Source organism: Salmo trutta, chromosome 5 (assembly GCF_901001165.1).
Source record: "Salmo trutta chromosome 5, fSalTru1.1, whole genome shotgun sequence".
NCBI lineage: Eukaryota > Metazoa > Chordata > Actinopteri > Salmoniformes > Salmonidae > Salmo > Salmo trutta.
In genome coordinates, this window is record NC_042961.1 from 13,229,213 (window position 1) to 13,351,108 (window position 121,896).

A 121,896-nucleotide genomic window follows, 5' to 3' on the forward strand; every position below is an offset into this window, starting at 1 on the left:
TTTGTAGTGCTAAATGCATTTTTAAAATAATACAAACAGTAGCGGTACTCAATTCTGTGTCCCACCATGCCATGTTGAGCTCAACATGAAGCTCTCAGAACAGGCTGTTGCAGACCAATTCCACACTGTTGCCTCTTGTCATCTAAAACCCCGCTGTCACCGTCATAACACCAACCACTTACCACAGGGGCGCCATACACCCCAAAAATCTGAGGGGGCACAAAGTACGTGAGAGTGGCTGGGGGCTGGTCTGGAGGGGGACTAGTTGGAGAATTGTGAATTTTTTTTTCAAACACCTGCAATAATCCCAGTCGGTATTAGATAGAACGTTGAAGGCCTTACCCACCTGTGGGGTTAACAACCTGTTTACCTACAGTAGGTTACCCCATTGCCTCACAGCAAAAACATGACCTTTTTCAAATGCAATTTTCTTGTTGTCTGCTTGTTTTAGTCATTTTAAAAACACATTTAAAAAAGTACAACATGTCTAAAGATGACTTTTCAACATTTCCTGCTCCAAAGCATTCTCACTACTTAGGAAAACATTATATTGTAGGGCTTCCCTCATGCCGCTGTTTATGATGGTGATAGCAGCCCCGTGAGTGAGTGCTAGCTAGTTACCGACCAGAACATTAAGCTAGCCAAGACCAAGAACACAAACAAATGGACTATACAGCTACAAGTAGTGAATGGGGTTACAAACTGACTATACTAAACAAGTTAAATGTATCACCTGTGATTAAAGAATTTCCACACACATAGTTACGTGTAGCATACTTGGACACCGGGACCCCACATTTTTCATTTTCCATTCCCCGAATAGCCTGAAGCCACAGGGCTCTTTCGCAGTCTCTATGTCCTTACGTGGGAGCATTGCAAACAGTAGGTCAGGAATTTTGACCTGATAACATGTACATTGAACAACACAGCAGCTTTTCGGCATGTGTTGTAATTTCTGTATAACTAAAAATGGACGATGAAGTTGGCTCTTTTATAATGGAGGTCAATGGGAAAGAATGTTTGTTTTCACCAATTTGTGGACGTGGTCGAGGGTAATTCCTTCTTATGACGTGAATATCGACGGGGAGTATCTAGAGCCATAATCATTATACTTAATTCTATGTAAATAATCTGAATATTTTTCAGAATATCTCAGCATTCCTCTTGAGATGTCTGTATCCTCCTGACTGATGGTTATTTTTTAAAGAAACTAAATATGCTTCTCTGCATTTCCACTAAAATCTGGGTAAAGGATGAAAAGGAATGTGAGTCTTATTCAGTAAATGTAGTAATTGCTTGCTTTTCTAAAGTCTACCAATCTTGCCAGCAACCTACTATAACTTGATTGATAGCCTGAAATGGCTTCTTGGTACAGTAGCTAGTTATGAGGTAGGGAGATTGGGACTCAATGTACAAATCACTGAGCATTTTAATTACACTAATACAATTAGCTAATTAATTAGCACCATCAGTCGTATAGAACATATCTAAAGATAACGCTACTGAATGAAATTATTCTCTCTCTCTCTCTCTCTCTCTCACTCACACACTCACACACACACACACACACACACACACACACACACACACACACACACGCATTCAGTTCTTCAACCCCTCTTCCATTTGGACATCCATCAATAGAAAATTCAGAGAAAAAATCCATTCACGTGTCTGTTGAATCAAGGTTGAATATCACATGCATCAAAATTCTAATTGCGATGACATGTACTGAAACATGGACCAAACACTAAGCTTTTCTCCGAAGATGTAAACAGTCAAGCATCTGCCCTTGACAACAAATGATATGAGGGAGGTGGTTTGAACTGATTTGAAGAAAATGGGGCAAATGTATGATAAGAAGCAACTGCTTATCAGTTAACTGACCTCAACTGAATTTCAAGTTTGTGCACTTTCTGAAGATGCACAATAACAAAATAATTTGGGCGGTGCTGAAGAAGACTTGTGATTAAATTGAATTTAGAAAACAATAACAACTTTCTCACAACCATCTGGTTGAGCGTCTGGACAGATCCTCTTGGTATCATTGTTCTGAAGACTAATACATGTTCCCTATGTGAAGCCACAGTAAAGTAGAGAGAGAGTAGAGAGAGAGTTGAAAACAGCAGGTCCTGGACAAGGTAGCACGTCTGGTGAACAGGTCAGGGTTCCGTGGCCGCAGGCAGAACAGTTGAAACTGGAGCAGCAGCACTACCAGGTGGACTGGGGACAGCAAGGAGTCATCAGGCCAGGTAGTCCTGAGGCATGGTCCTAGGGCTCAGGTCCTCCGAGAGAAGAGAAAGAGAAAGAGAAAGAGAAAGAGAAAGAGAGAGAGAGAATTAGAGGGAGCATACTGAAATTCACACAGGACACCAGATAAGACAGGAGAAATACTCCAGATATAACAGACTGACCCTAGCCCTCTGACACAAAAACTATTGCAGCATAATTACTGGAGGCTGAGACAGGAGGGGCTGGGAGACACTGTGGCCCCTTCCGACTATACCCCCGGACAGGGCCAACCAGGCAGGACATAACCCCACCCACTTTGCCAAAGCACAGCCCCCACACCACTAGAGGGATATCTTCAACCACCAACTTACTACCCTGAGACAAGGCAGAGTATAGCCCACAAAGATCTCCCCCACGGCACAAACCTGAGGGGGGCACCAACCCGGACAGGAAGATCTATCTCTGTTTCTCTGTCTCACACACACTTTACCCCTTCTGAACACTTGTCTTTTGAAGTGCGCTGCCTTATGTGACTCAGTGTGTCTTTCCGTAACACCTGTTCACCAGATGTTCATTGGCTCGCTCCTACCTTCTCCAACCCCAGAATCCCTCACATTCACTATTCCCCTTCCTGATTATATGCACAGCTTCAGCTGATTAGCTACTAAACAAGGGAGAAAGTCAGAGGCTCTTCATTGGGCGCACTTCAAAAGACAAGTGTTCAGAAGGGGTAAAGTGTGTGTGAGACAGAGAAACAGAGATAGATTAGATAGAAGTGTAGGCCTAATAAGGACAATTTCTTATTTATTTTTCATCCTTGTATCTGAAAGATGGTTACCTTCAAAGGCCAAAGACATGGATTCTCATCCGTTCTGTCTCCAGAACAGATTCTTGGATTCTTGATTAATTCTGAATTGGACATCCAGACAGGAAGATGAGGAGTGGGCAGATGTTGTTGATACCCCCACATAAGAAAATACTACAGTTTACTATAGAATACTTACTATAAAATTCTATAGTAAACTACTGTAGAATACTATACTACACACTGTACTATCCCTGGGGTGGTAGCATCATGTTGTGGGGGTGCTTTGCTGCAGGAGGGACTGGTGCACTTCACAAAATAGATGGCATCATGAGGCAGGAAAATTATTTGGATATATTGAAGCAACATCTCAAGACATCAGTTAGGAAGTTAAAGCTTGGTCGCAAATGGGTCTTCCAAATGGACAATGACCCCAAGCATACTTCCAAAGTTGTGGCAAAATGGCTTAAGGACAACAAAGTCAGGGTATTGGAGTGGCCATCACAAAGCCCTGACCTCAACCCTATAGAAAATGTGTGGGCAGAACTGAAAAACCGTGTGCAAGCAAGGAGGCGTACCAACCTGACTCAGTTACACCAGCTCTGTCAGGAGGAATGGCCCAAAATTCACCCAACTTATTGTGGGAAGCTTGTGGAAGGCTACCCGTAACATTTGACCCAAGTTAAATCATTTAAAGGCAATGCTACCAAATACTAATTGAGTGTATGTAAACTTCTGACCCACTGGCAATGTAATGAATGACATAAAAGCTGAAATAAATCATTCTCTCTACTATTATTCTGACATTTCACATTCTTAAAATAAAGTGGTGATCCTAACTGGCCTAAGACAGGAAATTGTTACTAGGATTAAATGTCAGGAATTGTGAAAAACTGAATTTAAATGTATTTGACTAAGGTGTATGTAAACTTCCGACTTCAACTGTATCCTACAGTTTTCTTTTACTACAGTATTTATACTGTAGTTCTGTAGTTATCTGTAAATACTACAGTATACTACAGTAAAGTCAGCAAAAACACTACAATGAATACTATAGTATTTACATCATAGTATAATATAGTATATTTTCATGTGGGCCAGAAAGATCTGAGGGATTGGAGGGGTAATCAAGAGTGGCAAGTGGGGGGGGGGGGGGTTTGGTAAGTGTGTGTGTGCGTGTGTATGTACATGTGTGTGTAAACGTACATTCATGGACGCAATCTTGCATGTGTGTGTGTATTGTAGGGAGAGAAATGATAACGGGAAGGGGATACACAGTAGCTAACTGCCAGTAGCCAGTCTAACCCTCCATTCTACTTCTAGACGTATATGATACACATCTGGAGCTGGTAGTTAAACTTATATTACTAGTCCATGCAGGTATAATCACACAATCATTTCAGCCAAGCACAGAGCTTAATGCTGGATAAAACATCTGAAATGGACACAGAGAAGGCCTCTGGCAATAACACATAAGATAGCATTACCTCTAAAGTGGAATCCTGCCTGTTTAATGTCTGCCGTTTCTGTTGAGCCTCAGGAGTTGTACAAAATACAATATTATAAATGAGATTACTACAATTACAACAAACAGATGAAAAACAAAAATATTATACAGTAAATACATATGGAAGTATAGTCCTAAAGGACTTTACCGGAGTAAAATAACTACCAACTTTGATGTTTCATTATAAATGGGAGTGAATAAAAAATCTAATAAAAAAAATCTAATTTAACTCTATACAGTTCATGGTAAGGTTGATATTCATGTTTCTCTGTATACATGACGCCACTGCATGAATGCTTCTATAGTAGGCCTACTTTCATATAACATGGCCTGAGTCCAGATCATATCCAAGGGCATCAATCTGTGAGATAAAAGTAATGTACGTAACAGCAGCATAACAGAAGTCCTTGATTATGGTGTGATTGCAGTAGATGACAGCTGGCTAATACCCGAGTAGGAACCAGTGACAGGCTCTCTGCCTTTGACCATTTAGCCTCTCTGTGTCAATGATAACCTCCGTAGGGAACATTCTGTTACTCACTCCACTCCACAGGGCCAAAGTCAATGAGACGGGCGTGAATGACGCTGGTACAGTAAGTCAGAGTGCTACACTGTAAAAAGATGGGACAGGTTGTGAAACTAATTTCTCCACCTTAAATATTTGCTTTTCTCAAATGGATAACTAGCAAGCGCAGCACAGCCATACAGCTGCCATTGGCTTGACATTGGATGAGAACAATACCTGAGGTGAGGTGGATAAACATTGCGGCTTCACTACCTGGTTTTATCCCTCTCCATAAAGCATTCACTTCCCAGATATGCAGTAGGACTCCATAAGAGGGAATGCCACTGTGTCAAATCCCTACATGTTTTAATAGCTTGGAAGAGGAAACATTTTTATTGAGGTCATGCTCTTTGTGAAGCACAATGAAGAATAATTGAATTGTTAGCCTGAACAATGCACGAAGTAAAAGAAGGCAAGCTCATTTGAAAATAAAAAAGCTTTCGCTAAGCTTAATTAAGAAAGTAAATGGGATTCCAAATCTGATGATTGGTTACAGTGTGGCAGCCTAAAACACAGCAGCAAAACATTTCCCCGCATATTGGGAGTAGCTGGGCTTTCCTCAAAATAAGTTTGTTATTAGTATGCTGTGTTTTAGCCCACAGTGTTTTTGGGAAAACCTCAGGTGGACTAGAGCTCTGACCAAACGATTTAAGAAAAACCAATATGTTACCTGTTTGTACAGCTAGCTGTAGGGAAAAATCAATTTTCAGAGTAGTGAGTCTTAAACACCACCCTATGTCTCTCTCTCTTTCAATTCAATTCGAGGTGCTTTATTGGCATGGGAAACACATGCTAACGTTGCCAAAACAAGTGAAGTAGATAATATACAATAGTGAAATAAACAATAAAAATGAAGAGTAAACATTACACTCACAGAAGTTCCAAAAGAATAAAGACATTTCAAATGTCATATTATGTATATATACAGTGTTATAACGATGTGCAACTGATTAAAGTACAAAAGGGAAAATAAATAAACATAAATATGGGTTGTATTTACAATGGTGTTTGTTCTTCACTGGTTGCCCAGTGAACAGGTCACAAATCTTGCTGCTGTGATGGCACACTGTGGTATTTCACCCAGTAGATATGGGAGTTTATCAAAACCGGGTTTGTTTTCAAATTCTTTGTGGGTCTGTGTAATCTGAGGGAAATAGGTGTCTCTAATATGGTCATACATTTGGCAGGAAGGTAGGAAGTGCAGCTCAGTTTCCACCTCATTTGTGGGCAGTGTGCACATAGCCTGTCTTCTCTTCAGAGCCAGGCCTGCCTTCGGCAGCCTTTCTCAATAGCAAGGCTATGCTCACTGAGTCTGTACATAGTCAAAACTTTATTTAAGTTTGGGTCAGTCACAGTGGTCAGGTATTCTGCCACTGTGTACTCTCTGTTTAGGGCCAAATAGCATTCTAGTTTGCTCTTTTTGTAAATTCTTTCCAATGTGTCTAGTAATTATCTTTTTGTTTTCTCATGATTTGGTTGAGTCTAATTGTGTTGCTGTCCTGGGGCTTTCTGGGGTCTGTTTGTGTTTATAACATTTTTGATGTGCGTTTTTTCTGGATTTTTTTGTTGTTATTCTGTCTCTCACTGTTCAAATAAACATACCATTAACATTATAGACTGATCATTTCTTTGTAAGTGGGAAAACGTACAAAATCAGCAGGGGATCAAATACTTTTTCCCCCACTGTAAAGCCTTTAAGGCTGGGAAAACTCCAGGTCTGGATTGCATACTAGTGGAAGTATACAAAACGTTTTGTTGATATACTCAGAGGACCATTATTAGCATGTTTTAACCATTCCTATATAAATGGTAGATTATCAGACACGCAACAAGAAGGTCTGATATCATTATTACTGAAACAGGACCCAAGTGGTATATATAAAGATCCAGTTCATTCAAAAAATTGGAGACCTCTTACACTTCAGTGTTGTGATGCAAAATTCCCAGCAAAATGCTTGGCGCATAGAATTAAAAAAGTATTGTCAGATATTATTCATCCTAATCAGACAGGTTTTTTACATGGACAATACAATTGGAGATAATATAAGACAAGTACTGGAAACAATAGAATACAATGAAATACTGGGGACACCAGGCCTGGTTTTCTTAGCTAATTTTGGAAAGGCTTTTGATAAAGTACGACTGGAGTTTATATATAAATGCCTAGAATATTTCAATTTTGGGAATCTCTTATAAAATGGGTCAAAGTTATGTATAGTAACCCTAGGTGTAAAATAGTAAATAATGGCTACATCTCAGAAAGTTTTAAACTATCTAGAGGAGTAAAACAAGGTTGTCCACTATCGGCATATCTATTTATTATTGCCATTGAAATGTTAGCTGTTAAAATTAGGTCAAACAATATTAAGGGATTAGAAATCCATGGCTTAAAAACTAAGGTGTCATTGTACGCTGATGATTCATGTTTTCTTTTAAAACCACAATTAGAATCTCTCCACGGCCTCATAGAGGATCTAGATACTTTTGCTATCCTCTCTGGATTAAAACCAAATTACGTATTGGATCACAAAAAAATAGTAATTTTACATTACCGTGTAGTTTACCAATTAAATGGTTTGACGGAGATGTGGACGTACTCGGTATACAAATCCCAAAAGAAAGAAATGATCTCACTCCAATAAATGTTTATAGAAAGTTAGCAGAAATAGATAAAATCTTGCTACCATGGAAAGGAAAATACCTGTATATTTGTGGAAAAATCAGCCTGATTAACTCTTTAGTCATATCACAGTTTACCTATTTGCTTATGGTTTTGCCTACACCTAGTGACCTGCTTTTTAAATTATATGAGCAAAAAATATAAAAATATTACATGGAATGGAAAGCCAGAGAAAATTAAAAGGCCCTATTTATATTATGAATATGAATTTGGAGGGCAGAAATGATTATATATTAAAGCATTAGACCTCTCACTAAAGGCATCAATCATACAAAAGTTATACTTAAATCCAAACTGGTTCTCTAGTAAATTGGTAGGAATGTCTCATCCTATGTTCAACAATGGCCTTTTTCCCTTTATTCAGATTACAACTGCTCACTTTCGGTTGTTTGAAAAGGAAATAATCAAAAAAATATAGTTATTCTTTAAACAAGCCTTAGAATGTTGGTTGCAATTTCAGTTTAATGTACCTGAAAAGACAGAACAAATAATACAACAAATATTGTGGTTAAACTCAAATATACTAATTGATAAAAAAACATATTTTTCAAAGAAATTTAAAAAAGGTATAATTTTAGTGAATGATATCATAAATAGGACTGGTGGAATTATGTCACACATGCAGCTAACACAGACATATGGAAATGTCTGCTCTACCCAAAATTACAACCGACTACTTGCAGCCTTACCACAAAAATGGAAGAAGCAAGTAGAAGGAGAAAAAAGTAAGGAACTGTATTAAAGAGCATAAATGGTTAAAGAAAAGTGTGATAAATAAAAACATATAACAATTTCATTTAGGGACCAGAAAACTGACAGCTGTGCCATATAAATGGCAAAATAGTTGAGAAGAGATTTTCGATTTACCCATTCCATGGCACATGGTTAATGAATTGATATACTCAAAACAACGCCGGATTCAAAACTTCGAATTTTTCAATTTAAATGACTACACAAAAATCTTGCAACCAATAGAATGTTATATATATGGGGGATACAATCTTCCCAGCTCTGCAGATTTTGCTGTGAAGAGGCAGAGTCATTAGATCATTTATTTTGGTATTGTCCATGTGTAGCTTGTTTTTTGCCTAGAACTAACGCTGCAGATAGCAATACTGGGTGATTTGAAAAGCCATAGTCAATCAATCAATAATATAATAATTATTTCAGCAAAAATGTTTATTTTTAATTTACAATCTGTCAAAGCTATGAGAATAGAAAGGTTCAGTACTTTTGTGAAGCATCACAGCACAGTTGAAAAATATATGGCAAATAGAAATCCAAAATGGATGTTGTTGAGAGATAGATGGGAGGGATTGAATGGAGCTGAAGGGTGGGACTAATAACAAGATAACCAATATAAAACATACGGGGTCTGTAAAATGTATATAGGTTCAGAAATGTTGTGAAATAGCACAGTTACAAATAGAAATCAAACTGGATGGACATCAGAAATAGAGGAAGGACTAAAAACAAACAAAATATAACTATTGTAAAACAGATTGTGTCTGTAAAATGTGTATAAGATGTATAAACTGAAGGTAGAATCCTAAGTGTAATTGTTTATTAGTTTACTCCAATTGGGGGAAGGGTGGTAGGGTTTGCTGGGAATAATAAAGGTATATTCTAAAAAAATATATGTATATCTATATAGGTATGTGTATGTATATATGTGTATATGTATGCATATGTGTATGTATATGGATATATATATTTACCCCAAAAAAGTTATGGGGGATTGGAAATGATGCAGACAATTACATTGATGGAAGCAACAATCTTTCCGCAATATTAAGCTGATCCACCCATTAAGAAAAAAGAAAAGAAAAAAGGGTGAGCAGAGCCTGCTGAGCATCTTGTACATTCCATTGGCTTGGGCTAGTGTAAGAGTGGGGGTTGAGCCTGTTTTCCCGCTCACGGCCTCGGCGTATATGTGACATCCATGTTGAGGCCCTCTTTGCGGGAGTGAGGGGTGGGGTGGGCAGGAGGGGCATAGGTCTGATCTGAGAGGGCCTAAATGGGGTGTGGGCATGGTTGACTTGGGGGGGTGTTGATTGGTTGGGATGGGGGTATGGATGTGGCTGGTGGTGTTGTGGTCTGGATGTAGGTTCTCTCAGTGTGGGTCCTCGGGGGGGGGGCGTCCCATAAGTCTGGGAGAGCATCTCACTGGTCTGGGCGGGGTGTCTATTGATCTGTTGCTTCTGTGTGAAGTGTTGGGGCTGCGTTTGAGAGCGATGTCCTTCAGGGTCCAGGCAAAGGTGGGCACTGCTGCCTTGTATAGGTGGACCTGGTCATAAAGGCTGTTCAAGTCCAGGGTGCACTGTGCCTCAAAACATTTGGTTTTGAGGCACAGTTACAGGAAATACTTGCGTTTGCCCGCTGTATGGCAGAAGGGTGGAAGTCTTTTCGTGGTAGCAGGGTGGAGATAACCACTTGTGCGTTGGGGAAGAAGAAGCTTTTTCAATCACTCCCTTGAGTGCTGTGGCCACCCTTTCCTGCTGTGCTCTCAGGTCGTTTGTGCTGTGTGTATTATTATGTGGCTGGGTGAATCTAGTTTGTCCTCAGACAGAATGTCTAGGGCGCGCTGGGTGTTTGGACACCAGAGTTTAGACACTCTATGTTTGGGAATTTTTTATTTTTAATTGTATATATTTCCCGCTTGAGTCCATAAGGAGTACAATCTGTGTCTTGTGTATGTCCTCAGTGGGTGTGGGGGGGTTGTCAGGAGGGCTATCTTGGTGGCTGACAAGGGGGGTGCCCAGAGGGGGTGGGATCCCCTGGGTTTGGGCTTCTTCATTTGCCTGTCCCGCTGAGTTGTCGACGCTATGGTCAGGGTCTGGGGTGGACTGTTGTGCTGTGGTGTCGAGACTTTTGTCGGGAGCTGAGGTGGGCTGTTCTGCTGGCTTCTCTGCGGGGGTGGCCACCTTTCTAATGGGTTGTTCTCTGTCACACACCATCCCCCTCTCCCTCTCCTCCAGCAGTCTGATCCACTCCTCTAGTGCTCTGTTCTTCTCTTGCTCCTGCTCTTTCTCCTGTAGATGTTGTCTCACTACAGTCCAGAGTGCAGATATGGCTCTCTCCACCTCCAGCTCTCCGGGTCTGGTTAAGGGGCTGTTGTTGTGCTGGACTGTTGTCTGGGTCTGTGCTGACTGGAGTGTAATCACCTGCTGTTCCAGCTCCACCTGCCTTACCTCCAGCTGGGTGAATTTGTCCTTCATTTCAATAAGGGAGTAGTACTCTGTGTTGGGATGTTGACTTTCCGCTTGGGGTTGCTCGTCTGTGGGTTTATGTAATGAAGAGGTCTGATCTGACCCGTTCATGGTGGGGTTATTTTTCTCAAGGGAGAGCTTCTCCTGCTGAGCTATTTCTTTGATTAGGTGAAAGTCCAGGTGAAACTGTTTGCAGATGCCCTGTACCAATACTGTTCCAGACTTATAGAGATTTATATTAGCTGACTCAGAGTCCTCGTTGTCTAGTATCCTGAGTTTCCACCCATTGGTAACACCCCCTCTGTTTGTTTGAGTATTTGCTATATAGTTTGGGAATAATAATCTTTGGTAGTTGCAAGCCTTCCAGGTAATTCTGTAATTCTGTCCAAAATCAGGTTGTAGGTTTTGAGTTTTGATTTGGAGTGAAGGTTATGTTGTGGAGGGTAGTATCCTGTATATGTCCTTGCCGAAAAATCCAAGTTTATCTAACTCTAAATTTATATTTTTTTAAGAACTGCAGAAAAATGCAGAAGCTCATCTGCTCATGACCTCTCTGTCTCTCCCCCACTCTCTCTCTGAGCAAAGTTGGGTACTTTTTTTAAGTCCCTTGGCTGCCTCCCTGAATGGTGGTAGATGTGTGTGGCAGTGCCATTGTGCCAGGGGATGATTTGTTTACCAGCACATCTGTGTGTCTTCATTAGGTCTGGCACACAGTGCTCTGCCAAGGTGGTGCCAACACTACAGGGCTAAGACTGGCAGCCGCCTCAGGTGAAAATTACATCCGGGACAGAGACTGCCAACAGGAAGCATGCATGAACACACACACACACACCACATTGGATCATGAGGGACATTCCTTTCTGTCGGATATGTTCACAAATTCACACATTTTTCATTAGCCACATACTGAGAGGAGAGTGTACGGAAGGTCAGGTCAGCTTGCTGATTGGACAAGGACACAATTAGCCACTCACGCCATGCTAGGAGGAACTTGCATCGACATCCCAGAGCATTGATAGAAAACGGTCAGCCATATTTTCAGATTTGTTGGGAACCCACACAGATAAGGTTTTAGATAATGGTCTTAGGGTGTCTCCAGCTTCCTCTGTCCTTCAATCACTTTCTTACTTGTGTTAATATCACTTCAGGTTGGACAACCAACAACAAAAAATCTCCTTTAAGCTGGGAGAGAAACACCTTCCTAATATTGAGTTGCACCCCCTTTTGCCCTCAGAACAGCCTCAATTCATCGGTGCATGGACTACAAGGTGTCGAAAGCTTTTCACAGGATGCAGGCCCATGTTGACTCCAATGGGTGGGTGGATGTCCTTTGGGTGGTGGACCATAGCTTTCATCTTTATTCACCTGGTAAGTCTGTCATGGAAAGAGCAGGTGTTCCTAGTGTTTTGTACATTCAGTGTACTTGTTTATGAGTCACCCTAATAAGGTTTAGAAAATCACAGATCAGTCACAGAGTTTACCTTATTGGTTAAGGGCTCTCGAGTGGCGCAGCGGTCTAAGGCACTGCATCTCAGTGGTCGAGGCGTCACTACAGACACTGGTTTGATTCCAGGCTGTATCACAACCGACCATGACTGGGAGTCCCATAGGGCGGCGCACAATTGGCCCAGCGTTGTTAGGGTTTGGCTGGGGTAGGCCGTCATTGTAAATAAGAATTTGTTCTTAACTGACTTGCCAAGTTAAATAAAAAATAATTAGTTTTGAATTCTGAGCTTAGTTCTGAAACTGTTCAGTGGTGTTGTTTACATCTATGGGGTTGCAATGTGAGATCCTAATGATGTATTTTGGTTTAAATAAACCTTTTCTCAACATGCTTTGAGTGGGAAGGAGGGTTGAGACAAATACATTTTAAAAAACAATTATAAAGTTCCTGGCAAGTGTTGATATCAAAATCAAACAGCTAAACTGGGGTATATTCAGAGGGTGTTGTATTTTGTTAACATGAAATATACAACATTAAGAAAACAGACAGGCGGAAGCGTGTTAGACCTATAAGCCGGCTTCATCTGTGAGACGTGCACCACACTATCGAAATTGGTTTTGTTGGGGACCCAATTAGAGAAGCAGAGGGTTTGAATTCTCATCTTCTACTGTGCCAATCACAATGATGCAGTTGTGCCTCAGAAATTAAGTCCAATTTACTGGGACAATTAAACCAGCAAAATCTCTGCATTAATTGTGTTATTCCCTCAGTTAAGTAACAGACAGCATGTCAATACGATGTCCTCGGTAAGATATAAAATAAACCTCTACTTCACTCCTTTAATGTCTTCCAACAGAATCCAGGTAAGCTGATAGAGAGGCTGGAACACTTGATCCCAATTTGATACTGGAGTTGTTAGACTGGTAGACTGCTGGAGCCAAGGGGCAAAGGTCAATTTAGCTGAAGGATCAGATTTCCTGTATGCTGCTCATCCACACAGAGAATATTGAGAGAGAGAGAGAGCGAAAGAGAGAGAAAGAGGGAGAGAGAGATGAGAGCGAAAGAAAGGCAGACCAAGGGGAGAGAAAATACACTGAGTATACTAAATATTAGGAACACCTTCCTATTATTGAGTTGCACCCCCTTTTGCTCTCAGAACAGCCTAAATTTGTCGGGCATAGACTACAAGGCGTCGAAAGCGTTGCACAGGGATGCTGGCCCATGTTGACTTCAATACTTTCCACAGTTGTGTCAAGTTGGCTGGATGTCCTTTGGGTGGTGAACCATTCTGGATACACACAGGAAACTGTTGAGAGTGAAAAACCCAGAAGTGTTGCAGTTCTTGACACACTCAAATCGGTGCGCCTGACACCTACTACCATACCCCGTTCAAAGGCACTTAAATATTTTGTCTTGCCCATTCACCCTCACCCACATACACAATCCATGTCTCAATTGTCTCAAGGCTTAAAAATCCTTCTTTAATCTGTCTCTTCCACTTCCTCTACACTGATTGAAGTGGATTTAACAAGTGACATCAATAAGGGATCATAGCTTTCACCTGGATTCACCTGGTCAGTCTATGTCATGGAAAGAGCAGGTGTTCCTAATGTTTTGTACATTCAGTGTAGAGTAGCTTTTGTGATGGAGGTAATGAGGATATCTGGACCACCGAGTAGAGAATAAGTATAAATCAGTGGAGGCTCCTCAGAGGAGGAAGGGGAGGACCATCCTCCTCAGTGAATTTCATAAAAATGTAAAATGTTAAACATTTAAAAAGTTATCATTCTTAGATAAAACTATACTAAATATAATCATGTCACCAAAACATTTATTAAAACACACTATTTTGCAAAAAATGTCTACAGTAGGCTCAACAGCACTCTGTAGCGTAGCACCATGGTGTAACCGGAGGACAGCTTGCTTCCGTCCTCCTCTGAGTACATTGACTTCAATACAAAACCTAGGAGGCTCATTGTTTTCACCCCCTTCCCTTGACTTACACAGTAATTATGACAGCTTCCGGAGGACGTCCTCCAACCTATCAGAGCTCTTGCAGCATGAACTGACATGTTGTCCACCCAATCAAAGGATCAGAGAATGAATCTAGTACTGAAAGCATAAGCTACAGCTAGCTAGCACTGCAGTGCATGTGGTGAGTAGTTGACTCAAAGAGACAGAAAGACAATAGTTGAACAGTTTTGAACAAATTAATTTATTCCTAAATGAAGGAGAAGCAAGAGTGAAATAGAGAGATTTCATCATTTTTTTCAGTTTCAGTTTCACTTACTTAGCTAGCGAATGCAGCTAGCTAGTTTATCCTAACACCCTGCTCAAAGAGTGGGATGCTATGTTAGCTAGCTGGCTATGACTATCCAACACAACACTGGAACTCTTCCAAGTCAAGGTTAGCTTTTGGCTTTACAAATGTATTGCCACCGGGGCCCGCTGGTGTGACTGCTTACTGACGGTACACTGTAACATTACTGCATGATTGTGGAGGGTTTACTAATGTGTTAGTTCCATTAGCTATGCTGACTATGACGTTACTTTAGCTAATATGGTGACAACAATGTAGGCTGTGTGTAGCGGTTTGCCTTGTAAAGTTTTTTTCGCCTGGTCACATACAGCTGAGGTGTTGTGCATTGAAGTCCACAAGTGAAGGGAAAAGGTGAGTGGAGGAGAGCGCATAACGTAGATGCGAGAAAGAATACAACATGGCTATTATGAAACTGAACTGTGTTAATGCGTGATCAGGGGTGTATTCATTCCGTCGATTCTGTTGAAAAACGTTTCTTAAACAGAAGCAAATGGAAGAAAACGGGGATAAACATACCTGAATTTGTCCATAGAAAATCTTGTTTGCAACTGTTAGACTAATGATTACATCCACTATCAGCTAGATGCAGGCAAGAGTGTGCAAGGCAGTGTTGAATGTCACTGTCCATGTCTGTCATATCAAATTTGTCTCTCAACCTGCGTGCACCTATGTTGTAAACTTTCATTCATACAGTAGGCTAGGTTATAGCAACCTCATAATGGGTATAGGGAAAATGTGAGTATCATATAATAGCCTAAACCTATCGCTGTTACATTTAACTGGGTGAATGGAATATGAATGAGAGTCATCTGATATGCTGTAATAGAAATAAGGCCATGCTCATGAAAAACAAATCTTCCTGTCTCATCTGAAACGGCACTGACTGCCACTGGTATAAATCCAGAATATCTTCACCCCACGACTTATAATAGTGTGTGTGAGAGAGATAGAGGGGAGAGTAAAGAGTATACTCTCCTCTAAAGTTATTCAAGAGCAATAACATGATGTCTATTCAATTATGTCACCACATCAAACGTGGGGTATCAGCTTTAGGGAAACGATATCAGACACACACATTATTTTTGTTGTTGTAATGTTTGTACTATTTTGTTGTTGTTTTGTTTATATATCGTTGTATTTTACATTTGTGTCACTGTTTTGTGTATCAGTGTCTTGTTGCTTGTCATGTTTTGTGTTTTTTGTGGACCTCAGGAAGAGTAGCTACTGCTTTCGCAATAGCTAATGGGGATCCGAATAAACTAATAAATCGAAACTGAGAGATTATGAGAATTATTACATTAGAACGTTGATGTGATCATCTAATTCTCATTCTCATCATATCGATGTCACAAAGGATACCTGACTTGGAATGTTGACCTTTACCATGCAAACGTGTTTGTTAGTTCCAATTCTACATTTTGGAAGCAATAATTCTTCTTATTCTTTTTGACAATGAAGAAAGCAAGGGGAAAAAGTGTATTCTTTCTGTGCCATTGTCTGGGGACAGGCCTCAATGGGCAATGCCAGCCTCAGTCGAATTCACAAACCAATCACCTCAGCTCCGCCCTGGCCCAGTACCTAGACTCCAACCCCACTCTGTTGATTATCGATCTCCAGAAACTTGGCCTGACTTCTGACTGCTTGGAAGAGCCTGAAGAAATACTGTTTATGGAGGTGTGGGACCTCGGGGAAGACAGAGGAGACCAACGCTACAAGGCCAGGTGGTTCATTACTGGAGAGCACGGAAATGTGCTGGATGAGGGCACCTGGCTCCAGAACGATGACAACTGGTGAAACCGCACATGAAAGACAATCCTGTTGGGTGAACAATTATCTTCACCTCACAATTTATAATTGTGTGTGTGTGTGTGTGTGTGTGTGTGTGTGTGTGTGTGTGTGTGTGTGTGTGTGTGTGTGTGTGTGTGTGTGTGTGTGTGTGTGTGTGTGTTTGCAAAAACATTAAAAGATTTTATTCCATCATAAAAATATATTTGTTAATTCCTTTTATCATGTAATACCTCCATCCATCCATCTATCCAAACTGGAATAAAGTTTTAGAATACACCTGGCTCTAGAACGAGGACAACTGCTGAAAACACACAACGATGAATAATGATGGACCTAACGTGTATTTTTATTGTTTTTTAACAAGATTGTTTTTTTAAGCATACTTTCATTGTCCTTCAAATACTACTAGCCTACTACTGTACTGCAGTCAATACTAATGCTACTACTGTACTGCAGTAAATACTAATAATACTACTGTACTGCAGTCAGTACTAATACTACTACTGTACTGCAGTCAATACCAATGCTACTACTGTACTGCAGTCAATACTAATACTACTACTGTACTGCAGTCAGTACCAATACTACTACTGTAATGCAGTTAATACTACTACTACTACTACTACTGTACTACAGTCAGTACTAATACTACTACTGTACTGCATCTAATCATAATACTACTACTGTTCTGCAGTCAGTACTAATACCACTACTGTACTGCAGTCAATACTAATGCTACTACTGTGCTGCAGTTAATACTAATACTACTACTGTAATACAGTTAATACTACTACTACTACTGTACTGCAGTCAGTACTAATACTAATACTGTACTGCAGTCAGTACTAATACTACTACTGTACTGCAGTCAGTATTAACACTACTACTGTAGTCACCACTGCTACATCACTCACTACTAATAACACTCCATCCAACCATCCACTGCTCTATCCATCTATTCAACCTTGTATACAGTGCTAGAGTACTCCAGCAACTGCATTACTGAAAGGAAGTGGATATTTGACGGGTAGATACACAATCTTTAGTCCTTCATCTAGAATCTCACAGATCTGCACCGAGGTGACAGGCAACACTGGCCCTTGAGCATCCGCGGGTGGGTAAGACTCTTCTAGCTGGGGGCAGAGATGTGACCAGAATACCAAATGTGGGCTCCTCCAAACACCCCCTAATCTCTAGAGCCAAGGGAATTCAGCTGGAGCATTTTCCCAGCACCCTACCATCAGATATTCGCAGTCTCTCCCCTTGTCTGGGCCTGCCTGAGGCCAACTGTGGCTAGAGGACTCTTCTGACTCCTCACTGTTGGAGGGAAAGGACAGTCATGCTCACCAGGTTTTCATTTTTTGCGAACATTAATCTGACTAAACACATTCTTATCTAAAGGAATGTTACAATTGCTCCCCTTATCTGGTCCTACCTGCTGTTGCTAGAGGACTCTTCAGACTCTTCACTGTTGGATTAAAGGGAAAGGAACAGTAATGCTCAGCAGTGTTTTTGCGGGGGAATCTGACTAAACACATGCTTATCATACTCAAAGGTAGTTCTCATGGAAAGTGATTCAAACTGCTTGCTGGATCGTTTTTGCTGTAATTGATAAATTACATTTGGTAAACACAGAATTATGAGTATTGCAGTCTTGTAATTAGTAGCAATTTCTACAGTATAGTCAATCTCTGCAAATTATTTAAAACATGTAGAGTGAGACAGCTTTATCACACTGTAATTTAATGTATTTAACCCTTTAATCATATATCTTGTACACATACTGTTTCAGGAATACATCCATTAACTCACAAGTAGTCATTTCCTTTGCTGTTAAGTGAAAGATGTTTGGCGTTATGGATATTGGACCATGGTCATTGAAGAAGAAGGACGATAATATGAATAAAAAATGTTAAGGATGAGCACAGATGATCCTTCCAACTGCAAAAGTCTATAAAGATTATATCATAAATGTGTGGGAGGTAGGGACCAACCCCTGGCTTAAAACAGGCAACCTCTAACCTATAGACTAATATTATATCCTTGGCCACAGGAGGATTATATGAGATGAGCCGAGAGGGGATAGACTTTGATGTTTATCTGCTCTCTCACCTCAGCGGTATGTATCCTGCTTGTTTTCTTCGAATAACGAAAGATTATTGGAAAAGACATGCTGCAGACCATACATGGTGTACATTGATGACATTACCCAGCTTTACAGCGGGATGCCTAACAAAACAGACAGTGGGCTTTCTTCATTCTCAAGGACAGAGCAGTGGTATAGAATTGCTGGAATTTCAACCAGTTGTAAGTTGACAGACTGCAGTAATCAGTCCATGGCCTGAGAGGTTGTGTGATGTGAGGATAAGAACAATAAGGAAGTAGGAGAGATGGAGGAGTGTCTAGAGGTAACAAAAATTAAACACATACATTTTCTCTGAAAGGTCAAATTAAGATGTGTTTAATTTCCTCTGTATTGACCCCATAGTTGTCGATGTAACAGTGATTACAAGATAATCACAGTGAGAACACGCTAGGATAATAAACATGGAGGCATAATTGCTCTGGTAGATGGCCGGTAGAATAATGAACTGAATATAATCAAAAAGGAAATCAAGAGCCAGACGTAGTCAATGTAATCAGGTGGTAAATTTGATTCGCTGGCTCTCTGCAAAGAAGAGTTGTTGCTCTGTGCCAAAAATGTAAGTCAAGTGTGACAGTGACTTTGTGCTCAATGTGAGGAACTAGAGTATTTCTTTTGAAGGTAAACAAGTAGCTGCCAGAAGGTGGTTACAAAATATATGGGATGTGTACCCTTCAAAGAATTGAATTTGTCAATATACAGTTGAAGTCGGAAGTTTACATACACCTTAGCCAAATACATTTAAATTCAGTTTTTCACAATTCGTGACATTTAATCCTAGTAAAGAATTCCCTGTTTTAGGTCAGTTAGGATCACCACTTTATTTTAAGAATGTGAAATGTCAGAATAATAGTGGAGAGAATGATTTATTTCAGGTTTTATTTCTTTCATCACATTCCCAGTGGGACAGAACTTTACATCCACTGAATTAGTATTTGGTAACATTGCCTTTAAATTGTTTAACTTGGGTCAAACATTTCGGGTAGCCTTCCACAAGCTTCCCACAGTAAGTTGGGTGAATTTTGGCCCACTCCTCCTGACAGCTGGTGTAACTGAGTCAGGTTTGTAGGCCTCCTTGCTCGCACAGACTTTTACAGTTCTGCCCACACATGTTCTATAGGGTTGAGGTCAGGGCTTTGTTATGGCCACTCAAATATCTTGACTTTGTTGTCCTTAAGCCATTTTGCCACGACTTTGGAAATATGCTTGGGGTCATTGTCCGTTTGGAAGACCCATTTGTGACCAAGCTTTAACTTCCTGACTGATGTCTTGAGATGTTGCTTCAATATATCCACATCATTTTCCTCCCTCATGATGCCATCTATTTTGTGAAGTGCACCAGTCCCTCCTGCAGCAAAGTACCCCCACAACATGATGCTGCCCCCACCGTGCTTCACGGTTGGGATGGTGTTCTTCGGCTTGCTTCTTCCTTGCTGAGCGGCCTTTCAGGTTATGTCGACATAGGACTCGTTTTACTGTGGAGATAGATAATTTTGTACCTGTTTCCTCCAGCATCTTCACAAGGTCTTTTGCTGTTGTTCTGGGATTGATTTGCACTTTTTGCACCAAAGTACGTTCATCTATAGGAGACAGAACACGTCTCCTTCCTGAGCGGTGTGACGGCTGCGTGGTCCCATGGTGTTTATACTTGCGTGCTATTGTTTGTACAGATGAATGTGGTACCTTCAGGCATTTGGAAATTGCTCCCAAGGATGAACCAGACTTCTGGAGGTCTACACATTTTTTTCTGAGGTCTTGGCTGATTTCTTTAGATTTTCCCATGATGTCAAGCAAAGAGGCACTGAGTTTGAAGGTAGGCCTTGAAACACATCCACAGGTACACCTCCAATTGACTCAAATTATGTCAATTAGCCTACCAAAAGCTTCTAAAGCCACGGCATCATTTTCTGAAATTTTCCGAGCTGTTTAAAGGCACAGTCAAGTTAGTGTATGTAAACGTCTGACCCACTGGAATTGTGATACAGCGAATTAGAAGTGAAATAATCAGTTATTTGAAATTATTTAAAAAATGACTTGTGTCATGCACAAAGTAGATGTCCTAACCGACTTGCCAAAACTATAGTTTGTTGACAAGAATTTTGTTGGAGTGGTTGAAAAACGAGTTTTAATGACTCCAACCTAAGTATATGTAAACTCCCGACTTCAACTGTTTTTACTTTTTACAGTCAGCTTGAAATGTAATACAATAAAGGACTGATTCAAAAACCAGGAGCCAAGTGCTGGAGATGACAGGAGAGGCAGATAGGCAGGGAATGGATAGAGGGCAAGGCTGTGGCTAGAGGGCCAGGCTGTGGATAGAGGGCCAGGCTGTGGATAGAGGGCCAGGCTCTGGATAGAGGGCCAGTGTCACGCCCAGACCTGAGAGAGCCGTTTTTCTCTGTTTGGTTAGGTCAGGGTGTGACATGGGGGGGGCATTCTATGTGTTATTTCTATGTTCCATTCTATGTTTTCTATTTCTTTGTGTTGAGCCGTGTATGGGTCCTAATCAGAGGCAGCTGTCTATCGTTGTCTCTGATTAGGAGTCATACTTAGGCAGCCCTTTTTTTTCCACCTTTAGTTGTGGGATCTGCAGAACGTGACGTTTGTTTTCTTTCTTTCTTTCTTTCTTTGTTTGTTGTTTTGATTTCGTGTTCTGAGTTTAATAAAAATAGAAATATGAACACGTACCACGCTGCACCTTGGTCTACTCCTTACGACGATCGTCACAGGCCAGGCTGTGGATGGCAATGCCATCCATTTTAGATCAAAGCCTTTGAGTGACAAGGAGTAATCCCAAATGTCACAACGTCCTTTTGACTGAACTCTGTCAGGTTGACTGAACTCTGTCAGCTTGACTGAACTCTGACACCTGAGGAGAATGGAGATTAGTATCTGTGACTAGCGGCCGGCCGGCCCATGGCCGATCAGATTATTCAGGATAACCTTCAGCATGAACTTCCCTTGGGTCTGAGAGGCCTTCATGGCATTGACAGTGGCAAAACAAATTCCAGTCATAATTTCCGTCTTTTATGAGGGAACATATTGAAGCATGTTTACCCTTTGATTTTCTGTTCTCAAGCATATCAGGAATTTAGAGCCAATGGCTACAGGATAAAAGGTAGCAGAATTGAAAGATGTGCAGTTTTTTTATGTCAATAGAGCTTGGTATTTCATATTTCAGTATAAAGGATTTATCAAAAAATACAGTTGCTGAAGTATAGAGTCTCCTGCTGGGTTTAGGTTTGTTGGTTTGAGTCTGGAGCTCTTTGTACAACTGTTCAGAATCAAGCAGCAAAGTTTGTTCTACTCAGTTTCACTGGATTTTGCAACATGAAATGCACCAAAAAGACCAGCCTACACTCATAGAAAAGAATAAACGTAAAGGGTTCTTCTGCTGTCCTCATAGGAGAACCCTTTTGGGTTCCATGTAGTACCCTTTCTACAGAGGGTTCTATATGGAACCCAAAAGGGTTATACGTGGAACCAAAAATAGTTCTCCTATGGGGACATCTGAAGAACCTTGTTGGAATGCTTTTTTTCAAATGTGACAAAAGAGAGAGAGCAGAGACCTAACATCTTCTGCATGTCCTATTGTCTTAACTGTAAGCTAGCAACAGCAGAGATATTATTACATTACATTCAGGTCTCTCCTGTCACTCATTCTGTCTCTCTCACTTTCAGGAAGCTTTGATGGAAGGCTGATGATCTCGGCTTATCCCACTGATATTTGTTATAGCTCTATCGATTGGACCTTAATACTTTAATACCTGTATCATTTTGCAATCTACTGCCTATCGAAGGGATTTTTACTGCAGTCAGTTTCTCAGAGAAATGTGTACAGAATTAATTTATGTTGGTAAATTAATTCTGTAAAATTGTGTTGGGATTAAGGTGCTTTTCAAACTGAGTGTACAATCAGAAAGGTCTATCATTTTAGGTTTTTAGGTTTGAGCTAAAACCTTCACACGGACTAGAGGACTGTATTTAGATTAAAATTCAACCTTATGAGAGACAGAGAGAGAGGCAGAGAGACACAGAGAGAGAGAGTGAGAGAGAGAGCGAGATAGTGGGGAGAGGGAGAAAGAAGTAGAGATGTCTTGCTCATCATTCAGGCCATTAGTCTGGCCAAGTTACTGCATTCTTGCTGTGTTGCGACCTTTCCCGATCTCAATATATTTGGACAGTGATTGAGGATCTGCTAGTCTGCAAATGCCAGAGCCACTCAGGCACACAGTACATTGGCTGCCTGGATGTTTGGTGCACGAGAATGTTTTATATTGCAGGTGAACATAAAAAGCCTTTGTCACTTCAAAATGTAACACTACAAAAGCCGGGCTTCATGCCATGCTGTTCTGAGCCAATGACCTGTCATTTTGACGTCAATCTTCTAACAGTCTAATACATTTCATACAACTTTGGTTGTGTTTAAGAAGGTTTTTGGTAACATTAGGTAATATTTCAAAGAATACATTTCTATTACTTTATGTAATAGAATAGCATTTTATTACTTTATTTAACTGTAGACTATATGTAAAAATAAAAAACAGCAAAAAACACCACAATTCAAGTAAGTAAGTGTTAAATCTATCCCAAAGAAATCCAATTTTATTTCATTTGGCAGGTCTTTGAAAACATTAGAAACCTAAGAAATTATATTTCAAAAGAACAGAATAGTATTCGATGTGTTCAAAACGTGAGCACTTGTGGTAGCATATAACCTAAGCTACTAAGCACAAATATTTACGTTGTAGTATGTAGTATGTTACTAGTTTGTGCTTAGTAGCCTAGGCTATATGCTACCACAAGTGCTCATGTTTTGAGCACATGGAACCGCAGTTATTCTTGGGAAAAGTTATATTTTGAAATAAAGGCCATCCGGTCAATTTTGAGAGTTGTTTGGCAAAAGTAGTTATTTTTTTAATTAATGCAACTGACAAATAAAGTGATTCATATTTACTGCACTTTTGCACCTTTTTGACTAAATCCAACAATCTTTTCCTCCCTATATTCTCTCGACACATATTCAATCTCTCAGCTCTTTCTCCCTCAGCTTTTCCCCTCTACGCACCCCTGAATGTTTGTCAGAAGTGCTAGACAGAAAAACTGAGCAGTAACATCTGTCGAATGCCCTGACATTTGTGAATGGATCACAAGAAAATCTATATTTTAGAACTTTGCCATAAACAACACTATCAGGTCTAGCTCCATGCTCTAATGAACAATAACAATATGATTGAGATGTACAATATTGAAATGTATTCCTTCAGTGTAAAGCAATATATTACATTTCAAAAGATTGATTAAGGTATGGTTGGTAGAGCATGGTGTTTGCAACACCAGGGTTGTTGGTTCGATTCCCACGGGGGGCCAGCACAGGAAGGAAAAAAAAATGTGTGAAATGTATGCATTCACTACTGTAAGTCGCTCTGGATAAGAGCGTCTGCTAAATGACTAAATGTAAATGTAAATGTAAATAATTCATTGGTCTCGCAATCAGTCCCAAAGATCAACCAGAAATACGGAGTTCCATGAAAAACAGGGACAATGTAAAACACAGATACAGAAGGAAAGTAGATTCTTTTCCCAACTGTTTCAGCCCACCTTTGAGTGAGCTCATTTACATTTTAATTATTATTGCCAGCAACTGCCACCCTCTGCATCTCTCCGGCAAAGGTGTTCTATGGGGGGACAGTGGTCACCAACCTGAATAGAGCGGAGGTTGGACATAGGGTTTCTATCAGAAGGGGAGGTTCATAGAGATAATCTAGGTTGAGGTGTTAACTCACCTCTGTGGTCTCTGCCATTTTAGCTTTGTTTCCTCCCTACTAAACCCTCATTGATAATTGGCTTTCTCTTGGCATGGAGGTCTCCAATCTAAATGCTAATGTGGGGAGCCCTCTGTCTCCCTTGCTCACATATGGTAATACATGTTTACTGAGAAGCATTACAAGAAACTCTAGCTCTGTTGCAGTGAAAATTAGAGCTGATATCAAAAAGTTATGATTTTGTACAGTACCAGTCAAAAGTTTGGACACACCTACTCATTCAAGGGGTTTTCTTTATTTATACTATTATTCTACATTGTAGAATGATAGTGAAGACATCAAAACTATGAAATAACACATGGAATCATGTAGTAACTCAAAAAGGGTTAAAGAAATCAAAATATATTTTATATTTGAGATTCTTCAAAGTAGCCACCCTTTGCCTTGATGACAGCTTTGCACACTCTTGGCAGTCTCTCAACCAGCTTTACCTGGAATGCTTTTCCAACAGTCTTGAAGGAGTTCCCACATATGCTGAGCACTTGTTGGCTGCTTTCCCTTTATTCTGCAGTCCAACTCATCCCAAACCATCTCAATTTGGTTGAGGTCGGGTGATTGTGGAGGCCAGGTCATCTGATGCAGCTCTCCTTCTAGGTCAAATAGGCCTTACACAGCCTGGAGGTGTGTTGGGGCCTTGTCCTGTTGAAAAACAAATTATACAATGTAGAAAATAGTAAAAATAAAGAAAAACCCTGGAATGAATAGGTGTGTCCAAACTTTTGACTGGTACTGTATGTCAGAGTGAACTGTGTCAAACACTGGCAACACTGATATGAAACCATTCTATTCCCTTTGCAAAATGTTCCCAAATTTCCCCAGAGACAGCAACAAAGAACTTAGCAAGACACCTTTAATTTCAAGGTGCATTGGAAGTCAAGGTGCAGACAGGGTACATTGTAAGTTGAACTTTGCTTTCTGCACAAATAGTAACCTGCACCAACTTTTATATTTTGGTGCTACTGTATATATTTAAATGGCGTCATAAAACCTGCTTGTCTCTTAATATGTAACTACACCGAAATGTTTACTACTCCAAAATGTTTGATACTGTACCTATGAATTCCATCTTTTCATCTCCTTGTGCAATTGAAATATTAATGCTGTAGTCTTTGAACTTCTGATAAGAAATGACATGTTTGATTTTCCTGCAGTTGTAGTTATTAAAGATGAAGGTTCCCAGCTGGGTCCGGTACTAGAATAAAACCTGATTGGCTCTTTGAAGCCTCGGGTAGTGTACTGAAAGGTTTCTGAAAATGTCTGAACATTAGTCTGATGGTAAAAACGAACCATTTTTCTTTAGCCACATTCTTGAATTCCCTTGTATACCCTAGGATTACTGCCATAAAGCATCCCTAAATGAAAATTATGCATTCAATGCATTATAAGGTTATTATATTCTGATATATGTAGTTGATGTTTCCTAAAACCATCATTGATTTAAAAAAAATGTGTTAACAAACCAGCAAGAGTGCTTGAATCATTGTGATAAAGTTTGCTAGACATTTCCAACATACGGAGCACAACGTAATGCCTTATGGGAATCAAACCAAGGAAGATAAGTACAGGTATATTTCAACTAAGATCATTTTTTATCTGGACTTCTAGCTCACATTTTAGCTGACAGTACTGTATATTTCTTCCTCTACTTCTGTGATGAGCTCCCAAGTGCATAGAGAAACACCTGGCTGACTACAGTGAGAACTTGCCTCATTGTGGATGCATGATATTGAGCCTGCCTCTGCCTCTCCAGGAGCATCAGGGGATGAATCTCTATATCTTACATCTCCACTTCAGTCCAGTAAGCACACCTCAAGTGATTCTGACAGACTAGTGAAAGTTTGAGAAAGTAAGAAAACACTCGTTGACATTTCTGTCTAAGGATATGTGGATGAGACACGGCTCAACAAACAGCCACCTCTTGACCTTTGAGTCAACAGACTTAAATGACATGTCCTTCAACGACTGCAAACACATGCTGACACGAAGGGTAGAAATGAACTAGAAAAGGAAGTTTCAGAAGAAATGTTGTGTGTTTGCTCAACTGACTAAAAGTATTACTATTAACGGAAGTGGAAGAAGTTTACATAGTGAGATACAATGCATTCGGAAAGTATTCAGACCCCTTGACTGTTTCCACAATTTGTTACATTACAGCCTTATTCTAAAATTGATTAAATTGTCTTTCCCTCATCAATCTACACACAATACCCTGCAATGACAAAGCAAAAACAGGTTTTTAGAAATGTTTGCAAAAAACTGAAATATCACAATTACATATGATTTCAGACCCATTACCCTGGTCGGTTCCCCTCTCTCCACTGGGATTCTCTGCCTCTAACCCTATTACAGGGGCTGAGTCACTGGCTTACTGGTGCTCTTCCATGCCGTCCCTAGGAGAGGTGCGTCACTTGAGGGGGTTGAGTCACTGACATGGTCTTCCTGTCTGGGTTGGCACTCCCCCTTGGGTTGTGCCATGGCGGAGATCTTTGTGGGCTATACTCAGCCTTGTCTCAGGATGGTAAGTTGGTGGTTGAAGATATCCCTCTAGTGGTGTGGGGGCTGTGCTTTGGCAAAGTGGGTGGGGTTATATCCTGCCTGTTTGGCCCTGTCCGGGGGTATCATCGGATGGGGCCACAGTGTCTCCTGACCCCTCCTGTCTCAGCCTCCAGTATTTATGCTGCAGTAGTTTATGTGTCGGGGGGCTAGGGTCAGTCTGTTATATCTGGAGTATTTCTCCTGTCTTATCCTGTGTCCTGTGTGAATTTAAGTATGCTCTCTCTAATTCTCTCTTTCTTTCTTTCTCTCTCTCGGAGGACCTGAGCCCTAGGACCATGCCTCAGGACTACCTGGCATGATGACTCCTTGCTGTCCCCAGTCCACATGGCCGTGCTGCTGCTCCTGTTTCAACTGTTCTGCCTGCGGCTATGGAACCCTGACCTGTTCACTGTGATTACTATTATTTGCCCATGCTGGTCATTTATGAACATTTGAACATCTTGGCCATGTTCTGTTATAATCTCCACCTGGCACAGCCAGAAGAGGACTGGCCACCCCTCATAGCCTGGTTCCTCTCTTGGTTTCTTCCTAGGTTTTGGCCTTTCTAGGGAGTTTTTCCTAGCCACCGTGCTTCTACACCTGCATTGCTTGCTGTTTGGAGTTTTAGGCTGGGTTTCTGTACAGTACTTTGATATATCAGCTGATGGAAGAAGGGCTATATAAATACATTTGATTTGATTTGATTATTCAGCACTTTGTTGAAGCTCCTTTGGCAGCGATTACAGCCTCAAGTCTTCTTGGGTATGATGCTACAAGCTTGGCACAGCTGTATTTGGAGAGTTTCTCCCATTCTTCTTTGCAGATCCACTCAATCTCTGTCAGGTTGGATGGGGAGCGTCGCTGCACAGCTATTTTCAGGTCTCTCCAGAGATGTTTGATTGGGTTCAAGTCCGGGCTCTGGTTGGGCCAATCGAGGACATTCAGAGACTTGTCCTGAAGCTACTCCTGCATTGTCTTGGCTGTGTGCTTAGGGTCGTTGTCCTGTTGGAAGGTGAACTTTCACCCGAGTCTGAGGTCCTGAGCGCGCTGGAGCAGGTTTTCATCAAGAATCTCTCTGTACTTTTATCTGTTCATCTTTCCCTCTATCCTGGCTAGTGTGTAGGATGCTACCACCACCATTCTTCACCGTAGGGATGGTGCTAGGTTTCCTCCAGACGTGACGCTTGGCATTCAGGCCAAAGAGTTCAATATTGGTTTCATTCACTAGAGAATCTTGTTTCTCATGGTCTGAGAGTCCTTTTTGTGCATTTTGGCATACTCCAAGCGGGCTGTCATGTGCCTTTTACTGAGGAGTGGCTTCTGTCTGGTCACTCTGCAGTTCTGCAGAGATGATTGTCCCTGGAAGGTTCTACAATCTCCACAGAGGAACTCGGCGGGTTCTTGGCCAAGGCCCTTCTCCCCCGATTGCTCAGTTTAGCCGGGTGGCCAGCTCTAGGAGGAGTCTTGGTGGTTCTAAACTTCTTCCACTTAAGAATGATGGAGGCCACTATGTTCTTGGGGACCTCCATTGCTGCAAAATGTTTTGGTACCCTTCCCCAGATCTGTGCCTCGACACAATCCTGTCTCGGAGTTCTACGGACAATTCTTTCAACCTCATGGCTTTTGCTCTGACATGCACTGTCAACTGTGGGACCTTATATAGACATGTGTGTGCCTTTCCAAATCATGTCCAATCAATTAAATTTACCACAGGCGGATTCCAATCAAGTTGTAGAAACATCTCAAGGATGAGCAATTGAAACATGATGCGCCAGAGCTCAGTTTCGATTCTCATAGCAATGGGTCTGAATACTTATGTGAAAAATGTATTTTTGTTTTGTTTTATAATAAATTTGCAAACATTTCTAAAAACCTTTTTTCGCTTTGTCATTATAAGGTATTGTGTGTAGATTGATTTTTATTTATTTTTATTTATTTTTATTTCACCTTTATTTAACCAGGTAGGCAAGTTGAGAACAAGTTCTCATTTACAATTGCGACCTGGCCAAGATAAAGCAAAGCAGTTCGACAACATACAAAAACACAGAGTTACACATGGAGTAAAACAACATACAATCAATGATGCAGTAGAAAAAAATAAGACTATATACAATGTGAGCAAATGATGTGAGATAAGGGAGGTAAAGGCAAAAAAATGCCATGGTGGCAAAGTAAATAAAGTATGGCAAGAAAAACACTGGAATGGTAGATTTGTAGTTTGAAGAAAGTTAAAAGTTAAAATATAAATAATATGGTGCAAAGGAGCAAAATAAATAAAATAAATAAATACAGTAGGGGAAGAGGTAGTAGTTTGGGCTAAATTAAAGATGGGCTATGTACAGGTGCAGAGATCTGTGAGCTGCTCTGACAGCTGGTGCTTAAAGCTACTGAGGGAGATAAGTGTTTCCAGTTTTAGAGATTTTTGTAGTTCGTTCCAGTCATTGGCAGCTGAGAACTGGAAGGAGAGACGACCAAAGGAGGAGTTGGCTTTAGGGGTGACCAGAGAGATATACCTGCTGGAGCGCGTGCTACAGGTGGGTGCTGCTATGGTGACCAGTGAGCGGAGATAAGGGGGGACTTTACCTAGCAGGGTCTTGTAGATGACCTGGAGCCAATGTGTTTGGCGACGATTATGAAGTGAAGGCCAGCCAACGAGAGCATACAGGTCGCAGTGGTGGGTTGTATATGGGGCTTTGGTGACAAAACGGATGGCACTGTGATAGACTGCATCCAGCTTGTTGAGTAGGGTATTGGAGGCTATTTTGTAAATGACATCGCCGAAGTCGAGGATTGGTAGGATGGTCAGTTTTACGAGGGTATGTTTGGCAGCATGAGTGAAGGATGCTTTGTTGCGAAATAGGAAGCCAATTCTAGATTTCACTTTGGATTGGAGATGATTGATGTGAGTCTGGAAGGAGAGTTTACAGTCTAACCAGACACCTAGGTATTTGTAGTTGTCCACAAATTCTAAGTTAGAACCGTCCAGAGAAGTTATGCTGGATGGGCGGGCAGGTGCAGGCAGCGATCGGTTGAAGAGCATGCATTTAGTTTTACTTGTGTTTAGGAGCAGTTGGAGACCACGGAAGGAGAGTTGTATGGCATTGAAGCTCGTCTGGAGGGTTGTTAACACAGTGTCCAAAGAAGGGCCAGAAGTATACAGAATGGTGTCGTCTGCGTAGAGGTGGATCAGAGATTCACCAGCAGCAAGAGCGACATCATTTATGTATACAGAGAAAAGAGTTGGCCCAAGAATTGAACCCTGTGGTACCCCCATAGAGACTGCCAGAGGTCCAGACAGTAGGCCCTCCGATTTGACACACTGAACTCTGTCAGAGAAGTAGTTGGTGAACCAGGCGACGCAATCGTTTGAGAAACCAAGGCTACTAAGTCTGCCGATGAGGATGTGGTGATTAACAGAGTCAAAAGCTTTGGCCAGGTCAATGAATACGGCAGCACAGTATTGTTTCTTATCGATGGCGGTTACGATGTCGTTTAGGACCTTGAGCGTGGCTGAGGTGCACCCATGACCAGCTCTGAAACCAGATTGCATAGCGGAGAGGGTGCGGTGGGATTCGAAATAGTCGGTAATCTGTTTGTTGATAATAATAATAAAGATGATAAAGATGATAAGGATTTTTATTTATTTAATCTATTTTAGAATAAGGCTGTAACGTAACAAAATGTGTAAAAAGTCAAGGGGTCTGAATACTTTCTGAATGCACTGTAGTTAGGAATATATAACTACACGTCACCATAACTACACATGCAGGTCACCATAACTACACATGCAGTTAACAGTACAGATCACACCTTAGAAAATGATGATGCTAGACGAGTCGCGCAGCACAAAACATATGTCCAAAGAACGTTTTGGTAACTTGGTGTCACCCCAAGGTGCGTCTTCTCTGACCAACACAAACTTTGCACCTACAGTGGCAAGAAAAAGTATGTGAACCCTTTGGAATTACCTGGATTTCTGCATAAATTGGTCATAAAATTTGATCTGATCTTCATCTAAGTCACAACAATTGACAAACACAGTCTGCTTAAACTAATAACACACAAACAATTATATGTTTTCATTTCTTTATTTTACCTTTATTTAACTAGGCAAGTCAGTTAACAAATTCTTATTTTCAATGACGGCCTAGGAACAGGGGGTTAACTGCCTTGTTCAGTGGCAGAGCGACAGATTTGTACCTTGTCAGCTCGGGGATTCAATCTTGCAACCTTCTGGTTACTAGTCCAACGCTCTAATCACTAGGCTACACGCCACCCCACTGTATTGAACACACAGTGTAAACATTCACAGTGCAGGGTGCAAAAAGTATGTGAGCCCTTGGATTTACTAACTTTGTTGACCATCCTTTGGCAGCAATAACCTCAACGTTTTCTGTAGTTGCGGATCAGACCTGCACAACGGTCAGGAGGAATTTTGGACCATTCCTCTTTACAAAACTGTTTCAGTTCAGCAATATCGTTGATCTGGTGTGAACCACTCTCTTGAGGTCATGCCACAGCATCTCTATCGGGTTGAGGTCAGGACTCTGACTGGGCCCCTCCAGAAGGCATATTTTATTCTGTTGAAGCCATTTTGTTGTTGATATACTTCTGTGTTTTGGGTTGTTGTCCTGCTGCATCACCCAACTTCTGTTGAGCTTCAATTCGCGGACAGATAGCCTAACATTCTCCTGCAAATGTCTTGATAAACTTGGGAATTAATTTTTCCATTGATGATAGCCAGCTGTCGAGGCCCTAAGGCAGCCCCAAACCATGATGCTCCCTCCACCATACTTTACAGTTGGGATGAGGTTTTGATGTTGGTGTGCTGTGCCTTTTTATCTACACAGTGTTGTGTGTTCCTTCCAAACAACTCAACTTTAGTTTAATCTGTCCACAGAATATTTTGCCAGTAGCGCTGTGGAACATCCAGGTGCTCTTTTGCGAACTTCAGATGTGCAGCAATGTTTTTTTGGACAGCAGTGGCTTCTTCCATGGTGTCCTCCCATGAACACCATTCTTGTTTAGTGTTTTACGTATCGTAGACTCGTCAACAGAGATGTTAGCATGTCCCAGAGATTTATGTAAGTCTTTAGCTGACACTCTAGGATTCTTCTTACCCTCATTGAGCATTCTGCGCCGTGCTCTTGCAGTCATCTTTGCAGGACGGACACTCCTTGGGAGAGTAGCAACAGTGCTGAACTTTCTCCATTTATAGACAATTTGTCTTACTGTGGACTGATGATCATCAAGGCTTTAAGAGTTACTTTTGTAACCCTTTCCAGCGTTATGCAAGTCAACAATTCTTAATCTTAGGTGTTCTGAGATCTCTTTTGTTTGAGGCATGGTTCACATCAGGCAATGCTTCTTGTGAATAGAAAACTCAAATTTTGTGAGTGCTTTTTATAGTGCAGGGCAACTCTAACCAACATCTCCAATCTCGTCTTGATTGGATTCCAGGTTAGCTGACTCCTGACTCCAATTAGCTTTTGGAGAAGTCATTAGCCTAGGGGTTCACATGCTTTTTCCAACCTACACTGTGAATGTTTAAATGATGTATTCCATATAGACAAGAAAAATACAATAATTTGTGTCTTATTATTTTAAGCACACTGTGTTTGCCTATTTTCGTGACTTAGATGAAGATCTGATCAAATTCTATGACAAATTTATGCAGAAATCAAGGTAATTCCAAAGTAGTGATGGGTCGTTCGCGAACAAGAGCCGGCTCTTGTAGGTGAACATTGGGAGCCAGCTTGCATATCAGAAGAGCCGAATCTATTTATAAAAATATACAAAACTGTAGATAAATAATCAAAAGATATAAATGAATAGAATTAACTGACTAAAAGAATGAAAAAAATATATATAATAATATAGGCCTAAATGCTCAAGCACACACATTTGTTCTGACTGCCGGCTCAGACTAACAGCCTCACCTGTTGTTCCTGTCAATCAGACACGCAGCGTCAACCAATGAACCAAAGATGCGTGAGGGAGGGCCGAGCCAACTCACTCACAGTCACACACTTAGCAGCCGAGGAGAGAGGAAGGACAGCTGTGAAAACAACAGCTGGAAAATGAGTCGGAAGCACAGTAGCATTTGGATGCATTTGAATAATGTAGACAATGTTAGAGCACAGTGTAGAATTTGCCAAAACAAAATCTCATATAAAGCCGGTTCTACGCACAACCTACACCGGCATATGTGAACTGTGCATCCAACTGTGAAGCTAGCTGTAGCGGAGCTTGGAGAAACTAGCGGGCCTGCTAGTGATAGTGGTGGAACCAGCACCTCCACACGTGGAGATGTATCCACTCAGTCAAGTAGGCCTACTCCGCGACCCACAGAAACGCAGTCTTCTATGGGCCAGTTTATGCCAATGTCTGTAGCAAAACAAGGCCAAAATGATATTGCATTGGCTAAAATTATTGCCACTGATTTCCAGCCATTTTCAATTGTGGAGGACAGAGGTTTTAGAAATTATTGGTCTAAATCCAATGTACACAATTCCAAGCAGGAAAACCCTTTCAAAATCACTTATTCCCCAACTGCACGAGAGCACACAGGCTTCAGTGCGGGAAAGAGTCCAAAAAGCTACTGCAGTTTGCCTTACCACTGACTGCTGGACATCAAGGGTAACCACTTCTTACATGTCGGTTACATGTCACTTCATTGAAGATTTTTCGATGTCTAGCTGTCTTCTGGACTGCTTTGAGTTCAGCGACAGACACACCTCAGAGAACTTGGCAGAGGAACTGTTGAGAGTGGCCAGAGAATGGCAAGTAGATGGAAAAGTGGTCTGTTGTGATAGCGACAATGCAGCTAACATAACCAAAGCCATGAAAATGTTACAATGGACCCATCAGCCATGTCTTGCCCACACAATCAACCTGATTGTAAGAGATGCTCTGAAGGTGATGAAGCCCACTGTGGACAAAGTGAAAGCAGCTGTGGGATACTTCCACAGGAGCACAGTAGGTGTTGAAAAACAAAAGTGTGCACAACGCCAGATGGAGATGCCTGAGCTGAGGCCTAAACAGGACTGCACTACAAGGTGGAATTCAATGTGACAGCCTCAAAAATGATACTCCTGTGTAAGGGTCTGCAGTGAATCACAGGCAGCCACCAGAGAGAAGCAAATGTAACCACAGGACATGTGACAGAGTTGATGGACACCCTATGTTCATCAATGGACAGAAAGTTCCATAGAATGGAATATAATCACGTGCTATCAGAAACCGCTGCACTTGACCCCAGGTTTAAGAAGTTAGCCTTCAGTGATGCCAGAGCGTTTGATGAGGCTCTTCAAAGAATAACCTCAGCAGCAGGGAGGGACAGCCCCAGCAGTCAGCTGGCTCAGGCACCAGGGCACCAGGAAGAAGAGGGAGCAGATGGAGCAGAAGCACCAGCAGTAGCGCCACAAACGTCTGCTGTTTGGATGCTGTTTGATGAGAGCGCAACTGGGGATGCAGCATGAAGGAATCCCTCAGCAGATGCCATAATGGAGGTCCGATCCTATTTGGAGGAGCCCCTCCAAAGATCTGCAGATCCTCTGAGCTGGTGGAAGAACAAGGCCTCTGTCTACCCACGGCTTACTAAAGTCATGACAGGAAGACTCTGCATAGTGGCCACATTCGTTCCAAGAGCGTGCAAAGCTGTCATCAAGGCGAAGGGTGGCTACTTTGAAGAATCTCAAATATAAAATATATTTTGATTTGTTTAGTTACTACATCATTCCAAATGTGTTATTACATAGTTTTGATGTCTTCACTATTATTATACAATGTAGAAAATAGTAAAAATAAAGAAAAACCCTGGAATGAGTAGGTGTGTCCAAATTTTTGACAGGTACTGTAGATCAGGGCTTGGCAGCCAACCCTCTTGGAGAGCTACTTCTAGGCAGGATTTTCTACAATCCTATTTTAGAGGGATAGTTCACCCAAATTAATTACATATATACATGTTGGTTTCTTATGGACAAGGAGAAACTGCAATCCATCATATGGTTAGTCACTGCCACCAACCATTAATATGGGCATTTTCTAACCAAAAAACAATGCCATACAATATCCCCCAGGTAGCAAATATTATATCTCTTTGGGCTTCTTGCGGTCACAATGATTTGTTCCGGCCCCCTGACCAAGCGCTCAAGAAGAAAACGGATCCCGGCTGAATCTAGTTGATGATATCCCTGACCTAAGCTATGTGATAATCTGGGGAGGGGTCCTGCACAACTCCAGGGCAAGGAACCGTGCAGGAAAGATCATCGTCACCCCTCCCCCCTCGGTCACCCCTGGCAGGCGGTTCATGTCACCCATGACCAAAACCACCCCACTACCTGAACAGTTTCTTCCCCCGGGCTGTGGCCCTCACCAACTGACCATCTGGCCCATAGAGACTAAAGGAATATGCACTCTATCCTGCACACCGCATCAAGGCATCTCTGAACTGTACACTAAATAACTGCACTTAGATATAATCATACTGATACCGTAAATTTGTACTTCCACTGTATATCAACCGTATACAAACGGTACATTTGTACATCTGCTCATTCTCTATTAGCGCTATGCTCACTCTGCCTAGTTGTATATAATGTATGTCAACTTTGTTTAAACTCCGTTGCCTGTATTCTGTCTCTAAATGTTGTCTATCACTAGCAGCACCATATCACCAAGTACAATTCTGAGTATGTGTAAATGTACTTGGTGAATGATTCTGAAACGAGCGTCGTATAAAGGGGACCAAGGCGCAGGGTGTTGAGTGCTCATCTTTACTTTTAATGAAAACACTTAAACAAAGAAAACAAAACGACAGCCAACAGTTCTGTCAGGTAAATACAACGAAACAGAAAACAACTACCCACGAAAACCAAGGGAGAAAAGGCTGCCTAAGTATGGCTTCCAATCAGAGACAACGATAGACAGCTGCCTCTGATTGGAAACCATACCCGGCCAAAACATAGAAATACCAACATAGAATGCCCACCCCCTATCACACCCTGACCTACCTAAACAGAGAAAAAAACAGCTCTCTTAGGTCAGAGTGTGACAGATTCTGATAAAATGAGTTACCTGGTTGCTGGGTTGCTAGGCAATTCAGTTTTGTTTTGAAACACCATGTTAACTAATAGGAGTTTTTGGAGTTACAAAAAGTAGAATATTGTATAAGGTATAATAGTTTAGATTTATTTTTATGAGGTTTGGAGTGTGCATCTTAAAAGGTGTATGAACAGCAGTGTTCCAAAAATGTCCTATTTTGGTCACCATAGACCTCCATGTTAAATGGTTTAAAAGTATGATGTTGAGTAGCAAAAATAAACATGTAGGCAACTCAAGTTAGAACTCTGCACCTTATAAAGTTGAAATGGTTTATTTTGCATAACAGCTGTAAGAGGAGTAGCAGTGGGAATTATAATGAGTCATTAGAGTATGACGAATAACAGTACTGTACTGTGTTTCTTTGAAAGCAAAGTAAAAATACCAAAATACAACAGTCATGGTATTTGAGACCAAGTTAGTCTGAAGGGATAGGAGTTTTTCATATGTATTTTTGTTGAGTCATAAAGACGGAAAGACAGACATAGGCAATGGTAAATAATCTGACCCAATTAGTGCACTGAACTTCCTTAGAATGGCAATGGTAGAGATGTGGCTTTGGTATTCCTTCCCTCTGCCTCTGAGCTATTAGCAATGGTAGAGATGTGGCTTTGGTATTCCTTCCCTCTGCCTCTGAGCTATTAGCAAACTCACAGAGCTGTTTACACCTATTTCTTTCCTTTTGTCATCTTTTATTGATTTATGGCCGGTATTATATTTTCATATATTCTGCTGGTGTTTCTGAAGAAGTATTAGGATGATTTCTTAAATGATCCAACAGTATCTACCTTGCCTTGATGCATACACAGATGTTCTACAGCCATCTGTTCATGACTATTTCAAATAAATCATCTTCCTGACTCCCAGCCACACCCACATGATCTGAATGCTTTTGTAGAATTTGGACCTTTGGGCAGAGTAGATGGATCCATTCACATTGAAATGAAATAGCCTGACAACTAATAATTACAATTTCCTTTATGTCACATTTTTTACATTTAAAGTTGAATCATTTAGCAGACACTCTTATCAAATCAAATGGTATTTGTCACAAACACATATTTAGCAGATGTTATTGCGGGTGTAGCGGAATGCTTGTGTTTCTAGCTCCAACAGTGCAGTAGTATCTACGTAACAATTCACAACAATACACACAAATCTAAAAGTAAAAGAATGGAATTAAGAATATGTAAATACTAGGACGAGCAATGTCGGAGTGGCATTGACTAAAATACAGGAGAATAGAATACAGTATATACATATGTAATGAGTAAAGCAGTATGTAAACATTATTAAAGTGACAGATGATTCCATGTCTATGTATATGGGGCAGTAGCGTCTAAGGTGCGCGGTTGAGTAAACGGGTGGTAGCCGGCTAGTGATGGCTATTTAACAGTCTGATGGCCTTGAGATAGAAGCTGTTTTTCAGTCTCTCAGTCCCAGCTTTGATGCACCTGTACTGATTTCGCCTTCTGGATTGTAGCGGGGTGAACAGGCCGTGGCTTGGGTGGTTGATGTCCTTGATAATCTTTTTGGCCTTCCTGTGACATTGGGTGCTGTAGGTGTCATGGAGGGCAGGTAGTTTGCCCCCGGTTATGCGTTGAGCAGACCGCACCACCTTCTGGAGAGCCTTGCGGTTGCGGGCGGTGCAGTTGCCGTACCAGCTGGTGATACAGCTTGACAGGATGCTCTCAAATGTGCATCTGTAAAAGTTTGTGAGGGTCTTAGGGGCCAAGCCACATTTCTTCAGCCTCCTGAGGTTGAAGAGGCGCTGTTGCGCCTTCTTCACCACACTGTCTGTGTGGGTGGACCATTTCAGATTGTCAGTGATGTGTACGCAGAGGAACTTGAAGCTTTTCACCTTCTCCACAATGGTCCCGTCAATGTGTATAGGGGCATGCTCCCTCTGCTGTTTCCTGAAGTCCACGATCAGCTCCTTCGTTTTGTTGACGTTAGGTTATTTTCCTGGCACCACTCCGCCAGGGCCCTCACCTCCTCCCTGTAGGCTGTCTCGTCACTGTTGGTAATCAGGCCTACTACTGTTGTGCCATCTGGCCACGCAGTCATGGGTCAACAGGGAGTACAAGACGGAGCTGAGCAAACACCCTTGTGGGGCCCCTGTGTTGAGGATCAGTGAAGTGGAGATTTTGTTTCCTACCACCTGGGGGCGGCCTGTCAGGATCCAGGACCCAGTTGCACAGGGTGGGGTTCAGACCCAGGGCCCCAAGCTTTATGATGAGCTTTGAGGGTACTATGGTGTTGAAGGCTGAGCTACTGTATAGTCAATGAACAGCATTCTTACATAGGTATTCGTCTTGTCCAGATGGGATAGGGCAGTGTGCAGTGCAATGGCGATTGCATCGTTTGTTTATCAATTGGGGCGGTATGCAAATTGAAGTGGGTCTAGGCCGTCAGGTAAGGTAGAGGTGATGTGATCCTTAACTAGCCTCTCAAAGCACTTCATGATGACAGAAGTGAGTGCTACGGGGCGATAGTCATTTAGTTCAGTTGCCTTTGCTTTCTTGGGTACAGGAACAATGGTGGACATCTTGAAGCAAGTGGGGACAGCAGACTGGGATAGGGAGAGATTGAATATGTCCATAAACACTCCAACCAGTTGGTCTGCGCATGCTCTGAGGATGCGGCTAGGGATGCCGTCTGGGCCGGCAGCCTTGCGAGGGTTAACACGCTTAAATGTCTTATGTCTGCCACTGAGAACGAGAGACCCCAGTCCTTGGAAGTGGGCCCGCCGTCGGCGGTACTGTATTATCCTCAAAGCGGGCGAAGAAGGTGTTTAGATGGTCCGGGAAGAAGACGACATGGGTGCTTTTCCCTTTGTAATCCATGTTTGTCTGTAGTCCCTGCCACATACGTCTCGTGTCTGAGCCGTTGAATTGCGACTCCACTTTGTCTCTGTACTGACATTTGCCTATTTGATTGCCTTACGGAGGGAATAACTACACTGTTTGTATATTACCAGTCACCTTGCCATGGTTAAATGTGGTGTTTCGTGCTTTTAGTTTTATTATCCAAAGCAATTTAAAGGAAGAATTAGGGTTAAGCACCTTTCACTTAGTCGGCTCAGGGATTCAAACCAGCGACCATTAACCGCTAGGCTACCTGCCACCCTATATTCTATATTATTGGTTTATGTCATTTATGTCAGAAAACCCAGTGGGGATTTCACCCAGGATATATGAGACCTGATGTAAACTCTATTTCTATTCTCCAGTATTTGCATGTGTGTTCTTCTTTGTATGGGGTATAATGTGGCTGCCTAATACAATATATACAGTATGTCTGTACATGTCTGTATAAGCCACTCTTGTGTAGTCGGCAGCTGCTACAGATAGCTGCAGCTCTCTACTAACTGGGCTGTGGTCGGCGGTGCTATCAGATAGCCCAGGCTGTGCTGCTGTCCACACTTCTCCATTAGCCCCAGTAATGAGGCTGATCACATGTGGCCCTCTAAGTCCATACTCCATCCGCAGCAGCCAGGCACAGACGTGCTGCAGACTGCAGAGCCAGGACCAGCTGTCCTCAACATGACTCAACTACTGTTTAAGGACGTTGGGAAACGGCGCCGTCTGCTCCGCTACGTGGAAATAGCATTGCTGTCTGCTTTGCTATCATCCATCTTGTCCCGGGTGCCTTTGATCAAGGCTCGGTGGCCGGTAGCCACTAAACACAACATGTTTTATTTGGGTTGGTTTAAGGACGAGTGTCTAAGGTTCAGCACACTGTGTTCCTGTAACAATCGTTTAGAAGGCTGCTCAGCTGGTTCAACAGCTAGCTTCTGTTCGTTGAGGGAACCACAAGGCAAGTTGGGCATCTGTTCTTCATTCACATTGGAATGGGATACCTTTCCAAGGGGGAGAGAGAGGGGTTTCATGTCCTTGCTCTGGATGAGGAAGGATGTGACAACCATAGATAATCTCAACCATCTATGCCCTGGGATAGTCTGTTTTACTGTAGGTAAATCTGGGTGGCCTCCTTCATGTTCAATATGTTAGAGACATTCATTTTCCGCAAGTAGCACATTTCCAATGGAACAATTGCCACGTTATGCGCAAAGGACCCTGCAATGGAGTTTTTATTGTTGTTGTTACAATGAACATAATCCAGGCCCATTTATGATTTTATGAAAAGACCCTTGAACGAGTTCATTGAGATCACAATGATGAACAGGGAACGTATTCAACCTGTCTTTGTTCAATCAACTGGAGTAAAACAAAGCAACACTAAGTCCCTGCTAGGTCTTATGAGACAAATCAAAACAAAGCCACAGTAATACCCTGCTTGCTCCTCGACCTCAGCATAATGAGGACGATATATGCAGGTGGCACGCAGGGCCCCGTCTCACTCCCGCCAATCTCCTACACACAGTGTTTAATGGTTAACTGTCCTCGCCGTGGTCCTGTAATCATTTTGTTGCGCTTAGAGCCTCTAAGAACGCGCTAGGGCCCTCTGAAGCAGTGGTCCATCATGCTGTTCAGCATGGGCGATTCATTTCACAGTCATGGTGAGGGTTTGGCCCTGCACTGCTCTGAACGTTGTTCAGACTGGAGAGTAGAAGGGTGAGAGGAACAGATGTGAGAGCTAAAGTGTTTATCTCTGTGTAAGAGAGGCATACCAGAGAGACATGGCTCTGAATGGACAGATTGGAGACTGAAGATTTGACATGCTCCCAGACTTATATTCACACAACTTTTCTTTGCTACTTCTTCTTGGTAATACTCAAGTAGTAGCATCCAAAATGCTTATAAAATATGAATGGAAGCAAAACTACTGATGTACAGTTAATGCACTTGAATTAATGTGACATTTATTACATGTGACATTTGCAGTTTTATATGTGAAATAGCTATTTTAAATTTTACACGTGAATATTTTCACATGTATTTAATTTAGAGTTCACATGTTAACACCACCTTTTCACATGTAAGGAGGATAACATGTTGTTGTCACCTCACATGTGAATTGCAGTTTCAAATTTGTGGTTTCATGTGAAAATCGGATATTCAGTTTCACATGTGAAAAACATTCACGTGATTGTTTTTCACATGTGAAAACGCAAATTAGTTTTTTTTTTTTTTACATGTGATTGTTTTTCCCATAAACTTGCAATTCCACATGTGAAAGGGAAAATCGAATTTGCCGTTTCACATGTAAAAAAATGTGGAGTTTAAGTAATGTTTTATTCTCCTCGCATGAGAAAAGATAGTGTTAACATGTTGCACTAGCAATGTTCCACCGGTGGAATTAGGGTGATCACATCTAAAATGCCCAAATGCGGAACAAGGGAACGATTTTGCGGGACATTCGCAGAACAGTTTTTGGGGGGCAGGTTAATGGATCACGTTCAAATGGCGACATAGTTCTACTGTATGACGGTAACTGCCTGTTAAAGGCAGTTACCGTAGCAACTAAGGATTGCTTAGTTGCTACATCCATTTTTGGACATATAAATAAATTATATATACCCATTGATTCTTAAAGAATATAACGTATAAATGCCTCATGAGCTTAGTTCAACCCAAAATATAACCTTGTTTTCCTGCAATGTTTGTAAACAACTACTGCATAGACTCAAAACATGGTTAAAATTATAATTTTGATATCCTGGACAGTCAGCTTGTGCCATCAAACCCCTGCAACTTATTCAGGACAGCAGTCCCTATTCCTCTTCCGAAATCACCTGAAACCCTACCTCTTCAAAGAGTATCTTAAATAATACCCCTCCTCATCTCAACCATTAGTAGCTATCAGACTTTGCTGATAGCTACTTTATTGAGGAAAAGTGTCCTTACTATGACTGCGATATGCGTTTGTCCCACCTAGCTGTCTTAAGATGACTGCACTAACTGTAAATCGCTCTGGTTAAGAGCATCTGCTAAAGAACTAAAATGTTAAATGTAATCCATAGTGTAGTCTATAGATTTAAGAGGGGTTGCATTTCTCCAGCCCCATCCCTCAGCTTTTTACCACAACTGTGGCAGGGAGTCAACTTTGTTAATGTTTCAATTAAGGATTTCTGCTTTAAACACCTTCAATAGAGTAATTGTGTTATTATATGGTGCAATCATCTAGTGAGTGTTACTTTTGTGCTGTTAATATCAAGCCAAATTTATGAAGTCATTGCAAGGAAATCATTTTGAAGAAGAAATACATTTGAAATAGATATATTTTTTTTTCAGTCAAATTGTTTTTATGGTAACACGATTTTAAAATAAACACATCCTTCTTTCCTGCAATTTTCCCTATCTTTGGTTGTTACCCTGGCCTTTGCCTTTCCTGCCTTTTTTCCAGTTGTAGGTTTTGGCACATTCATTCCAGCAACATAGCACCCTGCATCCCACTGATGGTTTGCCACTGAGGCTAAGCAGGGTTGGTCGTGGTTGGTCCGTGGATGGGAAACCAGATGTTGCTGGGAGTGATGAAAAATAACATGTGAACTCAAAAACCCCATTTGTCTGACTCGTGTGAAGATAAAAAATTGTATTTTTTCATCATGTGAACATTTTTCCATGATTTGTTCACACGTGTTACACACGTGCCCGAAAACCACATTTTTTAAAAGTTTTTTTGTTGTAAGGGCAGTCATCTCGGAACAACCAGAGCTGGTGTATTTAAGTGACTAATTCTCTCCACACAAAACACATACATTATGCTTTCAGACCAGGGATAAACGTGGATATCATCCTTCTCCATTTGACAGTCCACATTCGTCACTCTGGATTATACATAGGAAGATAGGAAATCTACAAAATGAGTGGTAAACTGTGTTAACAGATCCAGTGTGACAAAAAATATATAGATCATTAAGCTATAAGGCACGAGGGGGTGTGGTATATGGCCAATAAACCACAGCTAAGGGCTGTTCTTATGCACGACGCATCGCGGAGTGCCTGGACATAGCCCTTAGCCATGGTATATTGGCCATATACCACAAACCCCCGAGGTGCCTTATTGCTATTATAAACTGGTTACCAACGTAATTAGAGAAGTAAAAATATATGTTTGGTCATACCCGTGGTATATTGTCTGATATATATCATATATCAGCACATATCAAAGCTGCAGGCTAACAGGATGACTACACCGCTCGCGTTGCAAAATACATTTAGAAATCTATATTATTCAATTATTGCGCCAACGAGCGTCTGCGTTGCCAAGGGCTAAAATAGAAGTCAGTTCTATTTGTGACGCAGATCACGCTGCAAGTCCTGCCTCTCCCATCTCCTCATTGGTTATACCCACGTGGGTGACTGAAAGACGAACGAGGTCAGTGGCGGTAATGCACCTAATTTATGAAAGTTGCCAATCGTAATATAAAGTCAAGAGAAGACAAAAGCCTAGAAGGCGAAGAGATGACTAGAAATGATTCAGTTCACCGTTTTATGTGTGGCTTAATTGTCGGAGTAGAGGACCTTGTGCATTTTAGGTAAAATAACAACTCAATGTTTATATCCCAGGACAAATTAGCTAGCAACAGCAAGCTTGCTAAATAGGACAAATTAGCTAGCAAGTGCAAGCTAGCTAGCTAAATTGCCATGAATGTTTAATGCTTTTTGACCTGTCCCCAAATTAATGTAATTGGTTCAGAGTTTGTTTTGATATTTTAACCTGCATGTCGTGATCGCATTCGGTGTGGGGGGACAAAATAAATGTATGCACGATGGCGCATGCACGCACGCATCCGGTTTCGGTTCCGTGTAAGGTTAAATCTAGACTTGGTATTCTCTATCATAATTGCTCCTCTTTTTTTGATTTGATTTGATTCATCCCAGCTGCCAAACTAACCCTGATTCAGATGACCATCCTACCCATGCTAGATTACGGAGACGTAGTTTATAGATCGGCAGGTAAGGTTGCTCTCAAGCGGCTAGATGTTCTTTGCCATTCGGCCATCAGATTTGCCACCAATGCTTCCTATAGGACACATCACTGCACTCTATACTCCTCTGTGAACTGGTCATCTATGTATACCCGTCGCATGACCCACTGGTTGATGCTTATTACAAAATCCTCTTAGGCCTCACTCCCCCTATCTAAGATACCTACTGAAGCCCTCATCCTCCACATACAACACCTGTTCTGCCAGTCACCTTCTGTTAAAGGTCCCCAAAGCACACACATCCCTGGGTTGCTACTTTTTTCAGTTCGCTGCAGCTAGCAACTGGAACGAGCTGCAACAAACACTCAAACTGGACAGTTTTATCTCCATCTCTTCATTTAAAGACTCAATCATGGACACGCTTACTGACAGTTGCGGCTGCTACGCGTGATGTATTGTTGTCTCTACCTTCTTGCCCTTTGTGCTGTTGTCTGTGCCCAATAATGTTTGTACCATGTTTTGTGCTGCTACCATGTTGTTGCTACAGTACCATATTGTCATGTTGTGTTGCTGCCATGCTGTTGTTGTCTTAGGTCTCTCTTTATGTAGTGTTGTCTCTCTTGTCGTGATGCATGTTTTATTTCTAATCCCAGCCCCCTGTCCTCACAGGAGGCATTTTGCCTTTTGGTTGGCCGTCATTGTAAATGACAAGTTGTTCTTAACTGACTTGCCTAGTTAAATGAAGGTTAAATAAAAATAAAATAAAAAATATACCATGGCTGTCAGCCAATCAGCACTTAGGGCTCGAACCACCCAGTTGATAATATTCAGTAGTTGACTTCAGTGCATACCATATTTAAGGTGAGTTTGTGACTCATTCCAAAGTGCCTTCAGAAAGTATTCATACCCCTTGACTTATTCCACATGTTGTTGTGTTACAGCCTGAATTCAAAATTGAGTAAATATGTTTCTCACACATCTACACACAATAATCCATAATGACAAAGTGAAAACGTTTTTTTTTTTAGAAATGTTAGCAAATGTATTTAAAAACCAATACAGAAATATCTAATTTACAATAGTATTCACACCCCTGACTCACCTTTGGCATTGATTACAGCTGAGAGTCTTTCTGGGTAAGTCTGTAAGACCTTTCCACACATGGATTGTGCAACATTTGCCATGTACTATTTTTAAATTCCTCAATCTGTCAAATTGGTTGTTGATCATTGCTAGACAACCATTTTCAGGTATTTCTATACCTTTTCAAGTAGATTTAAGTCAAAACTGTAACTAGGTCAATAACAGGCCAAAAACCTAGGATTTTGCCTTTGCTTAGCTCTATTCCGTTTCTTTGTTTCATAAAAACTCCTGTCCTTGCCGATGACAACCATACCCATAACATGATGCAGCCACCAACATGCTTGAAAATATAAAGACTGGTACTCAGTGATGTGTTATGTTGGACTTGCCCCAAAGATAACACTTTGTTTTCTGGACATGAAGTTAAAAACATTTGCCAAAATTCTGTAACTGTTTTAAAGTCACAATTGGCCTCATGGTGAAATCCCTGAGCGGTTTCCTTCCTCTCCGGCAACTGAGTTAGGAAGGATGCCTGTATATTTTTAGTGACTGGGTGTATTGATACACAATCCAAACGGTAATAATGACTTCACCCTGCTCAAAAGGATATTAAATGTCTGCTTTTTATTGCATTTTTATCCATCTACCAATAGGTGCCCTTCTTTGCGAGGCATTGGAAAACCTCCCAGGTCTTTGTGGTTGAATCTGTCCTTGAAATTCACTGCTCGACTGAGGGATCTTACAGATTATTGTATGTGTTTGGTACAGAGCTGAGGTAGTCATTCAAAAAGCATGTTAAACACTATTGTTGCACACAGAGTGAGTCCATGCAACTTATTATGTGACTTGTTAAGCACATTTTCACTCCTGAACTCATTTAGGCTTTCCTTAAAAAAGGGGTTGAATACTTATTGACTCAAGACATTTCAGCTTTTCATTTGTAATTAATGTGTAACATGTTGAAAAACATAATTCAACTTCTTCATTATGGGGTAGTGTGTATAGGCCAGTGACACAAAATCTAAATTTTATCAATATAACATTTGGGCTGTGACAACAAAATGTGAAAAAAGTCAAGGGGTGTGAATACTTTCTGAAGGCACTATGTCATCCTATATGATGATGTTATCATGACACACATCAGATATCCCACATCCCTTCAGCAGAGCTGGTCTTCATACTGTTTACGGAAACAGTCACCAACAGGAAAGAATTCCCAGCATCGCTCCTGGTACATTTTCCATACGTAGGATTCCTGTCAAGGACAAGTTAACAGTGTCAAGGGCAACAGGAATTCATATATTAGGCTACATCATGATCTTTCATGTAACTTGATGCACAGAATAGGTGGATATCAGCAGTATTACCTGGCCCGTGTGTTCTGTTTCATCTTTGTTAATGAGGTACATCACAAAGAATCTGTCAGGAGAGAACAGGTTGAGAGACACATTGAGAAACTCCTACCAACATGTGACTGTTACAGGCAGTAGAACATGGTCGATTTGGAAACAGGGTTGAGGCTTTCAGAACAAAGAAATGGAATCTCATTCTACTCTATTGAAAATGTACGGTATACGTAGCAAAACACATGTTGAAAGTTACAGTACACAATAACAGATCGTACCGGATAAACTCACCCCACAGCTTCAAATGGCACCAATGAATTTAATCCTTTTTAGTGGGCAACTAGTTAGTACGTTCTAAAGCAGCACAGTCACGTGTTGGCGAGGCAGAAGGCTTGAGCTAGTGGTGCGCGGGTCAGCTGTTTGTTCACCTGCAACTGCCTGCAATTGCTAATAACCCATCCGCCCGACTATATGTGATAAAGTGAAACTCTGAGGCCAGCACCCAACCCGCTAATATACAAAAATGCCTTGTAGGCTTCAGTCAGAGACAGCGGGAAAGAAATTGACAGGGGGTGCAGGATTTTTTTTGTCTGATTTAGTTCATGTTTATACATGTTGGTAGGCTATTTGTCTATAATTAGATACATGCAGCTTCCTTTCTGTCATTATATGTTGTCCTAGAACACTAAATAAACCTTTGCTCACCAGAATAATGTCAGAAATGATATAATGAATGCTTATATCTAGTTGACAACGGTAAAGTTCTGTCATCTCTGCTTTTTTTGAGGAGCAAAGACATTTAGGGACCGTGGAGAAAATGTAATAACCTTTCTTTACAAAATTCCCAAATGTCATCAGTTTGACCGAATGTAATGAAATAAAAAGCTAGGAAAACGTTTCATGTTTGGCTTGGATGCATATTTAATGGAGTTGAAATATTATCAGCTTTTATGATGCTTATAAAGATAGCACCTCCACACTCTTTGAAAAAAAGGTTCCAAAATGGTTATTCGGCTGTCCCCATAGGAGAACCACTTTTGGTTCCAGGTAGAACCCTTTTTAATTGTAGGTAAAACTATTTTGGGTTCCATGTAGAACCCTCTGTGAAAATGGTTTTACATGGAACCCAAAATTGTTCTACCTGGAAACAAAAAGGGTTTTTCAAAGGGTTATTGTATGTGGACAGCCAAATAACCATTATAGGTTCTAGATAGCACCTTTTTTTCTAACAGTGTACAGTGCCTTCGGAAAGTATTCGAACCCTTGACTTTTTCCACATTGTTACGTTATAGCCTTATTCTAAAATGGATTAAATTAAAAAAGTCCTTAGCAATCATGAAGTGTTTAGAGTGATTAGAGGGACTGCCAGGCCATTAGTGAGGGCAGTTAGCAAGTTGGGTAGGCTACCCATCATCGCCATTCATTTGCACAGTTTTAGAGGTGATTACCGTGACCAACGGTAACAGGGAATTTGACTGCAATCATGACTCGTGACTGCCGTTGTGGCAGGAATATTGTCACGTCGAGAGCTGTCCAGATTTCAGATTCCATTTAACCCATCTGAATAGTAGGCTACAGTTCCCTTGACGTGCCATAGGCCTATTTGAAATCTCCGTCTTGTGACCGTTGAATTTGTATAGCGCCTCACAATCATCACACATAACATACCCGCTATCATCCTCTTTTACCACTTCACAAAATCTTTCCCAAACATTACTTTTCTGGCCCTCCCTTCTCTTTATTTTCAACTTTCCATTTCACTGCTTTTCTCCTATTGAATTAAACTCCTTTTTGCCTCTGTGGTTTGACGTTAACATTACGAGTGAACCCGCGCATCAATAGCGTGAGCACAAGTACTGGTAAGGATATTGTGAGCAAGGAAGCAATACTGCTAAGCAGCACAGTGATAACTGTTACATAACCACATGCAATGTTAGCTGGCCTTAGTAAACTATTGTGGACGTAAGGTCTAATTTTGATGGGGAGGCCGGTATAATTGACTCGCCAGTGATTTCCAACTCATAATAAGTCTCAGCTTACATGATTAGAGATGCATATCAACAAATAGTGCTAAAATAAAATACTCTAAATAATGAAATGGGTCATTAATATTGACATTAGTAATAAACTTTTGAAGAGAGCTAAGAGTGGCCATTTAAGCATTGAGCACCACATTTAATGTAATAGTATATATTGACATCTATATACATTTCCTGTTGGACAAGTGAAGCTCCACATGAATTGAGATGCAATCAAATGTGGACATGATAATGATTCCTTCAATCATTCACTAATCAGAGCATATATTTTAAATGGCTATACCTAATCATGGTCATATTACTGCCTACAAAACTACATTACACCTGTAAAAATATCTGATGGAAGTACATGTCAAGCAATTACCTCACTTCACACAAAGGTAAAAAAGAAATTACAATAAGAAAATGTTCTGCTTAACAAGTTGTGTAAGGCAGAGGTATGATATGTCAGCAATCACCGTATGACAGGCATGTCATTCCTGTGATTGTGGGATGGCAGTGTTGAGAGAATGTTAGTCCAAAGCCTAGACGTCAGGCACATGAGGCTACAGATGGCAGGTTTGTTTAAGTAAAGTGTTACATATCAGTGAAACTAGACCGCAGGTATCAACTCACAGATAGTTGGCCAGGTTGTGTTCCTGAAGAGTGTGTGTTTCGAATCCATGGGGCACATTGTCCAAGTAGTCATTCCCGATTCCACAGATGAAACACTTGGTCTACAGGGAAGGAAGAGAGAGGTATCTCACATTTACATAACACATTTATAGCACATGCATATTGTTCCATGTGAATAACATAAAGAGACAACCAACACGACAAGTACTTAAGACAGTGAATGCATTCCCCTAATTCTAACTCTGCTTTAGTTGTTTTCATGCGTACTATATTCTTGAAGTAATTTGTAATATTGTAAAAGGTGATTCATTTTAGACCATTTTAATCCTAATTAAATCGACACGCAATACCCCATAATGACAAAGCAAAAACAGGTTTTAGAAATGTTTGCAAATGTAATAAAAATACATAACAGAAATACCTTATATGCATAAGTATTCAGACCCTTTGCTATGAGACTTGAAATTGAGCTCAGGCGTATCCTGTTTCCATTGATCATCCTTGAGATGTTTCTACAACTGGATTGGAGTCCACCTGTGGTAAATTCAATTGATTGGACATGATTTGGAAAGGCACACACCTGTCTATATAAGGTTCCACAGTTGAAAGTGCATGTCAGAGCAAAAACCAAGCCATGAAGTCAAAGGAATTGTCCGTAGAGCTCTGAGACAGGATTGTGTCGATGAACAGATCTGGGGATGGGTACCAAAAAAATGTCTGCAGCATTGAAGGCCCCCAAGAACAGAGTGGCCTCCATCATTCTTAAGTGGAAGATGTTTAGAACCACCAAGACTCTTCCTAGAGCTGGCCACCCGGCCAAACTGAGCAATCGGGGGAGAAAGGCCTTGGCCAACAACCCGCCGAGTTCCACTGTGGAGATGGGAGAACCTTCCAGAAGGATCCGCCCCTTTTTTCAATTTTCGCCTAAAATGACATACCCAAATCTAACTGCCTGTAGCTCAGGCCCTGAAGCAAGGATATGCATATTCTTGGTACCCTTTGAAAAGGAAACACTTTGAAGTTTGTAGAAATGTGAAAAGAATGTATGAGAATATAACTCAATAGATCTGGTAAAAGATAATACAAAGAAAAAAAACAACCGTTCTTTTGTATTTTTTTCGTACCATCATCTTTGAAATGCAAGAGAAAGGCCATAATGTATTATTCCAGCCCAGGTGCAATTTAGATTCTGGCCACGAGATGGCATCACTGTATGTGCAAAGTTTTAGACTGAGCCAATGTACCATTGCATTTCTGTTCAAAATTTAGTATCAAGACTGCCCAAATGTGCCTAATTTGTTTATTAATAACTTTACATATTCAAAATTGTGCACTCTCCTCAAACAATAGCATGGTATCCTTTCACTGTAATAGCTACTGTAAATTGGACAGTGCAGTTGTCTATGTCCTGGGAAATGTTCTTGTTACTTACAACCTAATGTTAATCACATTAGCCTACATTAGCTCAACCGTCCCGTGGAAGGGACACTGATCCCGAAGAAGTTTAAATGGAAGAAGTTTGGAACCACCAAGACTCTTCCTAGAGCTGGCCGCCCGGCCAAACTGAGCAATCGGGTGAGAAGGGCCTTGGTCAGGGAGGTGGTCACTCTTACAGAGCTCTAGAGTTCCTCTGTGGAGATAGGAGAACCCTTGAGAAGGATAACCATCACTGCAGCACTCCACCAATCAATCAGGGCTTTATGGTAGAGTGGCCAGACGGAAGCCACTCCTCAGTAAAAGGCACATGACAGCCCGTTTTGAGTTTTCCAAAAGGCACCTAAAGACTCAGACCATGAGAAACAAGATTCTCTGTTCTGGTGAAACCAAGATTGAACTCTTTGGCCTGAATGCCAAGAGTCGCGTCAAGAGGAAACCTGGCACCATCCCTACGGTGAAACATGGTGGTGGCACCATCATGCTGTGGGGATGTTTTTCAGCGGCAGGGACTGTGAGACTAGTCAGGATCGAGGGAGATGAACGGAGCAAAGTATAGAGAGATCCTTGATGAAAACCTGCTCCAGAGTGTTCAGGACCTCAGACTGGGGGGGAAGGTTCACCTTCCAACAGGACAACGAACCTAAGCACACAGCCAAGACAACGTAGGAGTGACTTCGGAACAAGTCTCAATGTCCTTGAGTGGGCCAGCCAGAGCCCGGACTTGAACCCGATCGAACATCTCCGGAGAGATCTGAAAATAGCTGTGCAGCGACGCTCCCCATCCAACCTGACAACGCTTTAGAGGATCTGCAGAGAATGGGAGAAACTCCCCAAATACAGGTGTGCCAAGCTTGTAGCGTCATACCCAAGAAGACTCGATGCTGTAACTGCTGCCAAAGGTGCTTCAATAAAATACTGAGTCAAGGGTCTGAATACAAAAATGTATAAAAACCTGTTTTTGCTTTATCATTATGGGGTATTGTGTGTAGATTCAAATACATTTTAGTACAAGGCTCTAACGTAACAAATATGGAAAAAGTCAAGGGGTCTGAATACTTTCCGAAGGCACTGTACATACCTAAAATCTACAGTGCGATGTAAAAACAAATTGACATTGATGTTAAAGAGTGCTTCTCAACAACACGATTAACCACAGCACATCTGACAATTTACAAGACGCACTTATCTAGAGCAACATAGTAGTGAGTGCATACAGTTTCATATTTTTTTTGTTTGTACTGGTCCTCCATGGGAATCGAACCCACAACTCTGGTGTTGCGAGTGCCATGCTGTACCAACTGAGCCACACGGCACTTGACTACATTTATTTTCTTCATTTGACAGCCCTAGTAATCAAATGATGAAATTACCACATTTGCATTTCACAAGATCAAGTCATTATGCAGCAAATACACTCTGACTTTCAGAACACATTATTCCTTAAAGTGGTGTGTGCACGTGCACATGCAACTTAGTGTTGTCTCTAAAAGGTTCCATCTACTTCAATATAAAGATGTATAGGGATGCAAATATGTATTTTCTGATAAACCACAGCCCAGGTTATCTGCATATGCAATTTACAACCTTTTTTTCAAAACATGGTCTAATTATCTCCATCTCATTAGAGATAAGTGTATCCTCATTAAGACTACTGATTGAATAACACGCTCTGACAACACACTCTCTGAATCCGCTTAAAACATGAGCCTCAGTCTCATCAATTTACACACTGATAAGAGTTGACCTCAAGATAACATTTGGCTAAACCAATATTGTTACTGCACCCAAAAAGTGCACTAGGGTAGGGTAAGGATAACTTCCTTAGATAAGTCACTTTTACAGATAATGTTTTAGGAAATGTTTGAAAGAGAGAATTACAGGTGCGGTAGGTTCTTCAAATAATTACATAGGTGTGTGTGCTTTTATGAAAGCATGTAACTTCTCACCTCCATGTCCTCTTTCACCTGCTCCTGCTGGTCACGGAGCTCCCCAAAGGCATCAATTATCAAACCTACAGGAAACACAGACTTGAGTGTTGGTGTCACAAGTATTTGTGCATGATTAACTGACAGGTTACAGGAGAACTTTAATTAAGACACTGGAGGGATAAACAGCTACATTAGCATTGCTCTATTCTCAATCACATATGAAATATTCATAAAGACCGACAAATCTATCTGACCCACTGGTGAATAATGGAGAAGAATGTGTGTGTAGCGTCTACATGCTGTCTCACCCTGAATGATGGCCAGGAGGATGACGATGACAAAGAAGAAGAAGGTGATGTCAAAGATGATCCTGACCACCTCAAACTCGTCCCCGGCCGGGTCCTCAATCTCGTCACCGATGCCACCCCCCGCTCGCACGCCCACATACATGTGGAACATATAGCACTGGAGAACAAGGAGGAGTAGCCAATTGACTTTGCTACTTAACATTGCTGGGGTAGTCCATGGGGCATTCACAGCTCTTATTATGAACGAGTTGAGCAATCTTATTCTTTAACTAAACATGTTGTTGCTAAGATATTGCATGCATGTACATATCTACGTGTCATACTAACATTACCGGTGAACCTTCAAGTCTGGTGTATTGTATTGTAATGCAATGCATTTCTAAAGCATAACATGTCTGTCTGTCCTGAGTGAGTGACAGTGAAATCCATATTGGAATAAAAAAGACAAGACCATATTAAAGTGGAGAATTCATTCCCAGTGAGACAAAGAGCCCAGCTCAGGCTGGAGAGGGTTATCTTAATCCAAGTGTCCATCAATCTAGGGTGGATATAGAGGGGCATTAAGGCAAAGGCTATGTTCACCTCAACTATGGGCATCACTGTCAGAAATCCTTCTCTTTGGCTTCTCAGACTCCGTGGCTAGTTTAGACTATGTGTCAGTGTGTCTGCATGCATGTGCTACTACATGTGCTGAACTCACAGTGAGCATGTCGTCACATTTCATGTCCAGAGCTACTCCATCTTCACTCTTGTTGTAGAACTTGCGGAAGAAGTTGAAGGCCACCACGGTGTAGAGATACACCACCACTGCCAGCAGCCCCAAAGTCAGGACCAACTGACAAACACATATACAGCATTAAGGAAAAGCCCCCCCCCACCCCACACGGCATCAGGGTTTTATAGTTGTCTATACTGTACCTGTTTGCCATTGTGGGTAACAGAGGTCAGGATGGTTCTTAGGGTCTTAAAGCCCATGGCAATATCCAACAGGTGAGCAGCGAAGAAGAAGTTATTATAGTGGCCCAGGACAGACATGGTCATATACCATGCCAGGTACAGGAAGGACTGTGTACACACACAAGATAAGACAGGAAGACAGCTTGGGTACATCACAGACACTATAGCAGCTATCATCATATGCTACATTAATATCTATGGAAAACAATGACTATAAAACACATATGTAAGGATGAGTCACCATCATATATAGAACACAGTAGGACGATAAAGTAAACGGCTGCTTTACTTACGTTGTCAGTGAACACTACTCCTAGTTTCCACACCTGATACTTGATATCAATTGAGTTTAATCTGAAACAGACATATCTAGTCAGTCTTCTTAGGCATGGATACATCCCTGTCTGGTCTCTTCATTTAAGGGGACACCCTCAATACAAATAAAAGAGTCATACAGGTAACTGTAGAGTTCAAAAAGTACTCACTCTCAAAACCATGAAAAGGAATACCCGAAGGAGGCCGATACGCAAAAATAATATCATTGATTTAATTCATGCTCAAAAGAATACAAAAAGTGAAAGTGCAAGGTGCTATATAAAAATTCAAAAGGAACGGAGCATATCGGCCTCCTTGGGTTATTCCTTTTCATGGTTTTGAGAGTGAGTACTTTATTAACTCTACACATATTTTCTCTCCCACGCACCAGCCGCCTTTCATTCCAGCCTGAGCACAAACCCTCATACGATATTTCTTCATGCAGGTAACTGCCATAATAAAAGGAACACTTGAGTAAATGAGGGATACAAAGTATATTGAAAGCAGGTGCTTCCACACGTGTGGTTCCTGAGTTAAGTAAGCAATTAACATCCCATCATGCTTAGGGTCATGTATAGAAATACCCAGTTGATCATTATTTTGGCTACCATGGCTAGAAGAGATCTGAGGGGTCTCAAAGGAGCATAGGGGGTCTAAGGGTGTGTGTATGTGTCAGTCACCAGATCGCAACCCAATTGAATACTTATGGGAGATTCTGGAGTGGCGCCTGAGACAGTGTTCTTCATCACCATCAACAAAACATCAAATTATGGAATTTCTCGTGAAAGAATGGTGCCGCATGCCTCCAATAGAATTCCAGACATTTGTAGAATCTATGCCAAGGTGCATTGAAGCTGTTCTTGTGGCTCGTGGTGGCCCAACGCCCTTTATGTTGGTGTTTCCTTTATTTAGGCAGTTACCTGTATATTGTACTGAACATAGAACTCCTTGAGTTTGAATAACCACATATTCCTCAGATATGTAACCAAAAGGACTCACACGTCCTGTTTTATAATTTGTCATAACCATTTACAAAACACATTGGATTATTGCAATACAACCTGATTCAAACTGCACATTACTGCCACCTTCTGTCAAGACACTTCAGAATGTAAAGTACTGCACATTCTGTTTTATTATCATTTCTTCAAGTAAGTGATACACAGACACACCCACGCCTGACATCAGTGCTGTCGCTTTAGTTGATAATGCACAAAGTGCTGCTGAATACAAGGTCACGTTTTCTTTGTAAAGTGCCTTTCACACTGTCATTGAAGACATGAGATGGATAACAATAGCCAAACATCCTTAAAGCGTATCTAGAATAACAATGACATATTCTATTTAGTTTAGAGACAAACATTTGTGAGGATTCTATAGATGGGTTGGCTGGCAATGTCATGAAAATGATGGGTGCGCATTGTTGAGGCAGAAGTCCGTGTAGTGTTATGATTCTGAACGGTCAGATAGCTAGCAACAACGACAAGAATCTGCCATGTGGAATCGTAGGTGGCTCGTTTCAGATGGTATCAATAAGAAGATTAAACTATGTCTTGTTTGGAGACATTTTGACTCATATCACATCTATGCTAACATGGCAAAAATGTTCTAGCTAGCTAACCAACAACTGAAACAATGTATTTGAGAGACAACAAGTGCTCATTGTGCAAATTTATGTTTTCAATAAACATTGGAGACGAAATATAGTTTACATGTTGTCAACAATCTAAGCCAACCCTGTCTGTTTTTCCCCACAATTATGCACGCGTCGGTTTTGATGCTAAACAACCAACCCGCCTATCTATTCCTGGCTAGTGAAGGGTGTGGCTACAGCCGACAGACCTAGACTCTAGCCTCACACAGGAGGTATGTACAATACAGAACAGTATAGTATAGTACAGTAAACAGTACATGGATTTAAGGGATCACACATATCCACTCACAGAGCAGTCCAGGCTCCCTCTCTCCTGGGTCTTCTCCTCTCCTGTCCCTCGGAGCTGAAGTCGAGAGCAGCCTTATCCAGCCCCAGCAGCTCACTGATGCGGTCACAACCATAAAACTTCCCATACTTGTCCATCACCTGAAGAGAAAGGTTGAGGGTGATTGACTTTAACGGTAATGCTATGGCGAGAGTATAATGCTTAAGCCATTACATGGTTGATAGATCTCCAGTCTCTTTTTATTACACTAGACTGTGCTGTGATATGTATAGACGCTGACGCAACTATACACAGAGAATCATGTGAGGTGAATAGGGCTACTGTACCTACCTTCCTTTTCACAAATTTATCCCAGTAATTACTGGGAAATGATCTGAAACAAAAAACATAGTCGAGCATCATAAAACACAACTTATTGTTTTGTAGAATAAATCAAAAAGAGTTCCACAATAAAAGTTGTAATGGTCTATGAGAGAGATCTGAGCACGCACAGTGATGCACTGACAGACTGGTTCTGTATGTCATTCCAGAATTAAGCCTGCTCCTCACTGAACTACATGGAACTGTAGATCAAATGAATGTAGGACTTGAGTGTTGTAGTTCAACCAAAGTAGCCAATAGACAGGGTTTATTAAGCAGCTATAAAGGCCCTATGAGAGGACTGACTGTGTGGTGATGACAAGCCTGTCCCATTGGCCTTTGATGTCCTCATCAGGTGGCTGCTCAGTGACATAGAGACCGTCAAACTCCATCTTCCTCGCCACGTCTTTCTCCCGCTTAAAAATAACCAGCGGGACCTACAGTAGCAGCCAAACACAAACAACAAAGTGATACAGTAAGTAGAAAAAACACTATTACTTATAAAGTTCACATTTCAAATGCACTACATTTGCTCCTTACACTCTTAGAAAAAATATGCTATCTAGAACCTTAAAGGGTACCTCGGCTGACCCCATAGGAGAACCCTTGAACTTTTTTTTCTACCTGGAATCAAAACGTTCCCCATAGAAAAACCCTTTTGGATTCCAGGTCGAACGCTCTGTTGAAAAGGTTCTACATGGAACCCAAAAGGGGTCTACCTGCAACCAAAAAGTGTTCTCTTATGGGGACAGCCAAAGAACCCTTTTGGAACCCTTTTTTCTAAGAGTGTAGTTGGTGCTGGAAAACCAAAGATGTGTAGCCCTCAATGGATCTAATTACTAGCTACTATAAACTAAAGACAGAATATGATGTAATGTAGATTGACGCAACACTCATTGGTATGCACTGTCACAGTGGACTGATTGGCTGTCTGTTTGTTCCCTGTGAGCTGTCGTACCTTCAAGCAGTAGTAGCCAATGATACAGCAGAAAGAGATGAGGGTGTGAGCGACGGACAGGAAGCGGAGAGAGGGCTCCATGTAACCAGTGCTCTCCTCCAGGACAAACTGCATACTGCCTGAGGTGTTGTCATTGACCAAGGGGTCTTCTTCATCCAGGTCCCCTGAGCTGTCGTAGAGCACTGCCACCTTCTCCTCTTCCTCACTTACAGAAGAGGATGATGACACCTGGGACACAGTAACAATGAGACAGTTAAGGACACAGACAGTCATTCAATTTCACAGACTAGCCGGAAATGTAAATTTAAATATTTGCACTGGCAGTCATACAGTAACTCACCTTGTAGAAAAGGAGAATGAAGTTGATAGAGAAAGCAACAAACAAAGCCAGCATCCGCATGTTGTAGAAATTTCTCGCAAAGTAATTCTGAGAAATGAGATATGGTCAAATTCAGAGGGAGAAAATTATTGCGTGTGTCTGTGTGTGTGTGTGTGTGTGTCTGTGTGATAGAGAGTTTCTAACCAACAGTCTCTTCTGGTGAGTGGTTATCATTTCCCAGAAGGCTGATTCCTGAGGCTCTGGTTCCTCAGGTTTGCTGGAGCATATCCTAACTCTCCGTTTAGCCTTCGCCTCCTTCTCAGAATCTTCCCTTCTGCAAAGTCAGTTTTAAACTTCAGCTCAAAGTCAACCTAAACTGTTTTATATTCATTTGTTTCCATCCTTTGATGGAAACAAATTACGCTCACACAACAAAATATTCAGTCATTTTCATAGTTTCAATTTGCCTGAAGTTGTTCTGAGGCAGGATTACAGTCAGAATGTAATCAGGTCTTTAAGGGTGAATTTGAAAAATTCTCACTCTGCTTTCTCCAACTCAGACTTGTTCTCTTCTCCTTCTTTACTATCTCCTTCTCTGGCACCTTCAACCTGAAGCCATTAATAGGATATGCATTAAACATGACCCAAGAGTACATTACTAACCTCGATCACACACAATAGTGTTTGGACAAACTGTCAACAGGTTTTGACTTAAACTGAGCAAAATGTTGAACGGAAAGATTGTATGGAATAAATACAGTATGGTTCTACGGCACCAACAAACCAAGCATGCCATATCTAACTCACGAAGGACAACAGTCACAAAAATACTGCAATAATACCTGGTGTTTCCCATTGGGCTCAGCAGGGGATTGTTGGCCAGTGGCTGTGTTGAACAGGTCAGTCAGACTGGCTGTTAAGTCATGAGTCATTAGTCTGTATTGACCTCCTTCTCTCCTCACTCGCAGACCGAAAATGTCTGACGGGACATTGGTGTCACTGGAGGAAACTGTTGACTGGCCCAGCACCCTCAACTCGTCCCGGGAGGAGGACCTTGTGCTGTATCTCCTCTCCCTGTAACCCCCTGACCCCCCTGTGACCTCATCGAGTGTTGGGTCAAGGATGCCTCCAAAAAGGTCAAACACCCTTATCTTCTTGGCCCCCTCTATGAGTCCTCCACTTACAAAAACTATGTACAGTACATATAAGAAGAAGCGAACTACAGAACAGACAAAGTGGACCAGACCCATGATCATGGCCTGGAAAAAGGAAGCAAATACCATGACTACATCCCTCAGAGTTGTCTTCTTAATATGCTTCTTCAGGTTTTTCACAGAGAGCATAGACATCAGCATCATCAAGCCATAGGGTAGAGCGAAGACGATGAGCCATATTGTGGACATGGAGAAAAATCCCATTTTGGATCTTTCCAACTCCTCGTCATTCTTCCCCCTGTCTTTTTCTTCCTCTTCTTCAGCCTCTTTGCCTGCGGTCCTCTCCCCAGTGTCTGTCCCTGATATCTGGGCAGCCAGCTGCATCTCAAAGATGGTGTCTTCGCAGAAGTTGACAAACATCTCCATCTTCTCTTTCCCGTCGCCCTCATTGACCACGTCAAATATGAACTGTCTCTTGGACTCTTTGACCTGAGGCTTCTCCCACTGCGTGCGGCTGGACTCGCTGATCTCAAAGTAGACCCTCTCGATGCGCTTGCCACTGCCAAGGATCTCAATACGGCCCAGGTAGGGCTGGAAGTAGCTCAGAACACACTCTGCAAGCTGCAGAAAGGTACCAAGACGTGAATCGTGAGGCATATGCTCGGATAGGTTGGTTAGGAGAACAGCAATGTTGAAGCCAATGTCTTTGGCTGGCTCGTGGAAGCGATCCACGAAGGCCTCATAATCCAGGAGCTCGCTTTCATCCGTCTCCGTGCAGGAGAGGAGGAACTGGGTCTCGGATTGAGAGTAGCGCTTGTAGGCCTCCATGGCCTTCTGGAAGTCCTTCTTGGAGATGCGACCTTTGCTGTCGTGATCATACTCTTTGAATGCGTCAGAGGAGGTCAGGTCTTTGAGTTTGAGGAACATGTCAAAGAACTTTAGGATCATCTCAACATTGCTAGATGATTCCACCAACATGTCCACCATCTGCTTGCCAATTGTTCCATTTACCACATTACCTAGAGAAGAAAGTGAGATGAGTTCACAAGTTTAGCTTTGTCTATTGCAATTCACAAATATATTCACCATGTAAACAACTCAACTAGTTTGCATCTTACCTTCTAACATGGACAACAACATAACAACCATGTCCTTTTGCAAATCCATCAATTCTTTCAGAAGTTCAATTTGGCTGGAATCCTATAAATGACAAAACACCAAAACAAACCAGTTGTAACAACTAATTTGATTAAGTGTAAAACCAAAACAAAGAAATGGCCCATTGGGAAAAAGGGAAAGCTTGTTAAGCTCTACTCGCATTCTTTACAAGACTGGAATATTCATGGGTCTTATTGACCCTGGTCCTCCACCTCTTGAGTTCTACACTACACTGACCTGAGACAGCTTCATCTGCATGTGAGCAAAGACATGGAGAAAGCCCACCACCGCATCCCATAGGCGACTGTGGGCCAGACTCTGCTGGTTACCAGTACACGGCCCCTGGAGAGGATAGTAATACAATGAGCCAGTTAGCTTCCCAGCTGGGTAAACTGTCAATAGCCAGAACTGAGACAAACACACATACTGTAAGAACACACATAACAACATTCACAACAGTTAAATACATAAAATACCATTTGAAATGGGTCAACCTCTCAGCGGAGAAAATGACATCCATCCCACTGGACATAGATGTCAATTCAACGTCTATTCCACATTGGTTCAACGTAATTTCCTTGAAATGACGTCGAAACAATGTTGATTCAACAGTGTGTGCCCAGTGGGATGAATCATCACCTAGGGCTCAACCAACCTGGATGTACTCTGTGAGAGAGTTGAAGACCTGTTTGGCCACACTGATGGCCTTGGAGAAGTTACGCTGGCCATGTTCGTCAATCACATCCTTCCCAGAGTAATACCAGTAGAAATCACTTATCGACTCCTGGAGACATATTAGGAGATTCAAATCATGATAGTACCAAAATATTTAAAAGGCTTGTAAATTATATTGCATCATGTTACAGGCCATATCAATCAAAATGTATCATACAGATAATGTCTTGTAGATCAAATTGTTAACCTGCACTCTGAGAAGGTAGTCCACAGTGGATATAATGATGTTCACAGTCGTGTTGTTTCCTGTTTGTGTTCTCAAATAATTCTGAAAATCTATGGGACAATTTGCAAGCGTAATGAGTTTAACAGACCAACAACACGCCCCTGCCATAACACACAGAGAGAAGTGCACTGTGGTTATAACGGTTAAGGGTGAGCACCTGAGTTGTGTCCTTCACAGAGGAGCTGTAGGAAGCGAAAAAGATCACAGGTCAACTTCTCGTCAGGCATAACCTTCTCCCCTGAGAGAGAGAGAGAGAGAGAGAGAGAGAGAGAGAGAGAGAATAGATATGTACAGAATGAAAGATCATGAGTACAGTATCAGAGCCAAGGTTCTTTACATTCAATCTTAACTCACTTCAGCAGTCAGATCTTAGCAGTCAGTGGATTTTACATTTCCATAAGGTACCTGAGCTCTCCTCGATGACCATCCCTAATCCTTCGGCTTTGTTCTGCCTCTCAAACGCATTCAAATCCAGCACACTGAGTCAGAAAAGACAACAAAAGATGTAAAGAGGATGAGAGCTGTCCCTGCATGTCAGTCCTGTTCACCAAGTATAGCCTCTGTGACAGATGATTGAGGATTATGTTACCATGTACACAGGGCCAGCCCTAGCATTTTTAGGGTCCTTGCACCAAAACATTTTAGTTGCCACGCCACAATTTAAAGTTAATCTTCTTCAATTCTACACATTTTGCCATGGGGCGGAGAGAACATTTTGCAATTTTACAATACATTTCATGCAATGTTTTAAAAACAACCCATGGGGAAGATGATTTTTTTTGCAATTCTACACATTTTGCTATGACTTATGCCATGTTAATATGATATCTCAGTGAGAATGACTAACCAAATCAATGGGGGCCACCTGGAGGTCAGGGCCCCTGGGCATGTGCACTGTGTGTCCGGTAAGTTTTCACGGCCTTTCAGGTTATGTTGATATAGGACTCGTTTTACTGTGGATACAGATACTTTTGTACCCGTTTCCTCCAGCATCTTACAAGGTCCTTTGCTGTTGTTCTGGGATTGATTTGCACTTTTCGCACCAAAGTACGTTCATCTCTAGGAGACAGAACGCATCTCCTTCCTGAGCGGTATGATGGCTGCGTGGTCCCATGGTGTTTATACTTGCGTACTTTTGTTTGTACAGATGAACGTGGTACCTTCAGGAGTTTGGAAATTGCTCCCAAGGATGAACCAGACTTGTGGAGGTCTACAATTATTTTCTGAGGTCTTGGCTGATTTCTTTTGATTTTCCCATGATGTCAAGCAAAGAGGCACTGAGTTTGAAGGTAGGCCTTGAAATACATCCACAGGTACACCTCCAATTGACTCAAATGATGTCAATTAGCCTTCTAAAGCCATGACATAATTTTCTGGAATTTTCCAAGCTGTTTAAAGGCAGTCAACTTAGTGCATGTAAACTTCTGACCCACTGGAATTGTGATACAGTGAATTAGAAGTGAAATAGTCTGTCTGTAAACAATTGTTGGAAAAATTACTTGTGTCTTGCACAAAGTAGATGTCCTAACCGACTTGCCAAAACTATAGTTTGTTAACAAGAAATTTGTGGAGTGGTTGAAAAAAGAGTTTTAATGACTCCAACCTAAGTGTATGTAAACTTCCGACTTCAACCGCTTAGGTCGCTTATTCCTGGAGCCGGCCCCGTATGTACCCACCTACAAGACTGCATGAGTCCTGCCACACTCTGGAAGAAACCCACATCCCTCTTCTCTTTCAGGTAATCCAACATTTTCTGTGAAACAAAACATCAAACAATTAGCTGAATATAGGATGAGGAGACAATATTGCATGACAAAGAGAAAAGGATATTCCTCTCGTTGTGAATATCATCATGATGTTGTACCATGTAACTTGCAGTACAGATACAGGATCTTAATTTGATCACCCTGTTGCAGGATAACTGTCCTACAATGTAGGAAATGTAAAACTTGTAGTGTATTTGAGGTTTCTGAAGTTTGTAATTTCCACTTAAAAATATTAGACTTGATTTTCCCTTACGAAAAATGTATCAACCCCTACAAAAATGTCCATTAATTATAATCCACGTTTTTTTATTGCTGCAGGATTATTTTCCTGCTGTCGCAAACTGGCTCAAATTGAGATCCTACATTTATATAGAGTGAAAAAAATGCTTGGAGAAAGTGTGGAAAAGTAACAAATACAGTTTATTCCTAGCCTGAATGGTGTTTACCTGAACCAGCATTCAGAACAAAGTGTCCTCATCTGTAGCTAAAATCGATAACTAATTATGTTATCAAAGACTGCCCGTACCTGCTGAACAGTGGTATTTCCTCCATTCAGAATAGAAATACCAAGCTTCAGAGTGGAGGCCACCATGGACCCCATGTCACCTTTGTGAAATAAAAAATTACATCAACTCAATGTCACAAATTGCAACAATCACAAGCCATTTTTCAATTTACCTACAATCTTTAAACATTACTGTATTTTGGATTATAGGTAACTTTGAATACTTTAGAGAGTGATATCTAAAAAGCCACATTCAAAAACAGTTGGTACTCTGGTTACCTTTACTAGCACTGATAGTCTGGAGGACCATCTGAGCAGCTCCACGGTCATGCAGCCTGGCCTGCTGATACAACAGCTTCTGTTTCTCCATCTCCTTCTCCTGATCATCCATAGATCCATCCAACAAAATAATAAAATCAATCTGATGTCAGTCAGTTAATCAATATTGGACTGAATAACCCAATTGCAAACAAAGCAACAGTCCACTCAATTAATTCATTACTTAACCAATACAATCTCATGATAAAGCTGATCATGTTAAGATGAAAGATAGAAAAACATACAACATGAGAGAAATGAGTCACTTACTTCAAAGCTTTTCACCTTCTCTTCCTCTGTAGTGGATGTTTTTTAATTGTCTATCTTTCCATCATGAGATTGTATCTCCATCATGAGATTGTATTGAAAGGCGGAATTGAGTCACTTACTTCAAAGCTTTTCACCTCCTCATCCTCTTCACCACAGCAACTCTGGGGAGATTTGATTGGACAGAAAGATGGATTGAGCAGAAGTTGAGAATCTCAGATGAACAGTGATGAATAAGAACATTCCCAAGTATAGAAATACACACTGCTACTGTATCCTCTGTCTTACCTTTGCCATTATGGCAGCATAGGACATGTAAAGACTGTCATCGCCAAGCTTACTGTGGACATGGGAAGTGGCAGAGAAATGTCAGCGCAGGCAAGGCTGATTGCTTTAGAATTTGAATAAACATTTCAATTAATTTTCCTTTGCAACTAAGTATAGGAAAAGATAATGACTCATTGCACAGCTGATAAAACTAAAGTATATTGCTCCATATAAAAAAATGGATAAGGCACATTTTTCTAATTCAATAAAACTAGAAAGTTTAATGATCTGTTTATTTTTTATTTACTCCCTTTTTCTCCCCAATTTTGTGATATCCAATTGCGATCCAATTAAGATCTTTTCTCATCGCTGCAACTACCCAACGGGCTCAGGAGAGGCAAAGGTCGAGTCATGCGTCCTCCGAAACATGACCCACCAAACCGCGCTTCTTAACACCCGCTCGCTTAACCCAGAAGCCAGCTGCACCAATGTGTCGGAGGAAACACCCACAGGTGCCTGGCCCGCTAGAGCTTGATGAGCCAAGTAAAGCCTCCCCAGCAAAAACCTCCCCTAACCCGGACGACGCTGGGCCAATTGTGCGCTGCCCTATGGGACTCCCAGTCGCGGCCGGTTGTGACACAGCTTGGGATCGATCCCGAGTCTGTAGTGATGCTTCAATCACTGCGATGCAGTGCCTTAGACTGCTGCCCCACTTGGGAGGCCCAATATTCTGCTGTTTCACCTCTGATTGTCCTTAATACAGGAATAACATTGGAGTATGCACACGTGCACGCACGCACGCACACACCCACACACCTCCTCTCGGTCAGAGCACTCCGACTGAACAGTGTGATGAGCTGCAGGAGCGGATCAATCTGTTTGTCATCGTCCTCTCCTGCCCCTTCCTCCTCTCTCTCAGAACGTTCCTGCTTTCCAGCTCTCTGCAACGTAAACACACCACTAATCAAATATAATTTTATGTGTCAACATGCGGCGAATACAACAGGTGTAGACCTTACTGTGAAATGCTTACTTACAAGCCCTTAACCAACAATGCAGTTTTAAGAAAAAAAGAGTTAAGAAAATATTTACTAAATAAACTAAAGTAAAAAATAATAAAATAAAAAAAGTAACACACTAAAATATCAAAAATGAGGCTATATTCAGCGGGTACCGAGTCAATGTGCGGGGATACAGGTTAGTCGAGGTAATTTGTACATGTAGGTAGGAGTAAAGTGACTATGCGTAGATAATAAACAGCAGTGTAAAAACAGAAGGGGGAGGATGTCAATGCAAATAGTCCGGGTGGCCATTTGATTAATTGTTCAGCAGTCTCATGGCCTGGAGGTAGGAGCTGTTAAGGAGCCTTTTTGCTGAACACCCACTCTGTACATGTGTGTCACACTGACCGTCTATCTACAGTATAGGCACCCATGCCTGACCCCCCCCCCCCCCTCAGACCCAATGTCATATACATCAATTCAGTCACCCATCCCTTAACCCAATGAGTCCCACCGTAATGCTGGCGTGATTTAGGACTTCTATCCCATTTGAAATATAGTGTGCTTGAGCTACAGACTTCTGGGTTGTACCAGATTCTGTATACGTTGGTACCAATCATTAGTGTGTGTGATTGACGGGACCTAGAGCTGTGTTTGTGAGACATGGGCGGATCCCTTGACAAAAACGTCTGTAGAGTCCGAATGATTTGAGCTACAAACTACTAAAAGCTAGCCTAGTGTAGCCTAGTGGTTAGAGTGTTAGACTAGTAACTGAAAGCTTGCAAGTTCGAATCCCTGAGCTGACAACGTACAAATCTGTCGTTCTGCTCCTGAACAAGGCAGTTAACCCACTGTTCCTAGGCCATCATTGAAAATAAGAATTTGTTCTTAACTGACTTGCCTAGTTAAATAAAGGTAAAACATTTAAAGCCACTTTATCTATGAAAAGCTGAGACTCTCAAAAACATGCACATGTATGTTTTGCTCTATGACACAAGCTACATGAGTGTTAGAAGGTAAGGGGTTCCTCTGCATAGAAGATAAAAGGAAATCCCAGGACACCGTGTCTATAATACTGTTATAAGCTCACATACAGTGCCTTCAGAAAGTATTCAGACCTCTTGACTAATTGCACATTTTATTGTATTACAGCCTGAATTTAAAATGTATTAAATTGAGATTTTGGCCGACTACACACAAAATTCCTACATAACGTCAAAGTTAAATTATGTTTTTGAAATGTTTATAAATTAATAAAAACTTAATAGCTGAAATGTCTAATGAGCTTAACAAGTCATATAATAAGTTGCATGGACTCTGTGAGCAATAGTGTATAACATGATTTTTGAATGACTACCTAATTTCTGTACCCCACACATACAATTATCTGTAAGGCCCCTCAGTCGAGCAGTGGATTTCAAACACAGATTCAACCACAAAGACCAGGGAGGTTTTCCAATGCCTCGCAAAGAAGGAAATCTATTGGTAGATGGGTAAAAAAACTTACATTGAATATCCCTTTGAGCATGAAGTTATTAATTACACTTTGGATGGTGTCAATACACCCAGTCACTACAAAGATAGAGGCGTCCTTCCTAACTTAGTTGCCAGAGAGGAAGGAAACCGCTTAGAGATTTCACCATGAGACCAATGACCTTAAATGGTTACAGAATTGTGGCAAAGAAATTAACTTTATGTCCTGAATACAAAGCTTTGTGTTTGGGGCAAATCCAACACAACACATCACTGAGTACCACTCTTCATATTTTCTAGCATGGTGAATCATATTATGGGTATGCTTGTCATCGGTAAGGACTAGGGAGTTTATATGGATAAAAATAAATGAAATAAATCCTAGATAACCTGGTTCAGTCTGCTTTCCAACAGACACTGGGATACAAATTCCTCTTTCAGCAGGACAATAACAATTTTGTCAATATGGGGTATTGTGTGTAGATGGGTGAGAATGTTTTATTTAATCCAATTTGAATTCCGGCTGTAACACATCAAAATGTGGAATAAGTCAAGGTGTATGAATACTTTCTGAAAGCACTGTAGTTGCTGTCACAAACCCCAAACTCCACACAGTTATCACAGACTAGTTGGATATTCATATCCCACTGAGTAAACCATGTCTGTACTTACAGCATTAATATAAATTCATTTTTTATTAGCTTTTTGCTTTTAAACTTATGAATGCAACTGTTAATGTCAAATTGTTTTGTGCTCTGGTTGTCCTGAAAATTAAATGACAAAACACTTTATTGTGAGGCTAAATATAAGGGCTGGACATGCAGATAAATGAAAGTCTGATAAATGAAAAGCCGATTTTTGCTGGGGTCTTGGGACTGATAGGGTTAACACCCTTTTTAGCACTCCATTTAGTTGTTAAACCCCTTGAGTGCCGGAAGTGTCTGGGAATTGAGCTTTGCCATGTTATTTCCCCCAATCCTACTTCCATGGAGAGACACAAAGTTCTAATTGAACCCAGAGTAACAATGCACTCACAGAAAAACTATATGATTTCAGATGTTGAAAATAAGGGTGACGTAAGGGTTACAACCCAAAATAATAGAGCCCTCACAAATAATCACTAGGTAAAACTCAATGGCAAATGTGTCCAAACAAACAATGAATGAAGTAGTAATGAAACACCAGAAAACCGATAACATGAATGAATGGATAGCTATAATAAGACCGTGTGAAAGAGTCGTACAAAGATGAAGTAATGAGTTGAATTAAACTTTCACACTGTTGCCGGTTGAGAATGCTCACACTGACACTTACAGCCAAATCGTCAACCAACTTTTCCTCAAAGGAGTGATCCTCAGCAGATATCCAGGACTTGTCATAGCCCTGTAGAAAGAGGTTGACAGCCCGGTGCCTATTGAGGAGGTAAGTAAAGCGGGGGAGGGAGGGAGAGAGAGAGAGAGAGAGAGAGAGGGAGAATCAAGACACAGGAAGGAATAGCGTATAGGAATGAGTTGTGATTAGGCTCATGAATTCAAGGCTTCTTATTTAGTCTAACTCAGGCTCCCTTTACATTGGACAGATGGTGGAGAATTGTCTTGGGGCTGCTAGCTTATATGTTAAACTTGTATGTAAATCTAGAAGTTATATCACTGTACAAACCCACAAGCCTTTTACTATGCTAACATTGCTGTGTTCATATAACCTGCCTGACAGGGGTATATGGACTTCCCACTGAGAACACCACGCCATTTCAACGTGGATAATTGTGTAATATTTGGTTGAGACGTTGATCAATGAGATTACAACCTGTATTCACTCACTCAAGAAGACAGCCAAAATGTTGTTGAATTTATGTGTTATCACTATGCTTTCAACCATCTTAAAGCACAAGAAAATTCTAATGCAAAACTATGTCAGATATTTGGATGACAACTAAAACAAAAGTCTTTCACTGCACTTTCAACAATTGAAAAGAACAGCAAAGTTCAAAATACAATGTCAGATATATATTTGTTTATTTATACAACAGATCAATGTCTTATCACTGTGCTTCAACTAATAGCAGAACCAAATTACCTGGATTAAGGTTGAGATTACATTAAAAGTACATGGTGCAAGTGATCAATGCAGAGACCTGCGATGACCTATGCATGCTATCTTGAACATTCATGCTTTATATAATTACATAAGACATTAAGAGTTACAGTAACCTGAAAATGTGGCCATGGATGTTACTCATTTTAAGGTTTAATGTTACATTAGTTTGTAAAATAGACTTAACTTAGGGATATTTATTGTATTACAAAAATAATATTGAATTGTTTGGTTAACAACGCAACCAAATATCAACATTTAAAAGAGAGTATCTACTGCTTGGATTGTTCCATCTGAGCCACGGGCATAATCCCACTCTTTAACTTTTTTGGTTGAGTTGGAGATGTGAATCCAACATATAATTTGTTAACTTGTTGACAAGTTAATATGCTTTTAATTGTATTTCAAAAAAGTTAAAGAATGGGATTATGCCAGTGGCTCAAATGGAACTATCCAAGAAGTAGATACATCTCTTTTAATTCAATATCACTTTTCATTATTACAATTTAATATTACTGTTAATAATTGATATGCTGGATTCACATCAAGAATAGGACTAAATCAAATCAAACCTTAAACACACTTTAAATAATGTTTGATTTGATTTAGTCCTATTGTTTAACTTAGATTTCTGGTTGAGATGGAGATGTTAATCCAACATATCAATTATTAATTTCAAGACAAACGGAAATTAAAGCCAGACTAAGTCAGTGGCACAGATGGAACAATCCAAGCAGAATATACTGTACATCTCCTTCAAATGTTGTGTTGACAACCAAATACAATATCACAAAATATCATTACATTTGAAATCAACCAGAACTTGAAACACTAGGCCTATTATATTGTCTATTTTTAGTTGAATTATGGGTTGAATTGAAACAATAGCTGTTGATTACTTTGCAGATGCTATACACTGTAGGCATAAATAGCATCATTGATGATATTTGAGTGATAAAGTCTGGTCACATTTCATTGTCTCTGCTAAATCTACTCTTTGGAATGACTTTGATAACAACAATGTTTAGTTTTAGTTTTATTTAGTTCTTAAGTGGAGATCTCTTTACAATCATTCTCACGATAGCACATTGGTAATAGCCAGTGACAAACATCATAGCTAAACTGGGCTTGGTTAAAACCCTGGACGGGAGACCAAAAGGTAGCTGTAAATCAATTGTCCAGTAGGAGGTACTGTCCAGCCTATTGTTGTTGTTTTCTGATAGTGGATATAACATTGAAGATCTGACATATTTTCTAAAGGGTTTGTCTCTGTTGAAATTTGGTTACCAGGATTACATAATCTTGTGGTTGAAATTTCACCATCAAAACAACAGTTGAGGGTTGATTACTTTTGATTACTTTTTTCAAATCAAATGCATTTTACAGTTTCCACATCACAATACATTGACAAATTACACTGAAACAATGTTGATTCAAACAGTTTGTGCCCAGTGGGTCATCTTTGGGTTTTACAGTGCATCCCAATCACCAACACACTGCAATATCCTGCTCTGCCGTTTCATATTCTCGCTGTACTTACCAAATGGACCACTGTTTACTGTGGTCTATTGGTAATGAAACTGTGCTCAGTTCCTGTACGCATCGGAAACATGAGATCAATAGAAACCTGACACCAATCATCCACTAGCTGAGGTTTCTGGGATACCTGGGTAGGTTGTAGAGAGGAGCCATTCTAAGGCAGGCCACCACAGCTCTCTTCCTCTGTTTGGATAACACCTTGTGCCACACTGCCTTCTTCCTCTGGGGATGCTCTACCTATAGACAAAGGCAAATGTTCAGATTCAGATAACAATCAAATTGCGTTTTTAGCTACTTTTCAAACTGTATTTTGTTACACAACCATAGCCAAGTCCAAATAGCTTTGGGAGCCAGAGAGTAGCTAACTTCTGTGATACAAGGTTTTACTAAAAGCTCTACTAATAGCATATCATAGGGTAAGAGAGCAGCATTCTCTAAGCCCACCTGGTCCAGGTGGTAAAGCACGCAAGCAATGTCCAGGACCCTTTCTACTGTCCTCAGAGGGTCTGAGGTGTCCCGTGTGGGGTCTGGGAAGTCCCTGAACAGGACATCCTGCCACCGAGCCCCTGGGGCCTCCCGCTGTTACAACACAGAGAGCAGACTGTTAGCAAAAGCGTCGCTGGGACTTGGCACATACACATTCAGTGTTTCCCATATATGCGTTTAACAGCAAATATGTTTTATAAATGTAATTATAATGAAGTGTAAATGTATGCCCCAGGAAGGCCCCATCAGCTGCACATCAGTGTGTTAAATAGACTATTTAGGAAAAGTCAAGGACGGGGGGGGGGGGGACGGGGGGGGGCATGACTTGAAAAATGGCAGAGATATTACAATTTTCAATTCACATGATGCTCAAAAGACATCATTGGCAGTTCTAGTTAGTGGGGTTAGATTACTGGAGCTGATCATGTGTGTTTTATACATGGATGTATTCAGTTCATTTATGTCATATTAGAATTGAAGTAAGAATCGTTGTAATAGCTACATAAGATATGGGCAAGTTAATAGATGGTTAGGACCTATGGTTCCTGTGTATTCTGTGTGCTATGAGTACGACAAGGAAAACCATGGGGTTTAAATCATATGTACTATGACTGCAATTACTTTGCTCTGAAGACGTAGCAGGCCATTATGAATGCTCTCTCGAATCTCGTCCTCTGTGTCCTTCTGTGAAAAGCAGTAAGCTGTCATTATTAACGATAGCAGATTGGAGACACAAAACATGGGGTTTGCACATTGCAGTTACATGACATACAGTGACAAAACGTCTTTGAGCAGTATCATGTCTTTACGTGCTGCACTCTCTCCCTGACAGGTCGTCATTGTAAATAAAAATTTGTTCTTAACTGACTTACCTGTATAAATAAAGGTGAAACAAAAATTGTCATTGTAGTTCACTGTGCAGTGAAAGATGAAGGTGTGTGTTTAGTACTCCACATAGCTCTGAATCCACAACACGGCAGAGGTTGAAAAGCCATAACAGATACGTTTTTTCAACAACAGGTTATTATTGACCATAACATGTTGTTGAAAAAAAACTTATGTGTTATGGCTTTTCAACCTCTGCCATATCGTGGATTCAGTGCTATCTATCTAATAGAACAAAGGGTTTTCTTTAATAGAAGTTTCTCTAATGTCAAACATGTAAAGTGCGGCGTAGCACAGGGCAGCTCTCTTTTCTATTTTTACCAATGACCTGCTACTGGCATTAAACAAAGGATTGATATGTAGGCTACGTGTGCCTTTTACATTTTTTTAATGTAGTTCTGTCTTTGAGCTGTTCTTGTCTATTGATGTTCTGTATTAATTCATTCTGTATTGTGTTTCGTGTTTTGTGTGGACCCCAGGAAGAGTAGCTGCTGCTTTTGCAACAGCTATTGAGGATCCTAATAACATACCAAATTCCATACCTGAGTGAAGCGGCTCTTGGCCAGTGTGATAAGGCCGCGGACTGCTGGGGAACACACACTCAGTCCCACAGGAAGCAATCTCTTCAGGGAGGCTACGATGAGAGAGGTCTGTGTGGAGTAGCGATCCCCTTTCCGCTTCATCTTCCTCCTCTCCTGGTCTGACACCTGCTCATTAAAAACCATGAATAGAAATACATAGTTGACTTATACTTCAATCATTCACTTTGCATGGTTAGAGTGTCAATTATTTATTCATATGTTTTACGCAACCACAAAGCACACATAATGGACACCCAGTGCTGTTTGTGGTAGTTCAGAAACAAATCTGTAAGGTTCTCACCTTGGACATTTTGTGATTGTTATTATTGACCAAGAAAGCCATGTTGTTGATCTCATTCTGGACCACATAGTTCTGTTCCTCCCATTTGAAGTTCTGCAATAGCAAATCAGACGGGTTACAAGTGAGAACATTATTAAGATGCGAGGCAACATCCAAATCTTTGTTATTTCACACACGTGAGACTTGGCCCAGAATATGAAGATCTCTGCCACCATGCCGAACATCTTATCAGCCTCATGGTTCGGTTCCCGTAGCCAACTTGCTCTGAAACAACAATATGTGAGAGCTGTAAACAAAATGCATTAACACATTCTACACTGAACAAAAATATAAACACAACATGTAAAGTATTGGTCCCATGTTTCATGAGCTGAAATAAAAGATCCCAGAAATGTTCCATACGCACAAAAGCTTATTTCTCTCAAGTTTTGTAAACAAATTTGTTTACATCCCTGTTAGTGAGCATTTCTCCTTTGCCAAGGTAATCCATCCACCTGACAAGTGTAGCATATCAAGAAGCTGATTAAACAGCATAAATCATTACACAAGTGCACCTTGTGCAGGGGACAATAAAATGACACTCTAAAATGTGAAGCTTTGTCACACAGCACAATGCCACAGATGTCTCAAGTTTTGAGGGAGCGTGCAATTGGCATGCTGAACGCAGGAATGTCCACCAGAGCTGTTGCCGGAGAATCTAATGTTAATTTCTCTACCATAAGCCGCCTCCAACGTTGTTTTAGAGAATTTGGCAGTACGTCCAACCGTCCTAACAACCGCAGACCACATGTATGGCGTCATGTGGGCGAGTGGTTTGCTGATGTCAACGATGTGAACAGACTACCTCATGGTGGCGGTGGAGTTATGGTATGGGCAGGCATAAGCTACGGACAACAAACACAATTGCATTTTATTGATGGCAATTTGAATGCACAGAGATATTGTGGCGCGATTCTGAGGCCCATTGTTGTGCCATTCATCCGCCGCCATCACCTCATGTTTCAGCATAATGCACAGACCTATATCGCAAGGATTTGTACACAATTCCTGGAATATGAAAATATTCCAGTTCTTCCATGGCCTGGATACTCACCAGACATGTCACCCATTGAGCATGTTTGGGATGCTCTGTATCAAAGTGTACGACAGCGTGTTCCAGTTCCCGTAACGTTGCACAGCCATTGAAGAGGAGTGGGACAACATTCCACAGGCCACAAACAGCCTGATTAACTCTATGCGAAGGAGATGTTGCGCTGCATGAGGCAAATGGTGGTCCCACCACATACTGACTGGTTTTCTGATCCACACCCCTACCTGTTTTTTTTAAGGTATCTGTGACCAGTAGATGCATATCTGTATTCCAGTCATGTGAAAAAATATATATTTTAGGGCATAATTCATTTATTTTAACTGACTGATTTCCTTACATGAACTGTAACTCAGTAAAATCTTTGAAATTGTTGTATGTTGTGTTTATATTTTTGTTCAGTATAATATTGTCAGAATCTCAGATGTAAAAATTATAAGAAAACACCACTTTCCATGCTGTCAAAATATAACCTTGACTGTTAGTCGCATGTTGATATATTACTGGTTTGTTATGTATTCAATAATGATCAGTGAACATTAGAATTTCCCCTCCCATATCCCCATCCCCTCGGCAGGATGCCTTACCTATTGTAGTCCACGAATGGGATGAGGACAGGGTAAAAGGCGTAGAGGTCTCGCACCAGCACAATGAATTTCTCCTGAATCTGTAGCTCCGCCTCAGACGCATCGGCCCTCCCCTCAGCCTTTATCTGCTCCTCCTCCTGAAGCACTGATTCTGCCCTCTTCTTCAGTTTTTCCATCAGAGGCAGGAAGTGGCTCCTCAGCAACTGGGGGTGGGCCTGGCAGATGATTGGCTGAGAGAAAACTGAAAGGAAGGATTCATTTAGTCTAATTAATTTAGTCATTCAGCAGACGCTTTTATTCAGAGAGACTGACAATTAGTGCATTAGAATGAGAGAACTGATTGATACAATCATGACATGAGTGGAAGGAATGTCTAGATGAAACAACTGGGAAATTAGGCCTGAAAGTGTTTAAATGAACACTGTTTCATGGTGCCACAAACAATGAGTAATAGTAAGAGATTGAGGCTATGAGGCAAACATATGGACTGAAGACAACTGGCAGGGCTGTGATGACAACTAATATATCATCCTTAGGGTGAACAGTAGATGCAGATGGAAAAGAGAGCAGTATAGGGCTACCTGCTAGGCGCTTCATCCAGTCTCCCTGGCCTGTTCCCAGGTGGTTGTGGATGATGCGGAGGATGTTTCCCAGCAGTGTGCTTGCATGCTGGGAGGTGAGTGAGGTGCAGACCGGGCTCTCCAGCTGGCCCTCGGGACCATGCTGCCACCAACGGGACACGTAGCTGCAGAGCAAGGGTAGGGTGATCTCGGTGACATGGCTGTACTGGGCCTGGCGTGCCCCTGAGCCTGCCCCTGCCAGCTCCTCCACCTCCCCCAGAAGCTGCTGCAGAGATGGCAAGAGAGGACACACCTCCTCCACCTCGTCCGGAACTCCCACATCTAAAACAAAGGAGAAGGGACAGATTGAAACACCTCAGCTACACTCCGAGAAAAAAAGGTTTATTTGTGGAAAGGGCTCTACAAGAAACCCAAAAGAGTTCTACCTGGAACCAAAAGGGTTCTACCTGGAACCAAAAAGGTTTCTTCAAAGGGTTCCCCTATGGGGACAGCCAAATTACCCTTTTAGGTTCTAGATAGCAACTTTTTCTCTAAGAGTGTAACTAAACAGAGTAGTAGGTGTGTGTACGGTTACCCTCTCGCTCTCTGGGGCTCATGGTGTTGTAGATGGAGTACGGGTTGTCCTCATTCAGAGCTGGCTCCAGGAAACACACAGGGAAAGCCCCTGACAGCGCTGCCAGACACGCTCCTGCTGACGGTCTCTGCCTACAAACACACGCACAGATTGCTGACAGCTCTGTTTCCCACACAGTACGCCATAAGCATGACAAGAGAGAGAGGAATATTGATGTGTACAAAGTCGTGCATACTTTACGACTGTATTAATCTGGAGCATTTACAAACATATACATTAACTGTCAAATACTGGAATGTTACATCACACAAAGCTAAATGACAAAAAGTACCCCTCCACGTAGAAACTTTTGCTGATGCCAAGTGAGTGGAGGCTGTTGAGGATCTTATAACAGGACACCTGGACACTGTCCACTGTAAAGGAGAAGGTGAGACTCGCTGTATAAATCCCTCTGAAGCTTAAGATTTCCAGACAACTTCCTGAGTGTTGGCTAGAGGCTACAGTGTGAAGGCTAGAGGGAAGTTGATATGTAGAGACAGCGAGAGCTCACAGTGGGTGAGATTTGATTAATGTAATAAATAATTAGTGAATAGCCGTCGTGATCACTGGCAGAGAGAATGTGCCACCTCGCCATGTAAATGACTGAGTTTTAATGAGATGAGGCATGGAAGCTGGCTGAGAGGGGAGGGCATCTCTGAATGATTTAAGAGGTCTTAAATCCAGCTGCTCCCTGGCGTCTCACCCGCTACCAGACATATGGAGGACATTGACAATGTACGGTATGATGGAAGCTGGGCTCTAGTGGACAACATAGTTGGAAGACAAGAGGTTGTGATTACAGATTGACTTGGATGATTGTATTTACACTATTGATACTGTGGGTTTTCAGAGTGACTCATACAGCCAGCAGATTAGCATGTTTTGTCATGAATCTTGTTCTGGAGTCAGCTCTGCAGAGTGGTCACTAGCTGGCACAGCCACAAAGTCATAAAATCTGATTTTAAACCTGACCCTACCCTTAACCCTAACCTCACTGCTAACCCTAATGCCTAACCCTAACCACACTGCTAACCCTAATGCCTAACCCTAACCTTAAATTAAGACCATTCATTTTTATAATAATGCCAATTTGACTTTCCAGCTGGCCTATCTAGTAGAAATCACTCAGTTCTGCCTCCAGCACCAGACTCATTCCAATAAACGTCAACCTGGAAAATACACAAGACATCCATTTATCCCACCAGTAACCATAAATACCTTACTCAACTTTGAGAGGATGAATGATTGTTCTGATGTAGGGCCTCCCCAAACTGACAAACTCTCATAATAACACCACACATATTATTCTACCTCCCAGGATACAGAGCCACACGTACCCAAGAGGTCCTCTCCATACTGATTGTGGCTGAGGTGTTCAAAAATGGAGGTGAGAGTCGGCAGCAGGGCGGTATTGGTGTAGTCCAGGATCTGGGCCACCTCTCTGGACTGGGTCCAGCTCTGGGTCATAGAGAGGTTCTCCACGGTCATCTCCAGGTCCACCGCTGCAGCCTCGAAGAAGGACCGTAGTGAGACCCTGGCTGATTCTGGAGCAGTCTTCATCAAAGTCCTGAAGGAGGTTACCCATATTATTGAATGAATTGAATGCCATTATTGGCTCATATATAACATCTGGTCTAAATTAGCAACATACTGTTTATAATGTCAAAGAGTGTAATTTGCAAACATGAATGAAGAGCATTTTTATATAGTCTTTTTCTTCATCAAATATATCTGCTCACTAAAGAAAGAGTACTACTCATGAGTCCTCTAGCTATTGGCAACACTATTTGTTCATTTATCAACTGAATCCTTTATCTAAGCAGGTGAGTTCCATTGAGATCGCAATCTTACAAGGCAGCCCTGGCACCAATAGTGATACCAAAAGATATCAGATAACATCAAGTGCCTGAGTGACAACAGCTCAGCCGACCTGGGTAACAGTGAGACGGTGTTATCTACCTGACATCCAGAGACTGGGCCAGTATGAGAAGACAGCTGACAATGGAAGGTGCATCGCTCCCTGAGGAAACACACACAGGGGAAATCAAAATCATAGGGATCACAATCTCATAAACTGCTAATCGGATCTGGGGCTTAGGTGTGTGGAGACGGATAGGTTGTGTCTTTGTACACACTAAGAACAAATGGTTGTATATAGTGCCAAATAAGGCTTATTTGGCTTGTAACCTTAGCAGAACCCTTTTTGGTGCTATATGGAACCTTTTTTTGAAGGTTCTATAAATAACCATGCTCAAGGTTCTAAATGGAACATGTATGGTGCTATAAAGAACCATTTCATAAGGTTCTATAAAGAACCATTAAAAAAGGTTCTAAATTGCACCAAAAAAAGGATTCCACTATGGTTCTTTACATAACCTTTATGGAGAATGGTTCTATAAAGAACCTTGCTCAATCTCAAAGGTTCTTTGTGGAAACATTCAAGTTTTTTTTATTCTGTTGTTATAGCCATATTATATATACTGCTCAAAAAATAAAGGGAACACTTAAACAACACATCCTAGATCTGAATGAAAGAAATAATCTTATTAAATACTTTTCTTTACATAGTTGAATGTGCTGACAACAAAATCACACAAAAATAATCAATGGAAATCCAATTTATCAACCCATGGAGGTCTGGATTTGGAGTCACACTCAAAATGAAAGTGGAAAACCACACTACAGGCTGATCCAACTTTGATGTAATGTCCTTAAAACAAGTCAAAATGAGGCTCAGTAGTGTGTGTGGCCTCCACGTGCCTGTATGACCTCCCTACAACGCCTGGGCATGCTCCTGATGAGGTGGCGGATGGTCTCCTGAGGGATCTCCTCCCAGACCTGGACTAAAGCATCCGCCAACTCCTGGACAGTCTGTGGTGCCACGTGGCGTTGGTGGATGGAGCGAGACATGATGTCCCAGATGTGCTCAATTGGATTCAGGTCTGGGGAACGGGTGGGCCAGTCCATAGCATCAATGCCTTCCTCTTGCAGGAACTGCTGACACACTCCAGCCACATGAGGTCTAGCATTGTCTTGCATTAGGAGGAACCCAGGGCCAACTGCACCAGCATATGGTCTCACAAGGGGTCTGAGGATCTCATCTCGGTACCTAATGGCAGTCAGGCTACCTCTGGCGAGCACATGGAGGGCTGTGCGGCCCCCCAAATAAATGCCACCCCACACCATGACTGACCCACCGCCAAACCGGTCATGCTGGAGGATGTTGCAGGCAGCAGAACGTTCTCCACGGCGTCTCCAGACTCTATCACGTCTGTCACGTGCTACGCTGACAGACACAGCAAACCTTCTTGCCACAGCTCGCATTGATGTGCCATCCTGGATGAGCTGCACTACCTGAGCCACTTGTGTGGGTTGTAGACTCCGTCTCATGCTACCACTAGAGTGAAAGTACCGCCAGCATTCAAAGTGACCAAAACATCAGCCAGGAAGCATAGGAACTGAGAAGTGGTCTGTGGTCCCCACCTGCAGAACCACTCCTTTATTGGGGGTGTCTTGCTAATTGCCTATAATTTCCACCTGTTGTCTATTCCATTTGCACAACAGCATGTAAAATGTATTGTCAATCAGTGTTGCTTCCTAAGTGGACAGTTTGTTTTCACAGAAGTGTGATTGACTTGGAGTTACATTGTGTTGTTTAAGTGTTCCCTTTATTTTTTTGAGCAGTGTAGTTACAATTACATGTTGTGTTTATAGGTGTGTATTAACAAGTTGAATTCGGTGTGCTAGCTCTGGAACAGCTGGGAGTCCCTGAGGAGAGAATTGAGAACTACTGACTTGGTCAACAGTTCTCAAATTACACAAGGCCATACGTGAGTCTTTCACAAGACACCGTCACTGGCCATAGTTATATATAACGTGCAATAGCATAACACAATAGATTCGATAAACTGAAATTACACTCTCATTGATTGTTGCACAAAAAGACATGCCCCAAAATATCTGAATAAGCCATCGGCCCTACATTATAATTATTACTAAAAGAGGAAAGAAACATTTTTTAACTGCAAAGAACCATTGAAGGGCTGGAAGGGTTCTGTGGGGCAGTATGATTCCACATAAAACCAACACTCTGTCACACCCTGATCCGTTTCACCTGTCTTGTGCTAGTCTCCACCCCTCTCCAGTTGTCGCCCATCTCCTCAGTCGTGTTACACCCTTCCCAAATCATTTTCTATTGTATATGCAGATGAACGGAAACAGTAGCAATATGAAAACATGAACTTTACACCATCCTTACCAAACAGAGAGATCCTTTGTCTGACAAGAGCTCCCAATTTGCAGAACAGGCTGAAGATGGGAGGACAAGAGAGAGGGATGGAGAGAAGAGGAATAGAAAATGAAATATGATGAGAATGTAAAAGGTAGAGAAGACAGAGGACACCTCTATGTTTAAACCAAGCCAAGTTGGTTTAAATGCCCCTTTTAAAGTGCATAGACAGTTATGACAAAAACACTTAAAAGCTAAATGCTGCTAACATGTTATTATTGTAATATGTTAATAACCGATACCTGGTGACCATCTCCTTCTCCTTATTGGAGGCATGACCTCCGTTGCCTCGTGATCTGGCTGCGGTGGAAAGGAAGTAGAGGCGATGGTTCTTCAGGTACTGCTCCAGAAGGGGTAACGCCACCTGTGGGAGACAAGTGTTTTTAGGCAAATCTAACCCAATAGACCTAACACACTATTTATTTGTTTCAGCACACCAATATGGACTATTCATATCACTTTATCAATGTAGTTTGGTAAATTGACCGTTTTTACCCATTGCGTCTGTTTTGAGTTATTTCCTATGGAAAAGTCATAGTTGTTGTGCTGTATTTGTTGCTATGTCTTAGCATTGATCTCTGTGTGGAGACTGCAGAGATACATGGCTGGCTGCAGCATGAATCAGCAGTCCCATCAGTGGGAATTAGACCCTTTTATTTTCTGTCTCTTTACAGGGAGCGTGGGAGGCTTAATCAACGGTCTGATGGCAATCGACACGCCCACATGGGTTTCCAAAATGGCTGTATCAATTCCTGGAGCCACAATAGCTTTCACTTACTGAGTTGCCCATGGCAACATCCCAACAAAACGAATTAGCCTATATCAGTGTGTGGTTGTAAAGAAATGAATAATAGCCAGGGACAAATCAAGCAGGACAACAGAGTGGAAACTGTTCTTTCACATCCACCTACAGTACATGCCCATCTCAGTTGTTGGACTGGAAAATAAAAGTGGTTTTACGTTTACTAACCTTGCTGAAAAAGTCAATCTGCTGTTGGTGGGGAGCCTGTACTATTGGTATCTGACCTCTTGCCTGCATAAGCTCTGAGGAAAAACACAACATATCCAATTACATGCTATGTGTTGTAAGAGATGAGTGACACTTCTGACGTCACTTATAAAAGGAAAGATGTCTGATGATGTATGGCTACCATACTTACCCAGCTCCTGCATGTATTCTTGGGCCTCCTCTGTGTACGAGAGGAGCTGCTGTAGGAAAGTGTAGGCAAAACGGTTTGCTATGGCTGGTGAGTCCATCTCTGCTGCCTTTCTGTCCCTGTGCAGAGATGCAGCACAGTGATGTCGTCAAGACGTCAGGAAGACAGATTGTCTGGACACTGAGGCTAATAGAGGTTTACTGTATACATTTGAGTAAGGCACATAACAGTTCGATATTTAATGAAAGTTTTAGGCTAAGGATGCACAACAATGATTATCCCCTTACACTGGTGGGAATTGGCCTATATGGATATGGCTACATTGAAAAAATATGGATAGCATATGCATAACCATTGTAGTAATTAAAAAGTAACAGTTTGGAGATTATGGGAAAATGATTAGACTAAAAGAAGAAAAAAAACACAACAGTTCAACTGACACAAGACTGAATCCAAACGTTACACTGTTGATTTCATGTGCATTACTGTTCTTTTCGTCGCATTTGTAGATAACAAAATCTGAAAATGCTCTGGATACATTCAGTAACATAAGAATATTCTTTAAAAATTTGGGGTAGGTGCAACTGGTATTTCTAGTGGCCACACACACCTCTCCAAAGTGTGAACAGTTGCTACGTAATTCCGATGCACTTTTATGACTCAGAGTCTTCAACTATATGGTGCTTTTCTTAGCACTCCTGGCTGTGCCGTTCAGGAACTAGAGCAAAAACACTTGTAGTTATTTTCTTTGGAACACAACTCTGCATCCCCACCTTCACACAATTAGTGTTGTTGTTTACGCAATCCAAAAACGGTCCATTATAAATCTCAATCTGGGTCAGGTGGGCCTAATTTGAAAGCTTCTTCTATTGCCAACGTGAATAGCTAAATTATAAAATACAACTTTACAGTGTTAGGCTTTCACTAAGCAATTCATATGCATAGAATGGAGTCATGGGTGCATTCAGATGCGTGGTCCGCAGGAGATTTTCTTCACAATACAACAAACATAGGCTCATTCGTGTTCAGAACAACCCAGGGTATAACGTCATGTCATCTTGTAACTGTACCTCAAACATTATGAGGTTTATGATATGGAAATGTGAAGTGCACATTCAGATTCACGGGTGTTTGGCTTGTATGACATCAAAGCGGAATGCATTATAATCCTCAACGTCTCATCTTCCAAAATACATAGAGTGAACTAGAGTAAATACTACATAGAACTTTTTGCAAAAGTTGCACAATTAGCAGGAAGGATAGGGGCAACTTCTTGATCCTTGCGGTGCTCAAGTTCAGAATGGCTGTCAGTCAAAACCCATATAGCACTATGCAGACCCAGAGCTCTGACGTCATGTATAGCATGTTACTGTACAACCACTGCGTTCCAATTTAGGCGCTTATCAAATCAAATCACATTTTATTGGTCACATACAGTCACACACAGCAGATGTTATTGCAGGTGTATCGAAATGCTTGTGTTTCTAGATTCCACAGGGTCCAAATGTGCCATTTTCAACCTGTATACAGGTACAAGTGTAAAGGGCTACAGAACACTGACCACTGACCATTAGCATCAGTTGTCATAGTCATTGACAGCCAGTTCCTCACCTCCACACTGTGTATCCGTTCAGCTGGAAGAACTTCAGGACATCCTGGGCTTTCTCTCTCAGTTTGGCTTTCTCCTTGGTAGGGAGGGTATCATAGGGCACCAGCGTAGAATGACCCCCTCCCCCTGGAGTAACAAATTGGATCAAAGTATAATAGATTAACGTATATGAAATTCAGAAAGGATAGCCAGCGCATTTGAGAGAATTTACCAGTCTTTTTCACATAAGCATTTATTTGAGATGAAGAGTCATTATGTAGATTAATCATTCTGCACAGGGCTTTGCTTCAGAACACTGAGTAACTTTTTGGCCTGGTTTCAAGTTGCCAGAGGTACACGAAATCACCTACAGTAGAGGCAAAACCCCTGTTAGAGCTTAATTCATCATGGTTTGTGATGAAATGCTACCTTTAGCATCCACTTCCTGCTTCTTCTTCCTGGACCAGGTGTTATGGTAGTTCTCAGCCAGCAATTCAGTCACAGACTGAAGGAAAGTGTAAAACAATCAGTTATTTTACAGTCAATAACAATAATCCTAATTGTATATGAATACAGTATGTCTATGTCCTGACTTACACACTGGTCCCATGAGAGTGTCACACTGCTCATGTCCATTGGCTTGGGGGTGAAGGTTGATGCTCCTTCAAACGACAGCTAAACCGCAGAGACAGAGACATGCATTCATTTACATCTTTTTATGCATCCATTGCAATAGTTCAGTAAATTCAGTGTGAATGAAAGCAACAGCAACAACAAATGGGAACAACATCTACAACAACAATACGGACAGTACAGCTGCTCAGTTTCAAAGAAGAACGCAAGGAAGGAAGAAATGCAACAGATGGGAAAAAGTCAACAGATTCATATCAGAGCAGGACTTAAACAAGGTAATGCCAACAGTGCTGTGTGAGGTCCTATGGATTCAGGTCCTATAATACTGTAGTACTTTACCTGTCCAGCCTGGGAGATGCGGCGTGAGCAGGTGAGTAGGCCAAGGCCATCGCCCTCTTTAGTTCTCTCTATGGTCCAGCCAAAGGCCAACATACTTCGCACGGTCTCCTTTACAGACCAGCGATACGCCTCTTTGTCCTGAGGAAAACCAATGTGACAGTAGCAGGATGATAAAACTTTGGAACTGCAATACGTTCACGACAGACAAATATTAGACAAATTGATATTTTATTCGAAATATCCATCAAATCCTAAAACAAACAGTACTCTGTATGTTGTAGCTTAGACCTACCCTCTCAGCAAGAGCTCTGTAAGGCTTCAGGAGAGGGTGTACTTTGGTCTTTTCACAGAGCTCCCCATGGACCCAGCCATTGGCAAACTGAGACATAGGAAAGATAAACATACATAATTAATCATATACAGTATGATATTCCTATACACACACAGCATAATCTTCTTCATACACAGCAGTTCACATATTACATAGAATGACAGTGTCCACAGAGTTCTTGTACAGTACACATTTTAAACTCAAAGCTAATATACTCATAGTAAACACAAAGCTCAGTTACCTTGTCCATTGACCACTTCTCATGGGTGTGTTCTGCATATTTATTCACCACAAACTCCAGTTTCTCTGGTACTGACACACTAATAACGGGGAAAAATAATCACTTTATAACACATATCAGAACAATATAATATATAAAATGCTCTTTAAATGGACATATATATTTTATATATATAGAGGGCGACAGGTATCCTAGCGGTTAGGAGCGTTGGGCCAGTAACCGAAAGGTTGCTGGTTCAAATCCCCGTGCCGAATAGGTGAAAAATCGGTCGATGTGCTCTTGAGCAAGGCACTTAACCCTAATTGCTCCAGGGTCGCCATCAATAATGGCTGATCCTTGGCTCTGACCCCACTCTCAGGGGAAGTAAGATATGCAAAAAACAAATGTCCAATTCACATGTGTGAAATAGGACAAATGTAAGCACCCACTTAATTATTATATATATTATATATACATTTAAAGAGCATTTCCACAAGAGAGGAGATGAATAATGGTATCACTAAGGTTCTAGCCACAGGCTCACTTGGAGGTGTCTACAGGCTGGGGGTCAAAGTGTCCCTGTGCATCCATGGAGGGGTGTCTCTCCATCCAGGCTACACAGCCAGGGTCCATGTGGTCAGGAGGGAGGGCTCCAGCTGCAGCTGCCAGACACTGCAGAGCCAGCCTGGAGAGCTCAGCGTCATAGTGCTGTTTAGGAGAGGAGACAAAGAGATGAACAAACACATGCCTTGGGGCTACACAGGAAAAGACATACGTAATATAAATCATAGACTGGGTGGGTTAGTGTGGGCAGTAGCAATAACACTTGGTCTGAAAACAAACCCCATGCCCCCTCCAATATCCAATAGATGTTTATAGATATGAAGGGATCCAATTACAATATGACTTATCCTTCAAATAGGCTTTTCGGCGCTCCCATTGTAGGCTATTGCTTACACTCATCCCATTACTTCTGTTAACATCAAATGGTTGTTTTGAAACAGGCTGAGGAGTTGGTCCAACTGTACCTTCCTGGACAGAGCATTGAACACTCCCCAGAACAACTTCCTGGAGAGGTGAAGCTCCTCCTCTGAGGCGGAGCCCAGGTGCCCCAAACCTCCAATCAGACAATAGTACTTCCAGCTCTGCTCATAGTGATTGGTCAACAGCTGGAAGGAGGGAGTGGCGAAAGTCAATTTCTTCAGAAATGTCGTATATGTCCAAATAGACACATACATTACACGGCCTGTGTATGTGTGTGACTACTATTATATAACTAACCTTGAGTGGTATTTTAGTGTGGTTTGTCAGAAGGGGCACATCAAAAACAAGCCGTCGGAGTAGAGGTTGCATCATGGACGGCCTGAGCTTACTGAGGACACAAGCAGAAACACATACACAGAAATAGAATATGCACCGACAATTCCCTTTGAATTACATCTGATTCTAAATAACTGCTCCTGTTCTGCCTCTATGGTAGAGAAGGTGTGCAAGTGATAGAGGAGAGAAGTGAGCTGTGTGGAGAGACTATAATAATATTAGTTCCTCCATGTCCCCCACCTGCATATGGCCAGCATGCAGTCCTCAATGGCGTCTCTCTGGGCCTTGGTGAGGCTGAGGGCCCTGGACAGGCGGTAGACGGCCTGGAGGAGAGCATCCACCAGCGGCCCCTGGCCCTCTGTCCCAGAGAACAGGCTGGAGCACTTAGTGAGCAGGGGCAGCACAGCCGTACATAGGTACCTGTTCAGTGCCAGGGCCATGTCTGTGGCACTCAGATCAGTCTGCAGGGAGAGGAGCAGCCAGGTGAAATTTAGTTTACAGAAGTGTCAGGACCAAAAAGAGAGGGGCAGTTTTTGCCTAGGGGAGGCAAAAAAGACAGAGAAAAAAGGGTTTGATCCATAAAAGTCTGACAGTCAGAAATGGAGAGGGATAGGACATTGAAGACTAGTAAGAATGAGTGGAAGGGGGAGTGAATGAGTGAGTGAGTGAGTGAGGAAAAATGCAGTGGGTAAGGTAACACTGCCCCACCATGTTCGTTAGTAGACACTACAGAGCCTAGATCTCCAACACTAACCCTAACTCAAATCTCGTGAATGTATTAATGGTGCACGTCATCTGCATTACAGGAAAAATCCTTGTGATGTGATAGTCTCACTCTTTGTCCCACAATGTGCAGTGGCTGAACACTCCAATGGGGTTATAGTGAATCACTCCAGTGGTCATTCCTGTAGGTCCCTCAGGTTCATAACAGTGGACCATTCCAGTGGTGCTGTGTCAGTATGGTCAATATCTCCCTCACTGTGTCCAGCGAGGCCGCAGCCTGCAGGTCTGGCAGGAAGCCCACTTCCAGCAGGTGGAGCAGGAAGTTCTGGTCCCAGATGCCATACACACGGTCCAGGAACAGCACCATGGCTGCCTTGTGGTCCGGGCAGAACACAGTGGATGGGTCTGGTTCGACTACGGTGCCATCTGGATAAATGACAAGCACAGAAGGAGATTTGGACAATCATTTCACCACATTATATTTTGGCTAATTATAAATGGTGGTTCTGTAATACATGCTTGGCGAGCCGTCTCAAAACTTGAGCCAACTTAACCCCAGGCTAATTGCTACCATATAACAGAGAAAGCACCAGCAGGAGGATGAGACTAGAACAAACTTATCTGAAGAAAAAAATATATATATATGTAAACAGTACAAGCTGCAAAGATTTGGTTTACAACCACATAAGACTATAGTGCCTTCTCACAGAGGACTGACCTTTTGCTAGAGAGGGGATTTGGAAGGGGATGCCGATGACTCCCTCCAGGTCCTGGATGGGGATGAGGGACCTCAGGATGGCCCGGATACGGATGGCCTCGCCCTTCCCAGCATGGATCAGCTGGACAAACATAATCAAGTCAAAGTGATCAGCTTTATTGGTCTTTTATTCTTAAGCTTTGACATTCATTCCAATGTCTTCAAAAACATTAGAGAAACAGCCAACGTCAAATGATCTAGCTGTCAGGTAATGTGCAGCACATGACACAGACACATGACACAAATGACACAGTTGCCAGAGGTACACATATGACACAGACACAAATAAAGCTTGTTAACCCATAAGGTTTGGATTATTCTGCAGTGTCAATCACTGCATGGACAATCAATGTAGCCCCAGGGAACTTTTTCGAGTCCTACATTAGAGCACTAGTCTATTGGACTATTGACAGGGTCCCATCAGGAGGTTAAACAGACTAACGTGCATCTCCGGGGCACAGCGGCCCAGCAGGTCGATGAGGGCGGAGTAGAAGGTCATGATGGAGTGGCCCATGTGGATTATGTCATCCTCCTCATCCTGCAGCACGTTCCTGTGTGGGCGGGGAGAGAGAAGTGTTTACATGACTCTGTGCTGTGCAACATAATGATTTTACTCATGTTTAAAAGTCAGTTGACATAACTTGATGCCTTATTGAATCAAGCTGAAGAGGGGACGGTCAAATTATATATATATATATATATATATATATATATATATATATATATATAAAATGTGTCTTCTAATTGTGTGTGGGGAAGCCTATCTTCTTTTTGCTGACCAGTAGGAAAACCAAACGTCACTGGTTTACTAGGGCAAAAGACTTGTTCTTCCAGTGTTCCCTTTCTAACTCACAGTGTTCTGTTGGACTCGTAGGTCGTGGAGGGTCCGTCCATAGACAGGTCCTCTGAGATCCTGATAGCTTCCTCCATGGCTGCCAGGAGACCATCGCCACCCTCACCTCGCAGGGCGGGGCCAAAACACTCCGGACGGCGAATCAGCAGCCTCACCACCAAGTAGGCATTCTCCTCCACACTCTCCCCTGTCAGGAATCGACTGATTATTAGCCTAATTTCTACTCTGTCGTCTAGCTGTTATCAGTCATGAACTACATCTACAGTTAGAGTATCTGTATAGTCAGTTGTAAAAGGTTACCGTTGCAGAAGACAGCAAAGCGTAGGAAGTCCAGGTAGCGTTCCCCCTCCACAGGGTTCCAACCAATGTCAGGGTAGCCTTTAGACACCAGCATGCGACAACTCTGTAGACCACAGCCTGCCAAGTACTGCACCACCTACAGAGACACAGAGGACAGAGAGAGAGAGAAGAATGTTAAAGGACAGAGCTGAACAGACTTAAGAGGGTATCATACTGTATGCAGTCAGGGACAGAAAAAAGATTGAGGGAGATAAAGAAGGAGGAACAGATCTTTCTCACTTTTTCCAGGTCTGGTTCCCTCAGGGCCAGGGCCAGCTCATTGTTGTCCATGACAGAGGCAGCTGCCACATCCAGAGGGGTGGCTCCACGCATTGACGGAGATGCTAAGGAGATCACACTAAACATATTTAAATCCTCACTGGGATAATTAAAAAATAATAATAATAAGTATAAGGCTTACAGTGTTGCTGATTTGCTGTTGCTGACACTGGGAAACATACAGAGAGAATGACATCTCAAGTTACTGTTGATAGTAATCATATAGTCTTCCACAGCTCACCTAGGCCAACACTGCTATTATCCAACAAGTAGCTGAGGTGCTCGAACATGGACCCTTGATTGTGCCTACTGATGCGACAGAAGTAACAAAGGAAGCGACAGCAATGGGCCACCATCTTAGGAAAGGTGATCTCCTAAAGAAGCAGAGAGAACAACTCGCAGTTAATTCACTTTTCTCACAATGGACACATTCATTATTTTCGATACATATCACATCAGTCTCACCTTGGTCTCTCCTTCCCCCAGGACATTCACCATCACCTCCATGACCGTCTCGTGCATCCCCAGAACCCTCATCAGGTTGGGGTGCTGGTAGAACACCTTGTTGTTCATTATGTCTCTGCACAGGAAATAAACAATGGAGGGGTTCAGTGCCAGGGCTGAAGATTGGTGAACAGATATTATGAATGTGTTTCTGGGCTCAATGTTGCGATCACATTTTTAGAAGTAAATTAAATTACATTTGAACATTTCCACAGAACAGAGTTTGTATTATGAATCGAGACATGGTTTAGCTTGGCATTTAAGTAGCGAGGCAAGAGTAGAGCTAGTAGAGAACTAGCAGTAGTTCTCCATTCGTACCCCAGTCCCCGGATCATGAGTCTCTCCTCCTCCTTGCCCATGCGGACGCGGAGCAGAGAGCGAATCTGCACCAGAGAGGCCAGCAAGGCCATGGTGTCCTCCACTGACACCTGGCTGATGGTGTAGGCCTTGTGGAGGGGAGTGCCCATCTGGCCCCCCAAGCCCTCGTACTGCCGGTGCAGCAGAGAGAACATGGCCCTGACCAGACCTGGGTTCTCTATCACACACTCCTGGGCCCAGCGCACCACCGTGTCAGAGATGAGCTGCTGAAGAGTCACTATGGGGGAGAGACAATGATGACTGTTAGTAGCCTACTTCTAGCTTGACCATACAAAAAGCATCCTTAATGTTGTGTCTTAAGCTTCACCCCCCCCCCCCCCCAAATGTGGAGCTTGGCTCACTGGTATTCTGTGCTCTGTCTTCCTCTTCAGGATCTACAGATCTCCTCTTCAAGCCGATTACTCTCCCAACCAGGCTGAAGAGACGATCTTTGATGGAGCGATTGGAATCCTCCACAACCTCTGTGTCATGGTCAACTTCAATTCCTGCACATAGAGTGGCAAGAAACAATATGTGAACCCTTTGGAATTACCTGGATTTATGCATAGATTTGTCATAAAATTTGATCTGATCTTCATCTAAGTCACAACAATAGACAAACACACTCCGCTTAAACTAATAACAAATAAACAATTATACGTTGTGATAAAAAGTGTGATGAATAAAAACATATACCAATTTCATTTAAGGACCAAAAAACTGACAGCTGTGCCATATAAATTGCAAAATAGTTGGGAGGAGATTTTCAATATACCCATTCCATGGCACGTGGTTTATGAATTGATACGCAAAACAACGCCGGATTCAGAACTTTCCATTTAAATTACTATACAAAATTCTTGCAACCAATAGAATGTTATATATATGGGGGATACAATCTTCCCAGCTCTGCAGATTTTGCTGCGAGGAGGCAGAGTCATTAGATCATTTATTTTGGTACTGTCCATATGTAGCTCGTTTTTGGTCACAGGTCCAGGAATGGCTGAAGAATTGCAACATTTGCCTAGAACTAACTCTGCAGATAGCAAAACTGGGTGATTTGAAAAGCCATACTCAATCAATCAATCAATAATATAATAATAATTTTTGCAAAAATGTTTATTTTATTTTTATTTTTAATTTACAATCTGTAGAAGCTATGAGAATAGAAAGGTTCAGTACTTTTGTCAAGCATCACAGCACAGTTGAAAAATACATGGCAAATAGAAATCCAAAATGGATGATGTTAAGAGATAGATGGGAGGGATCGAATGGAGCTGAAGGGTGGGACTAATAACAACAAGATAACCAACGTAAAACACACAGGGTCTGTAAAATGTATATAGGTTCAGAAACGTTGTGAAATAGCACAGTTACAAATAGAAATCAAACTGGATGGACATCAGAAACAGAGGAAGGACTAAAAACAAACAAAATATAACTATTGTAAAACAGATTGTGTCTGTAAAATGTGTATAAGCTGTACAAACTGAAGGTAGAAGCCCAAGTCTTATTGTTTATTAGTTTACTCCAATTGGGGGAAGGGTGGTAGGGTTTGCTGGGAATAATAAAGGTATATTCTAAAAAAAGAGTATGTATGACTATATAGGTATGAGTATATGTGTATATGTATGCATATGTATACGTATATGGATATATATATTTACAAAAATATATATATGGGGGATTGAAAATGATGCAGATAATTACACTGATGGAAGAAACAATCTTTCCGCAATATTAAGCTGATCCACCCCTAAAAAAAATACTTAAAAAAAACAATTATACGTTTTCATGTCTTTATTGAACACACTGTGTAAACATTCACAGTGCAGGGTGGGAAAAGTATGTGAACCCTTGGATTTAATAACTGGTTGACTCTCCTTTTTGCAGCAATAACCTGAACCAAACATTTTTTGTAGTTGTGGATCAGACCTGCACAACGGTCAGAAGGAATTGTGGACCATTCCTCTGAAATAGTTCAGCAAAATTCTTGAACCGGTCTTTTGAGGTCATGCCACAGCATCTCAATCGGGTTGAGATCAGGACTCTGACTGGGCCACTCCAGAAGGCATATTTTCTTCTGTTGAAGCCTACTGTTGTTGATTTACTTCCTTGTTTTTTGTCATTGTCCTGTTGCATCACCCAACTTCTGTTGAGCTTCAATTGCCGGACAGATAGCCTTACATTATCCTGCAAAATGTACTTTGGAACTTGGGAATACATTTTTCCATCGATGATAGCAAGCTGTCCAGGCCCTGAGGCAGCAAAGCAGCCCCAAACCATGATGCTCCCTCCACCATACTTCACAGTGGGGATGAGGTTTTGATGTTGTGTGCTGTGCTGTGCCTTTTTTTTCTCCTCACATAGTGTTGTGTGTTCCTTCCAAACAACTCAACTGCAGTTTCGTCTGTCTACAGAATATTTTGCCAGAAGAGCTGTGAAACATCCAGGTGCTTTTTTGCGAACCTCAAATGTGCAGCAATGTTTTTTCTGGACAGCAGTGGCTTCTTCCGTGGTGTCCTCCCATGAACATCATTCTTGCTTGGTGTTTTACATATCGTAGACTCGTGAACAGAGGTGTTAGCATGTCCCAGAGATTTATGTAAGTCTTTAGCTGACATTCTAGGATTCTTCTTAACCTCATTTAACATTCTGCGCTGTGCTCTTGCAGTCATCTTTGCAGGACGGCCACTCCTAGGGAGAGTAGCAACAGTGCTGAACTCCAATTATAGACAATTTGTCTTACTGTGGACTGATGAACATCAAGGCTTTTAGATATACTATTGTAACCATTACCATCTTTATGCAAGTCAACAATTCTTAATCTTAGGTCTTTTGAGATCTCTTTTCTTCAAGGCATGGTTCACAACAGACAATGCTTCTTGTGAATAACAAACAAACATTTTGTGAGTGTTTTTTAAAAGGCAGGGCAGCTCTAACCAACATCTCCAATCTCGTCTCATTGATTGGACTCCAGGTTAGTTGACTCCTGACTCCAATTAGCTTTTGGAGAAGTCATCAGCCTAGGGGTTCACATACTTTTTCCAACCTACACTGTGAAAGTTTAAATGATGTATTCAATATAGACAAGAAAGATACAAGAATGTGTGTGTTAATCATTTATTCACACTGCGTTTGTCTATTGTTGTCACTTAGATGAAGATAAGATCACATTTTATGACCAATTTATGCAGAAATCCAGGTAATTCCAAAGGGTTCACATACTTTTTCTTGCCACTGTAGTAAGCCAACCAACAGAACATTGTATAAGGCATTGGAGAAATACATGTAAAAAAAAAAATTTAAACCCAGGAGATACCATTCCAGGTACCATACCATGCCCTTTCAAAGTCTCTAGAAAGCATAGTAGGACAAGTTAGTAACTGTATGCTCTCTTACACAAGCGTACGCTGTTGTATGACACCCCACCTGTTCAGGTTATTCTCTATGACCTACCACAGTGAGTCATGAGGACAGGAGTACAGTAGTCTAGATTGATCTGATACCTACCACAGTGAGTCATGAGGACAGGAGTACAGTAGTCTAGATTGATCTGATACCTACCACAGTGAGTCATGAGGACAGGAGTACAGTAGTCTAGATTGATCTGATACCTACCACAGTGAGTCATGAGGACAGGAGTACAGTAGTCTAGATTGATCTGGTACCTACCACAGTGAGTCATGAGGACAGGAGTACAGTAGTCTAGATTGATCTGATACCTACCACAGTGAGTCATGAGGACAGGAGTACAGTAGTCTAGATTGATCTGATACCTACCACAGTGAGTCATGAGGACAGGAGTACAGTAGTCTAGATTGATCTGATACCTACCACAGTGAGTCATGAGGACAGGAGTACAGTAGTCTAGATTGATCTGATACCTACCACAGTGAGTCATGAGGACAGGAGTACAGTAGTCTAGATTGATCTGGTACCTACCACAGTGAGTCATGAGGACAGGAGTACAGTAGTCTAGATTGATCTGGTACCTACCACAGTGAGTCATGAGGACAGGAGTACAGTAGTCTAGATTGATCTGGTACCTACCACAGTGAGTCATGAGGACAGGAGTACAGTAGTCTAGATTGATCTGATACCTACCACAGTGAGTCATGAGGACAGGAGTACAGTAGTCTAGATTGATCTGGTACCTACCACAGTGAGTCATGAGGTCCTGGTGGAAGTCCAGCAGCTGCTCTCTGATGTCCTCTGGACACGGACAGTCCCCCTGCTCCTCTCTGAAGCCCAGTAACATGTTGATCTGCGTGGATGGGAGTAGAGGAGATACAATAATGCTCCAGAAGAAAAATATCTTATTATATCATTTTACACTTTGTGGACAGAGATACAACTATGAACTACAACTGCCCCCCTGCATGAGAGCACCAGCTCTTCTGGACGACTGTGTGATCACGCTCTCCGTAGCCGATGTGAGCAAGACCTTAAACAGGTCAACATTCACAAGGCCGCAGGGCCAGACGGATTACCAGGACTGGCAAGTGTCTTCACTGACATTTTCAACCTCTCCCTGACCGAGTGTGTAATACCTACATGTTTCAAGCAGACCACCATAGTCCCTGTGCCCAAGAATGCGAAGGTAAACGGCCTAAATGGCTACCGCCCTGTAGCACTCACGTCGGTAGCCATGAAGTGCTCTGAAAAGGTTGGTCATGGTTCAAATCAACACCATCATCCCGGAAACCCTAGACCCACTCCAATTCGCATACCGCCCCAACAGATCCACAGATAATGCAATCTCAATAGCACTCCACACTGCCATTTCCTACCTGGACAAAAGGAACACCTACTGTGTGTGAGAACGCTCTTCATTGACTACAGCTCAGTGTTCAACACCATAGTGCACACAAAGCTCATCACTAAGCTAAGGACTCTGGGACTAAACAACTCCCTCTGCAAATGGATCCTGGACTTCCTGACGGGCCGCCCCCAGGTGGTAAGGGTAGGCAACAACACACCTGCCATGCTGATCCTCAACACTGGAGCCCCTCAGGGGTGCGTGCTTAGTCCCCTCCTGTGCTCCCTGTTCACCCATGACTGTGAGGCCAAGCACAACTCCAACACCATCATTAAGTTTGCTGACGACACAACAGTGGTAGGCCTGATCACCAAAAACAATAAGACAGTCTATAGGGAGGAGGTCAGAGACCTGGCAGTGTGGTGCCTGGTAAACAACCTCTCCCTCAATGTGAGCAAGACAAAGAAGCTGATCGTGGACTATAGGAAAAGGAGGGCTGAACAGGCCCCCATTAACATCGAGGGGGCTGTAGTGGAGTGGGTCGAGAGTTTTAAGTTGCTTGGTGTCCACATCACCAACAAACTATCATGGTCCAAACACACCAAGACAGTTGTGAAGAGGGCACGACAACACCTTTTCCCTCTCAGGAGACTGAAAAGATTTGGCATGGGTCCTCAGACCCTCAAAAAGTTCTACAGCTACACCATCAAGAGCATCCTGACCGGTTGCATCACTGCCTGGTATGGCAACTGTTCGGCATCCGACCGTAACGCACTACAGAGGGTAGTGCGTACGGCCCAGTACATCACTGAGGCCAAGCTTCCTGCCATCCAGGACCTCTATACTAGGCGGTGTCAGAAGAAGTCCCCAAAAAATTGTCAAAGACTCTAGTCACCCAAGTCATAGACAGTTCTCTCTGCTACCACACGGCAAGTGGTACAGGAGCGTCAAGTCTAGGTCCAAAAGGCTACTTAACAGCTTCTACCCCCAAGCTAAAAGGCTGCTGAACAATTAATCAAATGGCCACCCCAACTATTTACATTAGCCCCCCCCCCCTTTGTTTTTACACTGCTGCTACTCACTGTTTATTATCTATGCATAGTCACTTTACCCCTACGTACATGTACAAATTACCTCAACTAACCTGTACCTCCACACATTGACTCGGTACCGGTACCCCCTGTATATAGCCTCGTTATTCTTATGTAATTTTATTGTGGTACTTTTTATTTTATTTTATTTAGTAAATATTTTCTTAACTCTATTTCTTGAACTGCATTGTTGGTTAAGGGCTTGTAAGTAATCATTTCACGGTATTCGGCGCATGTGACAAATAAAATGTGATTTGATTTGAACAAAAAGTCTCTCTCAGTGTCTATTTTGTATTCAAGTTATTTCATCCCTCCAATAATCCTAGCCACTTAGACCAGCTGTGTACATTTCCCTCAGCAGTCTCCTCTCTGACCCCTGACCTGTTCTTGTGGCGGGGAGCGGAACTCCTTGGTCTTGCGGGCGGTGAGGGCAGCAGACATGTGGAGAGCCTGTATCACCTCGTTGTAGCGGAAGCGCTGGTTCTCCTGCAGGTACCCCACGAAAGTGTCTGAGAAGGCCACCACCGCCTCCACCCTGTGACGCACCTGACAGTCACACAGGTATTGGAACAGGTGGCAGATCTGGACAGAGAGGGACGGGAACTCATGTCAAGTCATTCAATTTTTCTATTGACAAAGAAGACAGATCATGTACCACAAAGGAAAACATCAGATCCAAAATCAAGGTATTTCTTCCTAAAGTGTACCTCAAGTTTGACAGCTTCTGGTAGCTTCATCTGAAGCAGTCCTTTTGTTGGAAGCTTTGGAATTTTCCTCCTTTTGTCCCCCTCCCTCTCCATCACACTTTCCCTATCACTATCTGGCACATTTTCATCCTCCTGGTCTTCCTCTTCCTGCTCCTGCTCCTCCTCTTGGGAACAATCTGCAGGTCGGGAGAAGACTCCAGGCTCGATCAGTGTCAGCACCTTCCCTAGGTCCTCGTCCCCAAACAACCCCATCACCAGCAGGGTGTGGAACAGCCGAAATAGGGGCACCAGCAGCAGCTCAATGCTGCCCCCTTCAGGATCCCTCACATCCTGCCCCACAGCCCACACAGCCTCAGTCAGCATCTTCCCTGTCAGGTCCTTCAGAAGTTCCAGTGGGATCTCTGGGCTGTCTATATGAATGCCTTCCCCAGTTGCAACCACACCATCACCACAAGTATCACCATTGACTCCCATGCCATCTCCTCTGATGAAGCAGGGGGAGGTGAAGTGCATCCGGGGTCTGAGGGAGGTGCTGAGGCCCATTCTGGGAACCCACTGGGGGCTTCGACTAGCCCTGGGGCTGGGGTAGAGGGTGATGGCCCTGGTCTGCTCCGTCATGGGGACGATGTACTCGTGGTTCATAGCGAGGCGGGCCGTGGCGTGAGTGCTGAGGTGCACCTGGCCCAGGAGGTGGTAGAAGGCAGAGCGGAGCGGCCCGGGGAGGCGGGGGCTCTGAATGGCATAGAGGAGCTGTGATTGGTCCAGGTGGCTGCAGAGGGCGTGGCCCACACGAGTATTGCCCAGAGCACAGAGGGCAGAGTAGAGGAGCAGGGTGTGGTGATGGAAAGACAGAAGGTCACCTAACTCAGAGAGTTCCAGGATGTCCACACACCTACAGGGGGAGAGATAAATAGCATGACCTAAATGCAATGTAAAAAAAGCTCAGGTGTACCCATTAAAATGTTGGGAGCATATTTAGAGTGTGCAACTTTGTTTCTTTTTAAGTGCAATGTTACAATGTGTCTTTGCTTTGACAGTAAATTCATTCCTGACTCAATACATTCCTCCTGGAAAGCTCTGAGGCATTAGTAAATATGACCTTTGACCTCTGACCTGTTCTCCTCTGGGATGAGCAGGGTCATGACCTGCAGGGGCTCTAAGCACTGGACCCGCCAGCCGAGACGGTCATCAGGGTGGGCAGCCTGCACCCTCAGGGTGTGGTCTGGTACACGGGTCCAAAGGATGGGCGACAGCACCTGCACCTGCAGCCTGGGGGGACACTGGGGCATAGCATTCCTCCTCTGGCTCCTGAACAGACCCGCTGACAGGGGCAGCATGTTCTGAACAGAGAATAACACAAGGTTTTTCATTCATGACAATGTTAAGTAACCCTGTGGATGCGGTAGCAGTGCCATTATGGTAATATATATTTTTAAACAGTATGGACATGCATTGGGGATTGTATAGTATTGTAAACAACACATTTGAAATTGGACAAACAGAGTCATCACAGTGTGACCAATGAATAAAGCATTTAGGTTACCTTTACGCGCCCTAGCTCAAACTGGAACACATTGGAGCTGTTGGCCTTGGCAAAGACTGCAGGAAACAGCCTAGTGCTGGGCTCCACCTGGTTGATAGCAGTTTGGTCAGTTAATAAGAATAGCTCAGAGACACATTCTATCATATCCCAACTGGTAGGGACTTCTCTTTATAAATCAACCTATTGACAAAACACAAATTCACATTAAATACTAATGACTAATATGTATTTGCTTTGGGAGCCTTCTTCTCCTTGTCACAGCAACATTGTCTTTGCAACATTGTTAGTTACCTTTAACAGTTGACTTTACCTGAAAGAAGGTCCCCAGCTCCATGCCGTTGGAGCTGAATGTTAGCAGTCCAGTGGTGGTGTCTATCAGACAGCCTATGGCCAGGCCTGCACTCCTCCTGCTCTGCCCCAGGCCTGTGCTCTCTCCGGCACACACCATGTAGCAGTTACTACGTTTCACACTGACATACAGAAATACAAGGTGGGAATGTCAAAATCTAACTTTAGTCTGAAAGCATTATTGTAATAATAATACAGTGATTGTAAAACACTTTTTAAACATTATGAACAAAACATGTCTAGAGAAAATGTAGACACAAAATGATGTTGCTTTGTCCCTTATTGAACCGACCTCTCATGGACCTTGCCCATGTCATCTCCGAGGGTGACGGTCACTGTGCGGATCTTTTCCAGGTCAAAGGTCAGCTGGTGCTGGTGGAAGTCAGAGGTGACCCAGCCCACCCAGACAGTGGAAGGGTCCTGACCAGGTAACACCCTCACTGAGTAATAGTACTGTGGAAGATTACAGGGAGTTACTGATTTTCTTTAACAAATGCCCTCAATTGACTTTGCTATCTTTACCCCTTTCATACACAGACAAAAATCAAACTATTTTACCATGCCTGCTTCTTTTTACCTTTACATCTGAAAGCGGTAGGGGGTACAAAACATGGAAAAATAATACCCACCTAAAGACCTAGTCTTGATTCCTGCATTTTCACAGGCCCGGTTACCAAAATACAGCTATCGGGGCTGTGTGAATGGTTCTCTGCTTTCTGCAGGTAAATTCATTAACACGTTCATTGTTTAACACCTCCCTAATTTCAAATGCAAACAGACTCTCTGGTTTAACAACACCCCCCACCCCTCCCAATTTGCCAGTTACCCACTGATATGTATAAAAGTCACTCAGTCACTGATTTCCTCCTCCCTAATTTCAAATGCAAACAGACTCCATGGTTTAACAACACCCCCCACCCCTCCCAATTTGCCAGTTACCCACTGATATGTATAAAAGTCACTCAGTCACTGATTTCCTCACGCCAGGATTACTGTAACTCTTTGTATACCTGTCTCAGTCAAAACTCACTCCAACGTCTACAATTAGTTCAAAACGCTGCTGCTCGGCTTTTAACAGGCACTAGGTCATTTAACCATATCACACATATTTTAGCTCCTCTATACTACCAGTCACTTTTAGAATAGATTTTAAAATGGTATTAATCACATTTAAGGCTAGGCTTGGTTTAGCTCCATCCTATATCTCAGATCTGTTATCTCCCTACGAGCCAGGACACAGCGTGAGATCCTCTGGCAGGGCACTGTTAACCATGACATGATACATTCTCTCATGTCAACCATACAGCCCACCACTTCACCACTATGCCAGGGCCAACCCAGGGGCTCACCAACCTGGTGACACCTCTAGGCCTGTGTGAAAACTAAAGGAGACCTGTCATTTTCCATTAGGGCCCCTAGACTTTGAAATGGTCTGCCAGAGGAGATCAGGCTTGCAGATTCAGTGCCTCTTTTTATCTCCCTGCTGAAGACACTTTTATGAAGATGCTTGATTTCAATGTATGATTTTAATTACATATCTTTTTTTCTCCTTTTGTTTTTGTTTCTTTGTTAGTATTTTTAATTTTATTGTATTATTTTATGATGTGAATCACTTTGTTGCCTGTATTGAAAAGCGCTACACAAATAAAGTTATTATTATTAAAGGGGTATACCTGCAAGAAAGTGGTTCATAAGGGGCTGTTTGAAAGGGAATCATTAAAACATTGCCTTATATTTTTGTACAGGTAATATACCACATATTCAGTCTGAAATGGGTAAAAATAGTTGAAGAGTATTACCGTAGTGGACTGGGCCAGATGGTCATAGTCGTCTTTGTCAGCATGAACCTCCTGCAGTAGACGGGCAGATGAGTGGCTTTTGTTCAACTCTGGTTTGGGTTTCTTCAACATGAACCTAGGTGCACACATACACAGATTGACTTTTATAAAAAAATGCATATCAACACCATGAAATGCGAGCATTTTTCCCTCTGAAAATGTTCCGAAACCATTATACAGTATATGTATTGTTTGTCATAGCCTGGTCTCCCTACCGTTGTTTGAGTTTGGATGTTTTATCATGGCTGTAGTCCTTGTGGTTAAGCTCATCCCTGGAGCCAGTGTAAACATGAGCTGATTTCAGCAGCATCTCAAAGTCAGAGTCCACCTCAAACTCCTGCAGGTCTTTCCTGGCTGTGGAGACACTGCTGCTGATAGGTAGAGTAGCACCTACTGGTCTGGAGAAGGCCTCAGCACACTCTATAGGCATACTGAGTCTGTAGAACCCCATGTCACTGCCACAACTCTGGGGCCCCAATGACCTCTGTGTTACCTTTAGGCACGGTGGGCTCTCAGTGGACCCAGTGATTCTTGTCACCTTGTAAAACAAGACAACTTATAGAATTATATGCACATTTCTACAACTAGACCTGTGCTACTAAATATAATGGTAAGATTAAACTACCTTGTACATGCTTGTAGTCGAGAGATTGACCCGTACAGTACTGAGGGGTATACTACAAAGCAAGATCAATGACTTGAATAAATATTCTGAAATAACTTTCAATTTTTTAGAAAGATGAGCTTGAAATGGGCAAGGTCTAATTGACTGAAAAACCAAACACATACAGTATTTAAGTTTAACTTTAGTCAGTAGGAATCAAATCTAGGGCTGTCCCCAACCCCCAAAAATCTTTGTTGACCTAGAGTCATCTGTTCTTTCGACCAATCGATTGGTCAAAATGTTTAAACGCGCATTTTTCCCTATATAGACACACCCTATGTGTTTTAATAAAATCAACTATTGTAGGCTACTGAGCAAGTCTGATGCTTTAAGCACACTGTGATTAAATAATTAAGACACACAAATGACTCGAGGGAGACAGAGATCAAGATAGCCTAACCAGAAGAAAAAAAACCTGTTCCTCCCACTGCTGCTGGCTTTTGCAGATTCTGCTGTTACGCTCCTGCTGTTATGCTCCTAATAAGCGACACCAGGGGACGGCAACCTTTTCCATTTGGAGTGCCAATTTATCTTACCATTTCTACCGATCTGCGTACCAGTTATGACTTTTATATGCACATTTTTGTGGAACAGTTTCATTTAATTTATAATAGTCTTCGTATCTCAACATCATTATCATGTGGTTAATCAAAATTCTAAAAGTAACTTCTATTGCCATCTTTGTAAAAATAGCCTACATAAAGCCAACAAATAAAAACATTGCATTCTACAGGTTGAAATTATCCTGCTATGAATCACATTGGCTACGCATGGACTGTCTGCACAGAACTTGAAACATTTTATCAACTATTAACTTTGGTCAGGCCTGAAGCTCATGCTAGCAAACTTGCAACATTGTATAAAATATTCTGTGCCCTCAAGAGTTTCTCTTCCAGTGAGCTCCAGACAGACACAGCTGTAGGCTATTTGCGCAAGGTTTAAATAGTAATCAGGTAGGCCTATTTTATGAAGTTTCCACCGGATCAGAGCATTACATTTTTTCCCCTCCTTTCACACTGAGTGGTTATCGAAAGAGAGCTGGAAAGATTTTTTAAATAGGCTACATTGAGGAACTATTGTCATTCTCAATGGATGTAAAAACAGACATAATTTACTGAGTTAGGACAATCAGAAATACTATCAGATCCTTAAATGGGCACATTTGTAGGCTACATTTGCACGCAGGCCTGGTAGCCTAGATCTACTTCTATGTATAATCAGGTGAACGTCCTTACTCAACATTGACAGGACTGCTACAAACAGCCTAAACTCCTAAATTGAATGAAATAAACCAAAACGTGTTCCTCACAAGTGTAGCCTAGTTTGTGCAGTCCGCAAACAACGAATCCACTCCGACAATGACAACGGTAAAAGACTGTAATAATAAATATATTGAATCCATTAACAGAAATGACTGTAAACAAACAAACATTGTAGATTAGAAATGATGTGAACTGTACTACTGGTGATACTGGTGTGCCATCTCCATGGCCTCCAAAATGCATTAGTCCATTGAGACAGGCGTGAATAAGAGAGGTGTCTCATGTGCCATAAAAAAAACATATATTTTAGACTGCTCAACAACAAAAAAACCTAGGTCGACCAACAGCCTATCGACCAAACAATCGACCAGTCGACTAAATGGGGTCAGCCCTAATCAAATCAATAGTTATTTCTGGTTGTTCAGTTGTTTCTGGTTTACCAAAGTTAGCCGGCTAACTCAATGATCCTGCTTTGTAGTATACCCCCCTGGTTCAGGTCAGGTTGGCTTGTGGATGTGTGGTGACTAACCTGTATGCTATCATGGTCTGTCTGTACAGGGATGAACTGTGGTTGTCTCCAGCTCATCCACAGGGCTGGGTCTCTGGCCATGTTGACAGCAAATGGCTTATAACCTTCCAGTAGGCCGCACACTGTGAAGTAACACAGCGAGGCCACGTCACGGCCCAGATTCAGCCTGGCCTTCTGGTTCACCCCGAGACTACACACAGGGAGGAAGCCTAGCAACAACAGGAACAGGGGGAGGAGGGAAAACCATCAGGTCAACACATCAAAATGGTGTTTATGAGGTAGAAGAGATTGACCAAATTAACAAACCCTGGTTGATGTCAAAGTCCTTGGCAGCCAGCTCTGATCCGCGGTCGTTCAAAAGCACCTCTCCATTGAGAGTGACCATCATGGTGCATTCTCCCATGTCAACCATACAGCCCACCACATCACCACTCTGCCAGGGCCGACCCAGGGGCTCACCTCCCTGGTGACACCACTGGGCCTGTGTGTGAGAGACAGAAGTGAGCAATTGCAAGAGACCTTACCAATGGCTACATGCCAAGCTGTGTGTAATGTCCAATTCATGACTCGCTTCTAACGGTGGGAGCTTATCTATGTATCCTAAACAATATTATTGATTACAGCATGTCACCAGTAGTCATTTCAGTCTTCTCACCTTGGAGCCGTCAAACACAAAAGCCTGCATGTCTGATCCTAGTTCCCCATTCGGTGTGCAGTGGGGACGAGCCCAGCCTACCCGCATGTCCCCTGCCGTCACCGCCTCAAACTCAAAGTACCACTTCCCCCTGGTCACAGCATACGACTTGTCTGCCCTGAAGACCCTGAACTTCTCAGCCGCTGTGTGACATGGATCTGGCATAACACCTGAAATCCAAAGGAGTAACAGCACAGAAATACTAGCATATAAGAGACAATTCTTTAAGCAGTACAACACAGGATAGTATGACAAATTTTCCACCACACAGCACATTAAAATAACCTTTGAATAATTATTAGAGGTGTACAAGATTATACTAATGATTAAAATCATTGCTATAGTGGAACGTGAATTCATCCATACCTCTGTCCTGGTCCAGGGGCTCCAGACTGTAGCCGTAGCACAGCAGGGTGCACACGGCCTCCCTCACACCGTCTCTGCCAGATTGTCTGCTCCTCTCATCCAGCAGGCTGTAGGGCACCAGGTGGGGGCTCCGCTTGGCCTTCACATCCTAGAAAAAACAGAGAGAATGAATTAGCACTCATTACCACTATATTACTATCACATACACTGAGTGTACAAAACATTAGACTGACCAGGTGAATCCAGGCGAAAGCTATGATCCCTTATTGATGTCACTTAAATCCACTTCAATCAGTGTAGATGAAGGGGATGAGACAGGTTAAAGAAGGATTTTCAAACCTTGAGACAATTGAGACATGGATTGTGTATGTGTGCCATTCAGAGGGTGAATGGGCATGACAAAATATTTAAGTGCCTTTGAATGGGGTATGGTAGTAGGTGCCAGGTGCACTGGTTTGAGTGTGTCAAGAACTGCAACGCTGCTGTTTTTTTTTTTTTTTTTTTTTTTTACATAACAGTTTCTTGTGTGTATCAACAACGGACCACCACCCAAAGGACATCCAGACAATTTGACCAAACTGTGGGAAGCATTGGAGTCAACATGGGCCAGCATCCCCGTGGAATGCTTTCGACACCTTGTAGAGTAGATGCCCTGACAAATTGAAGCTGTACTATGGGCAAAAGGTGGTGCTACTCAATATTAGGAAGGTGTTCTTAATGTTTTGTACACTCACTGTATAGACCAAACTAGTCTGCTCCTTCAAATCCTTCATCAAGACATATCAGGAAGGTCTTCTCATACACAATGAAAAACCAGGCTTACCACTACTAAAAGACCAGCTAACATTTTTATGGACTCCTATTTCAAGGCTCTTGGTAAAGCATATATTTCATTCATTCCGCTGCTGTAGTTTGGCTAGGTCTACCCTTGTATCAAAGCCTACCTGGTGTGAGCTGTAGGTCCAGCCCTGCCTGATCCGGTCCCTGGCCCACACGTTGTGATGGTTCTCAGCCAGCAGCTCCACCACCGCCTCCTGGGCAGGACTCAGGATGATGTGGCTCAGGTCTACCGGGGCTGGTCTGTACCCACTAGGCATCTCATACCTAGACAGGAGAGGAAAGGTTAATTTTCTACAAAAGACAAGAGGAACACTCACTCATAAAGAGTCTCAAGACTAGAGCTACATACTTGGTGGAGAGCCTCAGGTATCTCACTCCCTCATCAGCACGGCCATCTGCCAGTCCAATATGCAAACCAAGGGCAATGAGAGTCCTTCACAAAGAAGCAGAATAAAGACAAAATAAGTGTCTTGAGAGGTCCTTTTGATGTGAATGTGTGAATGGTAGAGGAGGCTTACCGGAGTGTGTCCTGGGACATCTGAAGGCTGTGGTTTCGCTCCTGTTCTGGGAGCCTGGAGAACTCCACCAGACAGGGGTCCTGCTTCTTACTGTCATCTCTCACCTACATCACAATACACATCGGTCAAAATACATATACACTGTTGACATGAACAGCTGTGAGCAGCTTGCTATGGAAACCATACAATCAGTAGACCAAGAAACAGGAATGTATGTAAGGGATTTGGATACAAGGCCATAACCCATTCAGGAGTTGCATCACTCACAGCTCCATGGGTCCATCCAAGGTCAATCTTGTCCATGACCCACAGCTCATGGGTGTTCTCTGCTAGTCTCTCACGAATATGCTCCAGTTGAACGGGCAACACCACCTAAGGAACCACATGGGGTTGGGGTATATGATAAAAGAGGGAAGATAGGTCCTACTCTGTTTTCACCTAGCTAAAGTAGGTTGTGTGCACCGACATGCTTTAAAGGCCATGGTCAAACGTGCAAAGACAGTACAGAGGTCAAAGTACTACTGGATTTGGTACCTGGCTGATGTCTACTGGACTAGGGGTAAAGGTTGCTGGGGTGAGGGGTACAGTGGGGCCCAGAAGGTATTGCTCCTGGGTGAAGTCCTGACACGGCTCCACCCTCAGCTTCACCCTGGGGAGCAGAGCCTCGGAACACGGGGCGAAGCCTGGAGGGGGCAGGAAACGGAACTCTCCATGTCTCCCACCCAGCAGAAAACGCACCCTGTGGTCACACAGTCCAGACAAACACATAGATTTGATCAGACAGAGCCACACATTTATTACCTGGACATTGAAACAGAATCAGATCACATTCATATAGAAATGGGAAATTATGTTTTCAGAAAAGCACTCCAGAAATATAGGTAGATGCATTGAAAGAACGGAAAGTATGCCAACAACACATATAGGTAATACTCTCACTTGACACCAGCAGAGAAGCTGACCACTGGGAAGAGCAGTCCGTCAGTGTTGAAGTTCTCCAGCATGCCCTGGACCGGCTGCCCATTGACCCGGAAGGAGATACAGGGGGCAACGAGGTCAATGCAGCAGCTGACCACATCGTCCTCCCTCAGAAGGTGGTGATAGGGAGAGCTCACTCTCCGGCCAACACAGCCTGATGTACAGGACAGATAGAGTGCCAGACTTTACATTCATAGTTGGCAGATGTAGATTCTGTATGATATGCTTTCCCCTATAACCTGAGTATGTAATAAAACAAAATAAACTAATCACAAAAAGTTAATGGCAGAAATGACAGATGCATTTGCTTCATGATTGTGAAGACTTTCTCAATGAAACTGCTCCTATCCAGCACATAATAACACCAGCGAAAATTCATTCATCTTCCCTTCTCGTAGTGTTCCCTCACCTGACCAGAGGTACAGCCCGTCAAAGCCATAGGAGCTGAGGTCATCTCCTACCCCGTTGCCCCCCCAGGCCTCTCCACCCGTGAGATAGGGGTTGTAACCCTCAGTGTTGGCCCAGCCCACACGCAGGTGAGTGGGCTCAGCCGTGAGGAAGGGCTCCACCTGGTCTACAGTCATCTCATAGTACCACCTCCTGTGCTGGGCCGAGTCATCACCGAGGGCCAGGAAGATGTTGGGCCTCATGCTTTGGTAAAGAGGAGAGGGGAGATGTGTGATGAATACAGTTCCTCATTACTTTCAGCAACTGGACAAAAGACTTATGACACTGGAGCACTTGTTTGTCTTATAGTGACTGGTCTAACAGATATTAGTTGAATTGGTTAGTTTTTGTTCAGGAGGGATGAATAAAGGGGGAATGGGGATACTGTTAGTGCCCTATTCAATAACCATAACAAATAAAAACAACTTTAAAGAAGAAAAGCTATCAGATGTGGAGGGCTTAAATAAAAAATGTCAACTAGATTGATGTTTTAAACAGAATGATTTAATGTTGATGTGTAGTGGAATGTGGTAGGCTAGTACTTCTTATTCCAGTATACCACTGAGCCAGGTCTTATTGATGACGACATGCAAATAGTTATTTCTTACATTTTAAATGTACATTTCAAATGATTATGACATTACAGTTGATGATGTTAGAAAGAACCATGCCATCACAAGAGATTGAAGATTCTAATTCAGGAGAACATCAGTTGAAACAACATTCAGTCAGTTCTTTCAACAGAGAGCAGAAACCATAAAGATAGCTATGTATCCTGATTACCATAGCCTGGCAATATCCAGTACAGAGCAACAAAGAGTAATAGAGTAAGTACTCATTCATAAATATTTAGCGAGACACTCCATGTTGGTACTGAAAAAGTATTTAACTATCAAACACTGGTATGAAATAATACTAAAATCAGTGTTTCCGCTGCAGTCATTTAGCTGTGGCGCTGTGCCATTGCAAAATCATTGACACCATGGCAAAAAAAATATAGAACATTCACTAATATTTCTGCCGAGGCGCACTTTGAAGTGGCTACAACAGTACACATTTACTTTTCCTCTGCAAACAAAACGAGTAATGAATAAAACAAATCTGACAACCCTATTGTAGAATAGTTGATCTACTTACCTAGTCAGCTTGTTGTGTGTTCTATGAGAGAAATATTCCTCTCGAGGGGCATTCAAGTTACGAGTGCCATAGGGAGGAAAATATGCATTCTGACAAGCACTCAATGTACAACAATTCTTCTAATCGTGGAAAAACAGCAGTTCTGCTCTCTTCCTGATAGCATTTTCTATTGCCTTAACCACATGGTTTCATATTATCATATTGAAATGATAAAAATATGATAACTAATTTCAATCAAATGCTCATCTTTGTATATTTGATGGTAAAGGATGTAAGTATGTGGTCACTGGCATTGGTATGGTCATCATTACTTTAACGACATCTTTGATATGTGTACCATATAATATCATCATTTTATAACATGGCATTGTTGAATTGTCATTTCTGATTGGTTTGAAGGGCATTTTGGAGCATGCATTATTTCCCTATAACGCACGGTATATTCGCACGGCACAATTCAATGGCTATAGTTCATACTTGTTCTATGTTTAAGCTGCTTTTGAAAGCAAAAGTAAAACTGAAAACATTATTGCCATTTGATTGATGGTTAGCTAAACTAGCAGGTCTGTTTGTTTGGTAACCAAGGCAACAACTGTCACTATCTAGAAACTTGTTAGCTACTTCAGTGGATGTTGAACACGTTTCTACCTGCAAATGAACACATTTCTAGTGGCAAATGTGTTAAATTATAGCTATGGTATAAAAGGGATAATCAACTCAGGGCTCTATGCGTTGTCTGGAAAATAATACATCTCCGTGGAAGGTTGGTTCCACTCCTCGTCATTCATTATGTTCCAGAGAACGCATAGACCATCGTTGATTATCTCTTAAATATTTTTATGAGGTGTACAATGCTGCACAGAACTATAGTCATGGTTATCAAACATTATGTCAGAACGTTGTCACGAGTTTGTTGAAAAAGTAACTGTAGAAAAAAAGTGTCTATGGCAACATGACCCAGTGCAATATCACAATGTAATTCTAATTTTATAGAGACTACAAAACATAAGCAATAGCACTACGAGAGTGAGTGCTCCCTGTCGGTTATAGATGGTGGACGAGCTGAGAAAGGAGTTGGTGGGACGGGAGGAAAGTGTGACAGAATGAGAGAGGAAGGTAGAGGAAAAGAGACAGAGAGAAGACAGGAGAATGAGGGAAATTGAGACTATTGCCGAGATCAGGGAGACAGAGGGCAGAAATGGAGAGAGAGAAACTAAAGAGGGAGAAGAAGATAAAGAGGGAGTTGAGCAGGAAGAGGGATGATCTCCAGAAAGAGATGTAGAGTTCCCTCTAATCAAAGGGTACAAGAAGAAAAGAGGTTGGAGATGGAGAAAATGGCGGAGGAGATGAGAGAAGAAGAGGCTGGGACCTCTAGAGAAATAAGTGATAGTGAGAGAGATGGAGGGAGGGAGCATCTGAGCCTTGCATGGATGGAGAAAAAGTAATGAAAATGAAGGAGAGGAGATAGGGGGACCAAGCAAAGCAGGAGAACATTTAAGGAGAGGAAGATTGACAACTGCTACGGGAGCATTAATAGCAGAGAGAAGGAACAGGAGAGCGGTGAAAATATAAAGACCTGTGTGAGTGACAGAGACGTTGCTTGTGAATCTGCCTTTGAGAGCTCAGAAGATGAAGAGCATTCAAGTGTTGAAATGGAAAAAGAGAATATCAAGGGTAAGAAAGGGAAAATCTTCACAAGGTGGTTTCTTAAGTAATGGTGAATTGACAGAAACAGAGACGGGTGGTGAGAAGGAAGAAAAATAAAAAATATATATTTTAAAATATAAGGTAGTTTACTACCCCAAAAACATCCCTTGTCATTTCTGAATTTTAAATGGTTAATCAACAGAATGTCATGATTTGGTTTCAAACTAATAGTCACAATTTACATGTAATGAACTAAGGTGTTTTGGTGACACTTTCGCAGAAGCTGTTTTTGTATCACAATTCCAGTGGGTCAAAAATGTACATGCACTAAGTTGACTGCCTTTAAACAGCTTGGAGAATTCCAGAAAATTATGTCATGGCTTTAAAAGCTTCTGATAGGCTAATTGACATCATTTGAGTCAATTGGAGGTGTACATGTGGATGTATTTCAAGGCCTACCTTCAAACTCAGTGCCTCTTTGCTTGACATCATGGGAAAATCTAAAGAAATCAGCCAAGACCTCAGAAAAAAATTGTAGACCTCCACAAGTCTGGTTCATCCATGGGAACAATTTCCAAACAACTGAAGGTACCACGTTCATCTGTACAAACAAATGTACGCAAGTATAAACACCATGGGACCACGCAGCCGTCATTCCGCTCAAGGAGAAGCGTTCTGTCTCCTAGAGATGAATGTACTTTGGTGCGAAAAGTGCAAATCAATTCCAGAACAACAGCAAAGGACCTTGTGAAGATGCTGGAGGTACAAAAGTATCTATATCCACAGTAAAACGAAACCTATATCGACATAACCTGAAAGACTGCTCAGCAAGGAAGAAGCCACTGCTCCAAAATTGCCATAAAAAAGCCAGACTACGGTTTGCAACTGCACATGTGGACAAAGATCGTACTTTTTGGAGAAATGTCCTCTCGTCTGATGAAACAAAAATAGAACTGTTTAGCCATTATGACCAGCGTTATGTTTGGAGGAAAAAGGGGGAGGCTTGCAAGCCGAAGAACAGCATCCCAACTGTGAAGCACGGAGGTGGCAGCATCGTGTTGTGGGGCTGCTTTGTTGCTGGAGGGACTGGTGCACTTCACAAAATAGATGGCATCATGAGGCAGAAAAATTATTTGGATATATTGAAGCAACATCTCAAGACATCAGTCAGGAAGTTAAAGCTTGGTCACAAATGGGTCTTCCAAATGGACAATGACCCCAAGCATACTTCCAAAGTTGTGGCAAAATGGCTTAAGGACAACAAAGTCAAGGTATTGGAGTGGCCATCACAAAGCCCTGACCTCAATCCTCTAGAAAATGCGTGGGCAGAACTGAAAAAGCGTGTGTGAGCAAGGAGGCCTACAAACCTGACTCAATTACACCAGCTCTGTCAGGAGGAATGGACCAAAATTCTTATTGTGGGAAGGCTACCCTAAACGTTTCACTCAAGTTAAACAATTTAAAGGCAATGCTACCAAATACTAATTGAGTGTATGTAAACTTCTGACCCACTGGGAATGTGATGAAAGAAATAAAAGCTGAAATAAATCATTCTTTCTACTATTTTTCTGACATTTCACATTCTTAAAATAAAGTGGTGATCCTAACTGACCTAAGACAGGGAATTTTTACTAGGATTAAATGTCAGGAATTGTGAAAAACTGAGTTTAAATGTATTTGGCTAAGGTGTATGTAAACTTCCGACTTCAACTGTATGTATTAACGAATGCAAATGTCAGTGTGAGTCAGAGGGTGAATAATGGTTGTGTACCTGGTGACCTGGTTGACAAGGCGAGTCTGGAGAAGCAGGTCTCGCTCTGGTAGCAGGTTATCACAGATCAGATGCTGGTTGGAACGCACTGCCATACCATGACACACACAGAGAGAACACAGCACATCCAGGACCTGGGATAAAACCATACACAGGTTAATATGTCAATAAATCAGGTTCATAAGTAGAAAGAGGAGGAAGGGAAGCGCTACTAAGGTACACAATAGTAAATGTTGGTAGACAGAAGGTGCTCTTTGGTAAAAGGGTTGAGTTGGTCTTCAAAAAGAAAGGAGGACCAAGGCACTCTTCATATAATTGATTAAAATGCCTTTATTAGTATGGCATGTTCAATAGAAACAATGTTTTTAAAAAACCGACGCGTTTCGGCTGCATGGCCTTCATCAGGGTGTACAAAGAAATAATACAATGTTCTCTGTTTAACAGCTTTTCCAATTAACCCTAATTAGAAGGGGGAGTGGTTAAAATTGATTGGACACACCTAGTAAGCAATAGTATACACACTTTAAAGTGAAATGCTGTAGCTATGTTATCATAAAAATGTAACTCCAAACTAGAAGTATCAGAACACTTAGAAAGGTAGTTCTAACCTTAAATATGTCTGGGCGAAGTGTCAAGAATAAGAAAGCAATACATTCCATAGTACACTAGAACACAGCAAAACATGAACAACAAGAGTCTAAACATAGCTGAGGGCAATTGAGCAAAGATATCCACTAGATGACAGCAAATGTACCCATCACAACCCTACAGGAAGGGTGAGAAATCCATATCTTCATTCAAACCCGGGTATTTAGTGGCCTGTAGTTTGTAAATCCAAAAACTTTCCATTTGGTTTTCTAATTAGGGTTAATTGGAAAAGCTGTTAAACAGAGAACATTGTATTATTTCTTTGTACACCCTGATGAAGGCCATGCTGCCGAAACGCGTCGGTTTTTTAAAAACATTGTTTCTATTGAACATGCCATACTAATAAAGGCATTTTAATCAATTATATGAAGAGTGCCTTGGTCCTCCTTTCTTTTTGTAAATCAGGTTCATATTTCAATAAAACACTATTATTTAACAGAGAAATGGTACTGAGAGTGTACGTACCTTATGGTTCCGCCCATGCTTATCGAGTAGAGAGATGATGGATTTAATGTGTCCTTCCCTTATAAAGTTGAGAGTCTCAGGACTCTCCACAAGGACACAGTGTAAAACCTCCAGGACACCTACACAACAGACACAACTTAGTGGCAGCATCTACATGTAAAATCTAATGTCTATCACCCCTTTACGGAAAAAACACATGTATTTCACGTGATCACGTGAAGTGTTCCAAAAACAAAGTCGTGGTTTTTCTGAAAGGGACCATTCTTGTCCTAAGAGGTCATGGGTAAAAGTAGAACCCCAAAATGATGCACTTACCAGTGGAGGCCTCCAGTCTCTCCAGCCTGCTCACCAGCCAGTCCAGGGAGCCTGAGAACTGGGCACAGTTCCTACGATTTCCCCTGATAAGAGCAGCTGGAGGGGAAATAGAAAACAAAGGATGAAACTAAGTATGATTTTTTACTCGTAGATCTGTACAGATTTCCCATGCATCATTTTTAAAGTCCCTCGAATGTGGGGTGGTAGTGCATGAGGTTCTTATACACAGAGTATTTGATGCTGAGTGGGTCATTCTCACCCAGTAGTTCATAGAAGGAGTTGAGGATGTTCTCCCAGTCATCACCTGCCTCCTTCCCAGCAGCTGCAGCAAAATGAGAGGCACTGCTGTATAGGTGTAAACGGTCAATGCAGTCAAGAACTAAACCGATGACCCCCTGAAAGAGAAAGAGATATCAAGAGATAAAATAGCACATTTCCGAACAAAAACATCCTTGAACCATACAGATGCAGAAAACGTATTTTGTTATGCCACTTCTGGAGACAATAGATTCAAGGTCCCCAAGGCTAAAGAAATCACTATTACCTCCTCTTGAAATAGATTCTGTCTGTTCTTCAGAGCTCGCACACTGTTCTGCCTAGCCTCATGTCCTAGCCCCTCCCCAGGTGGCTGGAAGTAGCCAATCAGATCCTGCAAACTTAGGGCCACTATCTCCAGTGGCAGGTTGAAGGAGGGGATGTTCGCTTGCTGACTGAGACCATCAAGTCTCCTAAAACAAGAGAGGAGATTGAGAGAAGATAGGAAATATTAACCTGTCTGGGCTAGGGGGCAGTATTTTCACGGCCGGATGAAAAACGTACCCAATTTAAACAGGTTACTACTCTGGCCCAGAAACTAGGATATGCATATTATTAGTAGATTTGGATAGAAAACACTCTGACGTTTCTAAAACTGTTTGAATGGTGTCTGTGAGTATAACAGAACCTATATGGCATGCAAAAACCTGAGAAAAATCCAAGCAGGAAGTGAAAAGTCTGAGAATTGTAGTTCTTCTTTTGATTCTCTATCAAAACTAAAGTGTCTGTGGGGTGACGTTGCATTTCCTAAGGCTTCCATTGGCTGTCAACAGCCTTCAGAAAGTGGTTTGAGCATTTTCCTGTCACTGGGCAGATAATAGGAGCTCAGTTACTGAGTGGTCTGCCTGGCAACAAAGGGATTGGATATGTGCGGTCAAGCGAGCACGCCGTTCCTTCTTTTTCTTCTTGAATGAATATGCTATTGTCTGGTTGGAATATGTTAAAAATACCATAAAGATGTCCGAGCTAAATACCGTGATGGCTGACCTATGTACTCAGAATATTGAAAAATGTGCTTTCTCCGTAAAGCTATTTTAAAATCTGACACAGCGGTTGCATCCAGGGGTAGTCTATCTATAATTCTTTAAATAATTGTTATATATTTTGTCAACGTGTATGATGAGAATTTTTGTAAATTGATGTGCACATTCATCGGACGTTTTGGTTGGGAATACATTTTATGAACATCACGCGCCAATGTAAAATGCTGATTTGGGATATAAATATGAACTTTATCGAACAAAACATACATGTATTGTGTAACATAATGTCCTAGGAGTGTCATCTGATGAAGATCATCAAAGGTTAGTGCTTCATTTAGCTGTGTTTTGGGTTTTATTGACACATGTCCTTGCTTGAAAAATGGCTGTGTGATTATTTTTGTCTATGTACTCTCCTAACATAATCTAATGTTTTGCTTTCCCTGTAAAGCCTTTTTGAAATCGGACAATGTGGTTACATCAAGGAGAAGTGCATCTTTAAAATGGTGTAAAATAGTTGTATGTTTGAGAAAGTTGAATTATGACATTTTGTTGTTTTTGTATTTGCCACCCTGATATTTCACTGGCTGTGTCCCGCAGGTGGGACGCTAGCGTCCCACGTAGCCCATAGAAGTTAAATTAAAACATTTTACATTTCCAAATGTATAGATTCTTTGTCCAGGCCTTGCTAATACGAGCCCAAATGTCCACAAACTACACAATGGCTCCATCATTTACACTCTGCACTCTCAACCAATCACACTGTTACCTCAGCTAAATCCCTCACTGGGGGAACCCAGTTAGCCAGGTTTCCTAGAGGGCTGTGTGATGGCCTACCTGATGAAGCCTGTGAAGAGGAGGACGGTGCTGCGGATGAGTCTGGCCGTGTGGGACTCCTCCCACTGAGAACGGGACAGGCTCAGGCCATCATCCATGTGACCCTCACTGTGCATAATGGCCTGGAGAAAAGGTCATAGGACAATGTGACAATAAAACACAATACAGTACACATTTAACAGAAAAAAAGTCAACAACTAAAAGCTACGCATATGTCCAAGCAATGACTCAAATACTGAGTAAGCCTACAGTGTGATGAAATTCAGCAGAAATGAGCACCGGAAAAATACATTCTATTACCTTGCGCTGCACCGCTCCCAAGCGGGCACACTTGGCATCAATGGCTTGGTAGGTGAGCCACAGACCAGAGTCCACATGCTGGACGTAGCACAAGGAGTCTCCATACTTGATCTCTGAGGCACCCATACCATCAGTGTCCTTCTTTGGGCCACATTCTAGCTTCTCCTAAAGAGTGATGTGGAAATGTAATTCTGATCAACATTAACAATTGACACCGCTGGTTATCAGATTTGGCCTATGTATTTGGGGTAGGCAAAAAACTATGAATTTGGCATTTGACCTCAGACCTTGGAGGGTCGGAAGCAGAAGGATGTGGACTTCACATCGGCCCTCTCCCTGTCCACCAGGTGAAGGCCTCTCTCCTCGGTCAGACTCAAGTACCTCCCTGTGGTGACATGGCGGAGCCTGAATGGCTGACCCCAGCGTGTGTGGCTACTACTCCAGCTGTTGGAAATAGTTGTTATGCTCAGTCAGCTAGAGCTCAGTCAGTATGCAGTAAGTGCATGGAGCTATGGCAGCAGCGGTAAGGAGAGGGAAGAATGCTGTCCGCACTCAAATCCTATGATTATTTTTGCCTCATCTTACCGTTACCACTCTACCTGACCAAATACAAGTGAGCGTAGCTTTAATGACCACAGATACACATGTCTGCATGTTATGGGGTGGATTTGGAAAATCCGTGTATGAAGGGTATGAAAAAAAATGTGAGAGACTTACGCAACACGCAGGATCTCCAGCCTCCAGAGAGAGCGGGCATGACTCGACACTGCTCCACCCTCGTAGTGCACCATTCTAGGGGCATGAGAGAGAGCAAGAGAGTGAGCGATGAGAGAGTACAGGCTTGCATGAGTGAATGATTGGGAGCATTTAAATAATCAAAACGCTTGGTCGTGTGTATGGGTGTGACTCTGGGACTTACTTGCGTAGCTCCTCCCCCTGGTCTGTAGACGGGACAGTCAGACACTCGTCTGTGTGTCCATGCAGCAGCCTCAATGTGTCCCCGCCCTTCAGATATCCTATGATTAGCACACAAAGGAAAGTCAAGGATTACAATCAAGAAATAACACGTAACAATATCCCATATACAGTACACTTCCAAAATGGCAGGGGTTGTAATGTGCATTTAGGTTGTGTTCTCTGTAATGATAGAAAGAGGCAACCTGCCTTGAGCAACTCCACTCCCTGAACAGATGGGGGCGACCCGCCAGAGGGTCTGCTGGAAGGCTGCATCCACAATAAGACTGCCACTTTCACTCGTATTGTCTATCACACTCCCATAGGACAAATGCTGCAGGGAAACAACCAAGACAAGAGCCTTAACAAGATCATGACAGTTATGGAGAATCAAGAGAGATCAGGATTAACAAGGATTTCACATAATGGAAACCGTTTCTAAATAACCATCCATAAAGTGGCTGCTATTATTCTGGGGTCTATTTCAGACACTATTGAAGTTTATTCAAACATTAGCACGTTAGCTATTTCTCTCCTCTTTGAAGGGTACATGTCTTGTCTGCCATCTCATTATATCTCTTCATGCACTTCTCTGGTCACTCACCAGGTATCTCTCAGATGACACACTGACCAGGATGAGGTCGTCCCCGACACGGACCTTCTCCCCCTCTGACCTCTGCTTGGATGCAGGGTGAATTGTCCACCAGCATGCCTCACCTGGACACACGGGTAATTTGTATGGAATGTGGTTGATTGCCAGAACAAAGGGCATACTACTCACAGGCCTACTGAATTTATATCTAAACATCATCAAAACAAGCACTTTCTGATGTTCCACCAAGCACTGGAACACATCTTTAAAATGATGTGAAATACCTGTTTTATCATCCTGCAGACCAACATCAAATGCTAGCTTATCTGGCGAAGACTGGGATGTGGACAAACAGCAAAGATACTGAAGAAGAAGAAAACGTAGATAGGTCCATTTAAACCTTGAACAAGCCCTTATGACTGGAATAAACGGCATAATCAAACACACAGGTTTCCTCAACCAAAATGAAAAGTCTTAGTTCTCCAGAGAGATAGTGATTGGTTGAGAAAGCTCACCATCCTGCTGTAGGAGTGTATGAGCAGTACAGCATGACCGTAGAGGAGGGTGCGATGACCACCTCCCTGTCCAGCCTGCACAACACAACATAACTACAGCTCTTATTAGAACACAACCATGAACCATGACTTTACAGAAATCCATTATAGTTAGGCTAGAATGAGACCCAAGCTGTGAGCTCACCCCTGCTGCTTGGTCCTCCCTGTTAGCCAGCATCTCCTGCAGAGCTCTGACAGACAGACACTGGGCCAGCACAAAGGAACACACCGACAGGTCTGGGGGAACATTCTGGGGAACACAGTGCACACACTCCTGATTAATCAGACTCTTATCAAGAGTTGACCAATGGATTGATGATCATATTATGAGCAACAAGATCTGCTCTTTTAGTCTGCAAACGGTGTCAGTGGAGGAGGTGTTAAACCTATTGAAGTCATTACCTGATGGGAAATCTACAGGTTATGATCTTATGGACAATTTTTTGCTTCGCTGTGCTGCTCCCCAGATTGCAGTTGCACTGAGATACATATTTAATTGGTCACTGGAAAAGAGGATGTTTGCAAATGTATGGAAGCATGTGAAACTGTGTCCTATTCCGAAAGACTGCAAAGAACCCATTACTCCTGCCAATAGTCGACCAATTAGTCTACTCCCTACACTTAGTAAGATATTGGAGGGTATTGTGAGTAGACACATTTGGGAGTACATGGAAAAGAATGATCTGATTACAGCCAATCAGCATGCTTATCGCAAAAAACATTCCACTACCACTGCATTGGTTGACATGACTGACCAGTGGCTCAGTGCTATGGATAATGGCAAGTTTGTGGGTGTACTATTTTTAGATTTCAGTGCAGCATATGATTTAGTGGATCATGAAATAATTTAGACAAAATGAATGCATTATGGTTTTAAGGAGGTAGCATTGAATTGGGTACAGTCATATCTAACTGACAGGAAACAGTCCACCTATATCAATGGTTCATTTTCTTCCCCTCATGTGTTAAACTGTGGAATACCGCAGGGCAGCTGCCTTGGGCCACTTCTTTATTTAATATATACCAACGACCTTCCCTATGCCTTAGCTGAAACTCAAGCTACTATATTTGCAGATGATACTACAATTTATGCAGCAAGACAATCGGTTCAACAGGTACAGCAAGCTTTACAAGGAGATTTGGAGAAAATCAGGGAGTGGGTTTGCCAGAACAAATTTGTTTTAAACACCAAGAAAACCAACGTTAGTCTGTTCCACTACGAAAAGGCCAAAACAGCATGGGATACAATTAAGTATGGGAGGAGTACAAATTAAAGAAGTGGCAGAAACCAAACTATTGGGAGTGCAGCTAGATAACTGCTTATCATGGTCGTCTCAAATAACTAATCTATGTATAAAAAAAAAAATTATTAAAACAGCATGCATAATCAGAAGGATAGCTAAATATTTACCAGGAAAGATTCTTAAGCAAATAACACAAGCATTAATTGAGAGTCAGGTGAACTACTGTTCTGTGGTCTGGGGAAATGCATCATCAAGTGAAGTTAGGAAGCTGCAGATTGCACAGAACAAAGCAGCAAGGATTGTTTTACGGTGGAGATATGGTTCTTCTGTTGCAGTCATGCGCAATGCTCTTGGTTGGTCATCAATCGACAAGATAATTGAAAAAAACATGCTTATTTTATTTCATAATATACATAATAGCCAAGTTCTATTCACAACGGTAATCAGTTGGTAAGAGACAGACATTCCGTAAATACTAGGAATAGATTGTCCACCATCTATGCGTTATCCAGACAGAAAAGAGAAATAGACAAAAGAACATTTCGATTTAGAGCAATAAAGAAATTGAATAAATTAACTGAGCAAACCAGAAAACTTTCAATATATAAATTTAAACATTATTTTAAAACGATTTAAATATAATACACAGAAATGTTGTGGGATTACAGTAGATGAAGAATCAATATTTTTTAGATTGAGTATTTATTGGTTCATTATGTTAGTATATTATGTATGTTTGTAATAGTGTGTTATATGTGAAAATGTGTTCATATATAAATTGTATTTTAATGTTTAAGGACTCTTGGAAGATTAGTCCAAATGGGGACTAAAAGAGATCCAAATCAAATCAAATCAAAATCAAATCAATCCTCTGATCTGGCATTCTCTGATTCCAAAGACCATGCAGTGGGATGAAGCTTTACCTTGCAGTTGGAGGTGGACTCCAGACAGCAGAGTCTGCAGCCAAAGCCCTCTGCAGCCAGGCACAGTTTCAGATGCTCCTGTTGGGATGTGAAGATGCACTGCAGCACCACCTCATCATTCTGACAGAGGCAGGGGCACATAGTAGACCACATCGCTGTTAATAAATATTGAGCTAGTTGTTTTCACCTGAAAAACATCCAATGAAACTGACAGAAATAATGTCATGCTGTAAAATGAACTTAGACAGTATTTCAACATTGTATAACAGTGAGTGGTTAACTCCTTTTTAAAGTGCACTCCAAGGGAATCAGGTCACAGCCATATAAGGATAGCTGAGAGACTGTGGAGAGAGGAGGGACTAGCAGCCAGACTGGAACACCTCTCAGTGCCCAGGGCATGATGCCACCACTGAGGTGTCACTGTGTTGTCTGACCCCTACCTCACACTCCATTCCACCCTACTATCAGCAACCTCTGGACTTTATCAGTCCCGCTGCACAGTAGAACCACTTAGGGACCTAGCTGAATAAGGAATAGGGCTCAGAGCTGGCTGGGGTCAAGAATGCCATTTCCACTCAGGCCATAAATAAAAAATGGTCAATATCCCATAAGCTTTCAAAGAGTCTGAATTGGATCCTGACCTCAATCATGCATTGCAGAGTCAGTCAGGTCAGGGCAGAGAGGCCAACATGGCCCATCACAAGTTCTTTACGAGCAGAGATAAGGGCCACAGCCAAATCCGTTTTTCCCCATATTAATTTAACAGCAGCGGGCCGCCACTTCTAAATTATTGCCACCACTCCAAAAAACATGGTAAAAAATTATAATAGTTGGTCAAATGTGTTCAGTGTAAACTTAAATGACTAAAACCAGAAATACAGTATTCACACCCCTGAGTCAATAATTTGTTGAAGCACCTTTGGCAGCGATTACATCTGTGAGTTTTTCTGGGTAAGTCTCTTAGAGCGTTCCCACACCTGGATTGCGCAACATTTGCCCATTATTATTTTCAACATTCTTCAAGCTCTGTCAAATTGGTTGTTGATCATTGCTAGACAACCATTGTCCTGTCTTGCCATAGATTTTCAAGTCGATTTAAGTCAAAACTGTAACTCGGACCCTCAGGAACATTCACTGTCTTCTTGGTAAATAACTCCAATGTAGATTTGGCCTTGTGTTTCAGGTTACTATCCTGCTGAAAGGTGAATTAATTTCCCAGTGTCTGGTGGAAAGCAGACTGAATCAGGTTTTCCTCTAGGATTTTGCTGTTGCTTAGCTCCATTCCATTTATTTTTTATCCTGAAAAACTCCCCAGTCCTTAACAATTACAAGCATACGCAGCTACCACTATGCTTGAAAATATGGTGGAACTCAGTAATCTGTTGTGTTGGATTTGCCCCAAACATATAACTTTGTATTCAGGGCAAAAAGTGAATTGCATTCCCACATTTTTTGCATTATAACTTTAGTGTTTTTTTGCAAACAGGATGCATGTTTTGGAATATTTTTATTCTGTACAGGCTTCCTTCTTTTCACTCTGTCAATTAGGTTAATATTGTGGTGTAACTACAATGTTGTTGATCCATCCTCAGTTTTCTTCTATCACAGTCATTTTAAAGTCACCATTGGGCTCATGGTGAAATCCCTGAGCAGTTTCCTTCCTCTCCGGCAACTACGTTAGGAAGGACGCCTGTCTCTTTGTGGTGACTGGGTGTATTGATAGTCCATCCAAACTGTAATTAATAACTTCACCCTGCTCAAAGGTATATTCAATGTCAGATTTTTTTATTTGTACCCATCTACCAATAGGTGCCCTTCTTTGCGAGGCATTGGAAAACATCCCTGGTCTTTGTGGTTGAATCTTTGTACAGATAATTGTACATGTGGGGTACAGAGATGAGGTAGTAATGAAAAAATAATGTTAAACACTATTACTGCACAGGGAGTAAATCCATGCAACTTATTATGTGACTTGTTAAGCACATTTTTACTGATGAACTTATTTAGGCTTGCCATAACAATGGGGTTGAATACTTATTGACTCAAGACATTTCAGCTTTTCATTTTTAATGAATTTGTACACATTTCTAAAAACCTAATTCAACTTTGACATTATGGGGTATTGTGGAGGCCAGTGACAAAAACATCTCCATTTAATCTATTTTAAATTCAGGCTGTAACACAACAAAATGTGTAAAAAGTCAAGGGGTTGGAATACTTTATGAAGGCACTGAAAGAACACGGCGTAAGCCATGACAAAATGTGTAGAATTGCAGGAAATTAGCTTTAAACTGCACATGTTCTTTCAGCCCCTTGGCAAATGTTCTCTCAACTTTGCCACCACTGCTGAAAAAAATCATAATGAAAACAAACTGCATACTTAAGTTTCAGAAACTTTTAGTACGGGCTGAGAGACCAAAATGCCTGACCAGTACCTGTCACCACCGCCCTCACCAGTCAACCGAAGCATGTGAGTGTCCCACACAGCATCAACCAGCACTCCACTAGTGACATGTCTTTATCAGAGGACTGAGATACCAAGCCCTGAGAAGACTCACAACCACGGAGAATGATAGGCCTCCATCATTCTCTGTGGTTGAAAATACAGTTAAAAATAGAACAAATGCTTAAGCTCAATTTACTGTAGCCCATGTAGTTGCACAGAAAAAATATATATATATATATTTCTACAAAAATAGGTTAATGAGTTTGAATTTGGAGTAAAGGTTAGCAATTAATTTGTCAAGAGTGACAAAAAAAGAGAGTAATGGTTGTTGTTTATTCGCTCAAATAAGAGGAGAGCAATTATGTAATTTTTACTCTCTTGTTTCCTTAGCAAACAAAGCATGTCATGGTAGCCAACACACAGTTAGTTTTAAAGACAAGTAATAGCCATTCAATACAGCCTAGTAACTTTCAAATAGACAAAACATTAACCGTTTCTACTCAAAACTCTATCATGAACACAAAGGTTTGGCTTTTCTTATTTGTCTAAGTAACTTTCAAACAAGTGAGTGACCGTGGGAAAGGTTAACATCCAAAAAAGCATGTAACGTTACACATGACAATTGTGGCCGAAAGTACCAGTGATTATTATACACCTGTAAATGTTTCTTTTTCTGGCTACCGTCTCGATACCCTGCATAACCCAACCTTCAGAGTTGGGTTATGTACAGAGTTAAATACTCCGTAGTATTAGCCTACTTACCGTACGTAGAAATTGGATTTCATCTTCGCTTTCTCCTGATTCAGCCATGTCCGAATATGTAAAGCAGTTCACTGTCTGTAGAAGGCCTGGTCGAAAAATAATCAGTGAGGTTGACCAACGCTCATTGGGTGGCGCCTTATCATTTCTGAACCAGCGCGCTCTTGGCAGGTAAAAATAGGCATCGACCAACCTGCGCAATTGCGTGCATTAAAAGCGCAATCTGCTAAAATTACTGTTGCTCAATAGTTTGGCCACCCATTTTCTTGCGGAACATAATCATCTCTCATTGTCAAGGCGCACAATATCTCACAGGCAGCCAAGGGAGGTGATAGGACAGGTAGCCCTATACCACATGAGGCAAGACGATGTATTGAATAGTGCAGAGTAGGCCTAATGAATAAGACTTGCCACAGCAAAAGTTCCCACTTAAAATATTGTAAAAATATTTATTGTTATGAGTAGCAACCCTTCATTCAGGGTGACCTCACCTGTTTTGAGCCCCACCGTTTT

The 121,896-nt window shown here is 41.9% G+C and overlaps 1 protein-coding gene across 2 annotated transcripts; it reads right to left on the reverse strand.

Annotated features, from left to right (window-relative positions):
• Positions 1 to 45,862: 45,862 nt before the first annotated feature.
• LOC115193688 (ryanodine receptor 2) lies at positions 45,863 to 121,622 on the reverse strand. 2 transcript variants are annotated; one of them, XM_029752597.1, is made up of 102 exons: positions 121,387 to 121,622; positions 118,179 to 118,298; positions 116,157 to 116,261; positions 115,973 to 116,047; positions 115,742 to 115,820; positions 115,470 to 115,582; positions 115,076 to 115,199; positions 114,831 to 114,927; positions 114,629 to 114,703; positions 114,199 to 114,355; positions 113,912 to 114,076; positions 113,612 to 113,733; positions 112,024 to 112,207; positions 111,739 to 111,874; positions 111,480 to 111,575; positions 111,165 to 111,283; positions 110,052 to 110,185; positions 105,459 to 105,700; positions 105,011 to 105,203; positions 104,606 to 104,810; positions 104,339 to 104,443; positions 104,072 to 104,175; positions 103,903 to 103,986; positions 103,658 to 103,817; positions 102,714 to 102,861; positions 102,309 to 102,517; positions 101,960 to 102,134; positions 101,654 to 101,862; positions 99,414 to 99,736; positions 99,160 to 99,274; positions 97,653 to 97,813; positions 97,323 to 97,482; positions 97,013 to 97,099; positions 96,583 to 96,809; positions 95,470 to 96,361; positions 95,144 to 95,344; positions 93,071 to 93,176; positions 89,272 to 89,415; positions 88,871 to 89,147; positions 88,514 to 88,628; positions 88,290 to 88,422; positions 88,010 to 88,113; positions 87,731 to 87,866; positions 87,431 to 87,617; positions 87,020 to 87,128; positions 86,539 to 86,659; positions 86,077 to 86,246; positions 85,338 to 85,558; positions 85,059 to 85,149; positions 84,806 to 84,946; positions 84,322 to 84,485; positions 83,799 to 83,877; positions 83,519 to 83,605; positions 83,227 to 83,364; positions 82,852 to 82,929; positions 82,684 to 82,759; positions 82,278 to 82,401; positions 80,670 to 80,785; positions 80,480 to 80,553; positions 79,752 to 79,873; positions 79,480 to 79,529; positions 77,181 to 77,241; positions 76,559 to 76,788; positions 75,514 to 75,595; positions 75,183 to 75,313; positions 74,609 to 74,929; positions 74,028 to 74,268; positions 72,530 to 72,617; positions 72,354 to 72,446; positions 72,014 to 72,178; positions 71,208 to 71,270; positions 70,545 to 70,679; positions 70,228 to 70,337; positions 67,782 to 67,878; positions 64,810 to 64,934; positions 64,015 to 64,066; positions 63,849 to 63,890; positions 63,421 to 63,520; positions 63,163 to 63,242; positions 62,547 to 62,623; positions 61,276 to 61,349; positions 61,028 to 61,108; positions 60,832 to 60,920; positions 60,565 to 60,693; positions 60,147 to 60,251; positions 59,870 to 59,951; positions 58,440 to 59,770; positions 58,139 to 58,206; positions 57,802 to 57,931; positions 57,619 to 57,705; positions 57,279 to 57,506; positions 56,627 to 56,757; positions 56,291 to 56,333; positions 55,964 to 56,100; positions 53,999 to 54,059; positions 53,667 to 53,813; positions 53,449 to 53,583; positions 52,749 to 52,905; positions 52,459 to 52,523; positions 49,076 to 49,176; positions 46,443 to 46,494; positions 45,863 to 46,330 (listed from the first exon to the last, which is right to left on the reverse strand). In XM_029752597.1, exons 1-102 carry the CDS (start codon positions 121,432 to 121,434, stop codon positions 46,235 to 46,237), a joined length of 14,934 nt encoding a protein of 4,977 aa, XP_029608457.1. In that variant the 5' UTR covers positions 121,435 to 121,622; the 3' UTR covers positions 45,863 to 46,234. The 2 variants fall into 2 exon arrangements, with proteins under 2 accessions (XP_029608457.1, XP_029608456.1); XM_029752596.1 differs by having other exon boundaries at positions 115,973 to 116,065.
• Between the last annotated feature and the right edge of the window lie 274 nt (positions 121,623 to 121,896).

Excerpts from the sequence above, each read along its gene's own strand:
- LOC115193688 (XM_029752596.1), bottom strand. The coding sequence starts at position 121,434 with ATGGCTGAATCAGGAGAAAGCGAAGATGAAATCCAATTTCTACGTACG. Across the intron at positions 97,483-97,652 it reads ATGGGCAAGGTCCATGAGAG|TGTGAAACGTAGTAACTGCT; the intron begins GTCGGTTCAATA and ends TCTGTATGTCAG. Across the intron at positions 57,706-57,801 it reads CTCACCAGAAGAGACTGTTG|AATTACTTTGCGAGAAATTT; the intron begins GTTAGAAACTCT and ends CTCATTTCTCAG.